This window comes from Sus scrofa, chromosome 14, assembly GCF_054392235.1.
Source record: "Sus scrofa isolate SSC_HxYL_T2T_F1_AM1 chromosome 14, Sscrofa_HxYL_maternal_Yorkshire_Landrace_v2.0, whole genome shotgun sequence".
NCBI lineage: Eukaryota > Metazoa > Chordata > Mammalia > Artiodactyla > Suidae > Sus > Sus scrofa.
In genome coordinates, this window is record NC_139396.1 from 133418148 (window position 1) to 133548855 (window position 130708).

At 40.7% G+C, this 130708-nt stretch overlaps 3 protein-coding genes and 1 pseudogene across 38 annotated transcripts; 2 read left to right on the top strand and 2 right to left on the bottom strand.

Annotated features, from left to right (window-relative positions):
* Positions 1 to 8506: 8506 nt before the first annotated feature.
* On the top strand, positions 8507 to 58620 carry ENTPD7 (ectonucleoside triphosphate diphosphohydrolase 7). 15 transcript variants are annotated; one of them, XR_014826737.1, is made up of 15 exons: positions 8507 to 8599; positions 8886 to 8988; positions 10550 to 10732; positions 26739 to 26944; positions 27189 to 27339; positions 32503 to 32606; positions 34741 to 34797; positions 38292 to 38425; positions 43481 to 43647; positions 46034 to 46358; positions 49070 to 49155; positions 50098 to 50259; positions 52126 to 52978; positions 55766 to 55871; positions 56498 to 58620. XR_014826737.1 is itself a non-coding variant. In XM_005671381.4 (13 exons), exons 2-13 carry the CDS (start codon positions 8981 to 8983, stop codon positions 52355 to 52357), a joined length of 1815 nt encoding a protein of 604 aa, XP_005671438.3. In that variant the 5' UTR covers positions 8507 to 8730; positions 8886 to 8980; the 3' UTR covers positions 52358 to 53474. The 15 variants fall into 15 exon arrangements, 3 of the variants coding, with proteins under 3 accessions (XP_005671438.3, XP_005671439.3, XP_003359370.3); XR_014826735.1 differs by lacking the exon at positions 55766 to 55871 and having other exon boundaries at positions 8507 to 8730; XR_014826736.1 differs by lacking the exon at positions 55766 to 55871.
* LOC102158194 (receptor-binding cancer antigen expressed on SiSo cells pseudogene) lies at positions 44963 to 45602 on the bottom strand (annotated as a pseudogene).
* On the bottom strand, positions 56262 to 75424 carry COX15 (cytochrome c oxidase assembly homolog COX15). Of its 3 annotated transcripts, XR_014826747.1 has the most exons (10): positions 75251 to 75424; positions 73865 to 74055; positions 72873 to 72995; positions 72401 to 72587; positions 69924 to 70091; positions 67108 to 67189; positions 65295 to 65449; positions 63639 to 63752; positions 61491 to 62012; positions 56262 to 58475 (listed from the first exon to the last, which is right to left on the bottom strand). XR_014826747.1 is itself a non-coding variant. In XM_001929331.6 (9 exons), the coding sequence occupies exons 1-9, from the start codon at positions 75338 to 75340 to the stop codon at positions 61881 to 61883; spliced, it is 1242 nt and encodes a 413-aa protein (XP_001929366.2). In that variant the 5' UTR covers positions 75341 to 75424; the 3' UTR covers positions 56262 to 61880. The 3 variants fall into 3 exon arrangements, 2 of the variants coding, with proteins under 2 accessions (XP_001929366.2, XP_020927980.2); XM_001929331.6 differs by having other exon boundaries at positions 56262 to 62012; XM_021072321.2 differs by lacking the exons at positions 56262 to 58475; positions 73865 to 74055 and having other exon boundaries at positions 61501 to 62012.
* Positions 75425 to 75527: 103 nt separating this feature from the next.
* On the top strand, positions 75528 to 108389 carry CUTC (cutC copper transporter). Of its 20 annotated transcripts, none has more exons than XM_084995075.1 (11): positions 75528 to 75699; positions 79616 to 79687; positions 81750 to 81809; positions 87148 to 87357; positions 88256 to 88291; positions 91538 to 91671; positions 96975 to 97002; positions 99923 to 100028; positions 101116 to 101532; positions 106848 to 107088; positions 107233 to 108389. In XM_084995075.1, the coding sequence occupies exons 1-9, from the start codon at positions 75639 to 75641 to the stop codon at positions 101228 to 101230; spliced, it is 822 nt and encodes a 273-aa protein (XP_084851201.1). In that variant the 5' UTR covers positions 75528 to 75638; the 3' UTR covers positions 101231 to 101532; positions 106848 to 107088; positions 107233 to 108389. The 20 variants fall into 20 exon arrangements, with proteins under 20 accessions (XP_084851201.1, XP_084851202.1, XP_084851203.1 ...); XM_084995076.1 differs by having other exon boundaries at positions 106944 to 107088; XM_084995077.1 differs by lacking the exons at positions 106848 to 107088; positions 107233 to 108389 and adding exons at positions 76747 to 76848; positions 102941 to 105399.
* The last annotated feature ends 22319 nt before the right edge of the window (positions 108390 to 130708 follow it).

Here is a 130708-nt window from a genome sequence, read left to right on the forward strand (position 1 = left end):
TTTCTTTTAGGGCTGCACCTGTGGCATATAGAAGTTCCTGGGCTAGGGGTTGAATCAGAGCTGCAGGTGCCGGCCTATGCCACAGCCGCAGCAATGCCAGATCCAAGCTATGTCTGCAACCTACACTGCATCTCAAAGCAATCCTGGATCCTTTAACTCACTGAGTGAAGCCAGGGATCAAACCCGCATCCTCATGGATACCAGTTGGGTTCTTAATCCACTAAGCCACAATGGGAACTCCTCGAGTTAATTTTCATATGTGACATGAGGGTTGTTTTTTTTTGTGTTAGATGTCAATTTTTTATTTAACAATATTTCTTTGAGATCTTCTCCTATCAGTACATAAAGAACTTCTTTAGAGCCAAATTCCTGCTCTAATGGAGCTTATAGTTGTGGGAAGATAGACAATAAAACATATTGTATGTAAAATGGTGATATAGAAAAGAAAATGATGAGTGTGGCCAGTGGGAAGGACACTTATTTCAAATAGGATGGTTAAGTGAATTTCGCTGAGAAGTTGATAATTTTAATAAAGACTGAAGGAGGATAAGTGTCTGGGTAGGGAGGACAGATGCATAAAAACTCAGGCAAAAGGACCACTAATTTAAAAAAAATAGAGAAGGCCTATCAATAAGGGGGAATAAAGTGAGTGAAGGGAATAACTGAAAAATGACATTCGAGAGATAAGAGGTATGTGTGTTGTAGGCTGTTATGAGGACTAGGGCTTTTCCTCTGAAATGAGAAGCTACCAGAGAGTCTGGAGGAGTGACATGATCTAACTTATATTTGAAAGAATCCCACTGATTGCAGTGTTCAAAATAGACTGTAGAGAGCAAGGGTAGAGACAGAAAGACCAGGTAGGAGGCGACTGCAATAAATCACTAAGAAATGGTAGTGGTTTCCACCAGGGTGGTAACAATGAGGTCAATGATAAATGGCTTTGCTTATTGGCTGGATGGGGAGTGGTGGGGGCAGTGTGGGTGATAAGAGAGCAAGAGAAGGATTAAGGATAACTTTAAGATTTGGAGCCTGAGCATCTAGAAGAATGGAGTGTTTGGGGTTGTTTTTGTTTGTTTGTTTGTTTTGTTTTGTTTTTGTCTTTTTGCCTTTCCTAGGGCCGCTTCTGCAGCATGTGGAGGTTCCCAGGCTAGGGGTCTAATTGGAGCTACAGCTGCCGGCCTACACACAGCCACAACAACTCGGGATCCGAGCTGAGTCTGCAACCTACACCACAGCTCATGGCAATGCCAGATCCTTAACCCACTGAGCAAGGCCAGGGATCCAACCTGCAACCTCACGGTTCCTAGTCGGATTTGTTTCCACTGTGCCACGACGGGAACTTCCTGGGTTTTTTTGTTTGTTTGTTTTTTTGTTTTAAATACCCCTTTACTAACCATAGTGCATCCTCAGACAGTTTAATCTTTGCCAGACTGGTAGTTGAAAAAATGGAATCTAATATAGTTTTCCCTCTGTATTGTAATTGTAGAAATTGTCAAACATGCAAAAAATTGGAAGAATAGTACCCATTTCATACTGATTTAAACAATAATTTATTAGCTCAAATAATTGGCTATCCAGAGATATCACTGATTTCAGGTTTTGTTTGACTCAGTAGTTTAACCATATCATCAAGAATTTAGGGCATGAGGGGAGAGGGAGAGAGAGAATGCCCCCTCATACACTCTCTAAGAAAAGCAAATAAACTTTTTATTTGCCAAAGCAAATATGTCTCTTTATCTGAAATTGGGCTATATGCTCACTCCTGAAAAAACAGCTGTGACCGAGGGATGGGATTTTGCCTAATACCTTAGGCCTGGCTTGTGTGTCCCTCTCCTAGAGCCAGGGTGGAGTCAGAATCTTCAAGTCCACATGGCCTATCCATGGGGAAAGTGCCCGTAGTCAAATCAGAATGGATACCAAGAGAAGGGAATCAATATCCTTCTCCCCGTGCTTCCATCCCAAGTACTATGGGCATTTTAAACTTTGCCGTACAGCACCCTGCCTCCCCAGCTGGAATCTCTGAAGAGTGGCCTTTCTCTGAATGGCCTGTGGCACTGATTTCCTGCATTTGTCAATTTTTCAGTCATGACTTAATTCACCTCCTATGGTTACTGTCATGTTTTGGCACTGCTATGCCATCATTTCTCAAGGTACTCCTACACGTGACTCTATTTTTTTTTTTTTAATTTTGTCTTTTTGCCTTTTTTCTAGGGCCGCTTCCGCAGCATATGGAGGTTCCCAGGCTAGGGGTCTAATCGGAGCTGTAGCCGCCAGTCTACGCCAGAGCCACAGCAACTCGGGGTCCGAGCCGCATCTGCAAATTACACCACAGCTCACGGCAACAGCCTGATCCTTAACCCACTGAGCAAGGCCAGGGACCGAACCCGCAACCTCATGGTTCCTAGTCGGATTCGTTAACCACTGTGCCACAACGGGAACTCCCACATGACTCTAGTTTTATCAGACTTTACTGAAGGTTTGGGGACATGGAGGGGATTATAACATAGCACAGAACTCAAAATTGAACCCTAGATGTCAGTGTTATTATCCGAATTGTCCCTGGCCACTTTGTCTTGGGGATTGGTGTCTGCAAATTGATACTCCGCCCTTCAAAGAGTGGTGCTTAACTGCCTTAACCTTGAATGTGGGCTGGGAGTTAGTGACTCACTTTTAACAAATAATATGTTCAACAGATAATATGTGACAGAAGTGAAAATATGTGACATCTGCAGCTAGGACACAAAAAGAATAAAGATTCTGGAGTTCCCGTTGTGGCGCAGTGGTTAATGAATCCGATTAGGAACGATGAGGTTGCGGGTTCGGTCCCTGCCCTTGCTCAGTGGGTTAACGATCCGGCTGTTGCCGTGAACTGTGGTGTAGGTTGCAGACGTGGCTCGGACCCCGAGTTGCTGTGGCTCTGGCGTAGACTGGCGGCTACAGCTCCGATTAGACCCCTAGCCTGGGAACCTACATATGCCATGGGAGCGGCCTAAAGAAATAGCAAAAAGACAAAAAAAAAAAAAAAAAAAAAAAAAAAGGGAATAAAGATTCTACCTGGCACTCACACACACGCTTTCTCTCAGATCACTCTGGGATAAGCCAGCTGCCATGTCATGAAGATACTCAAGCATCCCTGGGAAAGTCCTCGTGAGAAGGCACTGACGTTGCACCAATATAACAGCATCAACTTGCCAGCCATGCAAGTGTGCCATATAACTGTATGTAATTTAGAGCCAGTTAAGATTTAAGGTAGCTAGGAGTTCCCGTTGTGGCTCGGCAGTAATGAACCCGAACCATGGAATGCGGGTTTGATCCCTGGCCTTGCTCAGTGGGTTAAGGCTCTGGCATTGTCGTGAGCTGTGGTGTAGGTCGAAGACTTGGCTTGGATCCTGCATTGCTGTGGCTGTGGCGTGGTCCAACAGCGGCAGCTCCAGTTGGATCCCTGACCTGGGAACGTCCATATGCCATGTGTGCAGCCCTAAAAAGACAAAAAAAGAAAAAAGACTTCAGATGACTAGAACCCCAGCTGACATCTTAATTGCAACTTCATGAGAGACCCTGAGCCAAGCTGTTCCTAAATTTCTGACCCATGGAAACTGGGAAAGATAATAATTTGTTATGCAGCTACAGACAAACTATACAGGGAGTCTCTCATGGGCCATTCTCTCCAGTCCCATCTGCCAACCCACCTTGCATGAGTCCCTTATCTTTCTTTTATTTCATGTTCTTTTTTCTTTACCAGAGCTCCCCAAACTGAGTTTCTGGAGGGAATGCTCAAAATTCCTGTATTTTATTTGGAGAGTAATTGGGGGTTTTCTTGCTCTAAATCTCTCCTATCTAGACTAAGCCCAGGGAATCCCACTTTCCCTGACCAAACATACCCATTATGGTCCAAAACCTATATATTATGTCTTCCTACCAGGCCAACTGGTCCCAGGTCCACTCAAACAGCTGCCAGCTTGTATTTATTTATTTTATTTATTTTTCCTTTTTAGGGCCAAACCTGCAGCATATGAAGATTCCTGGGATAGGGGTCGAATCGGAGGTGTAGCTTGGGCCTACGCCCCAGCCATTGCAATGCTAGATGGGAGCTGCATCTGTGGCAATGTTGGATCCTTAACTCACTGAGTGAGGACGGGGATCAAACCTGCATCCTCATGGATACTAATTGGATTCTTAAACCTGCTAATCCACAGTGGGAACTCTCAAACAGCTGCCAGCTTTTTAAACAATTATTAAAAAATTATTAAAACAATTATTCTGGAGTTCCCATGGTGGCGCAGTGGTTAATGAATCTGACTAGGAACCATGAGGTTGTGGGTTTGATCCCTGGTCTTGCTCAGTGGGTTAAGGATCTGGCATTGCCGTGAGCTGTGGTGTAGGTCGCAGACATGGCTCGGATCCCGAGTTGCTGTGGCTCTGGCGTAGACTGGTAGCTACACCTCTGATTACAGCCCTAGCCTGGGAGCCTCCATATACCCTGGGTGAGGCCCTAGAAAAGACAGAAAAAAAAAATATTATTGGAGTTCCCTTGTGGCTCAGCAGGTTAAGGATCGAGTGTTGTCACTGCTGCATCTCAGGTTATTGCTGTAGCATGGATTTGATCCCTGGCCCCAGAACTTCCTCATGCTGCAAGCACAGCCAAAAAAAAAAAAAAAAATTATTCTTGCCCTAAGAGAAATATGCGTGAGTAAAGTACTACAAAAGCAGAGATGCACCTAAGTTGACTGGGGCAGCTCGTAAGAGAAAAGGTGACATTTGAGCTGAGTTTTGAAAGATAAATTGGAGTTCATTTGGTAGAGAAGTGAACAGAAGTCATTTATGTAGAGTAATAACAAGTACAGAGGCTTAGAGGAAAGAAAAGGCAAAATTCAGAGAACTATAAATATGTCAGAGTTGTGTATGAGAATTCTTGTTAAGGAGCTTGGATGATGTGGGGACTAGATCATATCAGGCGTTGTGAACCACATGAATCAGGTAGGAGACCACAGCTAACAGAATCCCCTGATTCAACTACTTAAAAATAAGAACAATAATGAATTTTTAGTATCTCAAATAAGTCCATAGTAGAGCTGCTCCTATATTGGTTAACTTCACAGCTTAATGATGTTTCCAACAACCCAGGTTTTTCTATTTCTATTTGTTATTCCCAAGCTTGTCTGTCCCCTGCCCCCATGGTTGCTTGATGGCTACAGCAGCTCCAGGTATACTTAGGATTACTTCTGGAGGTAGAAAAGGGGCCTTTTCTTCTCTCTCATCATGTCACCTTTTTATTGACATTCTCCTTGTAAGATGTAGAAAATCTTTCCCAGAAATGTTTTCCCTCCTCCTCCCATGCCTCCCAACAGCTGACTTCCCTTCAGTGTCATGGGCTAGAATTGCATCATATGAATGGGCTCAATATTTAGAAAGGGAATAGGCCACCATGATTGACTTAGACCAGTCACAGTGTACTCCCTAGGGTTGAGGTGGGAGCCTAGCACTCTTTAAGCACATGGCCAAGCATAGCTGTGTGGTTATTAGAATAAAATTGGGGTTCGGTTAACAAGGTGGAAGAGAGATTGTTGGCTTTGGAGGCAGGCAGTCAGGAGAATCTGCCACACCATGCCAAGCAAATTGGCTTACACATCCCACTGGGTTGGGAAACCACAGAAGGATTTTAAAACAAGAAATAGCACGATGATGAGGAGGATGATTGTCTTTTTAGGGCCACACCCACGGTCTATGGAAATTACCAGGCAAGGGGTCCAATCAGGTGCTGTAGCTGCCAGTCTATGTTACCGTCATAGCAATGCCAGATCCGAGCCTTGTCTGCAACATACCCCAGCTCACGGCAACATTGGATCTTTAACCCCCTGAGCAAGGCCAGGGATTGAACCCGAGTCCTCATGGATACTAGTTGGATTTGTTACCACTGAGACACAACAGGAACTCCAGAAATAGCATGATTATATTTCACTATGTCAGAATGGAGAAGTACTCAAGAGGGGCATAAGTCTAGCGGCAGGGCGACCAGTTAGAAAATTTTGTCACAAGATAGGATTTTAGGCATTTGAATTAAGAATACCTAGTGATTAATTGGGTGGAATGGGAAAAGGAAGTAGAAGGAAGAGATTCAAGCATGACTTGCAGATTTCTGCTTGGGTGAATCACAGGGTATTTCGTCAAAATTGAGGACATGAATGGAGGAGGTTTGAGTGGATAAAGTGAGAATGGAGAGACAGTGAGTTTGGTCTTGGACAGTGAGGTACTTACAGGACACATGAAGAAAGATCAGTAAACTTGGAAGAGAGAGTAAAGACCACACTGAACTCCATTAGAGGTTAGAGCAGGATGGTGTGTGGAATAAAGGAGAATTGATGAGAAACAAAGAAGTGCAGACAACTGACACCTACTGCGGGACAGTTTGATTTTGCTCAGGGCTGGGTAAATTCAAGGACTTCTTGAGAAAATTGCAAGTGTAATTGTAGACAAGCCTTTAAAAAGCAGTTAAAAATCTGTTTTGAAATAATGGATTTCTGTCATTTGTTTCAACATGTTGAATTACAGCAAATGAGATGGAGAAATGATCTCAACTCATTTTTTTGGCCTTTCGACTGGAAACCACAGAAACTCAGTCCTGTAAGCTGTTAATCAGATAAACCCTCCAGGTTTTTGTAAAGAATCATGCTTTACAAATGCCTGAGGGCATACGGACTTATTGAAGGAAGTACTGTCCAAACCAGATGGACAAAGAAAGTATAATGAGAAAGTGTTGGGATTAAAATACAGGTTTCTTTTCAGTTTTATAACAATCATTATGAATTGTAAATTAGATGTTTCAATGCACTTTCATGTTCTAAGTTAATATAGTTTATAACCTGTATGAATTAAGTAGTATTTAAACTATAAATAGCAATTTTATTTCCCCTCAAAACCACTCTTTTAGTAGAACACTGAAGTTTGAAATATACATAGATTAGACTTAGAATTGCACAGTTGGCAGGCGATTTCAAGAATTAAAAAAAAAAAAAAATTCTAGGAAGTTCCTGTTGTAGCTCAGCGGGCTATAAACCCAATTAGTATCCATGAGGATGCCACTTCAATCCCTGGCCTCACTCAGTGGATTAAGCATCCAGTGTCGCCCTGAGCTGTGGTGTAGGTCACAGATGTAGTTTGGATCCTGCATGGCTGTGACTGTGGTATAGGCCAGCAGTTGCAGCTCCCATTTGATCTCTAGCCTGTGAACTTCCATATGCTGCAGGTGTGGGCTTAAAAGCAAAAGGCAAAAAAAAAAAAAAAAGAAATTTAAAGGATATGTTGAATTTTTTCCATGTTTACCTTGTCCCAGGCACTGAACTGAGCTCTAGAATAATAAAAAAATACCTGATATTTATATATTTTTGTGGTTAATCCTAAGTTTATGCAACTATTCTACTTAATGTGGTTTCTGGGGGCCTGGATAAAATATAACGAAGTAGAGTAGGGACTGAGGGACAAAGAAGAAAATTGAGAATTGAAGGAGAAAAGCAAGTTAGGAAAACCAATCCTTAGGTTGAGTGGTAAGGGGTGGGGTCAAGTTGGCCTGGTAGAGGCAGTGAAGGATATTCAGGGCAGGTGGGGTGGAGGGATGGAGGAGGCAGAAGGAGCAAAGCCCAGGAGGGCAGAAACCATAGAGCTGCGTTTCTGGAACTAAATAAGGGAGGTGAGGAGCAGCAGAAGATGCTGGCTGCATGGGAAGGTCATGGACGGTCACGTGTGCCACGTTTGTGAGGACTTGGACTTTATCCTGCCCAAATGGCTCCTTCCTGGAGACGAGAGAGGCAGCGAGGCAGAAAAACGATTCAGCATGCATTACCTTTGTGTGTACTACAAGGTCCGGGAGGGCAGGAACACAGCCACTCATAATGTCTGGCTTACAGTAGACATTCAATGAATGTTGAATGAGAGGATTATAAGCGCTTCAGTGTAGTCGTCATTGTCCTCAATTTATGGGTTTTTGTTTTTTTGTTTTTTCCTCACGGGAAATCCGGAGCATCGGTTTGAAAGACTGTAGGGGTTTGAGGTGGGAAAACTACCATTCTGGCACGTATGGTTTGTGGACACAAAACAAATTGTGTAGGCATGGATGCACTTCTGTTGCGGACACCCCGAGACCCACCCACCCGAGCCACTCTGTCCTGGAAACGGCCGCGGAGAAAGCATCCAGCAAGATAACTCGCGCCGCAGAGAAGGCAGCGACCACTGGGCACTCTGGTCACATAAAACAGCTCACCTGTGAGCCTACCACCAGCCCCCTCTAGGCGGAGCCAGGCACGGCGCCCTTCTGGATTGGACGTGCTCGAAATCCGGGGGCGGGCATTAAGGCCGAGCGCTCTAGGGGATTGGTCACTCTGGCGGACGGACGTGCGACCGACGGAGCTGGTTCGCCCATGGCTCCGGCTGGGTGGAGGGCGGGCACCTCTCGGCGGGTCCCATGTCAGTCATTGGCTCACTGCGGTTTCCTTGGGGACGTGGCGCCGCAGGCGTCTAAGGCCTCCTTCCGGCTGAGTTAGAGGCCCGGGGAAAACCTCTGGACCCTGCAGTGCAGGGTTGAGGGAGACGGCGGGCCATTCGACCCGTGAGTGTGAGCGCGAGAAGACTGCGGGGCCGGGAGGGGAAGCGGGGACCTCCATCCCCGCCACCTGGGGTCTGTGGGTTCCTCGAGGATGCCGCTGACCCTCTAGAACGCCCTGCCCCCAGGAAACCCGGGTAGGGTCCCTTCGGCCCCAGGAACGAGAGCCGACGGATGTGGAGTGGGAGCCGGGAGAGTGCGTGGGCATCGTGGGTTTCTTGTGGTGGGGGGTGGGGTCTAGTGTCATGGGCACTGCTTGAGGTGAGCCTGAAACCCAGTCAACTCTTCACAGCCTTCAGACTTAGGAAATGCCTGGGACGAGGAGACCACCTTCTCAAGGCAAAAAGAAAAGGAGGTGACAGGCGTTGAGACCACTGAAGGGAGCCCATGGCTAGGTAAGGTTGCACACTTTATCCTCAGGTGGGAGCCATGTGGGGGGTGGCAGGCAAGTAGAGGGGTATTGGCAGATTGTTACAAGTGAGATTTGCTCTAGGGTTGTATCTGGACTTTGCAGTCTGGTGATGGATGCAGAGAAAATCTAAGTTGCATTCTTTTGAAGACAGATACTGCAGTAGTTTACAGCCCTAGCCCTAGGGTGACAGGGTGAGTGCTCGCTCCGCTCTGAAAAGTGCATGATTGTAAATTTCTTTCAAATTTCCGCTTGAGTGAGGCTAGGTGCCCCTTAGGGAGATTAAACAGACAAACAAAGTATTTCTAATGAACTTTGAAAACAGACTGAGGTCTTCTTGAATCAGTATGGAAAATGAGAGTTCCTGTGTGGTGCGGTGGAAACGTGTACGACTAGGAACCCATGAGGTTGTGGGTTTGATCCCTGGCCTCACTCAGCGGGTTAAGGATCGGTTGTTGCCATGAGCTATGGTGTAGGTCTCAGACGCCGCTCTGGCATTGTTGTGGCTGTGGTGTAGGCCAGCAGCTGTAGCTCCGATTTGAACTCTAGCCTGGGAACACCAGGTGCGACCCTAAAAAGCAAAAAAAAAAAAAAAAAAAAAAAAAGGGAAAGTGAACGTTACAGTTGACTGAAGCTTCTGTGAATCAACATGTATCAAATTATCAAATGAGCAGTTGTCAAATAGAGTTAAGTGAAGAAAGATACAGAACCGTCGTATGGTGTAAAACCAGAGGAATGGAGGTAACACACACGCAGTGTTTTACCATGTATGATATGTATTTATGCTGTGTATACATAAAATATCCCTGGGTAACAGTTGCCTCTGAGAGGGAAATTGTGGCGCTAGGGCACAAGACTCACTTTCTGCTATCAATCTTTTAAACTGTTAGTTTTTTTTTTTTTTTTTTTTACCATGTATGTATGTCACCTATTGAAATTTTTTTTAATCAATTAAATAAATTTCCTGACTATCCAGGTTTTTTGACAGACTTGGTGGGAATGTTGCAATTTGCTCTGATTCTTCATTCTTATGAGGTTGCACAGGGAGATGGAAGATATTTTCATCAACATAAAGTTAGTTCTTTGAAATGCACTTTTAAGTGAGACTGAAAAAACAGCAGAGAAACCTTTTAAAATTTATATAGTAGAAGCACCTTGAACCATATAGGTCCTTTTCTAAAATTTGAAACTAAACAAACATGAAGACTTAGGATGGCATAAATTTTTTGCCTTTATTAGGAAAGGCTTTATTTTTTAATTTATTATTTATTTATTTTGTCATGGCCACACCTGCGGCATGTGGAAGTTCCCATGCCAGAGATTGAATATGAGCCACAGCTGCGATTGGCTTGGCCCAAACCCCAGATCCTTTAACCCACTGGGCTGGAAATTGAACCTGTGTCTCTGCAGGGACCCGAGCCACTGCAGTCAGATTCTTAACCCACTGTGCCACAGTGGGAACTCCAGGAAGGGCTTTAATCTGGCTTAAGCCGTTTTTTAGTACTCAGTTGTAGAGATTTTTCTTACTAATGTTTGTCTCATTTCAGGATCAGTTTTTCCTACCTCTGCCCAGCCTCCTGGTACTTCACTGTGCCCACAGTGAGCCCATTTCCTCGTCAGCGGGTGGCATTCCTAGGACTCTTCTTCATATCCTGTCTCCTTTTACTTATGTTATTCATGGACTTTCGACATTGGGGTACTTCCCTACCACGAGATAGGCAATACGAAAGGTGAGTCAGCTTTCCGTCGCCTTTATCATCCTTGGCTGATAAAGTCATCCTGAAGTCGTAAATATTTTGATAAGCTGTTTAACACTCCTACCTTTGACTCTTGGGGAATACTGCACCTTTCTTAGTAAAACTGCATGCCACTTATAAAGACGATCTTAAGCCCCATTTTGGCAGTGTTAAGTTTTGACTGAGGAGTGCTGTTGCTGCATTTTAACCATGAAAGGCATCTTTCTATTTTCCCATTTTAGTGGGCTGACATGCTGAGTACCTCAATATTTAGGGTTGTTATGTATTCTTGATGAATTGACCCTTTTATCATTATTTTAAAGTTATTTATTTATTTATTTATTTATTTATTTATTTATTGGCTGTACCTGCAACATGCAGAAGTTCCTGGGCCAGGGGTCAAACCCCAGCCACTGTATTGACAGTGTGGAATTCTTAACCGCTAGGCCACCAGAAAACTCCCCTTTAATCATTATTAAATGACTTTATTTTTTATTACATTCTTTGCTCTGAAATCTACTAGTCTGATATGAATTAGCAGCTTTTTTCTTGTGATTAGTGTTAGCATGATCGATATTTTTCTATTCTTTTGGTTTTGGTGGATTTGTGTCTTTATATTTAAAGTGAGTTTCTTATAGGCAGAGTTTAGTTGAGTCTTTCTTTTTACCCAATCTGACAATGTCTGCCTTTTACTTGACCTGTTCAGGCTATTTACATTTATCAGTTATGTTTAGGTTCCAGTCTCTCTTGCTATTTGTTTTCTGTTTGTCACATCTGTTCTTTGTTTGTCTTTCCTCTTTTTTTCCTCCTTCTTTTGAACTGAGTACATTTTTTATGATTACATTTATCTTATCTGTTGGCTTTTTATATATCACTCTGTTTTTGTTTTTTCAGTGGTTGCTTTTGGGTTTAGAGTGTAAAGTATTCATCTTTACCTTACACAGTCTACCTTCAGGTAATATTATACCTCTTCACACACAGAGTGTGAGAATCCAACAATGATATACCTTCATTCCTCCCTTTCTTCTTGGCCTTGGTGCTTTTGTTGTTATAACTTTTACTTCTGTATGTTATTTTTGCTTTAAACATTGAATTTTTTTAAAAATATTTTTTAAAATAAGAGAAAAAGGCTATATATATTACCATTTCTGGGATGGCATAGTTTTCCTTTTGTCTAATGGACTCCCTTTAACGTTTCTAGTAGTGTGAGTCTGTGGTTGGTAAATTATTTCAACTTTTTTTTTTTGTCTTTTAGGGCCACACCTGCAGCATATGCAAGTTCCCAGGCTAAAGGTCGAATTGGAGCTGCAGCTGCTGGCCTACACCACAGTCATAGCAATGCCAGATCTGAGGCTCATCTATGACCTACACCACAGCTCCCAGCAGTGCTGGATCCTTAACCCATTGAACTAGGCCAGGGATTGAACCCACATCCTCATGGATACTAGTCAGGTTGTAACCCACTGAGCCACAAAGGGAGTGCCTTCTTTCAACTTTTATATTACTGGAAAAAGTCTTTATTTTACTTTCTATTTAAAAGAAATGTTCACTGAGTATAGAACTCTAGGTTGATTTTTTTTCTTTCTTCCCTTTCATTCCTTATAGACGAAACTTCACTGTCTTCTAGCTTGTCTTAGAAGTCTGCTATCATTTTTATCTTTGTTCTCTCTGTGTGTGATGTGTCTTCCTCTGGCTGCTTTTAAGATTTTCTCTTTAACACTGGTTTTAAGCAATTTGATTATGATGTGCCTAGGTATAGTTTTCTTCATGATTCTTATGTTTGTGATTTGTTGATTCTTGGATCTATGGATTTATACTTTTTAACCAAATTTGGAAAAAAATTAACCATTATTTTCTTCAAATATTTTCCTGTCCTCTCCTACTTTTCCTTTGGTGTCTCTAGTGACACATACTGAGCTATGTGACATTTTTTTCACAGTTCACTAATGCTCTATTAATTTTTTTCAGTCTTTTTCTTTTTTTTTTTCTAGAGATTTTATGTGGCTGTGCCTTCCAGTTCATTAGTGTTTTCTTCTGTAGAGTCTAACCTACTGTTAGTTCAATGAGAGCTGAATGCCTTTTTTTCCACAGAAAATGCATTTGAATCATTTGATCCAGTTCTAATGCCTTACCATTAGAACTATATCAACTAATAGTTTTAATGCATAAAAGACCTATATTCCTTTATAATAGTGATTCATTTTGCTATTTTTTAAAGATTGGTTTCTGACTATGCTACAAAATGAAATGATGATGTATTGTGTTCATCATCTTCAACATGATTTTCCCTTTACTGCTACCAGAAAGTATCAGGAGGTTTTGGGCTGCAAGTAACAGTCAAACTGACTTGAATAATAAGAAAGTCCAGGGGTAGAGAGATCACATGTTCAACATCAGCTGTCAGGATAGGAGCCTCTGTCTCAGTTGTCTACATCGTCAGCTCACTAAATGCTTGCATAATAGCAGCTAGTAGCAGCCAGGGCTACATGTATCCTCATTCATGTCCTGAAGGAGAGAAGCAGGTATCCCATGCTCTCTTATAAGAAAGAAGACCTTTCCTGGAAACCTCCAGCAACCCTATTCTTGAATCTTTTTTGGTCAGAATTGGGACACATGCCTTCTCCCTTTAATATTTCCAGGTTGTTCTGTCCCCAGAATTTCTCATTTCCTATTTGCTTTGGTCATTCATTCGTTGATTCATTTGACATTTACTGAGCAGTCATTATGTGCTGGGTGATAATAGGAACCAATTCATGAAGACTTTGGTACTTTTTTTTCAAGAAGTTTATATTTTAAAGCTTTCCTCCTCCAGCAGTACAGTTCCTTTGTATTTTTCTCTCTTCTTTTCCAAAGAGGAAACACTTGTTTGGATGACTTGTTTAGATGAGCGTTATCAACAATTGGTCTTAAGAAGTCTGTTAGTGTTGGCTCAATCCATAACTTGAGTTTTTAAAATGCTAATTGAGATTTTCTTGACATACTTGAGCACAGTTTCCCAGTGGAACATAGCGTGGTCTAATTATGGAATTCTACGTAGGATAATATGGCTAGAGGATAGACACTAGGCAGTGAGCGGTGAGCTTTATGGCTAGAGAGGTAGATCGGGCTGGACCTGTTAAGCCATTTTAGGGGGGTTAGGGCAGGGGGAAGGCTTTGAAAGGGCTTTGAAGAGTGATATGATCGGAACTGCTTTTTATTAAAGGAAGGTCACTTTGGTGGCATTGTGGAGAATGAATTGGAATACTCCAAGAGAAAGATGCTGGTGGCCTAAACTTGAGTGGCAGCAATGATGATGGAGAGAAGTAAGTGCATTTGAGGGATGCACTGGAGGTGGAGTGGTCTGATAGTTCTTACTACCACTAAACTCAAGTGGCCAGACCCAGTAAATACTTATGTTGAATTAATTGAAACAAGTTAACCACCGAGCTAAGGAACACACAGACTGTGCCTGTGTAGTGACCTTAACAAAGCCCTCACACTCTGTAATGTGCCGGCTGAGCGGCCAGCACTCATATAGCCTAGAGCTCCTTGTTCTTTAATGGAATAGGTTATGTGCATATGGCCACAAATAACTTTGTGTCATTAAAATTCACTCACTGCTTCCATGAGTCATTTAGGAAGCAAACATTTGTTGGGCATTTGCTGTGTGCATGACACCATGCTAGGCACCAGGGTACAAAGTTGAATAAAACGTGGCCCCTGAACTCACAGAGTTTGTAATCTAGGTAGGGAGGCAGACGTAAAGGAATAACTGTTTCCCTATGAGATAATAGTTTAACTATGTAGATTCAGGAACAAAGAAGCAGAAACTGTACAAGGTGGAGGATCAGGAACAAAGTGACTAATCAGAAACTGATCAGAGTAGGCTCCTACGTAACCACATTTGATGTCATTCATTCATGTACTAAAGGTTTATGTTCTGTACTGATAGGTAGGCTCTCACAAGGAGCTTGTTTGCATTTATTTTACGCACAGTTTCAATTAGCTTGGTTCTTTCTTGTCTCAGAACAGCAGATAAGAGCAAGTTCAAATGGTGGTTGTGGGAAGGGTGTGGTGGTCATTAGATGTGGGCACACTGATGACAGTAATTAATAACGTGCTGGCATCTTGACAGTGAGGCAGGAGGGAGGAAAATTATTAAAAGTGGACTCATTAGGAATTCCCTTGTGGTATAGCAGGTTAAGGATCCAACGTTGTCACTGCACCAGATTGGATTGCTGCTGTGGCACAGGCTCAGTCTCTGGCCTCAGGAACTTCATTATGCTCCAGGCACAACCGGAAAAAAGAAGGGGTGGGGGAGAGAAAAACACCTAGGACTGCCTTATCTCCATTTAAAATTTTTCCTCCAGTGATTCCTTTTTTTTGTGGCAGCTGTTACTGTTTAGGCACAAGTAAGCACTAGCTAATGGTAAAATGGTTAAGCACATAATTAGAATTGACGAAAACACCTGTCTCTCAAGTTCAACAGCTTATATAACTTCAGATACGTGCTTCTGGTTGTGATTTTTTATTATTTATTTATTTGCTTTTCAGGGCCACACCCATGGCATATGGAGGTTCCCAGGCTAGGGGTCTAATCAGAGCTACAGCTGCCGGCCTATGCCACAGCCACAGCAATGCAGGATCCGAGCCGTCTGCAACCTATGCCACAGCTTACGGCAACACTGGATTCTTAACTCACAGAGCGAGGCCAGGGATCGAAGCTACAACCTCATCGTTCCTAGTCTGATTCGGTTTCACTGTGCCATGATGGGAGCTCCTGGTTGTGATTTTTTATTGCATACGTTTAATTTAGTATTTTTTCCAACTTACATTGTTCCTAATTCACATGATGAAATTGTATCAGTATTTTGTATTGAAAAAACATTTTAATTTGAATTTTTTTTCAGCCATTGGCGAAAAAAAATTAGCGTATCACTTCTGAGGTGATATGATATGGCCCAGGATTTTAGAAGCCTTCATGAGGATGTTCTCTCAATTTCAAAACTGAAGAGTTGTTGTATTTCAAACACATGCCTACATTGTTTGTGGAAGGAGAAAGCAGGAAGTTTACATCAGAACTAGAATTTAGGAAAAGGTAAATTTAGAGATTGAGGGGTATCAGTAAGGATAGAATCCAGAACTTTTCTTTTCTTTTTTTTTTTGGCCATGCCTATGGCATGCAAAAGTTCCTGGGCCAAGGACTGAACCAATGCCACAGTAGTAACCAGAGCCACAGCGGTGATAACACTGGATCCTTAACCTGCAGAGCTGCCAGGAAACTCCCAGAACTGTTTTTTTGATTTATATTTCTAAAATAAATTTTATTTTTCTTTTTTTGGCCAAGGCATACAGCAGTTTGATATGGGATCTCAGTTCGCAGACCAGGAGTTGAACCGGGGTCAAAGCAGTGAAAGCACCAAATCCTAACTACTAGACCACCAGGGAACTCTCTAAATTAACTCTTTTTTAAAGAACAGTTTTAGGTTCACAGCTAAATTGTAGGCAAAAAGCACAGAGAGGTTTCCCATATGCCCCTTGCCAACCTACCCCCACAACCTGCACAGCAAAGCTTTTTTTTTTTTTTTTTTTTTTTTTTTTTGTCTTTTTGCCATTTCTTGGGCTGCTCCCATGGCATATAGGAGGTTCCCAGGCTAGGGGTTGAATCAGAGCTGTAACCACCAGCCTATGCCAGGGCCACAGCAACACGGGATCCGAGCCGCGTCTGTGACCTACACCACAGCTCACAGCAACGCTGGATCCTTAACCCACTGAGCAAGGCCAGGGATCAAACCTGCAACCTCATGGTTCCTAGTTGGATTCGTTAATCACTGCGCCACAACCAGAAGTCCCCAGCAAAGCTTTTTTTAAGAATAATGTTGTTAGGAGTTCCCGTCGTGGCGCAGTGATTAACGAATCCGACTAGGAACCATGAGGTTGTGGGTTCGATCCCTGGCCTTGCTCAGTGGGTTAAGGATCCGGCGTTGCCGTGAGCTGTGGTGTAGGTTGCAGATGTGGCTCGGATCCCGCGTTGCTATGGCTCTGGCGTAGGCCGGTAGTTATAGCTCCGATTCGACCCCTAGCCTGGGAACCTCCATATGCCGCCGGAGCGGCCCAAGAAATAGCAAAAAGACAAAAAAAAAAAAAAAAAAAAGAATAATGTTGTTAGACGTGTTTTAGACAACTATCTAGCATGTGCCATATAAAATGTGCTTCAGGAACATTGTCAGACTTAATTCATATTTTGCATCCATTTATTCATCTATTCACTTATTCAACAAATATTGTCTACACTGTGGTATCTAATAGGGTAGCCACTACCCACAGTGGCTATTTAAATGGAAATTCATTGAAATTAAATAAACTAAAAATTCATTTCCTTATCTGCCCTAGTCCCATTTCAGGTGTTCATTGGCTGCATAGGGCCAGTAGCTATCCTATTGAACAATGCAGATAGGGAATATTTCCATATGTCAGAAAGTTCTTCTGGAAAGTGCTAGCCCTGGATGCTGGGTAAAGTGTTAAAATTTATTAATTTTTAGCATGGGGTACTTTTAGCACATATGTGTAAGACAAACAGCAAATTGTTCTTACTTAAATGTTCTGCATATTCAGTACATTTCTTTTTCACCTTAATGTTTAATAATATTCACTTTTTGGTAGTCCTGCTACTGTCTTCGTTAGTGGGGAAATTTTTGTCTGAATGACTTACCGTTCTAAAGAATGTCTTTGGTAGCTGTTAAAAAGTGGTGCCTTCACGTTCCTTTGCCATCTGGAAATAACTGTGAATGCGAGCATCTGTGTGAGCAATCACCTTGATACTGGCCTGCCTTAGGAGTTTTAATTCTGCTTAAAGCAAGGCAAAAACAGGCATTGCTTATGTATGGTTAGAATAAAAATGATAAACTAGGATATTTAGGTGAAGTTAAGGGTTCTTATGTATAGTGGAACAATTCAGAGATTTTGCTGTTTAAATCGAAGGCATTTATTTGTATTTATTAATTTATTTATCTACTTGCCCTTACTGGTGTTTATAAGCAGAGCTTTAAATTATAAATGTTCCTGACTGCTCTGCTTAATCTTGTTAGGGGATAAGCAGTAACCATACAAGATGCTTTTCTGGGCATGTATAACTGTCATCAGTCATGCACAGCCACTCTGCCTATAATGTCATTATATTTGGTTTTGAGCCTTGAACGAAGTTGGAACATGATGACATTCAGCAAAGAGCTGGTAGCTCCATGTTGATGGGGGCCACTTTAATGGACTTTTGTGTATTACTGAGTTCTGCTTGGACTCTAGAAGTGATATAATTAGTGTTGATTTTGAAAGCTAGGTAATGGTTTGGTCAGTTATTGCTCTAATTCTGTTATGATTTGAGGATAATGGCAGTGAAAAGCCAATGTCCTCCACTTCTGCCTTGGGTGATGTATATGTGGGTGCCTTTCTTTTCACTGACTAAGCAGTGACCAGAAGGAAATTGTATCTCAAATAGAGAGGGTATGTGTGTGTGAGGTGAGGGTAAGTGCGTGTGATGGTGAATCACATCTCTCATGGGATGGTGGGTGGGAGGGATTCCAAAGCTTTGGGACTTTTCTCTTGGGCTTTGGGTCCTCTTTAGGGATTGACTCAATTCAATATCTGCAAAACAGGAGTGTCCAGCCGTGCAAGTAATTGACCATGATGGCTACGGCAAATAACAGGTGAAAACATCCAGGGAAGGACCAGTGATCCAACCTAGACAAAGGAAGGCCTTCGAGTGGTTGAAAATTGTTAGAAGCCTGCTGAGATGATGAGATGTCAAAATTCCACAAAGAAGTGACACGATCACTTCCCAAAAGGAAAATTTGTTCTTCAGATATTCATTTGTATGCAAGATGAGAAATAAGGAGACAGCAACTGACCTAAGATTCACATGGAAGTATAATATAAATGCCATTTGGTCCTTTCTCCTTGCATACCAGTGTCAGCTGGCTTTTTTGGCCAGTGTACCACACGGAGACTTCTTTTTTTTTTTTTTTTGTCCACACGGAGACTTCTAAGAGAAAGCAAAGTTGAGTTGTGTCCAGATTAGAGCTATAAAGTTGCTTATCTTGACAGAAACCAAAGAGGATGACAGAATGCTTTGGAAATCCATTGAAAGTTGCTAAGAAGGAGAGCAGTTCATTTTGAGTATAGCTATGCAAAGACACACAGGAGTTATTAACAAACTGATAGCTGCATATTGTGAGCTGTAGGACCAAACCAATCAGTATTGAATTGATACATAGAGAAATGTGAGGCACCTTGTGACAATATCGAGGTGTGCAGATAAGGTACTTACTCTTGAGGACCTGATAGTCTAAATGGAGAGGTGGAGCAAATGAATAGGAAAGAAGTCTTAGGGCTCATACTGAAATATAAACAAACTGCTTAAAGAGAATAATGACACTCCACGTTTTAGAACAGAAGGAGTCCTCCTCTTCAGATCATTGTGGATATTACAAAAGTCAGCACTGGTTTGTTTGTTTCGTTTTGTTTTTGCTTTTTAGGACCACACCTGTGGCATGTGGAAGCTCCCAGGCTAGGGGCTGAATCTGAGCTACAGCTGCCAGCCTGAGGCACAGCCACAGCAACGCCGGATCCAAGCCACATCTTCGACCTACACCACAGCTCACGGCAACACCAGATCCTTAACCCACTGAGTGAGGCCAGGGATCGAACCCACATCCTCATGAATCCTAGTCGGGTTTGCTAACCGCTGAGCCATGAAGGGAACTCCCAAGAGTCAGTCAGCATTGTTGCGTGGAGGCTTCTTAAGAACTGGGAAGCAATGTCAAAGAAGGGAAAGGGGAAGAAATAGAGAAGCAGATGGATGTTAGACAGAAGGTCACGTTAGAGTAATGGTTCTCAATGTGTTCACTGACCCTTTCAGGGGGTCTGTGAGGCTAAAACTATTTTCATAATAATACAAAAATGTTGCTTGCCCTTTTTAAAACTTGAGTTAAAAATATATAACACAAGTTATCACCTACCTTTACCATTTTTAAGTGTATAGTTCAGTAGTGTTAAGTAAATTCACATTGTTACACAACCAATCTCCAGAACTTTTTCATTCAGCAAATCGAAAATTTGTACCCATTAGACAACCCCTAATTTTTTCCCTCCCCCCAGCCCCTGACAATCACTATTCCATTTTCTTTTTCTATGAATTTGCTTACTTTACATACCTTATGTAAGTGGAATTATATAGTATGTGTCTTTTGTGACTGGCTTATCTCTTTTAGCATAATGTCTTCAAAGTTCATTCATGTTGTAAAGGCTGAATCATAGTCCATTGTATGTATATACCACATTTTGTTAATCCATTCATCTGAATTGGCCATTCAAGTCGTTTCTACCTCTAAGCCGTATTATTTGCTCTTTTCACTGAATTGGCATTTACAGTAATGCAAAACCAATGGTGGTGAAAACTGCTGGTTCCTTAGCACAAATCAAGATGGAGCATCACACTGTCCTAGCAGTTATGGTAGTCTTTATTGTCGCCCAATTCAATAGGAAGATATTCTTAGTTCCATTTAAGAATATCTTTTTAATATTCTGTGTGGCAAAATGGGAAATACGCATCAGGCATTTCTGTTGCATACTGAAGTTGTCTCAAGGAAAAGCACTTGGGCAGTGATTTGAACTGTGAGCTGAACCCAGTTGCTTTTATCATGGAATACTATTTTCACTTGAAAGAATAACTGTCAGAAAAACTACGGATTTCAGACCTGGGTATTTCTTTTTTTCTTGTCTTTTTAGGGCCACACCTGCCACATGTGGAAGTTCCCAGGCTAGGGGTCGAACTGGAGCTGTAGCTGCCAGCCTACACCACAGCCACAGCAACATGGGATCCTTAATCCACTGAGCAAGACCAATGATTAAACCCCACATCCTCATGGATCCTAGTAGGGTTTGTTACCACTGAGCCACGATGGGAGCTCCAAACCTGGGTATTTCATAGACATTTTCTTGAAAATGAATGAAGTATAAACCTGCCACTTTAAGGAAAATAGCTGTCAATACTTATTGCCAGAGATAAAATTTGAGCTTTTAGGTGAAAATTAAAAGTTCAGAAAATTTGTAACTGCCACTGTGAGTTTGATAGCATCCCAGTACTTAAAAGACATCTATCTATCTATTTATTTATTTATTTATTTTTATTGAAGTATAGTTGATTTAAAGTGTTGCATTAGTTTCTGATGTACAGCCGAGTGATTCAGATACATATGTGTATGTGCATTTTTATAGATATGTAGATATGTATCAGTGATCAGATATATATATATATTTTTTTCCATTACGGTTTATTACAGGATATTGAATATAGTTCCCTGTGCTATACAGCAGGACCTTGTTGTTTATTTTATATGTAGTAATTTGAATCTGCTAATCCTAGTCTCCTAATTTGTCCCTCCCTGACACACTTTCCCTTTGGTAACTGTAAGTTTGTTTTCTGTGTCTGTGAGTCTGCTTCTTTTTCGTAAATGAGTTTGCTTGTGTTATATTTTAGATTCCACACATAAGTGATGTCATATGGTATTTGTCTCTGACTTACTTCACCTAGTATGATAATCTCTATGTCTATCCATGTTATTGCAAATGGCATGATTTCATTCTTTTTTAATTGCTGAGTTGTATAAGATTTCTTGATTACTAAGATTAGTAATGATGTTAATAAATGGGTGGTTTTTGGTAGAATGAAATGTGTCAAAATTGAAGATTTGCATAGCCAAATGAACCAATATTTTCCAATTTATGATGTGACAACATCATGCATGGGTAAAAGTAATTCAAAGTGAAAGACGGACCAGAGACTTTTTTTTCTTTTTACAGCCACAACTGTGGCTAGGGGTTGAATCAGAGCTGCACCTGCAGGCCTACACCACAGCCATGGCCAGATCTGAGCTACATCTGCCACCTACACTGCAGCTGTTGCAATGCTGGATCCTTTACCCACTGAGTGAGGCCAGGCATTGAACCCATATCCTCATGGACACCAGGTCAAGTTCTTAACCTGCTGAGCCACAACAGAAACAGAGATTTAAATGTTAGACTATGAAAAGTTCCTACATAGGGTTTAGATACCACATTGCAACTAATCTTTAAGAAATGCCGCTTGTTGGTTTTTAGTGTAGTATCAAAGAGGAATATCTATAATGATCTAAAAATGCTATTAAAGTATTCTTCCCTTTTCCAACATGTTTAGTGAAGCTGGGTTTTCTTCATATACTTCAATCAAAACAACATATCCTAGCAGATTGAGTACAGAAGCAAATATAGGCGTTCCCATCATGGTGCAGCGCAAATAATCTGACTGGGAACCATGAGGTTGCAGGTTTGATCTCTGGCCTTGTCTTGGGTTAAGGATCCGTCGTTGCCGTGAACTGTGGTGTAGATTGAAGACACAGCTTGGATCTCGCGTTGCTGTGGCTGTGGTGTAGGCCGGTGGCAACAGCTCCAATTAGACCCCTAGCCTGGGAACCTCCATATGCCGCAGATGCGGTCCTGAAAAGACAAAAAGACAAAAATACAAGACAAAACAAACAGAAGCAAATATAAGAATCTAGCTGTTTTCTATTAATCCAGACACCATAAAGAGATTTGCTAAACTATAAAATACCAGTCTTGGAGTTCCCGTTGTGGCTTAGCAGTAATGAACCTGACTAGTGTCCATGAGAATGCGGATTCAATCCCTGCCTCTGCTCAGTGTTAAGGATCCAGTGTTGCCATGAGCTGTGGTGTAGGTCACAGATGCAACTTGGATCCCTCGTTGCTGTTGCTGTGGTGTAGGCCGGCAGCTACAGCTCCGATTCAACCCCTAGCCATGTGTTGTGGGTACGGCCCTAAAAAGAAAAAAATTTTTAAAATAGATAAATAAAACACCAGTCTTATAACTTTTTTTGTTTTAGAAGCGTAGAGATTTTTCATAAACTATGTTAATATCTAATCAGTTTGTCATTGTATCTAAATTAATACATATTAATTTTTTTCTGTTTTATTTTCTAAAATGGTAAATATTAGATGTAACACATGTACACAAAAGCTTTTTGGGGTATAGTAAATTTTAAGATTATAAAGGGGTTGTAAGCCCCAAAAGTTTGAGAACCAGTGTAGTGGGAAAAGTTTTTCATTAAGCAGGAGAGAATGGGATCCAGAATCTTTTCGAAGAGAAGTAGAAGGGGTGGTTCTCAGTGAAGGAAACCAGATAAAGATCTGTGATTGCTGATGAGAAATGAAAAGCCACTTTGGGCTGGAGATACATTAACTTGCCTATTTCTTTTTAATCTGTTTGCACTTAGGCATCTGCTTAGCTTTCATGTGATAGAAGTGAGCTGTTATATAAGTTGATTGGTGGATTATGAGCCCATGTTTGCGAGTAATTTGATTAGAATGGGAAGAAGGTTCGTGGTGAAATGGAATCTTTAGGGCTGTAAACTTTTCAGCATGTAACAGATTTTTACCACCTGCTTCATTTCCCACAGCTCACTCTCATATCAGATCCAGAAAAAGGCTCCACCTGACCCTATCCTAGGCAATAATTTACAGCATTCTTTTGAAGCTTAGATGTAAATCCTTTCTTTTTAAAGTAATACATTTTGCATTATAGAATAGGAAAGGTACTCAGCTCCACTTTTTGGTTTCAGAACTAGTTCTACATGTTCTTCTTTTCACCAGGTTTGCTTTTCTGTCCAAAAGGAGGACCTTTGTTTGTGGTCTGTGTAGCAATATGAAATCACCAGTAAACACAGGCTAGATGGTTCTGAGGGGTATGACACATGGCTGGCTGTTCTGACCAGAGGTGGATTTACTTTGAAGTTAACATTACCTACAATTCAAGGCCCCTCACTTGCAGGCCCCTCTTTTGTATTGGAAATGCTGACTCTTTTGTTTAAAAGACTGCTTTCCCTGTTATACTAGTTTCAGGCTTCACAAAACCTAGTTCTGAAGGGTTCTAATGTCAGGGCCTTGGGGATCTGGGAGTTCGCTCTAAAGCCAATGTTGGATGAGTAGGGCAGAGATCATATAAGGAGAAGGGAGTATTATAGCCATAATACTTGAGAAGATTGAGTCATTGCTTTCAGGGCATTTATTTCAATTGTTAGCTCAACCTATAGTAATACTTATTCAAATGTAAAAGAATTTAGAAGACCAAATTTTAGCTTGTCTATCATACATTGCATATTAGCACCAAGAAAAAGCTCTCCTTTTTGTGTGTGTAATAAGCTGAAAGCTATTTTCACTGGGCTCCTCTTCAAGAGAAGCCTTTGAAGAGGAGTCATCAGAGATGTTTGTGCTTTTCGGACCCTCAGACTCTGAGGGAACTTTAATATTTATTAAAGCCTCACCACTCAGAAGCATTTTACCAACTTTTAGCTTTCTTTTTTTCCTGGACATTTCAGCTCTTTTCTCCAGAGAGTCTTCTACTAACTGCTCTGGCAGTAGTTATAGGGTAACAATAAGAGCAGAGGTAGCAGCACAGCACTGTGCTAACTGCTCAACACACACTGCCTCTGAAAGTAGAGACTCCTAACCATCCTTATTTCAGAGATGAGGAAACAGCCTGAGAGAATTAAGTAATTTTCTGAAGGTCACATAGCATAGAAAGTGCCAGGGCTAGGACTCATACCTTGGGGTTTTGATGCTAACATCTTTGATGTTCCATCTTCTTGCTGTCAGCCAGGTATCTTGGAATGAGACTCTGAGAAAATCTCAACACAAACTACTAATGTCCTAGAGCCTAGAAGCTTTTTCAAAAAGTGTAATGTTTTATTTTTTAAAATTTGTGTGGGGTAAACTGGCATTGTTTTATTGTTATTCTTTATATTCCATACCTTATTTTCTAAATATTCTCTCTCTCTCTCTCTCTCTCTCTCTTTTTTTTTTTTTTTGGTCTTTTTAGGGGCACACCCGTGGTATATGGAGGTTGTCAGGTTAGGGGTCAAACTGGAGCTGCAGCTGCTGGCCTACGCCACAGCCACAGCAACGTGAGATCCCAGCTGTGTCTGTAATCTACACCACAGCTCACAGCAACGCCAGATCCTTAACCCATTAGAGGCCAGGGATCGAACCTGTGTCCTCACGGATGCCAGTCAGATTTGTTAACTGCCATGACAGGAACTCTGTAATTAAGAAAAAAATTTTACGGCTGTACCTGTGGCATGTGGAAGTTCCTAGGCCAGGGATTGAATCCAAGCTGCACCTGGGGCCTTCCCCATAGCTGCAGCAATGCTGGATCCTTTAACCCACTGTACTGGGTCAAGGGTCTAACCTGTGCTTCTGCAGCAACCCAAGCTGCTGCAGTTGATTCTTAACCCCTATGCCACAGCGGGAACTCCTAAACATTCTTTTTTTATAATTGCAAAATAAAGAATTGTTGTATTTATGGAATATATATATATATATATTTTTTTTTTTCTGTCTTTTTTCTTTTGCTAGGGTCGCTCCCGCAGCATATGGAGGTTCCCAGGCTAGGGGTCGAATGGGAGCTGTAGCCACCTGCCTACACCAGAGCCGCAGCAACTTGGGATCCGAGCCGCGTCTGCGACCTACACCACAGCTCACGGCAACACCAGATCCTTAACCCACTGAGCAAGGCCAGGGATCGAACCTGCAACCTCATGGTTCCTAGTCGGATTCGTTAACCACTGCGCCATGACGGGAACTCCTGGAATATATTTTTTTATTAATGCAATTCTAGCCATATAAAGTGTGAAATGAAAAGCCCATAAATACCACCACCCAGAAACACATTAAATGATAATCATTCCTCAGTATTCTTTGTTTATATACAGAAAGGATAGATAATAGCAAAGAAATTATTAGGATTGTTTTAGTTATCTAGTGTGCAGTAGCAAATGCCCCCTCAATTCATTTATTTACTTTTAAATTTAATTTTATTGGTGTATAGTTTTTGTTTGTTTGTTTGTTTTTGCTTTTTGGGGCTGCACCTGTGACATATGGAGGTTCCCAGGCTTGGGGTAGAAGCAGAGCTATAGCTGCCAGCCTACTCCCCTGCCACAACAATGCCAGATCCAAGCAGCGTCTGCTGCCTACACCACAGCTCACGGCAACACCAGATCCTTAACTCAATGAGCGAGGCCAGGGATCAAACCCACAACCTCATGGTTCCTAGTTGGATTCGTTTCTGCTGTGCCATGACAGGAACTCCCTTGTTGGCATGTAGTTGACTTACAATGTTGTATTAGTTTCAGGTGTACAGCAGCGTGTACATGTAAATATACCCATTCTTTTTTTTCCCATATAGGTTATTACAAACTATTGAGTAGATTTTCCTGTGTTCTACATAGGTTCTTGTAATCATCTATTTTATACAGTAGAGTGCATGTGTTATTCCCACCCTCCCATTTCTTCCCTCTCCCCAGCAGTTTCACCTATAGTAACCAAAAGATTGGCTTTGAAATCTATGAGTTTCTGTTATATAACTAAGTTCTTTTGTATCATTTTTATTAGATTCCACATATAAGTCATATCATGATATTTGTCTTTGTCTGACCACTCAGGATGATAAGCTCTAGGTCCATCCATGTTGCTGCAAGTGGCATTTCATTCTTTTTTATGGCTGAGTAATATTCCATTGCATATATGTACCACATCTTCTTTATCCATTCCTCTGTCAGTGGACATTTAGGTTGCTTCAATGTCTTGCAAACAGTCCCCCAATTTAGTGGCTCATTGTTTACTCAGGCCTATAAGCCCTTTAATGCTTGATAAAAGATTTGCTACCCTAACCAGTTTGAGTACTGTCTCCAAACTCGGAGGAGTCTTTTAGTTACCTAATTTCAGTGCAAACCAGCTGTTGCCTCATATACATCCATAAATATGGTCATCATTGTTTCATTCCTTTGTGGGGATGTGTCGTCCCATGTACCTGGCACATGTAGGTACTTAATGAAAACTTATGAACAAATGGATTAAGTGGTGATGCTGTTCATGGACGAGGCTGCTTAATACTAGTTTCTCTTTTTGCCTGATGTAGATATTTGGCTCGAGTAGGGGATCTTGAAGCTACTGACACTGAAGATCCAAATCTAAATTATGGACTTGTTGTGGACTGTGGCAGCAGTGGCTCCCGGATTTTTGTTTATTTCTGGCCAAGACATAATGGGAACCCCCATGACTTGTTGGACATCAAACAGATGAGAGACCGCAACAGCCAACCAGTGGTTAAAAAAATAAAGCCAGGTACTAACTGGAACTTATTTCATGGTCCATCTCTATTATCTGCTACAGAAATGAAAGAAGAGGGAAAAAGAAAGCTACCTTTTTCTTCTTGAGATTCTTGGTAATGGGAGGGATATCTCATTTATTGGAGCCCTGCTCCTATAAAGAAATAAATGTTTAGAACCTTAAACAGAACCTTATGAGATAGCAGTCTTTGGAGTTTAGGCGATCTGCTTTTTAAAGAAAGTATTTTATCTTACTTAAGGAATCTCTGCAATGGCAGACACCCCAGAACATTCCAGCGATTACCTTCGTCCTCTTCTGAGCTTCGCTGCTGCCCATGTGCCTGTGAGGAAGCACAAGGAGACCCCACTGTACATTCTCTGCACAGCAGGCATGAGGCTCCTCCCTGAGAGGTGAGATGCAGGAGAATGGGTGACACAGGAGTTGAAAGTCCAGTTCCACGCATGCTTCTCTGTGGTTCTCTGGTCTGAAGGTGGGATGTGGGTACATCACACAGAATCAATAGGTGGCACTAAAAGACTCCTTGCTCAAAAAAGAGCAGAGAAACTCCTACACCCTGTTATTTCACAATCTCTTGTTCACACCTTCATGTCATTTGCTTAATTGGGATCACTGTCTATTTTAAATGGCCGTAAAGATCCTTAGTTTTGATTGCGGCTTGGGAGCAGTGATGATGGTGATAAATTTGGATCATGAGGCATCTAGAGGGGGAGTATGATTTCTGAAGGGTAGTAGGAGGGTCACCTGAGGGACTGGGAACCTGGGGGCTAGTAGGCTGGCTCTGGTAGGAATGGGGCTTTCTTTGTAACTTGCCTGGCCCCCTGGTGATAGTTGGTGCTATTTGCAAAGCTCCTTCTCCATTGCTTTAGACTGATTTTTTCACCTCCCACCAGTCAAGTCTTTTTAACTTGACCTTGTCAGTTTCTTTTTTCTTTTTTTCTTTTCATTTTATTTATTTATTTATTTATTTATTTATTTATTTATTGCCTTTTCTAGGGCTGCTTCCCGTGGCATATGGAGGTTCCCAGGCTAGGGGTCTAATCGGAGCTGTTGCTGCCGGCCTACGCCACAGCCACAGCAACGCAGGATCCGAGCTGTGTCTGCAACCTATACCATTGGTCACGGCAACACCGTATCCTCAACCCTCTGAGCAAGACCAGGGATCAAACCCGCAATCTCATGGTTCCTAGTCGGATTCGTTAACCACTGTGCCACAGCGGGAGCTCTGATCTTGTCACTTTAGCCTGGCTTCTTGCCATCTCATCTTCCTTCACTGAAAGAGGAGGGGGAGGAAGAGGCAGCAGCTATGCTTAGGTCAGACCCCTCCTTGTTTGTGATTTCTTCCCTTTGACACCTCCTGGACCCCACCGGACTTATTATGGTCATGGAATGGGAATGCACTCCCTTAACTTTAGCATCCATCTTCCTGGAATGTTCACAATCTCATAGTTATTAGGTATTTTTTTATTAGCTTCAATATTTTTTCTTGGTAAATAGCAATTCCCTTTCCCACAAAGTTTCCTTTTATATACTTGGCCAACAGCAACAAAAATCTCTGTGGTATGTGTAGGACTTCATTTTGCTTGTGCCAAACATTCCAGCCAATATAATGTATGTCAACATTTCTTTCAGAAGATTTCTTTCCTTCTATTCAGACATGGAGTTACTGGTTTACTCCCTGGTTTTCTGTTGAGAAGCGGATTATTTTATGTAGCTGTTTGTCAACCTGAGAGGCCTTCTAGCTCCTTATTTTTCCACATATCTTGCTCTTTAAAAATTTTTTTTGGTTTGGAGTTCCCATTGTGGCACAGTGGAAATGAATCCGACTTCAGGTTGCAGGTTCAATCCCTGGCCTGGCTCAGTGGGTTAAGTATACGGCGTTGCCATGAGCTGTGGTATATAAAGGTCACAGATGCAGCTGGGATCCCGCGTTGCTGTGGCTCTGGCATAGGCCAGTGACTACAGCTCCGTTTAGACCCCTAGTGTGGGAACCTCCCTATGCTGTGGGTGTGATGATAAAAAGCAAAAAAATATACATAAATATTTTCTTTGTTTGTTTTTACTTACTTTTAAAACTAAAATGTTACTGCTAGAACCTTACATCATTAAAGGAAATATTAAAAGTAAAGCAAACAGGGAGTTCCCGGTTGGCCTAGCAGTTAAGGATCTGACATTGTCATGCTGTGGCTCAGGCCACTGCTGTGGTGCAAGTTCAGTCCCTGGCCTGGGAACTTCTGCATGCTGAGGGTGCACCTCCACCCACCTCCACCTCCCCAAAAACGTAAAGGAAAGAAAAAAGTTATAATTCTACCATCCTATCAAAACTGCTTCATTTTGTCACATTCCCTTCTCTCTGTACATCTATGTGTAATTTCTCCAAAATTGTAATCATACCACACATACAATTTCAAATTTTTGTTTTTGGCATAAGTAATACATCATTCAAAATTTTAGAAACCCTGAGAAGAGTGTATGGATGACACAGGTGGTGCCACATCACAGGGTTGTGAGTGGACTGAGGCCTCAAAGACAAGGAGCAGGGGGTGGAGGACCAGAGAAAAAGCTGACTCGGAGGTCAAAAAGGGCAAAGCCAACCAGCAGGCTCTCGTGTGTCTGGAGCAAAGGAGAGGATTGCCTCATCTCCTAGCACTGCCCAGCCTTGCCTCTGTATTCAAAGAAGTTTCTATTTAAACAAAACCAACTCTGCAGCTCCATCCCATTTGTCTAAGATGTTTGCTGTCAGTGTGGAAGCTCTGAATATTAGTATTTATTTCATCTTAATTTTTAAAGAACTTGGCCTTTTCTTTTAACTTATTTTCTGATCACCGCTTTTAATAAAGGCTAGATCTATCTTGGGCTTATGAAATCACTGGTACCTGTAAGGCAACTGTAATTGTTGAAATAAGTGTAACTATCACTGCAAGAACCTGTTCTGTATAATTAATGCTTTGTTCATTTATTAGCACTTATGAGCAATATTCAAAATGGGTTTGAATCACCTGGACTGAATTTTGAATTTATGAGTACTAGGTTTTATTTCTTTGCCAAAGGTGTGGACTACCAGAATTTGTTCCACTTCCTTTTTATTTTGTAGTGGAAATACCTTTAGAGAATTATACTGAGGTGTCTCCATTTTGAATCTGACTGCAGAGGCTCAGGTTGCCGTGCAGGTGCAGGTTTGATCCCAGCCCAGAACAGTGGGTTAAAGGATCTGACAATTCAGATTCGATCTCTGGCCTGGCCATTAAAAAAAAAAAAAAAAAAAAGGAATTGCAAGGTGATATTTAAGAAAAGAAACTTTACTATGAGAAATTTGAAATGTATGTAAAAGTAAAAAGAATAATATAATGAACCCCATCTACTTACCACCCAGCTTCAACAGTTGTCATTGTTTTGCCGTGAAGTTTTTTTACTAAACAATAATGAATTTTTTTTTCTGTCTTTTTAGGGCCACACCTATGGCATATGGAGGTTCCCAGGCTATGGGTCGAATCAGAGCTGTAGCTGCTGATCTATGCCACAGCAACGCTGGATCCTTAACCCACTGAGCAAGGCCAGGGATTGAACCTGTGTCCTCATGGATGCTAGTCAGATTCGTTTCTGCTGAACCATGGCAGGAACTCCAACAATAATGAATTTTAAAAAGACAAAAGTTCTGTCCTATCCTGTGCAATATATGAAGTGTTTTGTTTTTTAACATAAATCGAGATCATATTATATGTACTATTTTGTAACCTATTAAAACTCAAAATATGTTGGACATCTTTTCATGTCAGTACACACAGATATTAACTGACCTCATTTAACATTTGTATGGTTTACATGGTATGAATATACCATAAATTACCTAACTGGTGTCTACTGATATACATTTAGGTAATTTCCAGATTTTCATTGTTATAAATAATGCTGTAGTATTCTTATTGCTTTTTAGCTCAGCTGATTTCCTTGCAATAAATGTTGAAAAATGTAACAGCCAGGTCAAAGGTTAAGCACACGAAAATTTTCGATACATAGTCCTGGATTGCCCATTGTTAGGTTGTACCAGTAATTTACATTCCAAACAGCAGCGTGTGCTGGTGCCCCTTCTTCCATGTCATAACCAAAGTCAGCAGGCCCCCTTCCATGGGTAGTTTAGAAGCATATCCAATAAGGAGGGCAAAACAGCAACTCTCGTTCCCCATAACAAATTCTTATCATAAGAATTTAATATGTAGGAGTTCCCATCATGGCTCAGCAGTCAGTGAACCCAGCTGGTAGCCATGAGGACGTGGGTTTGATCCCTGGCCTTGCTCAGTGGGTTAAGGATCCTGCATTGCCATGAGCTGTGGTGTAGGCTGAAGACCACCAGATCCCGAGTTGCTGTGGCTGTGGTGTAGGCTGGCAGCTACAGTTCCAATTCGACCCCTAGCCTGGGAACCTCTATATGCTGCAGGTACGGTCCTAAAAAGAAAAAAAAAAATTGAGTATTTATAACAATAAGCTTTTTCAGAAGCTATATTTGACATTATATTGGAAAATTACTACTTTAAATGTAATTTTCATTTTCAGGCGCTAAGAGCATTCTTCATCAAGTCATGATGGCAACTAGTATAACCAGTAAAATATATTTGTAATCAGTAGTTTCGAGCTTTGTTTCTTTGTTTTTCTTTACCTGATAACAGCAATAACGTAAAACTTTAGAGGACAAAACAGCCCTGTGGATACTAAGCTTCAAATGTTATCCCCAAATTATGACCCAAAGGTTTTGATCTGTTCTGGGTTTTTCAAATGGTAAAATTTTTATGAAGAAAAAACAAATCAGCCCTTGAAATATAGAAATAAGGAGATTTAAAAGTTCATTGTTGGTTTATGTAAAGGATCATGTCAACACTTGTGGAATAATAATGCTTATGTGGTGATGTGAGACATTGTTTCTGAATTGCCTAAGATCTGCGCATGAGATTGTATCTTTGATTTAACAGCCTCATTTCATAGTAGTTAGGAACAACATAATTACATCTGTCTTATAGGTTATGAAACTGTGCTTTCAGTTTCCTGTATCTTATCCATATTTAGCCTCTGAGAGGCATAGAACCATAGACTCATCTTTTAATATTATTTGAATTGTAACATTATATAAAGGAGAAGTTCCTGCTGTGGTACAGTGGGTTAAGAATCTGACTGCTGTGGCTCGGGTCTCTGTGGAGGTGTGAGTTCGATCCCCAGCTGGTGCAGTGGGTTAAAGGATCTGGTGTAGGTCATAGCTGCAGCTGGGATGGATTCAGTCCCTGGCCTGGGAACTTCCCCATGCCACAGATGTAGCCATTAAAACAAACAAACAATAACATATAAAGGAAAAGGTACTTTTACCATGTTGCTTTGTATGAAGGAGGTTATGCTTTTGAGTAATTTTAAACTTTTGAAATCAAAGAGGGTACCAAACACAAACAGGGATCCAGTGGATTGGGTACGTGAACAGTGAACGCTAACAAGGCTAAGTAGAAGTCAAACTGCTCTGTTTGTGAGAAGAGAGTTTAACCAGTAACTTTTAGGTTTTTTGTTCTTTCTTACAGGAAGCAGTTGGCTATCTTGGCTGATCTAGTGAAAGATTTACCTCTGGAGTTTGACTTCCTCTTTTCTCAGTCTCAGGCAGAAGTGATCTCTGGAAAGCAGGAAGGTACTGGGCCTTGAGGTTTAAAAGCTTGTATTTTGGGTTTGTGGTGCTTGAGTGGAGTTGAATGCATGTTCTCCTATAGTCCAAATGCAGCCTGTGTAATGAATTGTTTCCAGTTCTTGAAAAAGAAAATCTTTTATGTCTTTTAGGTGCAGTTCACATAAAGGAAAAGATTCACCATTTTCTTTTTCTTTCCTTTTTTTTTTTGGCTTTTCTGGGGCTGCACCCACGGCATATGGAGGTTCCCAGGCTAGGGGTCTAATCAGAGCTACAGCTGCCTGCCACAGCCACAGCAACACAGGATCCAAGCTGCATCTGCAACCTACACCACAGCCCAGGGCAACACTGGACCTCTAACCCACTGAGTGAGGCCAGGGATTGAACCAGCCACCTCATGATTCCTAGTCAGATTAATTAACCGCTGAGCCATGATGGAAATTCCAGATTCACCATTTTCAATCTCAGTGTTGCATTTTTCCATCTGAAAATTTCCGTTTGGTTTTATTCTACTTTTTTGCTAAGACTTTTCTATCTTTCTAGTCATTGTAAGACTCTTCTTATTTCCTAGTTGGGTAGCTGCTTTAATATTTTTATTTGATAATAACAACACTTGAGTCATCTCAGGGTTGGCATCTTTTTTTCTCCTTATGGGTTGAGATTTGCTTAGTTCTTTGTATGCCAAGTCATTTTACTTTATTTTTTATTTATTTATTTTTTCTTTAGAGCTTCACCTGAGGCACAGAAGTTCCCAGGCTAGGGGTCAAATTGGAGGTACAGCTGCCAGCCTATGCCATAGCCACAGCACATGAGATCTGAGCCATGTCTGCAACCTACCCCACATTCATGGCAACGCTGGCTCCTTTAACCCATCGAACAAGGCCAGGGATCAAACCCACATCCCCCTGGATACTAGTCGGATTTGTTTCCACTGAGCTACAACGGAAACTCCCCAAGTCATTTTATATTGTATCCTGGATCTTTTGAATTTTACTTTTCTGAAAATCTTTGATATGTTGTTCAGAGTCAGATCTTGCATGTGAAATCATGTAACACTTCATCCTCTACCCACCACAATCTCCCTGATACTTTCTGGTTTCCTGAGGCTCACTTTCTTGGTCCTCTGGTCAGAAAGCCAGGCAGGTATTTAACTTGCCCACACTGCCATGAATTTCCCATGACTGTATCTATATCTAGAGCTAAGTGGTAGAGGACAGAGGGGAAAATTTTTCTTATTTAAGCAGTGGGCATCTGTCTCAACTCTTGAAGCTGTATCTGCTCTGGTCAGAGAGGAGCCACATCCCTCAGAGTTCTGGGCACCCACCCAGTCTCTACCTCGGCTGCTGCAGGATTGCCTGGGGTAGACGAAAGAAAAAACTTTTTTTAAAAAATTTTTTTTAGGAGTTCCCATTGTGGCTCAGCAGAAACAAATCTGACTAGCATCCATTAAGACACGGGTTTGATCCTGGCCTCACTCAGTGGGTTAAGGATCTGGAGTTGCCATGAGCTGTGGTGTAGGTCACAGACACGGCTCGGATCCTGTGTTGCTGTGGCTGTGGTGTAGGCTGGCAGCTGCAGCTCCGATTCGACCCTTAGCCTGGAAACTTCCATATGTGGCAGGTGCAGCCCTAAAAAGACAAAAAAAAAAAAAAAAAAAAAAAAAAAAAAAATTTAAAGCAAGGAATTTCTCCACAGTCTTTCTGAATCTTTGGAGCCCCGTTTTTCTAATCCTTGTGGTGCTTTAAATTCTGACTTTCCCAACGTGCCCACTGTCATTTACTCTCAGAGCTCTCAGAAAGCGACTCCAAACATTCTATCTAGAGTTTTTTATCTTGTATTCAGTGTCCTTATTAACTCCATCTTGGCCAGAACTAGAACTACAAGATTTACATCTTTTAACATTTGTTTTTAAGGTTTGTTTTTAACTTATTATTCCTATTTATTGTAGAAAATTTAGAAAATGCGAATAATTTTAAAAGGGAAAAACATCACAAGATTAAAGATCTTAAATTCATACACTGAGAGTATAGAGTAAACAATCACTTTTTTCCAAGAAAAGGAGGAAAAGAGCAGCTCTGGGAGAGAGGTACATGCTATAATAGTAGAAAATTAAGCAAGGGCTTTTATATTTCTTACTTAGGTGTTTATGCATGGATCGGAATCAACTTCGTTTTGGGAAGATTTGACCATGAGGATGGTGAGTAATATTGTCTTCTTATGGCAGTTCTAAGGCCCAAAAGATTTATGTTATAACCTGTCAGTAGTACATAAGTGCTGATTTTAACTTGTTTTTCTTTTTTTCTTTTTTCAAAACTTAAGATGCTTCATTTTCCAGTTCTATTTTGTTTTATTTCTTTTTAACTTTTTTTTTTTTTTGTCTTTTTGCTATTTCTTGGGCCACTCCCGCGGCATATGGAGTTTCCCAGGCTAGGGGTCGAATCGGAGCTGTAGCTGCCAGCCTATGCCAGAGCCACAGCAACTCGGGATCCGAGCCGTGTCTGCAACCTACACCACAGCTCACGGCAACGCCGGATTGTTAACCCACTGAGCAAGGCCAGGGATCGAACCCGCAACCTCATGGTTCCTAGTCGGATTCGTTAACCACTGCGCCATGACGGGAACTCCTCTTTTTAACTTTTTAATATGGAAAATTTCAAACATTCATAAAAGTAGATAATTAATAAAATGAACCTCCATGAGTCCATTACCAAGTTTCAACTCTTCTTAACAGTTTCCCGGTTTTTTTTTGTTCCCACACTCCTACACAACACAGGTTTTTTTCCTTATTGGATTTGAAAGAAAACTTCAGACACATCGCATCCTCATGTACTTCAGTAAATACCTCTAATGGATAAGGAGTTTCAAAACAAACAAATAAGAATATCCACAGTTCCATTTTTATTTTTATTTATGATTTGTATTTTTTTGGCCATACCCTTGGCATGTGGAAGTTCCTGGGCTAGGAAATCAAACTTGTGCCACAGCAGTAACCAGAACCATAGCAGTGACAATGCTAGATCCTTAACCAGCTGCCAGCGGGTAACTTCCTACAGTTCCATTTTTAAACTTAACAAAGTTAACTCCTAATATCATAATATCCATCTAATACTGGAGAGTTCCCCAGTTGTGTCAAGAAAATTTATTTATAGTTATCTTGTTCAAATCAGAATCTGAACATAGGTCACAAATTACATTTGATTGATAGGTCTTTTTTAATCTGTACCAGTTAACCTTCCCCCTCAATTCTTTTTTTTTTCCCCTTCAAATCATTCATTTAACAAAAAACAAACAAACGAAAAAACCAAAACAACCAAAACTGGGTCACTCGATAGAATGAATTTGCTGCATTCTGGATTTGGTTGACTGAATCTTTGTGGGATCTTTAACATGTTTCTCATCCCCCCCTTATGTACTATAAACTGGAGATTAGATAGATATAAAGATTGATTAGACTCAGATTCAGTTTTTTCGGTAAGAGTAAATCATAGTGGTGCTCAGTGTTTCCTGCTGTATCACATCAGGACTTTTATAATGTCTGATTGTCTTACTTTTAGTCATGTGAAAACTGATCATGTATTCAGGGTTTAGATATTGCCAGCCTGATATGCTCTGTTATAAAAATGCTCTATCCATGGAGTTCCCGTCGTGGCGCAGTGGTTAACGAATCCGACTAGGAACCATGAGGTTGCGGGTTCGGTCCCTGCCCTTGCTCAGTGGGTTAATGATCTGGCGTTGCCGTGAGCTGTGGTGTAGGTTGCAGACGCGGCTCGGATCCCGCGTTGCTGTGGCTCTGGTGTAGGCCAGTGGCTACAGCTCCGATTCAACCCCTAGCCTGGGAACCTCCATATGCCACGGGAGTGGCCCAAGAAATAGCAACAACAAAAGACAAAAAAAAAAAAAAAAAAAAAAAAAAAATGCTCTATCCAGAGTTCCTGCTGTAGCACAGAGGATTAAGGGTCTGACATTGTCTCTGCAGTGGCTTGGATTTGATCCTGGTCAGAACTTCCACATGCCATGGGTGCAACTGAAAAAAAAAAAAATCCATCTATTTTTCACCTAATGGTTATAGCAGCTAATTGCAATTGTTGCTTAGATTTGTTTTTTCATTAGAGGTTGCAAAGTGGCGGTTTTTCTGTCATTCATTCCACTTCAAGGGTTAACATTTTTGGAGTTCCCATTGTAGCTCAGTGGAAACGAATCTGACTTGCATTCTTGTGGATGCAGGTTCAATCCCTGGCCTTGCTCAGTGGATAAAGGATCTGGCATTGCAGTGAGCTGTGGTGTAGATCGCAGACATGGCTCAGATACCTTGTTGGCAGCTATAGCTCCGATTGGACCCCTAGCCTGAGAAACTCCGTATGCTGCAGGTGCGGCCCCCAAAAGACAAAAAACAAAAACAAAAAAACCACCACCACCACCACCACCACTAAACAACAGTTCTCATTTTTATATAATGAAATTTTCTTCATTAGCCATTTGTTTATCCTGAAATATAGTTCTTATGGGACATACAGAATGAAACCCTTGATTCCTTCCTTTTATTAATAAAGTTTTTTTTCTCTCTCTCTCTTTTTTTCTTTAGAAGGCTACACCTGCGGCATATGGAAGTTCCCAGGCTAGGGGTCAAATCGGAGCTGCAGATGCCAGCCTATGCCACAGCTTGCAGCAGCGCTGGATCCTTTACCCACTAAGTGAGGCCAGGGATCGAATCTGCATGCTCATGGGTACTAGTCGGCTTTGTAACCCACTGAGCCACAACAGGAATTCCCATTACTCAAATTTTTGAGTAATGAGTTAGTTGGTGTCCTAGCGATTTCCAAAAGTAATCAGTGAAGTTTTTTGGGTGTTTTTTCAGTATCATTATGGACTTGTGAATTTTAATGTATTTGAGGCATTGCAGTCCTTCACATCATTATTCCTTTTGGTGCTCAAGTTATACCATCACTGGCTGGTAGGAACACCTTTAGGTTGGCTCATGTACCCTTTGTTGTGATCCCAATAGTCTTTATTTCCCTGGCATTTTGGTACACCAAGGTATTCCATACTCATCTTGTATTTTTTGGCCATTTTTCTAAGGAGCCCTCATTTTTTTTTAGTGGAAAATGATGTTTAGAGACCATGGTCTACATGCCAAGGGTGCGTAATGCTCTTGGTTATCATTGCTTGTAGCCTTTTTTTGTGGACAGAGCTAGAAAATATGTATTTTTAGAAAGGGAAAGATAAATCATGATCTCATAGTGATAGTTTCAATTCGTATGTAAGATTATAAGGTTATTGTTTAATTTCTCTGATTTTATATTAAAATCAAATCCTTTTTCCCTTATGCTGAATATTTGTTCCTAAAGCTATTTACATAAACATTTATTTACTTTATTCCATAATGTATGTTTAGTAGTTTAAAAATAATAATGCCAATAATGTATTATCAGTAAGACTCCTGGAATGCAGTTTAAGATATTTGTTTCTTTTGTCATTAAGATATAGTCTACAAGGGAGATACAGTCAGAATACCATGTTTTAAGTCACTTAAAATAATTCTTCTCCGTATAATATACAGATGGTACAGGTAGCTTAATTTATTTCAGTTTGCTTTCAACTTTTGAAGGGATTTCTAGGTTGCCTTTCCCCCCCTTTTTAACTTAATTTTGGCTTTTAATTACTAGATCCCTTCTGTTCCCATATTTATTTCAGAGTCAGATGCTGAGGCTCCCCAGGAATTGGCAACAGGACGCAGAAGGACAGTAGGGATACTGGATATGGGAGGAGCCTCTCTCCAAATTGCTTATGAAGTTCCTACCTCAACTTCTGTCCTTCCTCCACAACAGGTATTTTACCTTTTGGAGAAATTCAGTTGCTAGAAATGCTGATATTTGAAAAGGAAAGGAACTGTGTTTGGACTTAGACCAAGTGGCCTGGATCCAGATATTGGTTCAGATCCTCAACAGCTTGTGTTATGTTGGGTAGGTTACCTCTCAGTTGAGCCTCAGTTTCCTATGTGTTGAATGAGAATAATAGTAGTATCTACTTCATAAAATCAAGAGGGTGAAATAATATCAGGGTGTAAAGCGCTTTAGCAAGCTGCTCAGCGTGTAGTAAACATTTAATACGTTTTAGCAATTATATTACCTATCTGGAAGAGTTGCCTGAGGATTAAACATGACAATGTAATTCCTGGAGTAAAGAATTTTTTACATACTTGTTCATTAAATTATCCCCTTCCCTTTACTGATGATTTCATTGTTGTGCTTCTTCTATTCCAACCTGACTAGAATGTAAAGAATGTATTGTGAGGGAGAAGTTCCATCATACAGAGGAAAAAGAAAGAAAACATTTTTTAGCACCTATTATGTGCAAGAAATAAGATGTTACACTGCCCTCCAAAGCTTATAATCTATCAGTTGAGATAGCCTGTAATAACAGGCAGACTGTAACAGTGTTGTTGTAGTTTCATCTCAACCAGGATTTCTCATCACTGGTGCTACTGACATTTGGGGCTGAGTAAGCCTTTGTTGTGGAGGGCTGTCCTGTGCATCATATGATGTCCAGCAGCATCCTTGGTCTCTATCGGATGCCATAATGACCCACTTCCCCCAGACTTCCGGTTTTGACAATCAGAAGTGTCTTCCAAGTTTCAGAGGTTGCCAAATGCCTGTAGGGGTGCAAAATCACTTCTGTTTGAGAAGCTTGGGTTTAAACAGAAAGCTGCGGCAATGTGGGAACTGGCAGGGTCAACTGGCAGGGTCAACTCCATTCACAAAGGCTTGAATAGGATTCTTTATGCTGCCTTCATGGAAAGTAAGGTATTTACCTGGGCCTTGGATAATCACAGGGTTTTGCATAGTGGAGGTTGAAGGAGAGCCATCTGCAGGGAGGTAGCAGTATGCACAAAGGCACAGAAAAAGCAGTAGAGAGCCCAAAATGTGCAGGGAATGATGAATGGCCTGGTGCCATGTGTGGTTTTCAAATGTGGTAATAGGAAGATTGGGAAGATGAAATGAAATTAGATCATGAGGAGTCTTGGGTGCTGTACTGGAGTGTTTGGCTTTTTTATCTGTAGATAGTGGGGAGCCAGCAAAGGTTTTTGAGTAACGCAGTCATATAAGCCTCGGTTTCATCATCTATGAAATAATTAAACTCTGAAGGTCTTCCTCAGCTCTAACTTTTGTGACTATGTCAGTTGTGTGACTGGGTGCCAGTCTGTTTTTAACAAAATAATTTTGGTGTTAGGAAAAAGAACTGTAGTTCAGGGAATCTTGGGTGAGAAGTGATAAGAAGCTCAACTAGACAGTGTGAGTAGAAATGAAAGGAGGGGACAGATTCTAAGGGATATTTTGAAGTAAAAAACCAGTGTAAGGTGGTGATGTGGGTAGGGAGAGGATGGCCAGAGGTGCTAAGGGTCCAGCCTAGATAACTGGAAGGGCGAGGAACCCAGTCACTGAGAGAGAGAGATCCCAGGGGAAGGGGCAGGGCTGTTGCTAAGCACACCAGTATGGTTTGGGGAGAGTGTCTTTCTGGTCTCTGTCTCTGAAGTCCTATAACCAACCAGTTCAGTTTTGGGTATGTGGAGTTTTTGAGGTATCTGAGGAAAGAATGTGTCTAAATATCCAGCAGAACTGTTGGAAATGTGGGTTTGGCAGTCAGCAGGGAAGTCCGTGGTGGGATTGGAGATTTGGGAACTGAGTTGTGAGACTTTGTAGTCTATATTCTAAAGTATATAACCCACCAGTAAAATGAAGGCATGATTCTGATACTAGGAAATAGTGACAGGTAGCATTAAGCCTGAAAGTCCTAAACAAATGGCTTTTTGTGTGCATTCTTAGAAAGCGACACTGGTATAGAAAGTATATTTGCAGGTAACAAATGAGAGGTACACATAGCAATAGAATGGATATTTGTGCTTAGTGAAAAAAGGAAAGAAACAATGAGACATAACACAATAGCACTTTAAAAATTTTGTATAATCCTAAATGCCTAATTATTTTGTACAGTTCACAAAGTTGTGCAATCACCACTCTCAAATTCCAGAACATTGGAGTTGCTGTCCTGGCTCAGTGATTAACGAATCTGACTAGCAGCCATGAGGATGCAGGTTTGATCCCTGGCCTCATTCAGTGGGTTAAGGATCCAGTGTTGCTGTGAGCTGTGCTGTAGGTTGCAGGCAGGGCTTGGATCTCACGTTGCTATGACTGTGGTGTAGGCCGGCAGCTACAGCTCCTATTTGACCCCTAGCTTGGGAACTCCCAAGTGCCTTGGGTGCGGCCCTCAAAAGAAAAAAAAAAATTCCAGAACATTTCTTCACCTCAAAAAGAAATCCCATACTCATTAGCAGTTACTCACCACTCCCCTTCCCCAGCTCTGACCACCATTAACCTACTTTCTGTCTCCTGTGGAGTTGCCTCTTCTGGTATTTCATAAACATGGGACCATAAAATATGTGGCCTTTTGTGTCAGGCTTCTTTCATTTAGCACAATGTTTTCAAGGTTCATCCACGTTGTAACAAGTATCAGTACTTTATTCTCTTCATGGCTGATCACATTCCACTGTATGACCATGGAGCATTTTGTTTATTCATTCATCAGCCGATGGACATTTAAATTGTTTCCAGTTTTTAGCTATTACGCATAATGCTGCTATGAAAATTCACGTACCCTTTTTTGTGTAGTCGTTAAGTTTTCAGTTCTCTTCAGTATATACCAAGGAGTGAAATTGCTGGGCACAATAGCATTTTCATAAGTTAAAAATTAATACATTTAAAACAATCCCATTTTGAAACAATACATACAAACAAGCGTTATACATTAAGTACATTAGAATGGTTGCCTGTGGCAGGGAGCTGGAATGGAAGTGGGTATGAGGATAAAAGGAAGTAAATAAATAATACAAAAGTGGGACTCTGCCGTGATAATATGCCATGAACTGGGGAATGTGATTAATTCAACCTCTGTACCTGAAGTTAAAAAAAAAAAAAATAGAGGTACAATAAGTTTGAAATTTTCAGAGTTCCTGTCATGGCACATCAGAAATGAATCGGACTAGGAACCATGACGTTGCTGGTTTGATCCCTGGCCTCGCTCAGTGGGTTAAGGATCCAGCATTGCTATGGCTCTGGTATAGGCTGGCAGCTGTAGCTCCGATTAGACCCCTAGCCTGGGGACCTCCATATGCTGCGACTGTGGCCCTAAAAAGACAAAAAAGACCAAAAAAAAAAAAATTGAAATTTTCTAATCCCCAGATCTGTATAGAGAGCATTAGAGTTTCTTGAATAGTTTTAGGAAAAGCCATAGAATAGATCTCATGATGCTCTCTCAAATTCCTTAAATTTATTTTTGGCAAAGGATTTTTTTTTCCCCATTATGAGAATAGTACAATCCCATTTTAGAAAGTTGGAAAATCAGAAAAGTACATGTGAAAAAATGATATCATCTGTAATGAGTCTACTGTCTATTTAACTACAGAAAGTGTTTTAGTGTCTAATTTGTTATTTAGTCTCTGATGTGCTCCTTTTTATATAGTCTTGTTATTTTATGTGTTTGTTTAAAACAATGCTATGAATTACTTCATTTAGTATGAGAATCTCTAGTTCCATCCATGTTGCTGCAAATGGCATTAGTTTATCTTTTTTATGGCTGGGTAGTATTCTGTTGTGTGTATGTACCACATCTTCTTAATCCATTCATCTGTCGATGGACATTTAGGTTGTTGTCATGTCTTGGCTATTGTGAATGCGCTGTGACGAACATAGGGGTGCATGTATCTTTTTCAATGACAGTTTTGTCCAGATATATGCCCTGGAGTGGGATTGCTGGGTCATATGGTAGTTCTATATTTAGTTTTCGGAGGTACCTCCATACTGTTTCCCATAGTGGTTGTACCAATTTACATTCCCACCAACAGTGAAGGAGGGTCCCCTTTTCTCCACACCGTCTCCAGCATTTGTTATTTGTAGACTTATTAATGATGGCCATTCTGACTGGTGTGAGGTGGTACCTCACGGTAGTTTTGATTTGCATTTCTCTAATAATTAGTGATGTTGAGCATTTTTTCATGTGCCTGTTGGCCATCCGTACGTCTTCTTTGGAGGATTGTCCACTTAGGTCTTCTGCCCATTTTTCAATTAGACAAACACCATATGCTATCACTTATTTGTGGAATATAAAATATGGCACAGGTGTTCCTATCTACAAAACAGCAACAAATCACAGCCAAGGAGAGCATATTGTGGTTCCTGGGGGAGTCAAGGAGGGAGTGGGATGGACAGGAAGTTTGGGGTTTTGTTTTGGTGTTTTTTTTTTTTTTTTTGTCTTTTCTAGGGCTGTACCCACAGCATATGGAGGTTCCCAGGCTAGGGGTCTAATTGGAGCTGTAACCGCCAGCCTGTGCCGGAGCCACGGCAACTTGGGATCCTTGACCCACTGAGCGAGGCCTGGGATAGAACCCACAACCTTATGGTTCCTAGTTGGATTTGTTAACCACTGAGCTGTGACGGAAATTCTGAGTTTGGGGTTTTAGATTGTAAATTCTCATATTTGGAATGGATGGGCAAGGAGTCCCTATGGTACAACACAGGGAATTGTGTTGTAATTGGGTCACTTTGCTGTACAACAGAAATTGAAGAAACATTGTACATCAACTATACTTTAATAAATTTTTAAAAGAAGGATATGATCTCGAAATATTGAAGGGCAACCAATCAGTGATTTCTGGGGTACATGTTGCTTTTATAGTAAAAAAAAATAATAATAAAGTATTGCTATGAGGATGAAAGAATGCTATAAGACCTATTAATGAGTAGTTGCTGCAAATGAAACCTGCTGTATTAGCAATGTCATACCTTTCAAGAAATAACTGAAATTAAAATTCCCTTTCCATTGTATTACAGGAAGAAGCTGCAAAGATCTTGCTGGCTGAATTCAACCTGGGCTGCGATGTGCAACATACTGAACACGTGTACAGGGTTTACGTCACGACTTTTCTGGGTTTTGGGGGCAACTTTGCCCGACAGCGCTATGAAGACCTTGTGCTGAATGAGACTTTAAACAAAAACAGGTGGGTTTGACGTGGGATCTGTGATTCTGAAATAGAAAGTTGTCAGGCTACAGATATTAGGAAGAAATGGATCCTAGTAGGACAGATACATCCTTGCTTCGTCCTTCCTGACCACCCCTGCCAATGGGATGGCATCTTTTAGAGACCCTCTGTTAGTAGTCCCACTTTGATCTGCGTGTGACTTCCTCCTAGTCTTTGTTATCAGGACTCAAAAAAGTACAGTGGTGGGGAGTTCCCTGGTGGTCTAGTGGTTAAGACTCAGCACTTTCACCACTGTGGCCTGGGCTCAACCCCTGGTCTAGGAACTGAGATCCCACATCAAGCCGCTGCTTGCTGCAGCCAAAAAAAAAAAAAAAAAAAGTACAGTGACTTGTTGTGGTGACCTCTTGCTCTGCCACAGCATCAGAAGATCAGTGAGATGAAGTCACTAATATAAATTATGCCGTATAATGTGCTAGAAGTTCCTTCTACATGAAATCACTCAGGACAGTTTTGCTGAACTACAGAGGAGCTGCATCTTATGTGGCACTTAAGGTTCTATGGTGTACATAAAAGATTAAAAGCATGTGTAGTCAAAATTAACCTTTAAAATATTCTCATTAAGTCCAGAATAGCCATTTTTTTCCTCCAGCATTGGACAGATCGCTGATTCTTCCTTTGTGTACCAGATGAGGTATTTAGACTATAATGTACAAATAGTTGTGGGATTTTTTTTTAGTATTTTTAAATTATTTTTATCATTATGCACATTAAAGGAAAGCATAATAGGGAGTTCTCTTGTAGCGCCATGGGTTAAGGATCCAGTGTTGTCACTGCAGCGGCTCAGCTCACTGCTCTGGCACAGGTTCGATCCCTGGCTTGGGAACTTCCATACGCCACAGGCATAGCCAAATGAAATAAAATTAAATAGTAAAGTAAAATTAAAAAAAATGTTTTTTAAAAAAGGAAAGCATAATAGAGAGCAGTCCTTTTCCACCATAAAATTATTTACGCCATTTATTTAGCTGGAAACAATGGTTTGGAGAGGTACTGGTGTATCCCATTTGTAACAATTTCTCTACAGCAATCAGTTGTCTTATATTGGGAGCACGCTGAAGAAAATATTGTATTGTAAGTCATTTTGTCTTTCTAAGTCTCAGCTTCTAAGAGTTCAAGGTACTTTGGGAGAATCCTGTTATCCTAGATGATTGAAGAATGCATTAAAATCAAGCAGTATGTTTGCGTTCTGAAAATACTCCTAAATCCATAGGAATGTTGCTTGGGTTGTGGAGTTCAGTTTGCTCCTGCTAACACTGTGGCATCTGAAGAACAGTTACTATGGAAGTTTCATACTAATTTAGTTCTGGTCCTTCTTTATTAAACACTGTGCTTCCTTTTCCATTTTCTTCCTTTGTTGGTTTGCTGCTCTTTTATCTCTGTCTGCTGTTTTCTCTTGCCTTAGAACAGGCTGCATTATCTTCTCATTCGGTGGTATTTTCTTACCATGTGTCTTAAGTTACTAGTTCAGAAGACTGATTATTCATCTTGTGTAGTTACTAACCTATAGAGAAACCTTGGCTTCCTGGGATGTTAAAACTTAATGTCTCTCTCTTTTTAATAACAATTTTCTGAGTTTTCCTTATAGACAGTAACACATCCTTAAAATAGGATTTTTTTTTCACCTGTTTGAAAGCATTTTGTTGCGTCACCACGTTCCCATGTACACTCGTGGGTGCCTCTTCATCCCAGGAAGTCCACTCTTCAACATTTGTCTTAGGAGCTGATGAATAATTAACTGTAGTTGGCAAAGTTATTTGGCCTACACTTAATTTCCATCTTGGCTAAATCTGCATGTTAATCTCCTTAGAAATGAGAATACTTGCTAAACAAGTATACACTTTAAATAACCAGAGCTGTGTGATGGCTGTGGTGGGACTCAAAACCTGCCCCTCCCCTCCTGTCTCAGAGCCCGGCATGTGTCCCTGCACCCCTGACATGATCCCGTCCTCAGGAGACTCCTCAGCCCTTCCGCTTCACCTCCCCCCAGTTTTTTTAAACATTAGAACTGCGCTCAGCCTGGTGAGAGCTCTTCACTTTTTTAAGAGGCAGGTGGAAATGAAGACCGGAGGGAGAACAGCAGAGTCATATCTCCAGTTTCCCTATACACTGGGAAATGTCCTTGTTGACTGAAGGGTTGAACAAAATCACTGCCATATTTCTCTCTCTCTCTCTCTCTCTGCTTCAAAATTGCATTTGCATAATTTAAATGTTCATGTGATGCAACTGCATGGTAATACTCCATCCTTGTTTTTAGGGTGACATGCAGGAGAATAAGATACCTGTGAAGCATCTTAAAGTAGGCTGAGTACACTAGTGATGTATTTTGTTGTTTTTGTCATTATGGCAGGTTGCTGGGGCAGAAGACAGGTCTGAGTCCTGACAATCCGTTTCTGGATCCCTGCCTGCCTGTGGGACTCACAGATGTAGTGGAAAGGAATAGCCAGGTCCTGCATGTCCGAGGAAGAGGGGACTGGGTGGCTTGCAGGGCCATGCTGAACCCCCTGCTGGCTCGATCCAACACCAGCCAGGCCTCGCTGAATGGCATCTACCAGTCACCCATTGACTTCAATAACAGTGAATTCTACGGTTTCTCTGAGTTCTTTTACTGTACAGAGGATGTGTTGCGCATCGGTGGCCGCTACCATGGACCAACATTTGCCAAGGCTGCTCAGGTAAATTCGTAATAATGGAGATGACTCATGCTGCCAGTGGCCATTTATTGGATGCCTAACTTTGTACCAGACGTTGTGCAAAGGGCTTTGCATGATCTCACTGGATTCTTGGCAGGAGCCCTGTGAGCTCTCATTTTACAGATGAGGAGGTGTACTTAGAGAAGTTAGGGAACTTGCTGGGCTATACTGCCTTCTAATTAATTAAGCTTAGGTTTCCATGGGTGTCCTATCACCCAAGTCTGAAATTGTTGGGTCTAATCATTTTTTCCTCCAACTTTCCAGTAGTCTTAATGTTTGTGGCGAAAAGTGTCATCTCCAGATATCCAGGTGTAATGTGCTTTCGGAGATGATGTCACACAAGTGGGCAAATCCACTTTCGTTTTCTTAGCTTGAGCTACTAAAAGGCCAGAATGGTATAGAGTCACTTGGATTTTTAGAAAAAAATGTTGGAAAAAGCAATGATATTGGAAGTATTATTTAAATTTAAAATGCAGAAGTAACCGGAGTTCCCGTTGTGGCGCAGTGGTTAACGAATCCGACTAGGAACCATGAGGTTGCGGGTTCAGTCCCTGCCCTTGCTCAGTGGGTTAGCAATCTGGCGTTGCCGTGAGCTGTGGTGTAGGTTGCAGACGCGGCTCGGATCCCGCGTTGCTGTGGCTCTGGCGTAGGCTGGTGGCTACAGCTCCAATTCGACCCCTAGCCTGGGAACCGCTTGAGCGGCCCAAGAAATAGCAAAAAGACCAAAAAATAAATAAATAAATAAATGAATAAATAAATAAATAAAATGCAGAAGTAACCATTCACTTTTAGGCCTTAAACATCATATAGGCTTAAAGCATTAGTTATTTGGACAGGTAAAAGTTTAGCTAGCTTTCTATAGCTCCTGCTTTAATTTGGATTCATCTCTCTCTCTCTCTGTCTTTTTTTTTTTTTTTTTGAATTTTTTAAATTAGAGTATAGTTGATTTACAATGTTGTGCCAATTTCTCTGTACAGACGAGTCACTTAGGAGTTCCTGTTGTGGCTCAGTGGTTCACAAATCTGACTAGGAACCATGAGGTTGGGGGTTTGATCCCTGGCCTTGCTCAGTGGGTTAAGGATCCGGTGTTTCTGTGAGCTGTGGTGTAGGTTGCAGACATGGCTTGGACCCCACATTGCTGTGGCTGTGGTGTAGACTGGCAGCTACAGCTCCAATTAGACCCCTAGCCTGGGGACCTTCGCATGTTGCAGGTACGACCCTAAAAAGACAAAAGACAAAAAAAAAAAAAAAAAAGAATTTATCAGAAGAATCTGTCCTCTCATATTTTTTATTCTTTCCTTTCTTCTTTCTTATAATTCTCTAGGGCTCTCTTGGTATAAGGCTGCCACAGAAACAGCACCTGCAGTACATGTATTATCCTGTTCCCTAAAGTCAGTCCCTAAGAAATATTGAGGGAAACCTGGTTTGTATTTGCCCTTTCCTCTCCAGCCTCCAGGAATATCCTTATATTCCCTTTACTTTCCAGGGTCCTCCAACTATCCATGGTCTGAATCTCTCTCATTTTATTGATTGATTGATTGATTGATTGATTGTCTTTTTGCTATTTCTTGGACCACTCCTGCGGCATATGGAGGTTCCCAGGCTAGGGGTCAAATTGGAGCTGTAGCCACCAGCCTAAGCCAGAGCCACAGCAATGGGGGATCCAAGCCACGTCTGCCACCTACACCACAGCTCACGGCAACGCCGGATCGTTAACCCACTGAGCAAGGCCAGGGAGCGAACCCTCAACCTCATGGTTCCTAGTCGGATTCGTTAACCACTGCGCCACTACAGGAACTCCTGAATCTCCCTCATTTAAAAACTTCTTGAAATTCTTTTCCCTTAAACACAAAAGGGCTCAATTTATTACTTGCCCAAACTGTTAGTGGCTTAACAGTTGTCTTTCCCAAGTAAAAGATGATTTTGTTCCCTTTTTCTTTTCTTTTTCTTTTTACTTTGACTCAACTGTTATCTTTCCAGTGACACCTTCCCTAGCCATCCTACACAAAATTGCTGGCCTCCCCGATATTACCTGTTTCCTTTGCTTGCTTTATTTTTCCCATGAGCATTTATGTCATCTAACACACTCTATATAAGCATGTGTGTATGTATGTATATATAGTCGGTTATTATCTGTCCCCCACCACTAGAAGGGAGGACAGAACTTTTTGTCTGTTTTATTTACTGCTGGATCCCCCTGGCACCTAGAATAGCTCCTGGTACATAGTGGACATTCAAGAAATGTCAGTTTACTAAACAAACCAGAAAGAATTATAACATTCCTTTGGTGAGCGTTATAACACAGAGAGAGATTTTTGGCCACTCTGTTCCCTCTGCTTGACTGCTCATGGCAGTCCTTTGTAGGCTAGAATGATGTCCTCTTTGGCTTTTGATGTCGCTTGTCCCTCTCTGAAGCCTGAGAGGCACAGGAGTCCTGTCAGGCTGGCTTTGTACTGGGTATGGAGGTAACAGGACTAAAAAGGACTATTCCCAGGCCACTCGAGTCACCCAGTGGCCCGACTTCAGGGATTTGTCTTGCCCAGGACCAGGCACCGTGTTCAGTGAGTGAGTATGCCATTTCTCATTTCTTCTGTCATTTAGAAAGGAAATGGAACAACTTGTGACTGTGGGAGGTCGGGGTTGTAGAGTTTGCCTCCCATTTCACGTTCATCATTTCTCTGTGGTTGTTCCAGGATTACTGTGGCATGGCTTGGTCAGTACTCACTCAGAGATTCAAGAATGGCCTCTTTTCATCACATGCAGATGAGCATCGACTCAAGTAAGTAACGTGTTTTTCTCCCTTAGATGTGGCCTCAAATTGTCTGAACAATGAATGAGAGTGAGCGAGCACAGTACAGATTGGATTTTATGTTGAAGGAGAGTTTGGTTATTTCATATTTTGATTTTCTAAGTGATAGAGGCCAAAACAGTGAGCTCTCTTAGCAAAACCAAGGGAAGCTGGTGGTTAGCAAAAAGTTTTCTCCAAGTGGTTTGAAATCAAAAGCAGTGGTCTTAGAGTTCCCTGGTAACCTAGTGGTTAAGGATCCGGCACTGTCACTACTGTGGTGCAGGTTCAATCCCTGGCCCAGAATTTCCACATGCCATGGGCAAGACCAAAAAAGAAAAAAAAAAAAGCAGTGGTCTTTTTATTTTGAAGTTTTTATTAAAATATCAAACATGCAGAAAACTAGAAAACCCACAGATAACTGTCACCCAGCTTCAACAAATATCAGTATTTTGCCAGTTTGGTTCATCAGTCCTCCTATTTTGTAAATGCTTAGTTAAAAAAATTTTAAACATAGAAAATATAGAACAATATAATGAACTCATGAGTACCTGTCATCCAGCTTCTCTGCTAATAGCTATCAACTCCTGGCCTATCTTATTTCATGTTTTCCCACCCCACAATTTGGTTATTTTGAAGCAAATCCCAAACATCATATAATTACATTTATAGATGCTTCAGCATGATCTCTGAAGATAAGGACTAATTTTTTTAAAAAGGAAAAAGAAAAACACAGTCACAGTATCATTTGTTGCATTGTGTAAGTGTTCTTCACGTTTGTGATAAACGTTAAGATAAAGTAGGCTCAGATTTGGCTCCACCTAGAGGTGAGGAAGGTGAAGTGGCAAGAGACAGGTCTTCACATCCAGTGGGAGTATGCAGAAAGCATTAGAATTTTTTTTTCTTTAAAAATTGTAATTATCCTTTATTACACAGATATCAGTGTTTTAAGTCCGCTTGGATGTACCAAGTTCTTCATGAAGGATTCCACTTTCCCTATGACTACCCAAACTTGCAGACAGCCCAACTGGTCTATGACCGGGAGGTTCAGTGGACGCTGGGAGCCATTCTGTATAAAACACGCTTCTTACCACTCAGGTAAAGTAGACCAACCACGCTGGCATCGTGAGCTCAAAGGATGTTCGTTGGTGTCTCAGGACAGGTTTTTAAAGTGACCTCTTCCTCAAACAAACAAACAAAACCAAAAACAAACCCCAGACTTCCCTTATTACTTGCACATGAACTGTTCTCACTAACCATGATGAAACTGAGAGAAGGTTGAGAATTATTAGTCTGGAGTCTATACTTATTTGCAATTTTAGGAATTCAGTTTTATTTATTTATCTACAACAAATCAGCCTTTAGAATTGAGCTCTTACCAACCACTTCCAAGATACTGTTAAGTTACTCTGGAAAACATCTGAGTAGAAAACTAGGGGTAGTTTGTCTTATAGAGCCCCTTTCCTAATGGGTAGAGTCACTCTAGAGATCATGCCATTGACTTGGAAGGCTTTTTGGTGAGTTAGAATTAGAACAAAGGACATGAGTTCCCACTGTGGTACAATGGCATCAGCGGTGTCTCTGGATCACTGGGGTTTGATCCTCAGCCCTGCACAGTGGGTTAAGGATCTGGCATTGCAACAGCTGCAGTGTAGGTCGCAATTGCCACTTGGATCTGTTTCCTGGCTGAGGAACTCCATATGCCTCGGGGTGGTTAAAAAGAAAAAAAAAAAAGAATAAAGGACATGAGATGCATTTAGGGGGGATATTTTCATCAAGTTATGGTAGCCTGATGTCTTGCTCTTATGTGCTCTAAGATATTTGGGGTAATTTTTAGGTATTCTCTCCTCTGCACTATTTTGGATAAACTAAGATGAATTCTTAATCTTTAGTACATTTCTCTAAACTCATTATTGTCAGGATTCCGGTTATGGCTCAGCGGGTTAAGAACCCAACGTAGCCTCTGTGAGGATGTGGGTTCGATCCCTGGCCTTGCTCAGTAGGTTAAGGATCCAGCGTTGCCACCAGCTGCAGCGTAGGTCGCAGTTGCAGCTCAGATCCAGTGTTGCTGTGCTGTAAGCCGGCAGCTGCAGCTTTGACTCTACCCCTGGCCCAGGAACTTCCATATGCTGCAGGTGTGGCCGTAAAAAGAGAAAAAATAATAAAACAATAAAATAAACTCATTACTGTCAGAAGGCAGGCAGATGAGAGAAGTGGGGAACTGGAGAGGATGTGCCCCCAAACAAAGGACGGATTACTGCTGTACAGAAGTGCTGTCCCAGCATCTGCCAACTTCTATGTGTCAAGAGGAGTCGGAAATCCGTATCTTATACACAGTCTTTCAGTTTGGAGATTCACATTTTTAAACAGCACTGCACGTCAAACAAAATGAAAATGGTTCTGATTACCTGGACCACTAGAGAAGGGTGTCATTCTAGACAGGCAGCCCACTGTACTCTGGTTTACATATCTCTATTTTGACTTCAGATTACAGTACAATTGATTAGCGGGCAGCTTTCAATAGATATATCCTAAATCCTCAGGAAGCACAGCAACGTCTTTTTTAAGATTGAGAGGTACTGATTTCTTGACTGGACGCAGGGGCCACCCTGTTCTCATTAGTACCATACTTCTGGACTGTGTAGGCCAGTCTGTGAAAACTAATGTTTCAGATGACCAGTCTTGTCTTACTGTCCATTTTTTAGCTTCTAATTTTGTCCCCAGATTCTGGGGGATGTAGGCCTGTGAGGCTTCCTCTGTGGACTCTGGAAAGGGAGGTACAGCAGGAACCGCACATACCAGCTCTGGGCCTGGGGCCATGCTCCAGCTTCGCTTGCTCTGGAGAGCTGGTGTTAGAGTATGTTTGCATAGATAGAATAGGATAAAACCACTCTCCCTTTGAAGTCAGCATACTTATTTCTCTCTGAAAGTTAACAATTCTTTCAACCTTCAACCTCTTCCTAGGGATCTACGACAGGAAGGCGTCCGGCAGGTCCATGGTACCTGGTTCCGTCTCTCTTTTGTCTACAACCACTATCTCTTCTTCGCCTGTATCCTGGTGGTGCTGCTGGCCATCATCCTGTACCTGCTGCGGCTACGCCGAATTCACCACCGACAAACTCGAGCCTCAGCCCCGCTGAACTTACTGTGGATCGAGGAGGTGGTGCCCATGATTGGGGCAGAGGTGGGGCCCTGAGGCCAGACAAGCTCTGGGGAAGCTCCAGTACCCCAGAGTTGCCATTGAATTCCGCCACTTTCTGGTATCAGCCTCAGGTGCCGTGTTGCCTGACTTTGTGGATATTCGGCTTTGGAATTTGAACTTTAATATCTAATTCCTTCTCAATATCCAGGTCCTCTTCTCTGAGAGAAGCTGTAATTTAGTCCATGAAGAACTAAATGAGAGATTGGTGCTAACCAAGGGGACCAAATTTAGTCCAAAGGAAGCATGCTTCTGCTCTTTTTTCTGAGAGGTCTGGGGTGCTCCTGGGGTCCAGACTTTTCTGTCCTTGCTAAAGCATGAAGATTGGCGTTGGGCACACTGGAAGCCTGGTTGAAACCAAACTTGGAGCATCTGATACAAAGTCGAAGACATTCTAGCACGTGCAGTAGCCCCTTCTTTCTCTGTAACAGAGATATCATTTATGTGGAGATCCACAGCCTTTAGTAGGGATCCAAGATCTTTGCAGATCAGTGGAACAGATATGAATTTCCAGGCAACCAAGTAATACAACCTCTCTGCTTACTCGACAAAGAAGCCATGATGAGTGTGGTCCAAGATCCCTGACATACTGTTGTTGTTAGTTTGTGATTTTAAAAGGTTAGAACCCTTTCTAAATGAATGGTCCATTGAAGATGTAACAATATGTTATCTGACGCCTGGTATAACCAGGACAGAAAAATTTTCCATGTCTATGTGCCTCACCGGCGCTTTGGGCATTAATTCTTTTTGAGCCATAAGTGTGCTTGTAGGGATGGAGAAACTGTGATGGGGACTGGGAGGCCTGAATTTGTCTGGTTTTAGGTCACTGTCCTCTAGCCCTGTTTTTATGAGTCCTTAGATGGGAAGATTCAAAAAGAGTTCCTTTATTTCACTGCTGAGATCAGTACGTATTTTGGGAAGGGATCTATCTCTGGGTTGTTTTTAAAGAAGGAAAGGACAATATCAGGAGAGTGGGCAAAGGCAATAAAATCCAAGCTCTTATTTATTAATGTTTTTTCCTGAGAAATAGAAGTTTCCTCAATTTTACTCTGGAATGTTTGAAAAGAAGCAAATCCCAAACTTTGGAATAAACAGATAAATCTGTTAATGATCACCTGGAAACTTTCAGCATATTTCTTAGATTTCTCAGTCACAAACAGCATTTCCATTAGTGGGGAGAGAGGAAAAGGCATGGTAATTACATTTTTATCTGCTACCCTTCAGGCTTTGCTTCTCCTCTGTATTTAGCCTTTAAATTGCACAAGGATTTCTTTTTCATCAACTGCCATCTTCCCTCATGGAACCTTCTTTATACTTTTATCTTTTCCTCTAGGTGGCCTTGAATGACCTTCCCAAGAATATGCTCCCAGAGAATTTTCTTTTTTTGTCAGCTTTGAGGTTTAGGGTTAAGTAGGGAAAAGTTCCTTGACTTTAAAGAGAAAGGAAAGTGGAATTCTTAAAAAATAAATTCTACACTGGGAGCAGAAAGGAATTAAATGCTTCCTAAAACAGAGAAAAATAAATCAAGATCTTCCTAGAAATAAATTGGGATGAAACTAAGTATACTGGCTTTCGTTGGTAGGTGAAAAGAGGATGAGTCTTGAATTGTTTTCAAATTAGATAAAAATGTATCTAGCAAAGTGTCTTAGTTTCCTTTGGAAGTATTTTTTACTTTTTATTAGGGCTTATGCCACAGCAATTTCCTTTAATTTTTAAGATTTCTAAATTCCCTTGATTTTGACTTCTTATCTTTGTAGTTAAACTGTGAGTGAGCTCCTGCCTTTGAATGCTGCACATAAAGTTCTATGTTTTTGCTGGCCCTTGCCTACTCAGGTAGCTCTCTTCCCCTCACCTTGGTTTCTAAACATTGTTTTTGGTTTTCTTGTGATATCTAGTCAGTGATCTAGTTAAAAGCTACCTAGTTGGCCAACAGTGACCACATTTGTGTGCTCAGAATGAAGTTGAAGCATGGAGGTGATGGTGACTAGTCCAGTCGGAAAGCATTTATTAATAAAGTTATTCTTCATTCTGCTTATGATAATAGTAACTACCTGTAGCAAAGCACTTAGAGTGTACCAGATATTCCATTAAGAATTGGATCTGGTGTTGCTGTGGCTGTGGTGTAGGCTGGCTGCTGCAGCTCCAATTCAACCCCCTAGCCTGGGAACTTCCATATGCTGCAGGTGTGGCCTTAAAAAAAAAAAAAAATGGTATAGTAAAGAATTTTATGTATGTTATTTAATCATCATGACCACCTTTCAGATTGATATTACTTTGTTCTTTTTATAGTTGAGAAACTCAGGATACCTGTTTATCTTTTTTCCATATAAATGTATTTCTTATTTATTTTAACTAGTCTTTGAATTTTAGTGTGTTATATCCTGTTTATTATTTTAATATCATAGGATCTAGGCTTGTTTTTATTCCCATGAGTAGATGGCTCAGAGTTCATGGTATAAAAACAAGGACACATTTGCATTGTACCACTCAGAAAAACTGAGTATCTGCTCCTTGGTACTGTGCTTCTTCCATTGCTCCCAATTAAAAACTTTCAATGAAATCTCAGTAGCTAGAAACAGAAACCATTAAAACCTTGCTGAGGAGCAATTATATATATTGCCTTCTTATAATGAAATACTCCTACTTAGAGAATCAGACAGTCCATCTTACATTTAACCCCCTTTTAGCCCTCTATTTTTAAAGATGTCTTTTTCATTTCCATTTCTGCATTTTGTGTGGTTCCCCTGTGAAAATAATGATGGTTTCATAAAATTTACATTCCACTGGTTCCTTTGAATCTTATCAAGCAGTTTTCTTTATAACAGCAGCAGTGACCCTGAACTGTTCTAGTGCTTTTATTACTGGGATATGTCACAAATGTCAAAATTGAGTCAGTGGCTTATAGGAGTGAGGCTTTATTATTCTTTGCACTGGCACCATCTATCACTTTTCTCTGAATTCTTGTCATGAGAACATAATGAAAATATGTATAATACCCAATTATATGGCATTACATTCACTTAAGTTGCCGCTAGCTCTAAGCCAAACTATACCATCTTTCTCTCTGTACCTTTAGCTCTTTGATTTTCCTTGTTCTAGGGAATTTTAATCAGTTTCCACCAACCTTGTATTTATTCTCCTAATGTTACTCAAAGTACTCTGCCTCTGCCCTCCTCAGCGTAAGAAATTTATTTAACTTCAAAGGCCTTAGGCAGTGATTATTAAAATGCTGTTGATTTGAGTCTGCCATGCACTTGCTAAGCTAGTCACTAGTTAGGCATTAACATTTGTTATCACCTCCATATTTACATATTTGAGATACAATAACTGGCTTGTTGGTATTACCTAAATAGATGCTCCCACCCCACCTCTATTCTTACAGTTTTGTGTTTTGCTTTTCGTCAGTGAAAGACAAGTGGGTGGTATGATTTAGGGCAAGGAACACTGGGCTTCCGAACAGTAGACTGGATTCTAGCCCTGGCTCTGTCATTAATTAACTCTGATACCCCAGGTAAGTCACGTGCTCTCTCTGGTTCATTCGTCATCTGTAAACAAGGTGGCTAGACAAGATGATCTGAGAACAGTTGGCTTAAGGAACTAAAGGCAGGAAAGGTAGAGAAGTGACAAGTAGTTTCAGGAAGAGGATTGTGGCCCTTGGGTTTAGAAGACCAGGCTACCCAGAAGAGCCTGTGATCATCTTTACTTTATCCATAGCCCCTGGCATTAAGGTTGATGGGAATGGAGTTTCCAGTAGCAATCAGTACTCATCAGTTTCAGAAAACAAGATGTTTAAAGCTGAGATTTTAGAGATTTCTGGTTAACCCCCTTGATTTTATGGATGATGAAACTGACACTCAGAACAATAGTAATACATGCAAATGAAATGCTCATTGACAGAATCTTCCTGCAAGGCTGTTTATTTCAACAGAATACATATAAAATACAGCTGACTGCCACTAACCATGCTCAATCTTTATCACTGCTTCTGATACTCATTTGATTGCTCACATTTAAGAATAAAATATGAAAGACATACTTTGTTAGAAATAGTATCAGGTTTTCACTGCATCTATTCTAGCTTCTGGATTTCTTTCAATTCTTTAAATTTTTTTTTTTTTTTTTTTTTTGGCTTTTTAGGACCATTACCTGCAGCATACAGAAGTTACCGGGCTAGAAGTTATATCGGAGCTGCAGGTGTCAGGCACAGTCACAGCCGCAGCAGCTTAGGATCCGAGCCGTATCTGTGACCACAGATCATGGAAACGATGGATCGTTAACCCACTGAGCGAGGCTAGGGATCAAACTTGCATCCTCATGAATATTAGCTGAGTTCGTTAATCGCTGAGCCGCAACGGGAACTCCTTAAATGTCTCTTTTTAAAATAATTTGCTCAATTTTATACAATTTTCTTAACCACAGCATCCACGCAATTCATGTTATGGTTACAATCTAAATTATTTAAGGTATAAATGTTTATTAGATCTACCTCATTAAGGAACTTGATTGTAATTACTGGGCAATTCTTAGACTCTCTTATAGAAACAGAGTGCTGTTTCTTTTTGTTGTTTTTAAACTTTTTAAAGCAATTCAGAACTAGTATCTGATTTCCCTTTTTGCTGTGGTGTGTGATGAAACTTGATTTGGAATTAAGGTAGAAGTAGTGGCGTATGTTTCAAATTCTCCCAAACTATTCTCTTAGATTATGCTAATTTCAGAGTCCTGCCATTAGGGCCAGATGCTCTGTCAAATTTCAGAAGATTTGTTGGTATTACAAAAAGTAGTTGTTAAAAAATGAGGACTTTTAAAAAAATATCCTAATAGATTTCCCTTGTATTATTACACGAGTGCTTCCTTCCCCCCCCCCCCAGTAGTTCATTATTTCTGTTTGTCAGTACGATTATTAGAGGGATAGAGGGACACATCCTCAGACCATTTTCTCTGCAAGTCTGGGCAATAAGATCCTTTTATTTGTAAAACCGAGTCATTACTCATACTATAAGGGCTTTCTACTTTTTATATTTAACTGCTGCTTTCCATTTTTATAAAAACCAAAGTTGAAAAAAAATTCTGAATCATAGGATATGTACAGCCATGCATGCGTGACTTCAGGCAAGTTGAGCATCTCCTTTTTAAGTACTGCAGCCACTCACATGCCCTCTGGCAGCTTACCAGTCCTCCATTCCGCACTTCTGTCTGAGGTGGCCCTGCTCCTTTCCTAAGCAGCCCCTCCTACTGAGCACCTGCCAGTTTAGCCTGTTAAAACCACTGGTGGTGAAGGTTCTGCCCCTTATTAGCTTCATAAAAGTCCTTCTCTGCAAGCAAGGATCCCAGACAAACATTATGATGTCTGGGATTTGGCATTATGTTGTGTTTAAAATTCTCATTGCACAGTTTTTCATTGAAGCCGCCCTTAAGTGTATGCCTTGTCTCCTCCATGATTTCTGCCTTGAGCAATGGATCCCACAGTGCTGAAAGGCATTTTTTTATTATGATCCACAACTATAACTCCCTTCTTGCTTTTAAAAAACCAAAGGCTGCCTTCATCGCATCATTTTTGGGGGTGGCTGAGATGGTAAGTTTTTCCAGCCCTTCACATTAAGTAATAATTTTGCTGAACAGGTCTTAAAATTCTTACTAATACTGTTAAAAAAAAAGGTTGAAGAAATGTGCCATGCTTATTAGAGAGGGGATGCATTCTCCCTTATACAGGGACATGGGTATATATGTCACATATGCCAGTCTGCAACCACCATTCATGCCAGGACCGGAAAGCCTGCTGCAGATGAACGGTTATCCTACTATCACAGTCATTTGTGTTGGTCTCGCAGCCAGCATCACTTTAGGCAGTAGCTAGTTATTACCCCTGACACGATGGACAGTGTCTGTCAGTGTAAGTTTAAGATAAAATATTCTGGGTTGATTAAGCAAGCTAGGTGTTTTAATTTCCTTTGATATTTTCAAAACAACTGACAGAATTGTTGAGACCTTTGAAATCTTAAGGGAAATTCATTTCATCTTCTAGGTATGATGGCTTCTTTTGAAAGCAGTGACTGGGGACATCAATCTGTAATCACTTTTTCCATTCATTCATGCAATATTTGGTATGTGTCTGGCGCTGGGAATAATGCAAACAAAAATAATTCATATAATCTCCATTCACCAGGAGCTCACATGAGCAAAACAGAGTTATATTGCTAAATGCAATCCGATCTGTTTTTCCAAACTTATTCATTTTTAATAAAAGAAAAACTAAGTATAAATAACATCTGAAACTTGAACTTATTCATTCGCTGCTACTTTTCTGGCGGGAACAATAGCAAGCATTAGCGTATGGTTCTTTGGGTTGGATCAGACTGCCCTCTGCAGACTTGGTTATTAACTAAAAACCACCTTAATTTGGGGATCAGGAGGTGATGGCATGGGAACCTGCCCCAGTGACTGCAGTTTCCTTTCTTTAGAGAATTCGATCTAGAAGAGGTGATATCCCATTAGCATGCTAACAAGATCAACACAGCAGATTAAATGAGATAGGGTGGGGTGAAATTTTGGAGGGAATGGGAATAAGCTGGTCAAAATTTTCCAAGATAACTAGCTATTAGGGCCTAAGCCAGTGGCTCCCAAGCTTGAGGGCATATCCAAGTCACCTTAAAAACATGCCTATTACTGCTTTCAGAAGTTGTGACTTAATTGGTCTTGGATGAGGCTGGGGCTAGGATTTTTAAGGATTCTAATGTGAAAGAAGTTGGGAACCACTTGTAGCAATAGCATAAGCTCCAGGGACCCAAATTTTTAAAAAATCAAAGACAAACTGTCTACTTCTGTTTTGCTAAGAGCCACTTGAGAATGATACACTGTAGGTCACACTGAAACCCAGAGAATATTGGAGTTGAAAGGGAACTGAGGTCCTTAGTCCAGAGACTGTAAATGGGCAAATCTTAGGTCATTTATGGCTAACAGATCTGTTTAGCCTGCGTAACACACTAAAAAACTTGAGAGCATTCACACAAAAATCTAGATGTTTGGCTTCTTCAAAAATCCAGATCAGGAGTTCCCTGGTAGCCTAGCAGTTAAGGACTCAACAATGTCACTACTGTGGCCTGGGTTCAATCCCTGGCTTGAGAACTTCTGCATCCCAAGCACAGCCAAAAATAAGAACAACAACAACAGAAAAAAACCGATCTGCCAACTCTGGACCTGCAAAGCAGCAACGGACCAGAGCTCAGCAATGGTTTGGCCCCTTAGCTGGGTGCTTGCTCTCCAGTTTGCCAGTCTGCACCCACCTGACCCTAGTGGGCACTGATTTGGTCCAAGTGACTTGCCTTCAACAAAACTAAAATCTAATTTTTTGTAACTTTCACCCACCGCTCCCAGCTTTAGCACAAAGGAAGCTCATTCCTTCTATATGAAAAGATTTCAACTTTTCAAGGGCCAGATTCTTGCTCTCTAAATGTTCTTCTCCAGCTGAATACCCCTAGTTCCTTTAAGTATTTGCTGGGTGATATGGGTTCTGGACTCCTCACTATTCTGGTCCCTTTCTCTGGACACATATTGGTCATACTGGGTATCTCCTTAAAAAATTTGGTAACCAGAGTGAAATGGAGCATTTGCATTGAGGTGTTCTGACTATGGCTATGACACTTATATTGATAACATCTGAAACACTACTCATTTTTATGTCTCACCTCACTGTTGATTCATGTTAAGCCTGTGCCAAACTAAATCCTTAAGTCTTTTTCTTTTTCCTTTTTAAATTTTTTGGCTGCACCTGTGCCACAGCAGTGACCCAAGCCATGACAGTTACAATGTTGGGTCCTTAACCCACTAAACCACCAGAGAGCTCCAAGTCTTTTTTATATGAAATAATATGAAGCCAGTTTTCTCTACTCCAAACTTACAACCTATTTAATTTAAATGATGATGTTATACTTATGACCTGTTTAATTTCATCTTCATGGAGTCACTCTGGAACTGTTTTGAGTTGTGACTCTCAACTATTATATTAGTAATGTTGGGCTGCTCCATCCTCAAATTTGATTTTTTTTTGGTGGGGGGCACGTCCCTGGTATGTGGAAGTTCCTGGTATGTGGAAGTGACCTGAGCTGCTGTAGTGACAATGCCAGATCCTTAACCTACTGCACCACAAGGGAACTCCCCGAATTTGATCTTTTTTTTTTTTTTAATGGCTGCACCTATATGGCATATGGAAGTTCCCAGGCCAGAGACTGAATCCGAGTCGCAGCTGCAAACTAAACTGCAGCTGTGGCAATGCTATAATCTTTAACCCACTGCACTGGGCAGGGGATCAAACCTGCAACTCTGCAGCAACCCAAGCCACTGCAGTCAGAGTCTTAACCCATTATGCCACAAAGGGAACTCCAAATCTGATCTTTCTGATGCCTGCATCTAAACTGCTGATTCAAAAAATTTAATTGAGGAGTTCCCGTTGTGGCTCAGTAGTAACGAACCCAACTAAGATCCATGAGGATGCAGGTTCAATCCCTGGCCCCACTCAGTGGGTTAAGGATCCGGTATTGCCTTGAGCTGAGGTGTAGGTTGCAGAAGCAACTCGAATCCCAAGTTTCTGTGGCTGTGGTGTAAACCTGCAGCTTCAGCTCTAATTTGACCCCTAGCCTGGGAAATTCCATATGCCATGGGTGCGGCCCTAAAATATAAACATATATATATATATATATATATATATATATATATATATATATGTATATATATGTATATATATATATACACATATATATGTATATATATATACACACACACATATATGTAGTTGAATAAGAGCCCTATGGGGAAAAAAGCCCTGTGAAATATCAATAGAAGCCAAAATCACACTAATTCGTTAATCAACAATTGGTTTAAATATCTGAATAGATGTCCACGGTATGACACCATCAAGGTCATACCTATCTATGAGGTTGGTGGAGATCCTTTCAGGAACTGATTTATACTATAATCCACTCATCTGACCTAGTGGTATAACAGCATTATCATAGGAGGAACTAGGTTAGTGCCTTCCCCATTTTCGGAAATCAAGACACTAGAAGATAGCTGCTGTTTCTTGCTGAAGCTATCTTGCTACTTCAGATTGTGCCAGTTCATCCCTTTGAATCTTTACCTGATGGAAGTGAAGTAAAAATCAAAGAATTTTTACTCAGGCAGAATCCAGGACTCAGGAGGTCAAGGAGTCAGATTTTGCAGGTACAATCAACAGCTTGTCAACATTAAGAAACCCGAGACAGAGCCTGTTAAGAAGCAAATGGCAGATACTTCTTTCTCCACATTAAATCTGATTTTTAACATCAAAAGTTCCTTTAGCATAACCACACTTAATGATTTTCTTGATCCAGTGAATGTCTCCACAACAGGCAAGGAGTTTAAATAACTTCACCAACTGGGAAACCACATGGTATGCCATGGTCATCCTCGCAGAAAGTCCCCAGTTCTTGCGCTCTCTGGTGAACTCGTAAAAACAGTTTCAGCCTTAGAAAGCTGATCCTCTTGAGAATTATTTTGGGACTCTTCGGAGTTCATTCATGAGCCAAAGGGCAACACTGAGCAGAGCTAGGGAGCCCGACTGGTGAGTGGCAGCCAGAGGAGTTGGAACATACATCAGCAGAGTGCTAATTCCCAAGCCCACCTGTTACAAGGGAAAGAAAACGGTAAGCGAAGTAGGAACCACGAATTCAGAGCTGAAATGACTGGCATGACAACCAGGTAACAAATCCTCCACATTCTCCCATCAGAACATTAAAAAATATATTTTTAAGTTTCACAAGTAAATGGACTTACAAACAAAGGAAATTCAAACAAAAGATAAACCTAAAATTCACTTTATCCTTCATCTAGCCCAGTTCTCCTCCCCAAAGGTAGCCACTGCTATCAGTTTCTACACACTAGTACTTCTGTATACATGCTTATAGAGAAACACACAGCTTTGTTTTTTTTTTGTTTTTTGTTTTTTTTTGTCTTTCCTAGGGCTGCTCCCGCGGCATATGGAGGTTCCCAGGCTAGGGGTTGAATCGGAGCTGTAGCTACCGGCCTACACCAGAGCCACAGCAACTTGGGATCTGAGCTGCATCTGCAACTTACACCACAGCTCACGGCAACGCTGGATCCTTAACCCACTGAGCAAGGGCAGGGATTGAACCCGCAACCTCATGGTTCCTAGTCAGATTCGTTAACCACTGCGCCACGACAGGAACTCGCAGCTTTGAGCTTTTAAAAAATATATTTTGAAGTTTCCTTGTGGCATAGCAGGTTAAGAATCTGGTGTTGTGACTGCAGCAACTCAGATGTGGGTTTGATCCCTGGCTCAGGAACCTCCGCGTGCCACCGATGACAGGTACAGCCTAACACATATACACACATATATGTAGTTTTGCCACTTGCTATTTTTCACTTAACAACGTTATGTCTTAAAATGTTTTAAACCACTGTACAGTATTACATAATATGGATATGCCATGGATATTTAACTATTTAGGTTATTTCCAATTTTTCACTATCACAGTAACTCCACAATGAATTTCTTTGGACATAGCTCTGTGCATTAGAATATCTCCAGGGCAGGCACTAAGAAGTCAGTTTGTTTGACCAAAGGATTATACATTTAACCCTTCAAAAGATATTGCCAAACAGCCTCTAGAAAAAGCTATACCAACTCATACTCTCACTAAGAATATACAAATGTATCCATTTTCCTATACTGATGCCAATACCTGATTATCTTTTTTTTCTCATTTTTTTCCCCAACAGGTACAAAATGGCACACATTGTTTTAATTTGCTCCTTTCTGATCATGAGTCAGGCTAAACAGCTTTTCATATTTATTGGACATTCATCATTCCTCCTGTGAGAATTGTATCTTAATATTCTTTGTTTTCTGGTTGTTAATCTTTTTATCTATTATAAATATTAAAAATACTTTCTCCTAGCCTGTCCCCCCACCCTTTTTTTTTTTGGTCTTTTTTGGGGCTGCACCCATGGCATATGGAGGGTCCCAGGCTAGGAGTCTAATCAGAGCTGTAGCCGCCGGCCTACACCACAGCCACAGCAATAGGGGATCCAAGCTGTGTCTGTGACCTATACCAGAGCTCACGGCAATGCCAGATCCTTAATCCACTGAGCAAGGCCAGGGATCGAACCCACAACCTCGAGGTTCCTAGTCTGATTCATTAACCACTGAGCCAGGACGGGAACTCCCTGTTACCTTTTTAAACTTTGTTTTGAGGACACTTTCATAACAAAAAGAAGTGGTTTATACCTGTGTGTATGCCAAAGCCAGTAGAGTTGCTGCTGCTATCTTGGTCCTTCGAGGAAGGGGGATTCTCCGGGAGAGGAAGTAGAGCGCTGTAATGGCAGTAACTGAAGTGATTCCCTGCAGGGAAGAGAGTCTCCTCAAGCTCCAGGAAGAAAGGTCCCACCCTCGTTTCTATTCACCTTACGCCTGCTCCAGATGCACTGAGTAGCCGCTAAGCACTTTCCTGTCCCAGGCACACAGAACACCTGATCCCTCTTCCTCAGCCCCTTCCATGCTCCCCTTCTACTTGCCGTCCCAAGGTCAACCAGGCATGACTCCACCTAAAGTTTCCACATATATCACTCTACGTCCCACTCACTCTCAGAAATCCTATCCACCTTCCTATGTGGGTGTCTCCCAGGTGTGGCTCTCAGTTTTTAAATCACTGTTTGCATCCTTATCCCTAATTTTATCTCTATTCTAATCCCGTATTTTTAAAACAGGCCTGACCCCAGCACATAAAGGTTACTATTTTTCTGGGCTGTGAGTAGAGGAGGTGGTGTGGCTGCCAGCTAATGCTGAGAAAGATCTAGTCTCATTTTCATTTCCATCTCTTCAGAAAGAGAGCCTGGAGCTGGAAAGAGAGTTTCCATCTCCTGTGCGTGATGTCAAGGGGAAAGTTTTCCTATCATTTTCTACACCGATTTCACTTCTTTTCCTTTTCAGAGCTGCCCACAATGACAATTTCAACCGGACTTATTTCAAAATGCTGCGTGGCAGTGGGGACTGAGCCCACACAGATAACTTGCCCAAGCCCTAGCATTCTCTCTGGATGTGAGCCCCCTGGGCTTCTCTCTCTGGTTTCACTACCACCATCTCACACTCATGGTACCTCAGTCTGATGACATCTCTGTCTCTAGTGCAACACTCGTTCCAATAGTCCGTTTCTGCCGGTGTATTTCAAGCATGTCACAGAGAAACTCTGGGGTCTCCTGTGATCTTTCTTTACCTTTATTCCTGCAGCCATTCTTCTATTCCTTACAACCTCTCTCGGATTCACTATTCTTCTCAAGTCCCACTCCCACCACGAAGCCCTGAACCCTGCCATTCTCACAGCCTTATTACAACAGCACTACTGCTTCTCCCTGGTCTCCTTGCTGGGATCCTCCCCTGCTCCAATTGAGCATGCTCAGGCCACCAAGCTGCTCTCAACATGACTCATGGTAGGCCCTTCATAAGCATTAGCTTTAATAAAACGAGGAGTACTTCTGATGCTTTTAGCTCCTTGGGGTCTTGGTTCAGCCATGACAGCTATGCGTTCAGCAACCACTGAACTTTCTTTGCACTCTCTTCTCTCCTCAGCCTCATTTCTGCTAAAATGACTCTCCTGTGCACATGCAGGACTGAGGGGTATTATCATTTGCCAGATGGTAAGAGGCATATTCAAACTTTAAGTTGGCAGTATCCTGAAAGTCAGAATTACACACACCCCTAGAGGGGGGTGTGGGTAATTAGGACAAAAACAGCACATCAGAGAACTGGTACTAAATTTCTTCTAAAAAGAAAAGTAAATCCAGGTTCCACTCTACCGTCTCACTCTTCCCACCAGTGCTTCAGATGCCCTAAAGCCTGTGAGGGGCTCCCTGTGCTTAGTAGCGAGTAACCACCAGCCCAACTTACCAAAATCCGGTGATCAAACTGCACCGTGGTGGGATTCTCAAAAACATTCTTCAGGAGAGGAGAGAAGGTAAAGAGATCCTCTGGGATCCAAGATTCTCCCATCTTGGGGAAGGAGTTATAAACAAGGCCAGCATCCAGCCCTGCCACAAAAGCCCCTTTTCCAGGGAAAGAGCATTTATTAAAATGAAAGAAAGAAGAGACCAAATACTCCAAATACTACTTCTGACATAGGAAAAATGTATTATCCCAGAGTTAGACAAAAGGAATATTCAGAGAATAGAAAGATCCATAGCAGAAGTTCTCAAACGGGGAATATACGTCACGATCGCCGCGGAAACTTAAAAAAAAAAACCCCAAAACCTGCATCCTCACCTGCTCCCACCCCAAGATTCTGGCATGCCTCCCCACTGGAGGAGTAGACTAGAAGCTCTAGAGAGAGGCATCTTAGTTTGGAGAAGTTCCCTTAGTGATTCTGATTCTGATGTCCTCCTCACCCCCCAGGTGAGAACTACTGATCTATTCTAGAACTAGTTAACTAGTTAACTTACTGCTTCGCTTCCTCAAATGTCATTGTGTCAAAAAGATCTCCCCAGTGATCCCATATGGACTGGCATTCCCTCACCCCACCTCTCTCCACTTAGCTTGATTTATTTTTCTTTGCAACACTAAACACAATCTGACATACTATGCTCTACTGTCTTCCCCAAGTGCTCAAAGAAACTTTATAAACTAAATCTTGCATAAACATACAAAGAAGGTATCCATGAATTTAGTGGATGACTGATCCATCATTTATGATCAAAGAAAATTCAGGTATCTTAAATCACATTCCTTACTTTTATAAAGGCCCATTTATAAAGTCAAAATTCATGTTCTTCCACCAAAAAAGGGCAGAGATTTGGGTGAATCACTGGTTTGATGGTTTTCTTTAGAGCTGTGCTGTCCAAGTGGCACACTGTCCTTCTACAATGATGGAAAGGTTCTCTATCGGCCATCCAGTACTACAGTTACTAGCCACGTGTGGCTACTGAGCACCTGAAGTGGGGCTAAGGTGACTGAGAAATTAAATCTTTAATCTCATTTACTTTTAATAAAGTTTAAATAGGTATATGAAGCTAGGGATTATTATATAGAGCAGCTCTAGCATGAGAGAAGAAAAATGAGAAAGATCTATGTTAGTCTCTTTGTCCCAATAAACTCCCCACCTTAAGCCATATTTGAGGGCAGGCTTTTGTCTGACCCATCTTGATATAGTGTAGTAACAATAATGTTTTTATAATACTAAGTGCTACATGTCAGGTGCTGTTCTAAGCATTTCACATGTATTACTCATACTACTATCTTCATTCCCCACTTTACAGATGAGGTCACTGAGGCCAAGAGAAGTGACATAACTTGTCCAAGGTTATAGACTTCTTAGGTGGTGAAGCCAGGATTTGTACCTAGACAGCCTGGAGCTACTAGATACTCAATATATGTACATATTTTTGGCTGTGCCCAAGACATGCAAAAGTTCCTGGGCCAGGGACTGAACCTGTGCCATAGCAGTGACCCAAACCACAACACTAACACCACCAAATCTTTAACTGTGAGGCCGCTGGGAAACTTCAGTGCTCGATATTTTTGTTCAACTGACTGGAAAGCAGAATTTTAGGAAGGGAGAAAGAAGTAGAAAACAAGAGAGTGAAGATGGTGGGTATGAGAGAGGCAGGTGTAAATCAGAAATATAAAGCTGCATGAGGAAAGCATTAGGCAAGAGATCCCACCAGAGAGTGGAGTGAAACTAGGCCACCTTCGCTGAGAAGAGTCCTACCTGAGAGAGCCGTAAGGAATACCAGGCCTGCTGTCCCATGAGCACATCGTCTCAACCACAGGAGTTGACGGGTTTCAGGCAACTAAACAAGAAAATCATGCAAATAAATTGACTGCAGGAACTATGAAAGGAAGCAAAGATCTCCAAGGCCAAAGCCAACTGATAGTCTGAGCTCCGATCTTCTCTGACCCTTGGTTAAGTACTCCCAGCAGATATTCTATTTTATTCTATCTAAATTCTATTAAGTGGATACATTTACCATCTGTCTTCCCTGTCTCGAGTAAGTTTTGTGAAGGTAGGAACTGCTATCAGACTTCCTTATTAAAGTAATCCTAGCCCAGTTCTGGGTATATAGGTATTCAATATATATCTGTTCAATAACTGAATAATTTGCATTGTTCAGGGGAAAATACTTCACCATGATTAAGATGATATGACTTCAGGTATAGAATTGGATTTTCATGTTGTGTGTGATATTTAGTGTTTAGCAAATATAATCAGAATCAAAACTGGTTATGCCTAGAATAGAGATTCTTGTACTTAGTGTTTTTGGTAAAGTCAAAATATGCTTTTATTTTCACTGTAGCCAACTTGTGATAATAAGCAGTGAATGAAAAAATACTTAAAAAGAACTTTATACAAAGCAAAGTCAGAGGGCTGCCCTCAAATGATACAGAATCTAGTATGTGAACAGTTAGGTATCATTGCTAAGATTTTGTAGGACAGTCTATCAGCACTATCAGAAATGTTCTATTATCTGTGCTGCCTATTGTGCTGCCTATGAGGCTAATGAGGACCTAACATGAGAGTAGAGCGACTGAAAATTAAGTAAAAAGTTAATTTTATTTAAAGTTTAAGTAGATAACAAGTTTGTTTAAATAAAATCAATTTGGGGAGTTCACAGTGGCTCAGCAGAAATGAATCCGACTAGTAACCATGAGGTTGCGGGTTTGATCCCTGGCCTCACTCAGTGGGTTAAAGATTCGGCGTTGCCATGAGCTGTGGTGTAGGTCGAAGACGCAGCTTGGATCTTGCATTGCTGTAGTTGTGGTGTGGGCCGGCAACTGTAGCTTCGATTCAACCCCTAGCCCTGGGAACTTCATATGCTGCAGGTGCAGCTCTAAAAAGCAAAATAAATAAATAAAATTAATTTTATTTAATTTTAATCAGAATTTCATGTGGCTAGGAGCTACCACGCTGGACAGCACAGTACTATATGGCTGTCACCTCAAATACTTTCTGTAATTAATGGAATATAAATAAACCAAAAGAGAAAAACAATAATTAAAAAGTTCCTGGTAACCCTTAAGAGTACTAGAGTGTTTAGGAGAGTGTGTGAATATGTGTCAGTGTTGGGGTGAATGTGTGGGTTCACACACATAGAGGTGGGAGGGAAAGCCAGATGACAGGAATTGGAAAGAATGGGTTATCAGGATGGACAGCTATAGATGTAGGCAATTTATTTTAGAAGTCTGACTTTGAAAGTAAGAACAGGAATTATTCAGATGTGGATTACCTCCTATACCAATGTTTCAACCCCATCTGGCTTCCCTCTGGGGATTACTGCCAACATCTCCTCTTCTTATTGGTTTCAGGTACCAATTGGATGATTTACTTAAAAGTTCTATTATCACTCCAGACTTCACTCATGAGCAGGTTATCCAGGCCAACCACGATTTTTTTTTTTTTTTTTTTAGGGCCACACCAGTGGTACATGGAGGTTCCCAGACTGGGGTCCAATCGGAGCTGTAGCTGCTGGCCTACATCAGAGCTACAGCAACTGGGGATCCGAGCTATGTCTTCCACCTACACCACAGCTCACGGCAATGCCGATTCTTAACCCACTGAGCGAGGCCAGGGCTCGAACCTGCATCCTCATGGGTACTAGTCAGGTTCGTCAACCGCTGAGCCACAACGGGAATTTCCCAACCATGATTTTAATACCTAAAATAATACTCATTTTAAAAACACCTGGTACTTTCCTTTAATCACCGTACAGAGAAAATACTTTTAGGCAAGATCACTACGGTTTATTGTATTGTTAGATTTGATGACTGGCATGGTCCCCATATAAAGAACAAACAACCACATGGCCCTTGTGCACCATTAAAGGTCCCCAAGTAGCTTTTCTACTGGCCTTCCTCACCTCACCACTGATCTTCCCTCTGGGAGTCAGAAGGAAAGCGGTCAGAGTATCTCACTGTTGGTACTCTTTCCTTCTGCTGAAATTCATGTTTTCATCTTTCTTGATGGGCAATGCTGACAAAATATTTGGCTCCTATACTAATTCTCCTTTGAATAAGCTGCTCCAGCACCCCCTCCCCCCAAGCAACCTCAGCTTTTACTTTGCTATCCTGAGCTATCCAGAGTCCCAAACTTCAGCGTTTTTTTCCCCACGTTTTTTACTAATTAAATTTTATTTTTTTATTAATGATTTTTTCTATTAAAGTTGGTTTAGAGTGTTCTGTCTATTTTCTACTGTACAGCAAAAAAACCCAGTCACATATATATATACCTATATTTATATGTACATTCTTTTTCTCACATTATCCTCCATCACATTCCATCACAAGTGACTAGATATAGTTCCCTGTGCTATACAGCAGGATCTCACTGCTTTTTGACTCCAAATGCAATAGTTTGCCAGTGTTTCTTTAAATTTTTGGTTATATCTAGTTTCTGGTAAAACTGACAGCTATTATTTACTAAGGGAATGTGTGCATTTTGACACATAACTTCCCATTAGTACCAGAATTTCCCTTCTCTGTCTCTGTCAGCATCTGTGCAGATATGGTAACAATACAGACTGACTTTACCTTGTGCTGAGGTAGCAGCAGTGACAGCGAGGTCCACAAGCTGGCGCAGTAAAGAACAAGGGCTGATCCCAGGTGGGCAGCGAGACGGTACTGGCTGACCCGAGGGATGTCATGGGAACCTGGTTTTTCTTCTAACCCACTTTTCACCATATACCATCCCAAGAGGCCCTACAACCGAAAAGAGAAAAGGCAAACAAAACAGGGTTGAAGTTGTCCATTCAACTCTACTCTCTGAGAAAGTGAGTACTCCTACTTGACCCCTCCCCTCCATACTCCCATACCCCAATATCCTGGACTCGTGACCAACCTCCACATACTGCATGCTTAATCACTGCTTAGAGTAGAAACCAAATATAGAAAACTACACAAAAACGTATTTGGGCAAACCCTTGTAAAGCACTTGATAGAATTTAACATTATGTAAACCAGTGAAACATGAAAATAAAGAGAGAACTGATTCCATAAAAACTAGGTTGAATGCTTTGGAAAAGCTCAACAAAGATAACTGCTAAAAAACAATTACTGTCACATTAGAGGGAATAGACCATTATAAAAGTTTTTTCATAAAAATCTCTGAGGCTTTTCAGGCAAATTGCTTTGCAAGTGTCTAAATTCCTACTCCTCTTTTTAAAAAATGGTAATGATGTTTAAGTTTAAAAGTTTAAGGATTGTTAGCCAAGACATGGAAACAACCCAAATGTCCATCCACAGATGACTGGATTCGGAAGATGTGGTATATATACACAATGGAATACTACTCAGCCATAAAAAAGAATGACATAATGCCATTTGCAGCAACATGGATGGAGCTAGAGAATCTCATACTGATTGAAATGAGCCAGAAAGACAAAGACAAATACCATATGGTATCACTTATAACTGGAATCTAATATCCAGCACAAGTGAACATCTCCTTAGAAAAGAAAATCATGGACTTGGAGAAGAGACTTGTGGCTGCCTGATGGGAGGGGGAGGGAGTGGGAGGGATCGGGAGCTTGGGCTTATCAGACACAACTTAGAATAGATTTACAAGGAGATCCTGCTGAATAGCATTGAGAACTATGTCTAGACACTCATGTTGCAACAGAAGAAAGGGTGGGGGAAAAATGTAATTGTAATGTATACATGTAAGGATAACCTGACCCCCTTGCTGTACAGTGGGAAAATAAAACAAACAAACAAACAAACAAACAAAAAGTTTAAGGATTGTATTACTATTCTATGATTCCCTGTTTTAACTGGCTTTTTCAATTAACCAAAGAACTGTCAGTTCTGGTCACAGCAGGTAAGACACAGCCCTTTCATCCCACCTCTCTCCAGCCAGTAGAATCATGTCAAAGAGGTGGGAGAAACCCACATCTTCTAAATATATACTCCTCAGGAAGTCTTTTTGGGCATTTCTCTCCCTCTTAATGATTACCCTGGGTGTTCTGATCAGCTTGATTTCATCTGCACAGAGCACTGGAAGACGAAGGTGTATGCAGTGTGATTTGCCAGCCCTCACTTTCCCCCATAACCATATACGCCACCTTTGACCTTCTGCCTCCTTGGAAGTCTGTTATAAATGTCTGCTTTTTTTTGTTTGTTTTTTTTTTTTAATTTCTAAAATGAAGTTCCACTTTGTTTCACCTACCCTCCCTCGTTCTATTACTTTTATTAATATCTGAGTATTATCTGTTTCTATCACCTCTACTTTGTCTCTTCTATCTCCTTCCTTAATTCCTTCTAAATGGTTCATATTCTTACCACTTCTGACTTAATCAGCTAGCTTCCTCCTGATCAAATTTTGATATTTCTTTGATGCTCTGATACTCTCCCTTAGGGCCCAAAGCCCTTGACCCAAATACTCACATATATCTTCTGTAAGCTTCCGTTTTTTGGCTCTCAGGCTCACTTAACCCCTTAACTGTGGGAGACATGCAAAGCTATTTTCCTTACGATGAGTTCAACTTATATAACTTTAATCACCATTTATACTTGAATATCTCTCAGCTAATCCATATTCTAGGATTCTTCATCCCACAAAATGTTTCTCTTTTGGAATTTCCCTATTTGCTTCTGTAGCCATTCTAGCATAGGGATCCCACTTTCCCAGGGAGCAGGCAAGTTAGAAAAAGAGAGACGAGAACCTAGGAGGAGAGCCATGATGGGAAAGAAACAAATTCTTCTGCACAAAAATATATTTACTGAGTGTTTACTGATTCCAGGCACTAAACTAAGTACTTACATGCATGATCTCATTTAATACTCACACAACCTAAGCAGCAGGACTTATTATTGCCCCCATTTACCTATAGAGGTTAGACAACCTGCTCTACTAAGAGACAGAGCTGGGCTTTGAAGCCAGGCCTGTGACTTTAAAATACATGCTCTTACCCACTTTGTGACAGTGTTCCAAAGATTACTTCCTTAACAACAATGCCGAATAGGACGCTCCTGAGAACATCTCTGGTTTCCCAAACTTGCGTAAATCTCACCTGGAAGCAGACTAAACCACAGAGGGCAAGAACACGTCCTTTCAGGCCACAGTTGAGCCAGCCCTTTCTCCAAAAGTAGGCAGCAGGCAGGATGTACGCGAGCCCTACAAGGCGACCCCACATCCGATGTGAGTACTCCATATACCAGATGAACTTGAATTCTGGCAACGTCATATCATGATTCAGGCTGAGTGAAAAGGAAAATCAAAAATGAGAAAGAGAAAGCCATCTGACTTTTATTTCCTGATGGAATGCAAGAACATTCTCAGTTTTGAAGCTTGATTGATCTGTCCTATTCCTTAACATCCATCTCAGAATCACTTTAGAATTAGGGGTTTAGATTAGGCGGATTGCTAAACATAACTGAGCCAAATATTAAAAAATAATAGAACCTAACCATTCTGAACTGTTTAAATAAGCAAAAGATTGAGTGGGCCTAGTGGGATGTTAACCCAATTTTCTCTATACTTACATTTTAAATTCTGGAAACTGCTGGTATTTTTGGAATTCTGCTTCCCATTCCTCCTGGCTTGTAGGTGGCTTCATCTCTTTAATTAAATGCCAGTCTACCATGGAGAGGCCAGACTCTGTCAACCTTAACACAGGAAAGAAATCTGAGTGTGTGTGTGTCAAATTTGAGTGTACGTGTGCATACCACACTGGATTACTGGTTTATAGCAGCATGTGTAACCAAACTGTTGATGAGAGAAAGTTTCTCTTTGTAGTTGAACTAATAAAATATGTATTACAGTTTTGCAACTCTAATGAAATAATGGATTTAGGCAATGATCATCAATGGCTGTTGACATCCCTAATAGACACCAGATATTTATGAATGTTCTAATCACTTATGAATTATTTTGTCCCCCACCCTCACCCTGAATTTGATCAAGCAGCAGGGGACTGACAGGAAATACAGGGGACAATGGAATATGTTAAACACCATATGTTTACAATCAGCAAAATCCAGACCGTGGGAAACTCCAAAGGACAAATGACTTGGGTTTCTTCAATAACAACAACAACAACAACAAAAAAAATGCAAAGGGGGAAGGAGAAATGGAGGGAGTAGAATCCAAATCTATAAAACCTCTTTATAGATTTAAAGAGACCTAAGAGGCATGCATAGGCACCAATGTGATATATGGAACTTATGTGCACTTAATTCAGACAAACTGTACAAAAACTTTTGAGACAAATTAAAACTGATGGTAGGGGTAAATCACGCAAATAATGCACAGCTAACAGTTAAGAACTGAATCACTCTTTATGAAGGGTTCCTACTAGTAAAACCCCAAACTGTTCTATTGCTGGGCAAGCCATCAGACATGATCCCTCTGTAGGCCTTCGTTTCTGCGTATGTAAAATGTGGGACTAGACGATTTCTAAGTTCCCTCCCCCTCCCCCATCCTGCATTTCTACTGATGACACAAATAGCTGACGCACTATGAACAAATTACTCACCTAGTTACTCCACCAAGAATAACTGCTCCAGCCACTGTTCCACTGCAGACCAGGAGCCATCGGCCCACCACCCGCTCAGCAGCCTTTGAAGGAAGGGACACTGTACCCCTTCCAGACTGCAAACCTACTTCAGTGATGGTGCTATATTGCCCTGGCCTCAAGGAGTGCCTGATCCCACAGCTGCAACCACACTAAAGATCAAGACAGACAAATTAAAACTGGAGAAAGAAGGAAAGACCTCACTCCACTACTACTCACACTCAATCTCACTTTGGTGTGGAGTACCCCCAATGGCCACATCTCCATTGCTACAGCCCTGGAAAATCATCTCTTATCTGGACTTCTGCATCCACCCTCCAACTGGTTTCCCTCTTCCAATCCATCCTGGCACTACATGAACCTTTTGGTCTCTGCATACTTCCCCCGGACTTAACTCTACACCTAAATATGGACTATTTTCTCTCTCCTATGGGCCTTTAAACGATTTTTTCTCTGACTGGGGCACAACTTGTCTCCTGATTGACAATAACTACTGCAGGTCTCAGCTTAAATGTCACTTCCTTTAGGAAGTGTTTGAAGACTCCTACATGTCTCCAATGGGTCACTCCCACAGCACACTGCACCTCTCCATCACACACTGTAATGTACCACTCAGTACACAGAGATTTGTCTTTATCTCCCACCAGCTTTGAACTGTAGCACAGTGTGGTCAGTCTGGCTCTTTTCCTCCTGAAATCTTTGTTCAAACACAGTTCCGGTACATAACAAGATCTTAATAAAGATTTGACAAATGAATGAACTGTGATTTCCTCTAGGGTAGGAGACTTTTGGTATTTTATTTTTCTGCTTCCAGTTTTTAACACATAATAATCACTCAATAATTTTTAGTTTGGCGAATACACACCCTCTTCTGACCCTATCCCTAAGAGTCCAAAGACCCATGTTTGGGTTTCCTGCTTCTAATTAACTTAGACAATTTAAATTAAGTCTCAAACTCTTTCCCTGTAGAATGGGGTTATAGTCGCTAATCTGACTTTTTGAGCAAAATTTAAAAATACGGGTAAAAATTACTAAGCTTTTACTATGTGCTAAGCCTCGATATATATTATTTACTCCTCACAGCAACCCTTATGAAGTAGCTGTTCTCCTCATCTTGAAGATGACTAAACTGAGGCACGGAAAGGTTTCCCAACTTGACTAACATCACACAGCTAGTAAATGGTAGGTCCGGATCCGGACGCAGGGGCCCTGAACACAACGATGCATGTTGTTAACTCCAAGTAGCTATGGAAATGTGATCTGTGAGAATTTGCTCTCTCTCTCCAAGCCGAACCCTTTCACCCCATGCCCGCTTCCGCGACTCAAGAGTCCGCTGCGGTGCGGTACCTGCGTCCTAGGCGCCGCCCTAGGAACCAGGAGTCGGAGACACGGGTTCCCCATCAAGACCTTCAAGGGCGGAAGGAGTAATCGCTGCATACTAGCAACAGTGCACAACCTCCGCCTTCACCCCCTGACTCTCAGTAGTCTCCTTTCTCCGCCACCGACTGGAGAAGCACTTCCGGGTCACGCAGATGCGCCCTTCCTTTTCAGAGGCCCTGGCAAGCAGAGACTGCGCCTGCGCTAGCGACAGGGCTCTCGCGGGGGCTGCTGGGGCGTGGGCGTCGGTGACGCGCAGGGGTGCGCGCAGCCGTAAGGACGCGCTTCTCCAGTCGCGCGCCGGGACCCAGACTTTCGAGTGGGAACGGTAGACGCGCGAGGGAGGAACCCGTGGAGCATGAAGAGGCAGGGGGCCTCCTCGGAGCGGAAACGGGCGCGGATACCCTCCGGGAAGGCCGGTGCGAAAGGGGGCGGGGAAAGGGCTGTCCCTGAGTTCGCTTTTGGGTGTGGGCCGGGCTGGCTGGGGGTCTGGCCCGTGGATTAATTGCGACTTCTCTGGCAATAGTTTCTCGTGCTCTTGGAAATGTGTGGAAACCGGGGCGCTGGCGGGGAGAGCGGCCTGGCTCTGGAACTAGATGTGTGGGTTCGAATCCCGGAGCTACCGCGTCTCGTCATGCGACCGTGTTCAATTTTGTTAACTTCTCTCCGCCTCGCGTTTCCCATTCACACGAGGATACCGTTGCCTCCGTTACCCCGTTGCTGTGATGGTTCGATATCGAGCGCCGAGCTCAGTGCCTTACCTGTGGGGACCGCTTAATAACCTGTAGCTGCTGCAGCGGAGGCGGGGATTGTCTCTAAAGCGACACCGCTACCAAGTGGTAGAGCTTGGCTGCCGCAAGTCCCAAGTTCTTCCTGCCGCGCCAGCGTGGGATGGCTTGGCAGGTGCTAGGAAATTTGCCAGGTCCCTGCCTGCCTCCTACATGAACTCTTGGTTCCTCCAAACCAGTTGTTGTCAAACTTTTGGGTCTCAGGACTCCTTTACCCTCCTAGAAAATTGAGACCTTGTATTTATTATCGGTAATGGCCATGTTAGAACTTTTTAAATCATTTTTTATGGCCACAACCACAGCATATGGAATTTCCCGGGCCGGTGTAGACTGGGAACTGCAGATGTGAACTACTTGGGAGCTGAGGCAACCACTGCCCCAGGGCAGGTATTGAACCCACGCCTCCACAGCCACCCCAGCCCCCTGTGTTTAGATTCTTAACCATGGCAGAAACTACAGAAATTTTTAAATTTAATTTTTAATTGAAATATAGTAGATTTACAACGTTGTGGGCCATATTAGAAATTAAAACAGGAATTTTTTTAAATGTTAACTGAAAAAACATAATAAATCCATTACATATTAGCACAAATAAATTTTTTTTTATGAAAAAAATCACAGCTTTCCTAAACAAAGACTATTGAGTGAGAAAAGTGCCAATGTTTTGTGTTTTTGCAGATCTCTTTAATATCTGGCTTAATGGAATTCTCATACCTGCTCCTGCATTCAGGTTACCTCCAGAAACTCCACTCCACTTGTGAGAGAATGAAAGTGAAAAAGGCAAATAAAATCTTAGCATTATTATGTAAATAATTTCCACTGCACACTCTGAAAGTGTCTTGGTGGCCCCTAGTCCGTAGCTAACTGGTCTACCACACTTTGTGAACTGCTGCTCCAAACAAATGTCCTCTTCTTTGATCCCTACAAAGAGCTTCCTTTTGTAGGACAGCTACGTTAACTCTGCCTTTTTTCATAGTCTTTGGTGTGCATCCCCACCCTCTTGAAGCCAAAGTCTTCAGTGTGGGGCAAATGGTGCCTCTGCAGCTTTGTCCAGTGAGACTGATCTGATAGCTGGTGTGGGTGGCTATCAGGAAACCCATGGAACTAGTGCAGTGCTGTTGGTTAAGAACAGAGTATCACTCAACTGCACATTTTGAAACTGATAGTCTTTTAAATAAATTAAGCAGTTTCAGTTTCATGTTAGCAGGTAATAGATTTTTGTTTTTTGAATTAAAAATTGATTTAAAAAACATAAAAGCCCAACATTGGATAGAAAAAAGTCAAGCACTATAGAAAAGTAAAAGTAATTTCAGGAGTTCCTATTGTGGCTCAGTGTGTTAAGAACCCGACATAGTATGTTCCTGAAGATGCGGGTTCGATCCCTGGCCTCTCTTAAGTAGGTTAAGGGTCCGGTGTAACTACAAGCTGCAGGCAAGTTTGCAGATGAAGCTTGGATCCTGCATTGCCGTGGCAGCGGTGTAGACTGGCAGCTGCAGCTCCTATTTGATCCCTAGCCCTGGAACTTCCATATGCCACAGATGCAGCCTTAAAAAGAAAAAAAAAGTAATTTCAAATCCTACCACCTGATAGTCAACATTGTTAGTTGTAGAGAACATTCTTTTAGGTATTATTGTGTGAAGTATGATTTCAGTATTCCTAATTTTTTTTTAAGTATATGCTTAGCTTATAGAAAAAAATCAGAACTCTGTTTTCATCGCACTCTTGAGTGTAAATACATGAAGTTATATTTATGAATTTATAATTATTCAACCTTTAGTAAATCTTTTTTTTTTTTTTTTTTTTTTTTTTGGTTTTTAGGGCTGCACCTGCAGCATATGGAAGTTCCCAGGCTAAGGGTTGAATCAGAGCTACAGCTGCTGGCCTACACAGCTACAGCAATGCCAGATCCCTGACCCACTGAGTGCGGCCAGGGGTTGAACCCACATCCTCATGGATACTAGTTGGATTCATTACCGCTGAGCCACAATGGGCACTTCCAACCTTTGGTAAATCTTTATGGGACCATTGTGTGCTATGGTAGACAGTGTGCTTACTGGGAGTAATAATAAAGATTTCTCACATAAAGGCCTTACTTAGGAACTTTAGGTCAAGTAAGAATGATCAGACATCCATCTACATAAATAATAATAAGAGAAAATAAGACACAGTTAGTGTTTTAAAGAGGAACATAAAGTTTATTTTAGAGTTATATGAGCTCAGAAAAGGGAGATACAATTTCCTGCTTTGGGAGAGAGGAAATACGGGAATGTGATTTGACATGAACCTTGGAAGATTTTAGCATTTGAAGATAGAGCTGGAAGGACTGTGGATTGAGGAGATGGCATAAACAGGAACAGGGATGGAGACTGGGGGAACTGGGGGCATATAGAGGAAGAAATGTATAGTTAAATAATGATAACCAATACTTTTTCTACACTTAGTGGGTACAATCCACTTTACATGAACTATCTCATTTTATTCTCACTACTGTGAGATAGGTAGGTTTTATAGAAAACTTAGGCTAGGAGTTCCCATCGTAGCTCAGTGGTTAATGAATCTGACTAGTACCCATGAGGAGGTGGGTTCGATCCCTGGCCTTTCTCAGTGGGTGAAGGATCCGGCGTTGTCGTGAGTTGTGGTGTAGGTCGCAGATGTGGCTCAGATCCCAAGTTGCTGTGGCTTTGGTGTAGGCTGGCAACTACAGCTCCGATTGGACCCCCTAGCCTGGGAACCTCCATATGCCGCAGGTGTGGCCCTAAAAAGCAAAAAAGAAAAAAGAAAACTTAGGCTAAGTAACTTCTCTAGGATTGCACAAATAAGTCATCTAGAATCAAACAAATAAGTTGTGGGGTGAGGATTTGAAATCCACCCCTGCTCTTAAAGATATATGTGCCTTATAAATAAACATATTCAGGCATTGAGAAGTATTGAAAGAATCTTGACCTGGAATGTGATGATGAGGTCTGTGTTTTAGGAAGATTACCTTGGCATTCAGTGTATGTATTCTTTAGTATAATTTCATATACATATGTCTGTGTTTTTTACTTCACAGTCCTGAAAAATCAATTTAATGTTTTGTGGTTTTTTTGCTTTTTTTTAAGGGCCAAACCCATGGCATATGGAGGTTCCCAGGCTATGGGTTGAATTGGAGCTGTAGCCACCTGTCTACATCACAGCCATAGCAACTCAGGATCCGAGCTGCACCTGCAACCTATACCACAGCTCACAGCATTGCCGGATCCGAGCTGCGTCTGCATCCTACACCACAGCTCACGGCAATGCTGGATTCTTCACCCACTGAGCAAGGCCAGGGATTGAACCCTCAACCTCATGGTTCCTAGTCAGATTCATTTCTGCTGCGCCACAATGGAACTCCAACTTAACAATTAATATGGTATTTTATTGCATATATAAGCCCTAGTGTGCTTATCTACTTCCCTATCATTGAACATTTGGATTTTGGCAGCAAAATATAAAATATTTGTGGTGGCTTGGTTTGGGTGGATAGTTACCATCATGAAATTGCATTATTCTCTTTGTATTTTAGGGGCAGCAAATGGATTTCTCATGGAAGTGTGTGTTGATTCAGTGGAGTCAGCTGTAAATGCAGAAAGAGGAGGTAAGAGAAATTAGAGAATGAATACAGTTGGCAGTCTTTTTTAAGAGTTTGGAAATGAATCCTTGTGAACTGACCTTGGGAGCCTCTGTGATCTCTTAGGATCTCAGTAATCCTTTTGACAACAAACAACCAACTAGAAAACATAGTGGAAAACTATGCTCTTCTAGTTTACTCCTTCAGTAGGTTACATTTTAACTCAAGTGTCCATAATAGTGCTCACTAACCAACTTTTTTTTTTTTTTTTTTTTTTTTGTCTTTTTTAGTGCGGAACCTGTGGCATATGGAGGTTCCCAGGCTAGGGGTCGAATCAGAGCTGGAGCCGCCAGTCTACGCCAGAGCCACAGCAACTCGGGATCCAAGCCATGTCTGCGACCTATACCACAGCTCACAGCAATGTAGGATCTGAGCTTCGTCTGCAACCTACATCACAGCTCATGGCAATGCTGGATCCTTAACCCACTGAATGAGGCCAGGGATCGAGCCCGCAACCTCATGGCTCCTAGTCAGATTCGGTTCCGCTGAGCCACAACAGGATCTCCTTTGTCGTCGTTGTTGTTGTTTCGTTTGCCTTTTTTTTTTAATGGCCACATCTGAGGCATGCAGAAGTTCCCAGGCCAGGGATTTAATCCAAGCTCAGTTAGGGCAACACTGAATCCTTTAACCCACCTCACCAATCTGGAGATCCATCCCAAGCCACTGCAGTAGGGTTCTTAACCCACTGTGCCATGCAGGAATTCCAAATGCTTGCTTCTTTTTCCTTGTTTACTGATTTTGGGGATAATGGGTTTGTTCTCTATATCCTCCAGTGTATTATTGTTTTATTATTATGAACCATTCAGATATATTTGATGTGTTTTAATCCAATGTAGTTATTCTTGTTGATGCTCAAAACATCTTATTGATGCTCATTAGCTAGTAGAAGCCTCTTCAAGCTGCCTCTTGAGGCCTTTTGATGTGACCACCCTATAGTCAGTCTGATGGTTCTTTTTTTTTTTTTTTTTTTTGGTCTTTTTGCTATTTCTTGGGCCGCTTCCGCGGCATATGGAGGTTCCCAGGCTAGGGGTTGAATCGGAGCTGTAGCCACCGGCCTACGCCAGAGCCACAGCAACGTGGGATCCGAGCTGCGTCTGCAACCTATACCACAGCACAGCTCACAGCAATGCCGGATTGTTAACCCACTGAGCAAGGGCAGGGACCAAACCCGCAACCTCATGGTTCCTAGTCGGATTCGTTAACCACTGTGCCACGATGGGAACTCCTGATAGTTCTTTTGCTTTCAGCATTTTCTCAATCTTAAAATTATCTTTATTTAAGCTACTTAAAAATAACGGGCTTCTTTTAAAGCTAAGAATAATAAAGACGTTCTTGGAAAAGATTGCTGTATTTTTTTTTTTTAAATCAATCCTCTATTGAGTCAGCATTCCACAGTGGTGAGTCCAGAAACTTCTTTATTCTAAATCTCTAACTTGTGCATAGAGAGGCAACCTTATAATACAAAATTTCAAGAGATCTAGCTTAACTTGAATTAATTTTTATATTTATTTATTTATTTATTTTTGCTTTTTAGGGCCACACTTGTGACATATGGAGGTTCCCAGGCTAGGGGTCCAATTGGAGCTAAGGCTGCCAGCCTACACCACAGCCACAGGAACGTGGGACCTGAGCCTTCAATCTATACCACAGCTCACTTCAACGCCAGATCCTTAACCCACTGAGCAAGGCCAGGTTTCTGAAGCCGAAACCTCTTAGTTCCTAGTTGGATTCATTTCTGCTGCCCCACGATGGGAACTCCTTGAATTAATTTTTAAATTTGGCTACCAGTAGCACAATATAGGTTGCAGAATATAGTTGTGTTTAAAAATAGAGTTTTACTCTGGTTTTATAATTTGATTTCTCTCAGTTTCTAAGGCTCTTTGTTCTATATTAAGGAAAAAATGTTCAGGTTGCTGTTTAATAAAGACTTTATTTTGAACAATAACTTTTGAGCCATGCTTTTCAAAATTGTTCTTAATTTTTTTAATTTAAAAAATTTATTCTGCTGAGCAATACTTTTTTATTACAGGTGCCGGTCGCATTGAATTATGTTCTGGCTTATTGGAAGGAGGAACCACACCCAGCATGGGTAAATATCCATTTTTTGTTTTTGTTTATTTGTTTGTTTGTTTTTATCACATCTGTAGTTGTATAATGATCGTCACAATCCAATTTTACAGGATTTCCATCCCACAACCCAAGCACATCCCCCCAACCCCCTAAATTGTCTCCTCCAGAGACCATGAGTTTTGCAATGTCTGTGAGTCAGCATCTGTTCTGTAAAGTTCAGTCTGTCCTTTTTTCAGATTCTACATATTAGTGAAAGCATTTGATGTTGGTGTCTCATTGTATGGATGACTTCACGTAGCATGATAATTTCTAGGTCCGTCCATGTTGCTAAAAATGCTGGTATTTCGTTCATTTTAATGGCTGAGTAATATTCCATTGTGTATATGTACCCCATCTTCTTTTTTTTTTTTTTGTCTTTTTGCCATTTCTTGGGCCGCTCCTGTGGCATATGGAGGTTCCCGGGCTAGGGGTCGAATCGGAGCTGTAGCTGCCAGCCTACACCAGAGCCACAGCAACACAGGATCCGAGCCGCGTCCGCGACCTACACCACAGCTCATGGCAACGCCAGAACCTTGACCCACTGAGCAAGGGCAGGGATCGAACCCGCAACCTCATGGTTCCTAGTCGGATTCGTTAACCATTGCGCCACGACGGGAACTCCAATTTTTTTTTTTTTTTTTTTTTTTTAACCCCATCTTATTGATCCATTCCTCTGTTGATGGACATTTAGGTTGTTTCCATGTCTTGGCTATTGAAAAGAGTACTGCAGTGAACGTTGGAGTACATGTGTCTCTTTTTTGCGAGTCATGGTTTTCTCTGGGTAGATGCCCAGGAGTGGGGTTGCTGGATCAAATGGTAGTTCTGTTTTTAGTTTTCTGAGGAATCTCCATACTGTTGTCCACAGTGGTTGCAGCAATTTACAATCCCACCAACAGTGTAATAGGGTTCCTTTTTCTCCACATCCTCGCCAGCTCTTATTGTTTGTAGACTTTTTGATGATGGCCATTCTGGCTGGGATAAGGTAGTACCTCATAGTGGTTTTGATTTGCATTTCTCTAATAATGAGTGACGTTGAACATCTTTTCATGTGTTTCTTGGCCATCTGCATGTCTTCTTTGGAGAACTGTCTGTTTAGATCTTCTGCCCATTTTCTTTCTTTTTTTTTTTTTTTTTTTTGTCTATTTTGTCTTTTTGTTGTTGTTGTTGTTGTTATTGTTGCTATTTCTTGGGCCGCTCCCACGGCATATGGAGGTTCCCAGGCTAGGGGTCCAATCGGAGCTATAGCCACCGGCCTACGCCAGAGCCACAGCAACGTGGGATCCGAGCTGCGTCTGCAACCTACACCACAGCTCACGGCAACGCCGGATCGTTAACCCACTGAGCAAGGGCAGGGATTGAACCCGCAACCTCATGGTTCCTAGTCGGATTCGTTAACCACTGCGCCACGACGGGAACTCCTGCCCATTTTCTGATAGGGTTGTTTGTTTTTTTGGTATGGAGCTGCAGAAGGTGTTTATAAATTTTGGAGATGAATCCCTTGTCAGTTGATTCATTTGCAAAGATTTTCTCCCATTCTGTGGGTTGTCTTTTTGTTTTGTTTAGGATTTCCTTTGCTGTGCAGGAACTTTTAAGTTTGATTAGGTCCCATTTGTTTATTTTTGTTTTTATTGTCATTACTCTTAAGAGGTGGATCTGAGGAGATGTTGCTGTCGTTTATGTCAGAGACTGTTTGGAGTATCCATTTTTTGGATTTACCAAAGGAGTTTTTAGAGTTTGGAGACATAATTTGTTTCATTGGGATCCTTTACTAAAGTTACTAACATGTTAACTATGCCATGGATTTGATATTAGTTAGAAATTTTATGGTTGCAAATAAACTTGACTATCTGAGATGTGATCAAATAGATCTTTTTTTCTTATATATCAAAAAATTGAGAATAAGTTACTGTTAGTGTTGGTTCATAAGCTCTGCAGTAATGTCAAGGACATTAGTCTTTGTGTAGTCATTATACATTTTGCTTTTACCTATGTTAAAAATTTGATACTGGAGTTCCCATCGTGGCGCAGTGGTTAACGAATCCGACTAGGAACCATGAGGTTGCGGGTTCGGTCCCTGCCCTTGCTCAGTGGGTTAACAATCTGGCGTTGCCGTGAGCTGTGGTGTAGGTTGCAGACGCGGCTCGGATCCCACGTTGCTATGGCTCTGGCGTAGGCTGGTGGCTACAGCTCCGATTGGACCCCTAGCCTGGGAACCTCCATATGCCGTGGGAGCGGCCCAAGAAATAGCAACAACAACAACGACAAAAGACAAAAAAAAAAGACAAAAAAAAGACAAAAAGACAAAAAAAAAATTTGATACTGCTTTGTTGTTATTTTTCTTAAAGAGTCAATTATCTTGTAAAGAAATTTAAATAATAAGACAATTATATTTACCCACATGTAGTTACCATTTCTGGTGCTCTTCCTTTATATAGATTTATATTTTTGCCTGGTTTCCTTTTTCTTCTGCCTGAAGTCATTTTTTTAACATTTTTTTGTAGTGCAAGTGTGCTGGTGATGAATTCTTTCAGCTTTTGTATATCTTTCCCCATTTTTTTGGAAGATATTTTTACTGGGTATAGAATTCTAGGTTGGCAGTTTTATTCTTTCAGGACTTTAAAGATGCTTCTCCATTGTTATCTTCTTGATTATATTGTTTCTCACAGGAATCCTACTGTCGTCTAAACCTTTGTTCTTTTCTGTGTAATTTGTCTCTATTCTCTTGTTGTTTTTAAGAATTTGTTCCTTTATTTTTGGTTTTGAACAATTTGATTATGAAATACCTGAATGTAGTTTTCTTCATGTTTCTTGGACATGTTTGTGTGTACTTTCCATCACATTTGGAAAATGTTCAGCATTCACTGTCCTCCACTGGCTCAGAGACTTCTGTTAACTTATATTAGGCTGCTTGAAGTTATTCCTCAACTTACTGATGAACTACCCTTTTTTTTTTTTTCTTTTTTTTCTTTTTTGGTTGTACCCACAGTGTATGGAGGATCCAGCTGCAGCAATGCTGGATCCTTCACTCACTGTGCCACAACCAGAACTCCATACTACTTTTTAAAAAAATCTTTTTCTCTGTTTCACTTTCAGTAGCCCCTATTTCTTTATTTTCAAGTTTACTAATCTTTTCTCTGCAATGTCTAATTTCTGCTAATCCTGCCCAGTGTATTTTTTCATCCCACACATTGTAGTTTTCATCCCTAGATATGAGTTTGTTGTTATATTGCTCATGTTGCTTTTTAACTTTTTTGAACAAATAAAGTTATACTAGCTATTTTAATGACTTGGCTTTTAAATCTAACATCTGTGTCAGTTCTAGGTTGGTTTTGTTTGATTTATTGTCTCATGATGCATCTTATTTTCTTGGCTGTTAATTTTCATTCTGTGCAAAACTTTATGAATTTTACTTTATTGGGTAGTACTGAGGCAAGATGCTCTGTGTACTCTACCCAGTGCCCCATGACATCTTGAAATTTTCCTGTCTGGCAGGTAGGAACATGCCTTATTCTTGGCCTGGTATAAATGATAGTCACTCTTACTTCTAATTTTTTTCAGTGAATCTTTCCATGGCCTTGTGTAGTTGGCTTGCATGCAAATGCCAGTCAGTTCTCAGATGCATATTATTGGGGGCTGGGGCCGAGGAGCAGGAGGAATCTCTGCAGATCTCTAGGGTTCTCCTCTCTGCCCTGCTATTCTCTCCTGTGAGCTGAGCCATTTGGTCTCCTTGGACTCTCAGCTTTGTCTCCTCAACTCAGAGAATTCTCAGGGTTCCCCCTCCCTATTCTGTGGCCTAGAAAACTCTCAAGATAGTAATCTGGGGCATTCAGAGAGCCCACCTCATTTGTTTCCTGTCTTTCAGGCATCATTATCCTTTCTTGCAGCCCATTGTTTCATATATTTTGTCTGTTTTTTTGGTTTTATAGGTGGAAGGATTAATCCAGTTTCTGTTACTCTGTCTTGGTCAAAAGCAGAAGTTCCTATATGAATTCTTGACTTCTATATTTTACTCTAAGGTGGATGATAGCATTATTTACTATAAGAGGTTTATATGTGCAATATCTACAGTGGCCTTTTGGACTCTTCTCACTAAAATAAAGAAGGGCATTCCTTGGCCTTTCTATGAAATACCTAGAACATATCTGTAATTTGAGTGCAATCTGTTTTTTGCAGCAGTAGTCATGCATAATTCATTGCTTGGTGTTGGGCATATTGCTGTTCCATGCAGAATCGGGGTTCTTGTAGCAAGGAAAAAGTAGTAAATTCATGTAGGGTAAATACTAATGGTGCCAGCCACAGATCTTATACCATTGAGGGTTTCTGAACTAGCCACAAGTTGTGTCAAATTGGGGTACTTTTATTTATATATCTACTCATAAAATCATGAGTAAGTACAGCTTTTTTCTTTTACCATATCTCTTACCACAAAAGGCTTTGCTAAATATGTTTGTCGGAAGTCCTATTGCCACTCAGTGGCAACGAACCCGACTAGTATCCATGAGGATGTGGGTTGGACACTTGGCCTCATTCAGTGGCTAAGGCTCTGGTGTTGCCATGAGCTGTGGTGTAGGTCATAGATGTGGCTTGGGTCCTGTGTGGCTGTGGCTGCAGCATGGGCTGGCAGCTGCAGCTCTGATTTGACTCCTGGCCTGGGAACTTGCATATGCTGTGGATGCAGTCTTAAAAAGCAAACAAAAACAAAAACAAAAACTTTGTCCATTAAGAAGTCATAAACTTTAGAACTATGTAAACATCTCTATGGTAGGTAATCATCAGGAAGAAGGAGAAACTAGATCTCAGGGAATACACTGGCAGAACATAAAGCCCGATAGTTATTACCTTTTCAGATGTCACATTCCAGTAAAAGAATTTTTGTTGAGTTAGCTGACAAGTACTTTTAAAATGCAGTAACTTCCTTCTATTTCTAAATTGTTCTTTTTTTTTCTTTTTGTTTGTATCTGACGCATGTGGAAGTTCCCTGCCTGGGGATCAAACAGCCCATGCCACAGCTTCAACCTAAGCCACGGCAGTGACAGTACTAGATCCTTAATTCACTGAGCTACCAGGGAATTCTTAAATTGTGCTTTTTTTAATGCTTGATTTTCTTATTACTTAACTTCTAGTATATGTATACTTTTCTTCTCAGTGTCTCCTTTCCCTTTAGATCTACTTTCTATAGTTTACTCCATCAATTCTTCATTTCTTGTAGAAATGATACACCAAAGCAAATGTAAAAGACCAGTAAAATAATGTTATTGAATTCCTTGAGCATTTAGCTCATATTTGAATTTTTATTAGTCTGCTCCCTATTATTGCAGGTGTCCTTCAAGTAGTGAAACAGTATGTTCAGATCCCAGTTTTTGTGATGATTCGGCCCCGTGGAGGTGATTTTTTATATTCAGATCGTGAAGTTGAGGTGATGAAGGCTGACATTCGTCTTGCTAAGCTTTATGGTGCTGATGGTTTGGTATTTGGGGCATTGACTGAAGATGGACACATTGACAAAGAACTGTGCATGTCCCTTGTGGGTAAGAATTTGTGTCTGATACCAAAAAACTTCTAATGATGATTGCATTGAATGCTCCCAGTACGGAAAAACACAAAACTGACTTTTTATTCATACCTGCAGGCACTTATACTAACCTATTTTATTTTAGTTTAATTTTTTCTTTTTAAGACTACACCTGCAGCACATGGAAGTTCCCAGGCTAGGGGTCAAATCGGCACTGCAGCTTCTGGCCTGCATCACAGCCATGCCAAATCCAAGCTGTAGCTTACAGAAACGCCAGATCCTTAGCTGACTGAGTGAGGCTGGGGATCAAACCCACATCCTCATGGATACTAGTTGGGTTCTTAACCTGCTGAGCCACAATGGGAATTTCTATACTAACCTATTTTAAACAGTAATTATTTAGGTGTTTGGAGTAGAGAGCATGTGTGCCATAGCCTTCCTGTCTCTCCTCAGTTGCTATAGATCGGGTTCTGCTACTGTTCCTATAGGGGTTAAGGGAAGTTTACCTTGATTCCTTTAATCATAGCACCAAAAACTTCAATAGCTGTTTAGTTGGTAAGGATGGGGAGATGTAGAGAGGACAGAAGCAAACTACCTATATTACTAGGCCAAAGTATTTCTTGAAGATTCTCAGGTGTAAGTAATAGATGTAATGCTGACCTTATAGTTATCAGATCATACAGTTTTTATTTGGTGCCTCTAAGGAGTAGATGACTATTTCTTTTTAATATGAAAAGCAGAGATTAATAACTTTTGAATTTGTAAAGCTACCGTTTTTTAATTATTTTACTTCATTGCCTTCACTTAGGGGAAGAAAGTTTAAAAAAAGTCCTAATTCTAACATGGTGAGTTCTATAAATAGTAATCAGTGATGATCTCTTCGTTCATGTTGTTATATGATTTTCTTTTTACAGCCATTTGCCGTCCTCTGCCAGTCACTTTCCACCGAGGTGAGTGAAGTTTTAGAAGTTCATTGAAATTCTGTTAAATGGTGCCAGTTTTCTCATTTCACCAAATGCTGCAACCTTTTTGTGGACACAATTCTCTAGTGTTAAAGTATTACCAGTTTTTTGTTTTGTTTTATTTTTGGCCACACTTCTGGCATGTGAAAGTTCCTGTGTTTTTGGCCACACTTCTGGTACGTGAAAGTTCCTTTGCCAGGGGTCAAACTCACATCACAGTTGTGACCTGTGGCACAGCTGCCACAGCCCTGATCCTTAATCTGCTTTGCCACAAGGGAACCTCCACCAGTTGTTTTTTTTAATAGTAATCATGGAACTAACAGTTATAAATTTAGAGATACACAATTTCTGGAAAATACAAAGCCTTAGTTATGAAAAGTTGTTAAAAGTAGAAGGTGGTGATATTGGGATATAACAGAGGGAGAGAATAAGCATTGCCTACAGGTGCATGTCCTTGTTACTGCATTCGTAGGAAGAATCCTGAGATTGATTTTTATTAGATTGCCTCAGGTCATGTGCAGTCCCAAAAAGAATAAATCACCATGGCCAGTGAAATGAAATGTGCTGCTTGGTTTAAGCCAGACAAGACCATTCCAGAACTAGGAGTGAGGTCAGCTTTCCCAGATGAATATAAAATTCATGGAGGAGTTCTCATCGTGGCTTAGCGGGTTACATACCTGATTAGTATCCACAAGGATGCGGGTTCAATACCTGGCCTCGCTCAATGAGTTAAGGATCTGGTGTTGCTGCAGATGCAGCTCAGATCTGGCATTGCCATGGCTCTGGCGTAAGCTGGAAGCTGCAGCTGCAATTCGACCCCTAACCTGGGTTCTTTCATATGCCACAGGTGCGGCCCTAAAAAAAAAATAGAAAGCAAAAACCAATAAAACAAAAAACAACAAAACAAAGATTCATGGGCAGAGACGAGATGGATATCTGGTGGAGAATAGGATACTATTAGGAAGGAGGAAAAAAGAAATAGATGCTGGACAGTCAGTGAACAAATGTTCCCTATATTTGTATAAAATTATTTTACATTGTTGATAGCTTATCTGCATCAGAATATCTGCAAAGTATCTGATAATTTTACATAAAAACACTTTCTGGGATGTCCTCTCATGGCTCAGCAGTTAATGAACCCAGCTAGTATCCATAAGGACCCAGGTTTGATCCCTGGCCTCAGGCAGTGGGTTAAGGATCTGACGTTGCCATGAGCTGGGGTGTAGATCACAGATGTGGCTCGGATCCCGAGTTGCTGTAGCTGTGGCATAGGCGGGCAGCTCCAGCTCTGATTGTACCCCTGGCCTGGAAACCTCCGTGTACCATAGGTGCAGCCCTAAAAATGCACACAAAAAAAGCAACTTTGTATTTCTAAATCAGACAGTTGTAGTTTCCACATACTTCTACCTAGCGTTGGTAAAGTAGAGGAAAAAGTGTGAATTTTGCCTTCAGAGACACTGTTATTACACATGTAAAGAAGTATAATTTTTTTGACTTGATAAGCATAAGAAATTATTGAATGTTTTTCTGTCCTTTTGAGTAAACATCCAAAGATTAGAATGAGAGTGGACACCGGCATTTGCATCCATTTATAGAAATTAGATATAAAGCATTCGTTATCCTTATTTCTCTTTTAAATTAATGATACCACCAGAAACCGTTTTCTTGACTTACTGTTTAGCAATGCTTCTCATATACTAGCAATACTAAAAGATGTTAGATCACTTAAAAATTAGAACTTTGAGGTCAGCCAAAAAAAAGTTTTAGGAGTTCCTGTTGTGGCGAAGCAGAAACAAATCCAGCTAGGAACCATGAGGTTTCGGGTTCGATCCCTGACCTCACTCAGTGGGTTAAGGATCCAACATTGCTGTGACCTGTGGAGTAGGTTGCAGACTCAGCTTGGATCCTGTGTTGCTGTAGCCGTGGTGTAGGCCAGCTGGTACAGCTCGGATTTGACCCTTAGCCTGGGAACTTCCACATGCCGCAGGAGCAGCCCTAAAACAAACAAACAAAAAAAAAAGTTTTCATATATGAAAAAACTTAAATTAGTGTACATTTATCTGAAAAAATATAGTTTAAAATTTGATACTATAAATAATTCAAAATAAACCCATCTTATAGAATGTATTTTTCTTTTTCTGTTTTTTTTATATTTTCCATCATGGTCTATCCTAGGAGATAGGATACAGTTCTCAGTGCTTATTTTTCTGATCTAAAACCAAGAAAATAATTTCGATTTTCTGCTCTTTTCCCTTAATAAATTTAACAAAAATATTTTCATGATTTTAAATTGTTATATTGTATTTAATGAAGTACTATGAAGTGTATCCCTGGTGAGAAGGTACTGCCACAGAAAAAGGAAAATCCTCTGAGGTATATTTAGCTTTTTACAGACAATGAAGGGTAAGAGGAGGGTCTACCGCTAACCCATCATAGATTAGCACTTGCGTAGCATATGGCAGTGCTAAGAGTTTTGTTTGAGGTTCCTAGTGCCACTTTCCTCAGTGAGGGGGAGAAAAATCTCTTAAAAAGTGGGATGGAGTTGATACTTCACATAGTCTGTCATAAACAACTCTCTTATATGAGTCTTGAGTACATGAGGGTAAAGTGATTAGTATAAAATATTAGTTAACAATGAGAATGTGAACCAAGGCCTTTTCTAGAAATGGTGAGTGTAATGTTTTCATTCTGTTGAAGCAGTTTGTCTGAAGCCTTAGAGCAGACTTTCCCAAATTTGAATCACTTGCCTAACACATTTACAGTTTTACCATATCTGAGTGTTACCTGTGCAAATATATTTAATAATTTTCTTAAAATCTTGAGTACATTTATTTTGAGGAGAAACTTTATAACTAATGAAAAATGGAAACTTTTCACTTTGAATCTGCATTTAAATAAATGTATCTATCCAAATGAGTACCATCTAAAATCATCGTGCACGCTGGTGGTATGCACACTGTGGTGTGCTGGTAAACCGGTTCTCAGGAAAAAAAAAAAAAAATGGCCTGATTTGTAGCATTTGTTGATTTCTGTAGTTTAAATACTCCACCTTGACTGAGTTCAAGCTGCCAATGGAGTAACAGCCATGCTTACAAATTTCCTGAATGTTTAACCGTTGACTCTTGCAAGTCAGGATGAACGAGGTCCAGCATACACTGTGTGTATACTACATTTTGGAAAAGCACTGTATTAGAAATATCTCTTCAGAATTCAAGTCACTTTTATTTGTTCCAGCCTTTGACATGGTTCATGATCCAATGGCAGCTCTAGAGACCCTCCTAACTTTGGGATTTGAACGAGTATTGACCAGTGGATGTGACAGTTCGGCACTAGAAGGGCTACCCCTAATAAAGCGACTTATAGAACAGGTACTCACAATTTCTTGCCTTTCTTCCTAAGACTCTGTTGTGGCTATTCCTGATTTTCTGTGGCTCAGCTAGGTTGCAAAACTTCAAATTACTGACTTTGTAGTAACATATTACTGCCATATAATGTCGGCAGTAACATTTATATAACTTTTTATTTCTTTCATATGGGCATTTCTTTTGGCCACACCCATAGCATAAAAGTTCCCTGGTGAGGGATCAAACCCGCACCACAGCAATGACCTGAGCTGCTGCAGTGACAATGCTGAATCCTTAACCTGCTGTACCACAAAGGAATTCCAGGAGCATTTTTAGTAACTGAGGCTCTTAAGGCCAAATTATAGATAATTCCTAAAAAGCTGATCTAATTCAGATAACCACAGCAAATTTTACCCTTTTATTGTCATTAGCATTGCATAAATTAAGCTATATCTTACTGTCAGCCTATGTATACTCTCATATAAAATTTGAGAAAATTATCTTTTTGGGTGAATTCTAAAGCTAAAACTGTATTCTTCTCTCATCTCTCCCCATCTGTCAAGGTAGGAGAAAACATATTTTTCTCTTTCATGATTTTCCCCTTGTGTATATGAGTTAGCATCATTTGTTGAACAGTCAGAAGATAGCTTTGTAATTGTAGTATGTCTGTGTTTTTCTGACACCAGTCCAGAGGTATTCTAAGTGAGTATGGACTTTGAGATGAGAATGTTCTGAATTTGATATAGATTTGACACTTGCTATATAAGGTTGACTAGATCACTAGCCTTTAAGCCTCTGTTTCCTCATGTGTGAAATTGAGATTAGTTTAATCCTTTATGGGGTTTCTCAGTGTTGATAGAGATTGGTATAAGAGATGGGGCTCTTGGGAAGAGCCTTTGCAGAGTGCTTGATTTACAATAGATTTTAGTACATGTTAGTGTCTGTAGTTATTATTACTGTTATTACTAATAATATTATTTAGTCTTTTTGTGTAGGCATCTGCTTATGTTTACTTTATATAGCCATGAAAATAATTTTCAAAAATTTCACATGAGGATCTGATGAACTTTTCTAGGCTGGAGCTTACCGGTTTTATCAATATTGGTGTATAATAGGTGCAGAGCATTTGCACTATGGTGGTGACCAAGGAGCGTGTGTGGTATGTGTGTGTGTGTGTGGTCAGTGCCTTTACAAACTAGTGCACAATAGGCACTTTTATAGAGGAGGCAATTTTTTTTTCTTTTCAAGGCCACTCTTACAGCATATGTAAATTCCCAGGCTAGAGGTTGAATCAGAGCTACAGCTGCTGGCCTATGCCACAGCCACAGCAACGCCAGATACGACCTGGGACCTCCACCACAGTTTTCGGCAACACTAATCTTTAACCCACTGAGCAAGGCCAGGGATTGAACTGCATCCTCAAGATACCATGTCGAGTTCTTAATTCCCTGAGCCACAACAGAAACTTCAGAGCAGGTAGTTTTAATAGAGTGTTATAAAAGTACTGTGGGAGCGCACTGGAGAAAAATTTACCCCAGATTTGAGAGATCAGGATTGGCAGTAGTTAGCTTCCCAGAAGAAAAGATCTCCATGCTTCAATGTCTTACTGATTTGAAGGGCGATTAGGAGTCATCACTGTAAAAGGGAGTGCGGAGAGGGAGAATGGAGGGATGTTCTGTGTAAATGAAGTAGTATATGCAAAGGCCTAGGAGCAAAAGTGAGCAAAACTTACTCAGGCATTGAAGAATGACTATAATGTTGCATTGTGAAGAGAATAATACTGTCCAGAGCCTTGAAAACTATTTAAGACTTTGTATTTTATCCTTGGTGCACAGGGGAATCTGAAGGGTTTTAAAACAGAAGAATTGATGAATCATGTTTCCATTTTTAAATGGTTACTCAGTATGGAGTAGAGAGTAATTGTCATAGTCATGTGTTACATTTTAGAATATCTGGGAGAGAGAGGGAGAGAGAGAGATTTGTAGTTTAATTGGTTGGCAGGAAGAGATGGGTTAAGTATTCTTATACACTTTATTATTATTATTGTTACTTTGCTTTTTCGGGCCACACCTGTGTCATATGGAGGTTCCCAGGCTACGGGTCTAATCGGAGCTACAGCTGCTGTCCTATGCCAGAGCCACAGCAACTCGGGATCCGAGCCACGTCTGCCACCTACACCACAGCTCATGGCAACGAAAGATCCTTAAAGATCCTTAACCCACCAAGGAAGGGCAAGGATCAAATCCACAACCTCATGGTTCCTAGTCGGATTTGCTTCCACTGCACCACAACGGGAATTCCTAACTTTACTTTTTTTAAGTAAAAATAATATGTATTTAAGGTGTACAACACGGTGTTTTGGTATATGTATACAGAATGAATTGATTACAGTCAAGCTCATATAAATCTGCTCATATAGTTAACTTGTGTGTGTATGTGCAATGTGTGTAATGAAAGCACCTGAAAATCTACTCTTTGCAAATTGTTAGTATTGAGTGTAGTATTGACTATAGTCATCATGCTATACATTAGATCTCTAGACTTATTCATCCTATGTAACAACTTTGTACCCTTTAACCACTGTCTCCCCATTTCCTTCACCTCCTTACCCCTGGTAACCACCACTCTATTTTCTACTTCTTTGTATTTTACATTTTTCGATTCTACATACAAATGAAATCACACTCAGAGTTCCTGTCATGGCTTGGTGGAAACGAATCTGACTAGTATCCATGAGGTTGCGGGTTTGGTCCCTGGCCTCGCTCAGTGGGTTAAGGATCTGGCATTGCTGTGAGCTGTGATGTAGGTTGCAGATGCGGCTCAGATCTGGCATTGCTGTGGTGTAGGCTAGCAGCTATAGCTCCCATTCGACCCCTAGCCTGGGAACTGCCATATGCCACAGGTGCTGCCCTAAAAAGACAAAAAATAAATGAGATCATACTAACTATATTTTTTTGAAGCAATTACATAGCCGTATACTAGTTAAAGCTTAGGATTGGGGATTAGAAATGTCTATGTTTAAATCCTGGTTTTGTCACTTATTAATAATAACCCTGGACAATTTGCCTAAACTTCAGTTTCCTCACCTCTACAAAGCTAGCATAATAGCGCCTACATCCTAGAATAGTTGTGGATTACTTCAGCACAAGGTCTGACACTTAGTAAGTGCTCTATGTTGGTAAATCACTTTGATAGCCTTCGGTAAGCATATAGTTCTAAATAATTTTTTATGGAAGGCAAAAAAAAGTGATAGAATTCATCTCTTTTAACATTTGTCCATGTTTCGCAAAGCTTTCAGTTGGAAGAAACAGTTAAATAAGACTTTTTGTTCCTAAAATCATTTCAGCTTTCTAGATAGTAAATATTTAGTTTTGTGGGTATTTTGCTTTAGTTCTTTTGAGGATACTAAACAGTCTTGTTTCACTTATTTCTCTTAACAGTTATTAAATTTTATGAAATAGACCCCTTACCCTTTTACTCTCTGTTTCATTTCATTGCTTTATTTTTTTTCTTTGTATGTACTTATTGCTTCCTGAAATTTTATAAATATACCTGTCTGTTGTCTGTTTTCCTTGAACATGTAATCTCCATGAGAGAAGGAACTTTCTCTTGCTCATCATGTCAGGGAGGGAAAACTTTTTCTTTACCCTCTTAGGTTCAGTATTTGAGGTCCTGTGAATTAAACTAACTAAAGACAGATTAGAAGAAAAGGATTGTGATCATCCGTGTGTGTGTGGGTGTGTGTGTGGGTGTGTGTGTGTGTGTGTGTGTGTGTTTGGGAGTTCACTAAGAGATGTGACTCAGAGATGCTTAGAATTGGGGTCTTATGTGCCATCTTAATGGGTAAAGAGGAGTGGGGGGAAGAGGGCATTTAGAGACAACAGTGGAAGGAGAAGGGGCATTTATGAGAAAACAAATGACTTGGGAAAAATTATTGGATCCTTAGAAGAATAGGTGGGAGATAGGATTTTATGATGTCTCTTTGGGTGTGGTGCTGTTGAGTTGATCCCAGGGAAGAGATTTATGACTGTTAATTTGTTTTCACTTCTTTTGGGAGGCTCTGATTTTAGTCAGGGAAGGAATTTCAGGAACCCAAGTGCCTTTAGCTCAAAATTGTGTGCCACAGTGATATATTTTGGTCCCCTTCAATCACATTATCCCCATACCTGCAACAGTGTCTGGTACATGGTAGGCACTTAATAAATATTTGTTGGATGGATGGAGGAATAATTAAAGTGACTTCTGATAAACACTTTCATGATACATCAATTTGATCAGGGTTTTATTCTGTAAATTAACGAACTTGACGGTTGGTTTTTTGTTTTTGTTTTTTTTGTTTTGTTTTGTTTTGTTTTTTTGCTTTTTAGGGCTGCACTCTTGGCACATGGAGGTTCCCAGGCTAGGGGTCGAATCAGAGCTACAGCTGCCGGCCTATACCACAGCCACAGCAACACCAGATCTGAGCCGAGTCTGCAACCTGCACCACAGTTCATGGCAACGCCAGATCCTTAACCCACTGAGCAAGGCCAGGGATTGAACCTGCAACCTCATGGTTCCTAGTTGGATTCGTTTTGGCTGTGCCACGATGGGAATTCCTGACATGTTATTTTTAATCTTATCATTGTTACCTGCTTACTACTAGTGGTTCCACTGAGTATACATTTGTAAAGGGGTGGTTTCCTTTTGACTTTCAGTGATACTGAGTGTACCACCAAAATTCATTTAGTAAATGGGATAAAAATTAGTATAAAAGTAGGGAAATCTCAATACCTATCCTTCTGGAATTATCAGAAATTAAATCAATTCATATAGTTCAGTTCTTTTACTTGATATCCAGTAAAAGGACCTGTGATTTTAATTTGTATAATAAGCTAGATAATTTAATTGAAGATACATAATTTGAATAGATTTTTTTCAGTAATTTACAAGTATGCTATACATAATAGCATAATCTTTTTAAATTCAGCTACTTCCATTCCATTGCATACCAAGAACTTGGAATTAGTATTAGGGATATTTTTCAGTAATGGCTTTTCTTAAGGTGGTGTGATTAGTCAGTATTTATATTTTATTCTCCTTTTCTTTGTGTTTATAACAGTGTAAGTCTTAAAAGCAATATAATAAAACATTTCTGGATAGAAAGAATTATTATGCTAACCATTTTATTTACCCAGGATCACAAAGAAAGAAAAGATCTGTTGAAAATTAGATACTAGTAGTTATTTAATGATTTTAATACAATTTTATTTCTGTTTTCACTGCCTTATTATTCCATTTAAGAGAAGGACATTAAAATTTACTTGTTTATTTTTTTTTTCTTTTTTCAGGCAAAAGGCAGGATTGTGGTAATGCCAGGTATTTATTTATCTATCCATTTACCAGTGTAACACTGAACTGTAGTGAGGAAGAGCAAAGGAGGCAGGACAGTATGGGGGAAAGTATTATTACATGGTGCTTGGAAAGAATATATAATTTGATTAAAATGTTGAATTTTGTTGATTAAGGTTGGGAGATTCGTGCTGCAATTTAAAACTGTATCTGAGGAACCTTCTAGTAGGAATTAGCTCAAAGAAGAGCAGTTTTCTCCTTGTTTGCTTCCCCATAGTATAAAATTTTGTGACGGTTGTAGATACTCATTTCTGGTGAGGCACACAAAGTTTGGTGCTGCTGCACTGGGATAGGGTCAAATGTCCTAGTTGTTGACAAGGTGTAAGCAAACATTTAGCTAATATCCCTGAATAATATAATATTCAGTTTCTGAAAATCTCTGATCACCAAATTCTTCCTTGTAGCCAGACTGTTGGATTACATGTTCCTAATGACAACTGTAAGATCAATTAAGTACATAATGGCGTATTAGATATCAACAATTTTTAAAGAATTAGATAATGTGCCCTAGATCCAGAGTGAGATGAATATAAAGACAATCTTAATTTTTTCTTGTTAAATCCCTCAAACATATAAAAAAAGTGGAAAATGGCATAATGAATACTCATGTATTCGAATCCTTAACATTTTGTCACATTTGTCTCCTCTTTTTTTATCCTGTGGTATTTTAAAATTAAAGGCTTTGTGACAATTTATCTTTGTACATCTCTAAAAAATTAAGGGCATTTTACTATAACCACAATAATATTATCACATCTATTAAAATAAACGCTAATTCCCTAATACCTCTTTAATACTCAGCCAATGCTCTCCTTTCTCTAATTGTACTCAGAATGTTTTTTATAGGAGTTCCCGTTGTGGCACAGTGGAAACAAATCTGACTAGGAACCATGAGGTTGCGGGTTCGATCCCTGGCCTTGCTCAGTGGGTTAAAGATCTGGCATTGCCATGAGCTGTGGTGTATGTCGCAGACTGCTCGGATCCTGAGTTGCTGCGGCTGTGGTGTAGGTGTAGCTCTGATTCGACCCCTAGCCTGGGAACTTCCATATGCAGCGGGAGCAGCCCTAAAAAGCAAAAAAAAAAAAAGAAAGAATTTTTTTAATAACTGATAATGTTCAAAGTAGGATCCATTCAAGGAACAAATTTTGCACTTGGTTGAAGCTGTTGAGCTGGTTGTTCTTTCAAGTCCCAGCTATAAAGGTGTATTAGTCTGTGTTTGGAAAATGTATTAGTTATGTTCTGATAACATGTGTTTCAGTGGCCAGGCGTTTTCTTATTTTTAGAGGGAAATAATGTATGTCTTTTAATTCTTCAAACAAGTTTGTGAAGTAGACAGTATTACCCTCTTTGGTGAAAAAAATGAGGCTTAGCATATTTAAGTAATTTATCTAAGATAACTATCAAGGGCTACAGTGATAAAGCTGGGATTCCAATCTAAATCTTATTTCTCAGTCTGTGTTCTTTCTGCATCTTAGGGCTCAGTGATATTACTGTACCACTAAGAAAAAAGAAAATTACTAAGTCAAAGGGTGTTTAAGTCAAGTTACTTCAACAACTTGAATAGCTTAAAATATGAAGTACTTATTTAACAGTCATTTAAAAAATATTGAATATGGAGTTCCTGTTGTGGCTCAGCAGCAACAAACCCGACTAGTATACATGAGGATGTGGGTTCGATCCCTGGCCTCGCTAGTGGGTTAAGTATCCAATGTTGTGGTGAGCTGTGGTGTAGGTCGCAGACAAGGCTAGGAGCCAGCATTGCCGTGGCTGTGGCGTAAGCCAGCAGCTGCAGCTCTGATTCAACCCCTAGCTTGTGAGCTTCAGTATGCTGTACATGTGGCCCTAAAGAGCAAAATAGGAGTTCCTGTCATGGCTCAGTGGTTAACGAATCTGACTAGGAACCATGAGGTTGCGGGTTCGATCCCTGGCCTCACTCATTGGGTTACGGATCTGGTGTTGCCCTGAGCTGTGGTGTAGGTCGCAGACGCAGCTCACATCCCGTGTTGCTGTGGCTCTGGCGTAGGCTGACAGCTACAGCTCTGATTCGACCCCTAGCCTGGGAACCTCCATATGCCATGGGAGTGGCCCAAGAAATAGCAAAAAGACAAAAAATAAAATAAAATAAAAAAATAAAAAGCAAAATAAAATAAAATAAAAACATTGAATATATCCTGCATATTAGGAGAGAAGGATATAAAGACGAATAAATGATTTGTATTTATAATCTGATAATATTTCAGAATATTCTTTATATACAGACATTTAAGAGCTTGTTCATCAAAACAAATGAATCATAAACTACTGGATTGTGCATTTTTAATAAAGTAGAATCAGTTTTCTGTAAAAATGAAACAAAAAATTGATATTAAATAAATTATATAACACCGTGCATTAATCCCATTTCTAATGAAGTCTGTGTGTTCATCAAATCCTGGGCCAGAGAAAGAACCTTAGTGGTTCTCTCATTGAGATAGATTTCTGAGGTTTTGCTTTTGTGACTTCTTCCTTAAGTCTATCTTAGCTTGAGTTTCAATTTGATTTTCCTTTGAGGGGAAGCAGGGTTAGAGCACTCAATGATTTTTCCTTGCTCTAGGGTAATCTTTTTAGATTTAAATCGGTGATGTACAGCATTGTTATATAAACCAGTAGACATGTAAGGTTCTGTCATATGTAGGTTCTTTGACCTTATCTTTTGATCTCCACAGTCTGTAGTCTTGTCTTTCATCATTTTTTTCTAAATTCATTCTTGCTTAGAAAAAGAGAATAATTCTTGAATCAATGAGAAATTTCAGTATGGAGATTCCAGGTAGAGGTGGTAATCATATTATTCATTCAGTTTTATATGAAAATCTGTTCTACTTAATGTATTACTTATTCTTTCCAACAGGGGGTGGCATAACAGACAGAAATCTACAAAGGATCCTCGAGGGTTCAGGTGCTACTGAATTCCACTGTTCTGCTCGGTCGGCTAGAGATTCAGGAATGAAGTTTCGGTAAAAATGAACTCTTTGATTCATACCAAAAGGAATGAGATTAATCTTTACTTCCCCAAATAGGAAAACCATAGTGATGGCATGCTTAATGAATGGAATGTTGTGATTAGTATGTAAGTATCACAGTCATTTTTGAAGTTTTTAAACTGCGGAGTGGTTCTTATCCTGCCTTAAATAAGCTAGCTCTTCTGAACATAGGCTAACTTTTATAACCTTAAGGCATTGCTGAACTTAGACCAGTTAATAAACTCTTAATTTAGAAGCTAAAGCTTAAAAATGAGTCAGATTTGTATGTGTGCCCATTCACCTGTGGTTTCCTTTAGCAAAGGTAAAAACTATTCACCTGTGGTTTCCTTTAGCAAAGGTAAAAAAAGGATGGAAGAACCATAATCATTTTTGTTTTCCTACCTTTAATACTTAATTCTCTCCTCACCCTTACTCTATTTTCAGTAATTTTGAAATTATATCACTATTAAGGAATTTAAACTATTAGATGTTTTTTATTATACTTGAGAGGACTCCTATAATTTGGCAGGTAATTGTTGATTATTTCTCTTTATATGTTGAAGAAAATGAAATGTAAAAGAAGCAAGAGCCAGAGTTCCCGTCGTGGCTTAGTGGTTAACGAACCCAACTAGTATCCACAAGGACGTGGGTTCGATCCCTGGCCTCGCTTAGTGGGTTAAGGATCCATCCAGCATTGCCGTGAGCTGTGGTGTAGGTCCAGATGCAGCTTGGATCCCCAGTTGTTCTGGCTATGGTATAGGCCAGCAGCTGTCGCTCCAGTTGGACCCCTAGCCTAGGAAACTCCATATGCCTCGGGTGTGGCCCTAAAAAGACAAAAAAAAAAAATAGCAAGAGCCTTAGAATTTATAATTTCAGATATAAAATCAAGTATACTGCCTGGTAGATTTGGTAACTAGATGTTTCCAGTAATTAATAAAAATAATTATGAAATATGGTAGTCCAGCATCCTTGACCTAACCTTGTTCTTGAGCCATGAAGTAGCCTATAAAATGAAGTGCCCATAGGAAGGCTCATTTGACAACTTATATAATTATCTGTTCCTCTCTTATTTCTATTGCAGAAATTCCTCGGTTGCTATGGGAGCCTCTCTTTCTAGCTCAGAATATTCTCTAAAGGTAGCAGATGTGACCAAAGTAAGGACTTTGAATGCTATTGCAAAGAATATTCTGGTTTAGCCAGACCTCTGAGAGACATGGACATCACAGGACGAAGGTAGAAGAGTAGTCTACAATTCTCTGTGACCCAGCTTTAACCTTCTCTGGACAGGACAGTCACAGTCTTTAAGTTTCATACTACCATGGAGAATGTTTCCAAGAAGGAAAAGAACTTGAAACAGAGCACAGTCACTTCCTTTGCTTAATTTTGCCAGTCATCTTTGTCATCGTGATTAAAATCTGGTCTACACTTCTTGCACAGACAGAGGCATAGTCTGTTTTCAGTGGAATTAATTAATGAACTGGAAAAATTCAACTGCAAGGTATGAATTCAGATGTGACTTCATGGTCAACTCAATAGCAGTATTTTGCCTTTTTATTTAAAATAAAAATTGCCATTCTATTATGGTAGAGTCTCTTATTCATACCTAAATACAATCTATAGTCAAGCATTAAAAGGAAGATTTTTTTTTTCTTTTAACTTCTCTTTCCATTAAGTACACCTTGGATGTGTTGCCTTGGGCAAGATGCTGAAGATATAAATGGTACAGCATAAAAAGTCCCAGACATGGGAAGTAGGATGTTCCTAGACTTTAAAAGGCAGAAGTTGGATTCCCGTCGTGGCGCAGTGGTTAACGAATCCGACTAGGAACCATGAGGTTGCGGGTTCCATCCCTGGCATTGCTCAGTGAGTTAAGGATCTGGCATTGCCATGAGCTGTGGTGTAGGTCGCAGACACGACTCGGATCTCGAGTTGTTGTGGCTGTGTTGTAGGCCGGCAGCTACAACTCCGATTGGACCCCTAGCCTGGGAACCTCCATATGCCGCAGGAGCGGCCCTAGTAAAGGCAAAAAAAAAAAAAAAAAAAAAAAGACACACAAAAAAGGCAGAAGTGATCTCTCCCATTCACCAGGTCACTTCTACCTCTGTCCCCAGATAGAGAAAAGGCTTAACCATAAGTTTCATCTGACAATTTACAAAGTCCAATAGTGAGATTTGGGGAAAGTTGGGGAGGTTATCAAAATAACTCTTTCAGCTGAGGCCACAGATAGGGAGAATGGATTCTAGTGACGCAAGATAATTTCCCTCTGTACAGCAGAAATTGACAGAACATTGTGAATCAACTCTACTTTTAAAAATTTTTTTAAAAAAATGCTTTTCCTATGAGCAGGCCTCAAATGGTGAAGTTCATCACTAGTTTTTTGTTTGTTTGTTTGTTTTTATTTTTATCGACTTTTTGGGGCCACACCCGTGGCATATGGAGGTTCCCAGCTAGGGGTCTAATTGGAGCTGTAGCCACTGGCCTACACCACAGCCACAGCAACACAGGATCTGAATCTCGTCTGCCACCTACACCACAACTCATGGCAATGCCAGATCCTTAACCCACTGAGCTAGGCCAGGAACTGAACCCATGTCCTCATGGATGCTAGTTGGGTTCATTAACTGCTGAGCCACAATGGGAATTCCCGTCAGTGTTCATATTTATAATCTCATTTTATGGGAGCAGCATGCTGGGAATAGAACTATTATTTCTATATTAGGAGAAAAACTGATCATAATGTCAAGAGCTTACCCATGGTCAGGAAGCTAGTTAATGGAGCTTCTGAATAGCATGCACAGATTTAGGTGCTAATAAGTGATATAACAAATGCATTGCTTTTTTTTTTTTTTTATTAGTGTGTCCCATCCCTCACCTTTAAATCTTAACTTCTTTCCTCACTTTTTCAGGTATGAGTTCAACATAGAATATTTGCCAAGGAATTTTTGAGAAATAAGAGGCAAACTATTTAAAAAGCAACAATAATCTCACTGGTTTCTGTTATAGTAGTTTCTGTTAATAGTTTTAAATATTGGCTTTGAAATATAGATAAAGATATGTATCACATACACAGGTACACACAATCATGTTCAGTATTTTGGCTTAACCCTCCCCCATGCTTGTACTTCACTGTGTATCTTCCAGAGGTAAGAGTAGACCATATTATTGTGTCTATTTTATTTAAACAGATTAGCTAGGGATCCCAGAGGTGCTGTGAATTGCTCAAAGTTTAATAGCAAATTAATGTTGGAGTTCTGTGCACAGCAGGTTAAGGATCTGGTGTTGCCACTGCAGTAGGCTCACTGCTGTGGTGCAGGTTGGATCCCTTGCCCAGGAACTACCATATTCCATGGGTGTGGCCAAAAAAAAATTAAATAAATAAAACAGACTTTTCTAAAACAAAAATTAATGTCGTTTACAAGACTTGAATATTAGGCTACTAACCTCTTCTGCTTTAAGATGCTTCTGGTATGCGGATGTAGTACATAGAGCAATATTCCTGGGCAAATCAGACACACCTGGAATCATATGCTGGCTTCCAGTTTAAGTTAACTTAGTTTTTTGAACCTTAATTCTTTTATTTGTAAACAGGAATAATAACTATGGTTTCTGGTTTAAGATATATTAAAACACCAAGTTCTGGGAGTTCTCTGATGGCCTAGCGGGTTGAGGCTCCTGCATTCTCACCGCTGGCTCTGGTTGCTGCTGTGCGGCATAGGTTCAATCCCTGGCCCAGGAATTCCCACATACTGCCTGTGTGGCAAAAAAGAAAAAACAAAACAAAACAAAAACAACCCAAAAAAACCACCAAGTTCATAGTAAGTACTCATTAAATATTAGTTCTTTTCTTCCAGGTTAGCTTTCTAGTATCAGTCTTTGATAGTTTAAAATATCCTTGCCAGGAGGCTAGGATTGAGTACTGAAGCCAATATTTTGTGCTTTCCACTATGTGAATATAAAAGAAGCATAAAGGTAACCCCTTACCTTCATTTTGTTTTTCTACATGTAGTCTGGTTTTAAAATATTTACTCCTTATTTCATGTGTGTATGTCTTCTCAACAGTAAGTATTTTGAGACTAGGGAACCATGTCCTTCATATTTTTATGTATTTCTCATTACAGCAATCAAACTATATACTCAGAATATAAGTTTACTTTGCTAGTGGAAAAAGAACATTGAATTGAGAGTCAGGACTTACTGACTTTGGTAACTATGCTGGTTATCTTCAATTTGCCCTCATTGAGATCCACTCTTTATTCTGTACTAAGTCCAGCAAGATAAAAGAGATTATATACTATGACCAAATAGGATTTATACCAGGAATACAAGGCTGGTTTAACATCCCAAAATCAGTCTATGTAATACAAAGAATTGATAGAACAAAGTACAAAAATTGCATGTTCATCTCAACACAAAAAGCATTTGACAAAATTTAACATCCTTTCATAATAAAGATTCTTAGCAAGCTTGGAATAGAAAGAGCTTCCTCAACCTGATAAAGAGCATTTGCCAAAAAATAGAACACATAGCTGACATCATACTTAATACTTCCTCCCTAGGGTCAGGAACAAGACAAGGTTGATTGGGGGCTGAATATCCAGATGGTGCCAAAATACCACCATATGGATTATTTGCTAGTCATAAAAGTAGAAACAATGTTAGAATGGAGCTGTCTGGTTGTTACCATCTTAACCCAGTAATCGTATTTAGCATTACTAGCATGGAAGAATATACTGCTGAAAGACAGAATTTGAGGGGGCGACAGCTCAGCCACTTGTGTACAATCAGTTAGGAAATTGCTTGGAGGTTGCCCAGGTGCCTAGAGGAAGAGCTAAGAGTTAGACCACCTGACAAGTGGCTGTAACAAAGTGTTATGGTGGTTAGCTATTGATCGAACAAGAGTGAACTACAGACAGCATCAGCTCAATTCAATGACTAACCATCCCAGTTTGCTTGCAGTTTTTCCAATTTTACCATTGAAATTCCCATATCCTAGGAAATTCCTCAGTGCCAGGTAAACCAGGAAAGTTTGTTCATCCTGCCAGCTCAGTAAAATTACCTTTGTGTCTTTTCCCTGGGTCCTCAGCTCCCTGCTCCAGTCCTAGAATTCCTTGGGGAGAAATTTAATGACAAGGAAAAATAATAAAAGCAGTGACACCTCTCTGTCCAAGCAGTATCTGGTCCCTGACCCAAGAAAGGGAAGGTGCTTTAAATTGGATATGAGTTTCTTTTGTGAGTGGTAAAAATGTTTTAAAATTTACTGTGGTGATGGTTGCACAACTCTGAATACGCTAGAAGCCACTGGATTGTACGCCTAAGTGGGTGAATTGTATGTAATTTATATCCTTAATAAAGCTGTTTTTAAAAAGTGAGTGTGACTTTCCTGTACAGCAGAAATTGACAGAACATTGTAAATAAACCATAATTTTTTTGAAAAGTGAGTGTGAGGAGTTCCCGTCATGGCTCAGTGGTTAATGAATCTGTCTAGTATCCGTGAGGATGCAGGTTCTATCCCTGACATCACTCAGTGGGTTAAGGATCAAGTGTTGCTGTGAGTTGTGGTGTAGGTTCCAATTAGACCCCTAGCCTGGAAACTTCCATATGCCACTGGTATGGCCCTAAAAAGATGAAAAAATAAGATAAAAATTCAAAGTGAGGGAGTTCCTGTTGTGGCACAGAGGAAACAAATGCGACTAGGAAACCATGAGGTTACAGGTTCGATCCTTGGCCTCGCTCAGTGGGTTAAGGATCTGGCATTGCCATGAGCTGTGGTGTAGGTCACAGATGTGGCTCGGATCTGGCCATTGCTGTGGCTGTGGCTGTGGCATAGGCCAGCAGCTGTAGCTCCAATTCGACTCCTAACCTGGGAACTTCCATATGCCATGGGTGCAGCCCTAAAAAGCAATAAATAAATAAATAAATAAATAAATAAAAAGTCAATATGAGAGAGTTTTAGATTAGATTGGACCTTTTTTTCTCCCTTTTTTGGAGGGTGGAGGGAGTGGGGCACACCCGAGGCATAGGGAAGTTCCCAGGCCAGGGATCAAACCACGGTAGTAACTAGAGCCACAGCAGTGACAACGCCAGATCCTTAACCTTTTGAGCCAGGGAACTCCTAGCTTGGACCTTTTAAACCTGAAAGACCGAAAAGCTATAGCATGAGATGTGATCAAGGGCAGTGAAGAAGTTTGGTACAGCATGGTTGAAGACAATGGTGGAAGCAAAATGTCATTTCTTACTTGTTTCTATTTAGTCAACATCTCTCAAATAAGATGACTCCATTGGTTTGAATGGGTTTCTGTTGCAACTAAAAGTTGTGACTTAAGACACCTGAAGAATATTCATTCCATCTTTTCCTCTTTAGATGCTAAATTATATCCTTGGATAAAATCATACAAAAAACCATGTTTGGTTTGCACTGAATTAAATAAAAAATCAAATCACATTGGCATTATGCCACTGATCTATACTGGAGATGTAATAGAAACAGTTGTATACAATACCTATATTGGTGTGTTATTGAGGTCGTAGAGGAGACTTTTTTCCTTAAGTGTTAGTCTGGGCGTTGTAGGGCTTCTGAACCATTGATTTGTTTATAGCTTCTGTATATGGAATTATGTTTTAAAAACATATGTCTTAAAAAATGTCTTAAAGACATTTTGTTTGCCTAACTCTTCCTTTCTGAAGGTGCCACTGAAAAATTTGGCTTTCCTGATGGGACTGTCAAATCATATTCCTCCTCTTGCTTATGGGAGAGGGCACATTGACCCAGGCTAACCAGTTATAATGCCTCATTCCTTTGTCCGTGTTGTTCAGTACAGACACAGGAACATAACACAAACAGAGCCAAACAGAATCCAAGCAAGGATTTTTTCTGGAGCTCTAAGAAAAGAGATGCTCTCTTTTCACTAGAGTAACTGGCCGTAGACCTGTATGAGCATATCGCTTTCGAGACCATCTTTGTCAGCAAATGAAGAGGCTACTTGAGAATGAAACCAACACAGAAATAAGTTTCCTGAGAATCTTGTTTGAGTCTCTGGACCCATCTACGCCTAAAGTGAGTTGCATTCACAGACTGCTCTATTAAATGAGCCAATAAATTTCCTTTTTGTATTTATGTGTGTTTGATTTGGATCTTTCACACTTGGAACCAAAAGAGGTCTGACTGCTACTAATTCACTTTTCCTGTTTCAATTGACAGAGTCTGAGAGTCAAATCTGCAACCCACAAGTGGACAGGATCATATTGAATGAATGTTAAGAAATGAGCTTATCGGTGCAGCGGAAACAAATCCGACTAGGAACCATGAGGTTGCGTGTTCGATCCCTGGCCTCGCTCAGTGGGTTAAGGATCCGTGAGCTGTGGTATAGGTTACAGACGCGGCTTGGATCTGGCATTGCTGTGGCTCTGGTGTAGGCTGGTAGCTATAGCTGCGATTAGATCCCTAGCCTGGGAACCTCCATGTGCCTCTGGTGTGGCCCTAAAAAGAGCAAAAAAAAAAAAAAAAAAAAAAAAAAAGGCAGAAATGAGCTTATCCCTTGGTTTATCTTTTTCTATCCTTTTTTCTCTTTATTCATTTCATCATATATGTTATATATTTCATGTATTTTTGTAAATCACTTAAAATCCTTTTTATAATAAGGTACTAAACAGTAGATGTTGTTTCCCATATTATTGTGAATCTGGATTGGAAAAAACTAAGAGTTTATTCCTAGTGGACATCATTGGTTTCCTACTAAAACTTTCTCCTTTCATCTCCCAATTCTGATTTGGTTGTAGAAATCACTCTCCATGTAGTCCATGTGATTTAGGAAAGGCTGACCTCACCCACATCTTTAGGGATGGGCCTGAGTAATCTAAGGTTAATGTTATTCTTGTACAGAGTTGATTCAGAAATTTGTGCCATGGATATGCTAGGGGAAGTTTGCTGGTGGCTTCTGTTTCTAGGAGACCTGCTAAAAATGAATCTTTCTTTTGCTATATGTTATGATGTGTGAATATGAGTCATGAAGCCTGCAGCTATCTCACTACCTGTTTGAGAATACAACTGATGCCAAAAGAGAGCAACGCCAAAAGAATGAGAGGGAAATCGAGCACAACTGTTGGAATAAATCAGTCCTGAGAACTGCATTATCTCTGGGCTTTCAGTTATCTGAACCAATAAATATTCTCATTCAAGCCACTTTAAGTTGGGTGTACCCTTTATAAGGGTCCCTTAATATAATCGGAGATTGAGATTTTGTCAGTTATTCTTTGGACTTAACCAAAAGCGAAGACAACAAAAACAAAAACAAGCAAATGGAACTGCACCAAACTTAAGTCTCAGTACAGGAAGAAAAAAAAAAATGCATCAACAAATTGAAAAGATAACCTAGGCAGTGGGAGAAAACACTGGCAAATCATATATCTGATAAAGGTTAAAATCTAAAATATATAAAGAGCATATATAACGCAGTAGAAAAAATTAGATTTAAAAATAGGGAGAGTTCCCATTATGGCTCAGTGGAAATAAATCTGACTAGTATCCAAGAGAACACAGGTTCGATCCCTGGCCTCTCTCATTGGGTTAAGGATCCACTGTGAGTTATAGTATAGGTTGCAGACATGGCTCAGATTTGGCATTGCTGTGGCTGTGGTGTAGGCCAGCAGCTACAGCTCTGATTCAACCCCTTTCCTGAGAACCTCTGTATGCCACAGGTGTGGCCCTAAAATGACAAAAAATAAATAGATAAATGGGCAGAAGTTTTATTTTTGTATATGGTGTTAGAGAGTGTTCTAATTTTATTCTTTTACATGTAGCTGTCCAGTTTTCCCAGTACCACTTAATGAAGACACTGTCATTTCTCCAGTATATATGCTTGTTTCTTTTGTCATAGATTAATTGACCATAGGTGTGTGGTTTATTTCTAGGCTTTCTATCCTGTTCCATTGATTATATATTTCTGTTTTTGTACAAGTACCATACAGGTTTGATTAGTGTAGCTTTGTAATATAGTCTAAAGCCAGAGAGCCCGATTCTTCCAGCTCCATTTTCCTTTCTCAAGATTGCTTTGTTGGTGCTCCCATTGTGGCTTAGCAGTAACAAACCCAACTAGTATTCATGAGGACATGGGTTTGATCCCTGGCCTTGCTCAGTGGGTTAAGGATTCGGCGTTGCTGTGAGCTTCGACATAGGTCCCAGACATGGCTCAGATCTGGTGTTGCTGTGGCTGTAGCATAGGCCAGTGGCTGCAGCTCCAGTCTGACCCCTAGCCTGGGAACTTCCATATGCTGTGGATGTGACCCAAAAAGACAAAAAAAAAAAAAAAAAAAAAAAAAAAAAGATTGCTTTGGCTATTAAGGGTCTTCTATATTTCCATACAAATTTTAAAAATTTGTCTTCTTTCTCTAGTTGCTTTAGGTAAAAGGTTAAGAAATTGTTTATTTAAGATTTTTCTTGTTTTCTAAGGTAAGCTTTTATCGATATAAATTTCCCTCTTAAAATTGTGTTTGCTGCATGCATCCCATAGATTTTGGATCATCATGTTTTCATTTTCATTTGTCTCTAGGTTTTTTTTTTTTGGCCATGCTTGAGGCAGAAGTTCCCAGGCCTGGGATCAAACCCATGCCACAGTGGCAGCAATGCTCATCCCTAACCTGGTGAGCAACCAGGGAACTCCTCTAGGTAATTTTTTTTAAAATTTTCTCTTTCTTCAGTGAACATTAGTATTTTTAGGAGCATATTGTTTAACCTCCACATGTTTATGTTTTATGCAGTTTTTTTCTTGCCTAGTTGACTTCTAATCTCATAGCGTTGTTGTTGGAAAAGGTGCTTGCTATGATTTCAAGTTTATTAAATTTACTGAGGCTTGCTTTGTGCTCAGAATTGCTCTCTCCTGGAGAATGTTCCATGTGCACCTGAAAAGAATGTGTACTCCACTGCTTTTGGATGGTATGGTCTATAAATGTCAATTAATTCCTTCTGCTCTATTGTGTCATTTAAGGCTTGTGTTTCATCATTGATTTTCTGTCTGGATGATCTGTCCATTGATGTAAGTGGGGTGTTGAAGTCTCACTATTAATATGTTAGTGTCCATTACTCCTTTTATGTCTGTTAACATATGCCTCATATATTGAGGCTCTCCTAGGTTGGGTGCATATCTACTTATAATTTTTTTGTTTGTTTGTTTGTTTTGTCTTTCTGCTATTTCTTGGGCCGCTCCCGCGGCATATGGAAGTTCCCAGGCTATGGGTCCAATCGGAGCTGTAGCCACCACCCTATGCCAGAGCCACAGCAACGCAGGATCCGAGCCTTGTCTGCAACCTACACCACAGCTCACAGCAATGCCGGATCGTTAACCCACTGAGCAAGGGCAGGGACAGAACCCGCAACCTCATGGTTCCTAGTTGGATTCGTTAACCACTGCGCCACGACGGGAACTCCCTATTTATAATTGTTATATCTTCATTTATTGATCGTTGATCATCATGTAGTGTCTTTCTTTGTGTCTTGTAACAGTCTTTATTTTAAAGTCATTTTGTCTGATATGAGTATTGCTACTCCAGCTTTGTTTTGATTTCCATTTGCATGGAATACCTTTTTCCATACCCTCACTTTCAGTCTGTATGTATCTGTGGATCTGAAGTGGGTCTCAGTAGACAGCATATTTATGGGCCAGTCAGCTAGTCTATATCTTTGGCATTTAATCTATTTATATTTTAATGTAATAATCAATATGTATATTCTTACTGCATTTTGCTAATTGTTTTAGATTTGTTTGTTTGTTTGCCATGCCTGCAGCATGTGGAGGTTCCTGGACCAGGAATTAAACCCATACCACAGCAGTGCCCCAGGCCTTAACCTGCGTGTGCCACAAGGAAACTCCTGGATTTTGTTTTTTGTTTTTGTCTTTTTGCCTTTACTAGGGCCGCTCCTATGGCATATGGAGGTTCCCAGTCGGAGCTGTAGCTGCCAGCCTATACCACAGCCACAGCAACAAGGGATCCGAGCCGTGTCTGCGAACTACACCACAGCTCATGGCAACACCGGATCCTTAACTCACTGAGCAAAGCCAGGGATCGAACCCCCAACCTCATGGTTCCTAGTCGGATTCATTAACCACTGAGCCACAAGGGGAACTCCCTGGATTTGTTTTTATAGTCTTTTTTCTTCCTTTCCTGTTTTGCTCTCTTATGATCTGATGACTTTCTTTAGTGTTGTGTTTGGATACTTTTTTCTTTTTCGTATGTTTATCTGTTATAAACTTTTGGTTTGCGGTTACCATGAGGTTTTGATAGAGCAGTCTATATATATATATATATATATATATATATATATATATATATATACACACACGATTGTTTTGAGTTGCTGATCTCTTAATTTCAAATGCATTGCAAATATCCAGTATTTGTAGTCTCCTCACAATTACAGGTTTAGATATCATATTCATGTGTGGATGATTTCTTACATTTATTATATGGTCACCTTTACCGGTGAGCTTTCCCATTTTGTAATTTTCTTGTTTCTCACTGCGACCTTTTCCACCTAGAGAAGTTCCTTTAGCATTTGTTTTATAGCTGGTTTTGTGGTGCTGAATGTTTTTAGCTTTTGCTTGTTTGTAAAGCTTTTGATTCCTCCATCAAATCTGAATGAGAGCCTTGCTAGGTAGAGTTTTTATCTGAAGGAGACTAAATCACTGTCTCAAAAAGATATCCACACCCCCATGCTCACTGCAGCATTATTTACGATAGCCAATACTTGGAAACAACTTAAGTGCCCGTCAATGGATGATTGGATTAAAAAATTGTAAGACACATACACACACACATATAAACACAATGAAATATTATTTAGCCATAAAACAGATAGAAGGAGGAGATCCTGCTGTGACACAGCAGATTAAGGATCCATTGTTGCCGCAGCTGCGGTGGCCCTGGAATTCCATATGCCATGAGTTAGATGGGAAAACCAAAAAAATTGAGTAAAATAAGATGGAAGGAAATTCTGCCATTTGCAACATAGTTGGAATGGATGGACCTTGAGGGCGTTATACTAAGTGAAATAAGTCAGAAAGACAAATACTATATGATCTCACTTATATTTGGAATCTGAAAACAAAGCAGAGTTGGTGGCCATCTTGCTCTCATAAAAGCAGAGCCACCTGTGGATGACACTAGTAACTAGAGCCCGGAGGTTGGGAGAACAGACTCCTGCTGACATTGAGTACCAGGTAGAGCCCCGCCTAAAGCTGTCTGCCTCTGTGCTTCTCAGTTACGAGCCTGTGTCCATGGCCACACAGAAGTCAACCCCGTGACCTGGGAAGCAGAAAAACATCCTCCAGCAGGAGGAGTATGTGGTTTTCAAGGGCGTGATCTATGTGAGAGAGCTAATGTCTCCTAGATTTATTGCAAAGAGTAAACGAGATAACATATGACTAGATAACATGTATGAAAGTATTTGACTCAACAGGAAAATTCTAGAACCTTCCTTAAGATTTGGGATTAAGTGGTTTATGGAATGAAAACAAGTCTCCTTAGCTTATGCAGATGAATACAAATGTCATCAGTCTTATCTATGGTAGAAAATAATCAAGCCCATCACAAAGGGGTCCAGAAGATGGAATGAGAGTCTCGAAATAAGTCTGTAAAGAGAAGAATCTGATGGCACTTACTCACTAGGGGAATTTCATAATGCAGTTGTGGCAAGCCAAGCAGCAGACCTGGATTTAAATACAAGCTGCATAGATTTTGACAGGATGCTTAATATCTCAGTCATAATTTGTCATCTACAAAAAAGGTGGTTATGCATACTTAACCTTATTGGGTTGTCATAAGAATTATGATTATGCTGTTAAATCATTCAGTTAAATTTCTAGCACATAGAATAGGGTGAAATATAATTTTCCTTTTCTTTCCCTCCATCAACCTTTTCTCCAGGACAATGCAAACCTGCTTTTCAGCCAAACTATAAAATAGGATATAATCAATTTGGGTATCATTAATGCCCTATCTCCCTCATCTTGGCCCATTTGCCATATTGAAAGAAAAGGTTAATTATTATTTCTTTGTGAGTATACACATTGTTTTGTTACTTTTAGCCAAGGTCTTGTCCTTAACTCTGAAGAAAACTGAAAGAAAAAAAATTATTTATCCAAAGCCATTAATAGAGGAATCCCCATCATGGCTCTGTGGAAATGATTCTGACTAGTATCCCTGAGGACACGGGTTCGATCCCTGGCCTTGCTCAGTGGGTTAAGGCTCTGGTGTTGCCGTGAGCTGTGGTGTAGGTTGCTGATGTTGCTCAGATCTGGCATTGCTGTGGCTGTGGCATAGCTACTATTCGACCCCTAGCCTGGGAACCTCCATATGCTGCAGGTGCGGCCCTAAAAAGACCAAAGAAAAAAAGCCATTAGTAGAAAAATCAACAGAAAAGTTATTTGTCCAGGTAACTTTCTGAGGGTATATCAGTTTAGAAATACTATTTAGTTGTTAGTAATAAAAAGCTGAAAAACAAACAAAATCCCAAAAATGAATTCATAGAGAACTGATTGGTGGTTGCTAGAGGTGGGGGATAGGGAAAATGGGTAAAGTTAATTAAAAACAAAAAATGGAGAATGAGCTTCCTTTCTAGCAATTGCTATGAACCTTTCTTTAGTATGGTTAAGAACTTTCAAAATCTCTATACAGTATGACAGTTGCAAAGGAAATCCTGTCTTTAGAAAAACAATCTTATTGGTAACTTACTGGCTTGAGTGAACATAAAGTCCTATAAACCTCCTTACAGCTTACTTAAGCCAGTAAGAGTTCAACAAACTTCAGATATCTATCTTAGCGTATGTACTTTACAGTTTGAAATTGCTCAGAAGTCAATTACAGTTTATATGTTTGAAGATAGGACACCTATAAATACGTCACCCTATTTGGAGATCTTTCATCCCATTCACAAGGGTCCATTCACAAGATGCCAAAGCGATTACCCTTCCCTTTATAGGTCGAAGAGGAAACATGTCCAAAGTAATGACTATGAGGAGTTCCTACTGTGGCACAACAGGGTCAGTGGCGTCTTGGGAATGCTGGGATGCAGATTCCATTGGCAGCCTGGCACAGTGGGTTAAGGACCTGGCATTGCCATAGCTGCATCTTAAGTCACAACTGTGGCTCAGAGCTGATCCCTGGCCCAGGAGTTCCATATACTGTGAGGTGGACAAAAAAAATAATAATAATAATAAAATAATAATAATAATAATAATGACTATGAGAAGAGCACATTTTATTTACATAGCTCATAACCATATGCTTAGCACTGTACTTGTTCTGTGGATGCAACCTCCACAGTAAAAGAATTTAAAATTTAATTTATATGATTGAAATTATAGGTTTTTTCCTTAAATAAAATATGCAGCTTTTTCAAACTGCTTTTGCAAATACCACTTGGTAATCCCTCTCAACTATGTCCCCAAATAACAAGTAAAAAAGTTAAGTGCTAGGAAAAGCACTCCCCAAATTTCTACATATACGCGTGAACAAACACACAGGAAAATGCACGTTTTAAAGTCTTGGCAATAAGCTTAAAACTGTCCAGCAAATTTTCACAAACTCAGCCATTTTTATGTGCTCAATTTGCAAAGCTGTCTATAATAATAATGAGTCCAACCATAAATTATATTTGGTATTATGAATTTAAACAACTTCCTAGTAAAAAGGCCAGTATATGTTAAGATAGTGCTATCTCTTACTGTGGTAAGGATAAACTCAGCTTTGTCTTAGGTTGTTTTTGGTGCTTTTATAGCAGAAATGGTATTCTACAGAATTTAGCATGTGTATTTTAGCTTATTTTCTTCACTCCTCCAATTCTTCTGAAAGCAGCTACGGTTAATAATTTCTTTTGTATCCCTCCAGAAATTTTTATAATTTACTTGTATTTAATTACTGGAAAAATTATGCAGTTTTCATGTGATAATTATATTTATATCCCCCCACATTATTTTTGTCAGATGTATTTATTGTTTGGTTGCTTTCGTATTAGTACCGTTGTGCCTCAGGATCTATGCTGGATTGGTTCCAAGACCCTTCAAGATACTAAAATTCACAGATGCTCAAGTACCATGTATAAACTGGTTTAGTATTTTCCTATAACCTATGCACACACTCCTGTACACTTTAAATCATCTCTAGATTACCTATAATACCTAATAACAATGTAAATACAAACAGCTATAGGAGTTCCTGTCATGGCTTAGAGAAAACTAATCTGACTTGTATCCGTGAAGACACAGGTTCGATCCCTGGCCCCCTCAATGGGCTAAGGCTCCAGTGTTGCCATCAGCTGTGGTGTAGATCTCAGAGGTGGCTCAGATCTGGCATTGCTGTGGCTGTGGCAAAGGCCAGTGTCTACAGCTAATTTGACCCCTGGCCTGGGAACCTCCATAGGCCGAAGGTGCGGCCCTAAAAAAAAGACAAAAAAAAAAAAGATGTAAGTGCTATGTAAATAGCAGCCAGTGAATGGCAAATTCAAGTTTTGCTTTTTGGAATGTTCTGGAATTTGTTTCATTTTTTTGCTTTTTAGGGCCGCTATGCAGCATATGGAAGTTCCCATGCTAGGGGTCAAATCAGAGCTGCCTACACCACAGCCACAGCAACGTAGGATTCGAGCTCCATCTGCAAACTAAACTACAGCTCATGGCAACACTGGATACTTAACCCACTGAGCAAGGCCAGGGATTGAACCTTCATCCTCATGGATACTAGTTGGGTTCTTTACCACTGAGTCACAACAGGAACTTCTGGAAATTTTTTCTCAAATATTTTTGTCCGTGATTGGTTGAATCTGTGAATATGGAACCCAAAGATACAGAAGGGTGTTTCTTTTATAAAATTCTCTTGAGGAATTCCCTGGTGGCTTAGTGGGTTACGGATTTGGCGTTGTCACTGCTGTGGCTCAGGGTGCTGCTGTGGCACTGGTTCAATCCCTGGCCGGGGAACTTCCGCATGCCGTGGGTGTGACCAAAAAAAAAAAAATTCTCTTGAAAAATTTTTTAAAAAGTGTATAGACATTTTTCTGTTTTGTGATATCACCTTCCCCTTCTCCCACCAGGGCTCAGAAGAATATTTTTGTCTCCAGTGCATATCTTTTTATGCTGGCTCATTTTCTTCTGCTTTTTTATGACTTATCAAAAACATAGGAGTTCTCGCTGTGGCACAACGGAATTGTCTCTGCAGCGTCAGGACACAGGTTCCATCTCTGGCCTGGCACGATGCATTAAGGGATCCAGCATTGCTGCAGTAAGTCGCATCTGGGGCTGGGATCTGATCCCTGGCCTGGGAACTCCACATGCCATGGAATGGCCAAAATATATATATACATACTGGATGATGTGAAGTAAAGAACTAAATTATTTACTTCTTTTCTATATTGATACACTTCTGTCTAAAAAACATTAAACTGCTCATCCAATTCTCTCTAGTCTGTAGAAAGTTGAAAGCTTATCCTTTGACTCTATCAAGAGTATTATTCTGTACCTTGAATAACTTTTACTATTTTTTTAAATTTTCCTCCACCCCCAAGGCCAATTTGTTAATGTATTTATTTTGCTTTATAGGGCCGCATGAAGGGGATATGGAGGTTCCCCGGCTAGAGATTGAATCAGAGCTACAGCTGCCAGCCTACACCACAGCCACAGCAACACAGGATATAAGCTGCATCTGCAACCTACACCACAGCTCAGGGCAACACCAGATCCTTAACCCACTGAGTGAAGCCAGGGATCGAACTCACATCCTCATGGATACTAGTCGGGTTCATTACTGCCAAGCCACATCGGGAACTCGCTGCATATTCTTTTTAAAAACTGCATAAACCTTGGAGTTACCTGGTGGCCTGGTGGTTAAGGATCTAGCATTGTTACTGCTATGGCTTGGGGCAAGAGTTCAGTCACTGGCCTGGGAACTTCTGGGCAAGGCAAAAACAAAAAACAAACAAAAAAAATTACATAAATCTTTCAGTACTTGACTCTTTTTTGATAGGGTTTAAGTCTAGGTCAATGAGTTCCTTAATTATTTAAATCTCTTCTTTACAATTTGTTTATTCTTCCAGAAGAATTTCACTATATTTCTGGTTTTAATCAGTAAAAGAATAGGTTTACAGTAAGTGAAAATATTTTAAAAATTAATGTTAATTACTTTTACACCCTTTTCGTCTCTGGTTATTCTAAATTGTTTTTGTTTAAGAAGCACAAAAATGTACAGATTGTCTTGGTGAGAGAGTTTGGAAGTAATTATTACTTTATATTATAGTTTTTAGTTTAAGCTATAGGAACATGAATGTTAGACTGAATATTAAAAATACAAAGGGGAAATCATTCTTTTTTACTGTTATCACAGTAACTGTTTTAAGATATCACTGGATATCTGTTTTAAGATATTGTACAAGAGGAGTTCCCATCATGGCGCAGTGGTTAATGAATCCGACTAGGACCCAAGAGGTTGCGGGTTCAATCCCTGGCCTTGTTCAGTGGGTTAAGGATCTGGTGTTGCAGTGAACTGTGGTGTAGGTTGCGGATGCGGCTTGGATCCCGTGTTGCCGTGGCTGTGGTGTAGGCCGGCAGCTAAAGCTCTGATTTGACCCCTAGCCTGGGAACCTCCATATGCCGCAGGAAGCGGCCCTAGAAAAGACAAAAAAAAAAAAAAAAAAAAAAAGATATTGCACAAGAAAGACCTTAAGTTCGTCTGTAATAATTAACTGAAAGTATGCAACTCTTTGGTTATCTTGAACATTGAACTTGTGTATATTCTTCAGAGTTACCTAAATGCAACTGCTTATTAATCAACATTTGCTTACGAAGTAGAAATGATACAGCATATTTTTTCCCTCTGAGACATTATGACCAAACATTCCATCCTACTGAATTATCTCTGTGCGATCAATTATTTACAGGAAACACCCACTGAGCCATTCAGAGGAGATTTTTAGAAACCATTAAGAGATCTGGGGGGAATTATTTTACATTAGATCATGAGAGCTAAAGCCAGAATCCAGCCAGGTTTCCAGACTCTTTTACATGTTTCAGTCCTTCTTAGTGCAGTTTTAAATATCAATTATAACATTTAAAAAGAGAGAATTCACAGAACACCTATCTGATGGAATAGGAGCATTCCTGAAAACGTGCATGTATTTGACATATTCTTTAGGATCTTGAGGGCAGTAGGAGAGCTTGTGATTTTAAGAAATCCTATAGTGTATCATTTGGTAAAGGGAAGCATCACACTATTTTTGTCTTTTGTGTAAAATTATATATACATTAAATCATAAAATCTTGGATATCTTCTAATCAAACTTTCTCCCCAGAGCATAATTTCTCTAGTCTTTTCTACCTTATAAAGGGGTGGGAGACATTTGTTGATGCTTTTGTTGTACAGATACGGAACATTGTTCTTTGTAAGTTGTGAGTTATAGGATAATTTTCTTGACCTCTCTGAACCTCAGTTTCCTAATTGGTAAAATTGGAATGAAAGTACCTACCTTATAGGATTATTGTGAGGATGAATTTAGGTAAAAGTTTTAGAGTGCCTAATGTAGAAATATATTCGTTATTTAAGAAACCTGGAGTTCCCATCGTGGTGCAGTGGAAACAAATCTAGCAACCATGAGGTTGTGAGTTTGATCCCTGGCCTCGCTCAGCGGGTCAAGGATCTGGCATTGCCGTGAACTGTGATGTAGGTCACAGATGCGGCTCGGATCTGGTGTTGCTGTGGCTGTGGCGTAGGCTGGCAGCTTAGCTCTGATTAGACCCCTAGCCTAGGAACCTCCATATGCAGCAAGTGTGGCCCTAAAAAAAAAAAAAAAAGAAACCCATGTGAAGTTAACATATAAGATGCCCATTAAGTATGAGTTCTCCTAATTCCTATAGATTATTGATAAAAATGTTGAAGGTGTTGGAGCCACTGCTGACCCTTTTGAAATGTCAATAGAGATCTTCAGGTTACATCATTTATATCATTCTGTTAATTTATTTGAATATGTAGTGGTTCAAGCAACTAAAAGTCCATGTAAATACGCTTTCATCCAGTCTGTAGAAATCACAATATATCTTGTTAGGTGATTTACTCGGATCAAGATAGTCTATACCCACTGCCAAAATAATAATAATCACATCAAAAAAGGATATTAAATTAGGTTCCCTGGTTTGTTCTTTTTTTTTTTTTTTTAGTCTTTTTAGGGCCACACCTGCAGCATATGGAGGTTCCTAGGCTAGGGGTTGAATAGGAGCTGAAGTCTCTAAAGCCCATGTTCTCCCATGCCCATGGAATAAACAATACTAATAGTTCATTTGTTTTCTTTTTCTTTTTTTTTTAGGGCCACACTTGCGGCATAAGGAAGTTCCCAGGCTAGAGGTCAAACAGGAGGTGCAGCTGCCAGCCTACACCCAAACCACAGCAACAGGGGATCCCAGCCACATCTGCAACCTACACCACAGCTCACAGCAACACCAGATGTTTAACCCACTGAGCAAGGCCAGGAATCAAACCTGCATCCTCATTGATATCCGTTGAGTTCTTAACCTGTTGAGCGATGATGGAAATTCCATTATTAATAGTTCATTTGAATTGACACTTATGTTTGAATATATACATATATAATTTAATATCAAATGGAGTCACATAATCTGTTCTGCCACTTCCTTTTATTTATTTTTTTCTTTTCCTTTTTTTTTTAGCGCCACACCATCTGTATGTCTCTTTTGGTGAGTTGTCTGTTAAAGTCTTTGTCCCATTTTTAACTGGTAGTTCACTTTCTTACTTGAGTTTCAAGAGCCCTTTGTATATATTTAGGTAACAGTTCTTTATCAAATATCTTTTGGAAATATTTTTTCCAATAAGTGATTTGCCTTTTCATTCTTTCTCTATCTCTTTTTTTGTATTTTTTAAAGTATAGTTAATTTGCAATGTTGTGCCAATTTCTGCTGTACAGCAAAGTGACCCAGACATACATATATATATATCATAGAGTGTGTGTGTGTGTGTGTGTGTGTGTGTGTATTCTTCCTCTCATGTCAACCCCCATCATGTTCTATCCCAAGAGATTGAACACAGAACTCTATGCTATACCGTAGGAACTCATTGCCTCTAAATGTAAAAGTTTGCATGTACTAACCCCAAATTCCCAGTCTTATCATACTCCCTCCCCTTTCCCCTTGGCAACCAGAAGTCTGTTGTCCATGTCTGTGAGTCTGTTTTCTGTTCTGTAGATAGGTTCATTGGTGCCATATTTTAGATTCCACATATAAGTGATATCATATGGTATTTGTCTTTCTCTTTCTGACATAATTCACTTAGTATGAGAATCTTTAGTTTCATCCATGTTGCTGCAAAGGGCATTATTTCCTGTTTTTTTTTTATGGCTGAGTGTATTCCCTTGTGTATATGTACCACATCTTCTTAATCCATTCATCTGTTGATGGGCATTTAAGTTGTTTCCATGTCTTGGCTATTGTAAATAATGATACTGTGAACATACAGGTACATATGTCTTTTTGAATTGTAGTTTTATCTGGATATATGCCCAAAAGTGGAATTGCTGGATCATATGATAGTTTTTTTGTGTTTGTTTTGGTTTTTTGTTTGTTTGTTTTCATTTGTTTGTTTTTGGCTTTTTAGGACTGAACCCACGGCATATGGAAGTTCCCAGACTAGGGGTTGGATCAGAGCTGTAGCTGCCGGCCTACACCACAGCCACAGCAACTCGAGATCTGAGCCGTGTCTGTGACCTACACCATAGGTCATGGCAACGCAGGATCCCCGACCCACTGATCGCGGCCAGGGATCAAACCTGCATCCTCATGGATACTAGGCAGATTCATTTCTGCTGCACCACAATGGGAATTCCATGGTAGTTCTATATTTAGTTTTCTGAGGAACCTCCATACTATTTTCCATAGTGGTTATACCAATTTACAATCCTGCCAAAACTGTGGGAAGTTTCCCTTTTCTCCACACCCTCTCCAGCATTTGTTATTTGTAGACTTATTAATGATGGCCATTCTGACTGGTGTGAGGTGGTACCTCATTGTAGTTTTGATTTGCATTTCTCTAATAATTAGCAGTGATGAGCATTTTTTCATGTGCCTGCTGGCCATCCTTATGTTTTCTTTGAAGAAATGTCTATTTAGGTCTTCTGTCTATTTTTCAATTGGATTGTTTTGTTGTTGTTGTTGAGTTGTATGAGTTGTTTGTATATTTTAGAGATTAAACAACATGTCATTTAGCATGTTAATGCATTACAATGAGCATATAATTAGGCTCAAGTTCTGCCAGAAGTTGAATCATCTGCCATCTTGGACCTGCTTCTAACCATTTTTTGTCATCTTTAAGGGTTGTCATTCTTTTTAAAAGTTGGGCCCTGCCCCCTTCCTTCCTGTTTCAGTAGAAGGATATTAAGGGAGCCTGATTGAAAAACACTGGGAGAAAGTGCCCCCCAACTGAAAGATACTGGGGGAGTCCAGTTGAAAGACACCGGGATTTGCTCAGTTGACAAGAAACTTAGTGGTCTGAGCTGAGCAGTTAGGGAGGAGGCTGACCTGACATCTTTCCTCATATTGGCTACCTCAACAAGAATTTGTTGGAGTTCCCGTTGTGGCGCAGTGGTTAATGAATCCGACTAGGAACCATGAGGTTGCGGGTTCGGTCCCTGCCCTTGCTCAGTGGGTTAGCGATCCGGCGTTGCCGTGAGCTGTGGTGTAGGTTGCAGACGCGGCTCGGATCCCGCGTTGCTGTGGCTCTGGTGTAGGCCGGTGGCTACAGCTCCGATCCAACTCCTAGCCTGGGAACCTCCATATGCCGCGGGAGCGGCCCAAGAAATAGCAACAACAACAAAAGACAAAAGACAAAAAAAAAAAAAAAAAAAAAAAAAAAAAAAAAAAAACAAGAATTTGTTGGGATAAGAAGTGAAAATATTACATGAGAGTTTTCAGTTCCACAGAAGGGACTCTCCTCCTGGACAGCAACGGCTTTCTCAGGCAACTAAGAAACTTGCAGGAGCAATGGAAGCAAACCCTTGTACTATGCAGCTGTCCCATAGGGAAACCCACTCACTTCCATAAACAACTTGCTCTGCCGAAGACACGAATGAGAACTGGCCACTCCGCGATCTGAACACCCATGGTAGTCTTGCAATGCCAGAGGGAGAACCTGAGACCCATAAAAGAAGCTGAAATGATTCTAGGGTAAAAACCTAGAGGAATTATACTCACAAGCAGCACATTGGCCCACTACAGTTTCACTAGAAAATTTTATCCCCAACAAATTCAACTTTAGAATGGGAAATAGATTCTCTCAAACAGAGAAATGAGGGGTGTCAGAAAGCCAACTTCCAACTAACAACCCCGCCGTATTCTGTACAAGATGTATAAGCTCATATTTGCAACCTAACTTAATTGGAAACTAAAGGAAACCTGGCCTTGAAAATGACTAAGTGGGCTCTTTTTTTTCTCCCTTTTTTGGCCCCATCCGTAGCATACAGAAGTTCCTGGACCAGGGATCAAATCAGAGCTGCATCTGTGGCCTAAGCCACACCACAGTGGAAACTCCTAAGAGGGCTCTTTTATTGCATATGTAGTTAAGCTAGAAAGTTGGCTTGATACAAATATCTTTTCAGGGGTGTTCCCGTCGTGGCACAGTGGTTAACGAATCCGACTAGGAACCATGAGGTTGCGGGTTCGGTCCCTGTGCTTGCTCAGTGGGTTGACGATCCGGCGTTGCCGTGAGCTGTGGTGTAGGTTGCAGATGCGGCTCGGATCCTGCATTGCTGTGGCTCTGGCGTAGGCCGGTGGCTACAGCTCTGATTGGACCCCTAGCCTGGGAACCTCCATATGCCTCGGGAGCGGCCCAAAGAAATAGCAAAAAGACAAATATCTTTTCAGGATTCTGACCTTAGAGAAACAAAAGTCCTTCTAAAGGGAACTCCATTTCTCTTCCTGTTTCTGAGATGTAAAGTTATACCTGATCTTATTAGGGCTGTGTGTGTGTGTGTGGTGTTTTGAAAACTTGGTCTCTACTATCCAAAAGGTATATACACGGTGGACATTTGGCAGCCAATCAAATAGACTGGGATTTTTTTTTAATAGCTGGCATTTTATTTATTTATTTATTTTTTGGACTTTTTGCCTTTTCTAGGGCCGCTTCCCACAGCATATGGAGGTTCTCAGGCTAGGGGTCGAATCGGAGCTGTAGCCGCTGGCCTAGGCCAGAGCCACAGCAGCAAAGGATCTGAGCCCTGTCTGCAACCTACACCACAGCTCACGGCAATGCTGGATCCTTACCCCACTGAGCAAGGCCAGGGATCGAACTTGCAACCTCATGGTTCCTAGTCAGGTTCGTTAACCATTGCACCATGATGGGAACTCCTAAAATTTATTTAAATTTTAAATTATTATTTTTTGATATGTTATTTTATTTTTTAATTTTTATTATTACTCAATGAATTCATCACACCCATATAAATTACTTTTAAATATTTTAAATTATTTTTTCGGTTTGCCTAAGGCATACAGACCAGGGCAAAGGACAGAACCTTTGGCAGTGACAATGCCAAATCCTCAACCCACTGGGCCACCAGGGAATTCCTAGACTGGGATTTTTTTTTCTTTCTTTTTTTGGGTTATACCTGTGGCAATGGAAGTTCCCAGGCTAGGGGTCAAATCACAGTGGCAGCTGCTGGCCTATGCCACAGCCACAGCAACCTGGAATCTGAGCTGTATCTGTGGTTTGGATCCTGCAAATCCTCATCCTCATGGATACTAGTCAGATTCACTTCCCGAACTCACTGGTTTTTTTTTATTTTGGTTTTTTTTTTTTTGTCTTTTTGCCATTTCTTGGGCCGCTCCCGCAGCATATGGAGGTTCCCAGGCTAGGGGTCTAATCAGAGCTGTAGCCACCGGCCCACGCCAGAGCCACAGCAACTCGGGATCCGAGCCGCGTCTGCAACCTACACCACAGCTCACGGCAACGCCGGATCGTTAACCCACGGAGCAAGGGCAGGGACCGAACCCACAACCTCATGGTTCCTAGTCAGATTCGTCAACCACTGCGCCACGACGAGAACTCCTCACTGTTTTTTTTTTTTTTTTTCAAATTAAAATCCCACACCTGCTCACTCTCAGGGGCTTTTTGCTATTTTTTTATTTTTTTATTTTTATTTTCTGTCTTTTGTCTTTTCAGGGCTGTACCCATGGCATATGGAGGTTCCCAGTCTAGGGGTCTAGTCGGAGCTACAGCTGCCAGCCTACACCAGAGCCACAGCAATGTCAGATCCAAGCCGCATCTGCAACCCACACCACAGCTCATGGTAATGCGGGATCCTTAACCCATGGAGCGAGGCCAGGGATCGAACCTGCAACCTCATGGTTCCCAGTCGGATTCGTTTCTGCTGCACCATGATGGGAACTCCCCTTTTTGCCATCTTAACATTCATTACATCAGCCTGTAAAACTGAAACAGGAAGGGAGGGGGCAAGGCATAACCTTTAAAAGAAAGACAAAGCCCTTGAGGATAAGACAAAAACTGGTTAGAATCAACTAGGTCCAAGATAGCACCACCCCACATTTCGGGCCACTCTCTTGATTTTTGAGGCAGACCATGTTTTATCTGTTTAATGTGTATCTTCCAGGCCTCTCACCTTCCGAGAGGGCCCACACTTTCTCTCTCTCAATAAATCTACTTCTTACCTATTACTTTGCCTCTCACCGAAATCTTCTGCGCTGAGATTTAAAGAACCTGAACTTAAGTAAAACTTAAGTCCCGAGACCAGGTGTGTGATTTAAATTAAAAAATAGTAGGGAGTTCCCGTTGTGGCGCAGTGGTTAACGAATCCGACTAGGAACCATGAGGTTGCAGGTACGGTCCCCGGCCTTGCTCAGTGGGTTAACGATCCGGCGTTGCTGTGAGCTGTGGTGTAGGTTGCAGACGCGGCTCGGATCCTGCGTTGCTGTGGCTCTGGTGTAGGCCGGTGGCTACGGCTCCGATTAGACCCTAGCCTGGGAATCTCCATATGCCGCGGGAGCGGCCTAAGAAATGGCAAAAAGACAAAAAAAAATATATGTAGTAGGTTCGAGTCTGAATCTGAGTCTTGGCTGGGTTAGAGTCCCAGTATGTGGGTTCAAGACCCAATCTGAGTTGTGTGTTTTCGAAATGAAGGCCTTTACTTTCTTAAGTGGATCTTTGTTTGGGGGCATCCTTCACACTCTCTTGTGGGGAAGCCTCTTGCGTCTTATCCGTTTGAGTCGCTGTTAAGATATATCTCATTAATGGCCAGTTGATGGATCCTTTAAACTGGAAAAACCCTAAGTGGGTAAATTGTTAGAGCCCTCTCATTATAAACAGCTGTTGTATTGGTACCTATAAGAAACCAACGTATTGGCATTTAGAGCAGAGAAAGGTTTACTGCAGGCCATGCAATGAGACTGGTGTCTCCTGCTCCCCCAAAACCTAAACCCCGTGAATGGTTTTTGTAAAGCATTGTTAAAAGCCAGGTGGGTGAGGGGTGGTCACAGGGTAAGTGATCAGGTCACACACAATTCTCTGATGGGTTGACACACAATTCTCTGATGGGTTGATGGTGAGGTAACAGGGCAGTGTCACAGGGGTCAACATTGTCAGTTCTTAGGCTCCCAGAGGCCCGGGAGCTTTGTGCATGGTCATGAAGTAGTTAACATCTTCCTCGGAGCGGGGGCTGTTTGATGTTTGTAAAACAATTCAGGAAATATGCCTTAGATAGTGTTATCTAGGTACTGGGAAGGCCCCTTAGGGTTCGGCTGGATGACACTAGTAAGAATTCCTTTAGTCTTTTTTTGTTTGTTTTTGGTTTTTTTTAAGGCCATCCTTGGGAGCTGTAGCTGCCAGCCTACGCCACAGCCACAGCAATGCCAGATCCTTAAGCCACTGAGCGAGGCCACGGATAGAACCCTCAACCTCATGGTTCCTAGTCAGATTCGTTTCTGCTGAGCCACAATGGGAACTCCAAGAATTCCTTTAGTTTAAAGCAAACTAAATAAAAAAAGTTTGGGAAGCTTTGTGTTCTTTTCCTTTCAACAGATCTTACAGATACTAATAAAAAATTAGAAGAATGTTAATTAGGTTGATTCAATTAGGTGAAGGTAAAGTCTGTAGACTTTTTCCCAACAAGCTGGAAATTTTAAAGGGACTCATCACAAATGGATAAAGACATCTTTAGGGGATTATTTTAAGATGGGATAAACATATATATATATATATATATATATATATATTTTTTTTTTTTTTTTTTTTTGGTCTTTTTGCCATTTCTTGGGCCACTCCCGCGGCATATGGAGGTTCCCAGGCTAAGGTTGGATCAGAGCTGTAGCCACTGGCCTAGGCCAGAGCCACAGCAACTTGGGATCTGAGCCGAATCTGCGACCTACACCACAGCTCACGGCAACGCCGGATCATTAACCCACTGAGCAAGGGCAGGGATTGAACCCGCAACCTCATGGTTCCTAGTCGGATTCGTTAACCACTACGCCACGACGGGAACTCCCAAGATGGGATAAATAAAATGGACATTCATAAAAGGTTTTGATACAACACTAACTAAGGTTGAATGGGCCACAGGGACTTGCTAATGGTCCCCACCATTAAAGGACCACAAGTCTGCTCTATTAAAATATATACGTATTTAGGCGTTTCCATCATGGCACAGCAGAAACGAATCCGACTAAGAACCACAAGGTTGTAGGTTTGATCCCTGGTGTCACTCAGTGGGTTGAGGATCCGGTGTAGGTTGAAGATGCTGCTCAGATCTGGCGTTGCTGTGGTTGTGGCATAGGCCGGCGGCTACAGCTCTGATTAGACCCCTAGCCTGGGAACCTCCATGTGCCTCTGGTGCGCCCCTAAAAGGCAAAAAAAAAAAAAAAAAAAAAAAAAAACAACAACAAAAAACCAAAATGCAGAACCTGGAAATTCAGAGTTAATTTTATTTGGGGCAAAATTAGGACTTAAGCCAGGGAGGCAGCATCTTAGTCCTGAGAAACCACTTCTGAGGAGGCAAGGGGGGAGCTAGGATACACAGGAGTTTTTGCAACAGTGGGCAGGGAGCAGGCACGAAAGAGGTCTGGACTCACTGAAATCATTCCTTTGATAAGCACCTCAGCTATTGCGACAGGTATCCAGAGTTTTCACAGCCCTTGGGGCTCATGGCTCTCACTCTTGGAGTGGCTGGATTTGCAGATGACTGTGAAATACCGCCCCAGAGAGGCAGGGGGAAATAGTATCAGTGTATATGGTGAAGATGAGGGGGAAATGCAGAGCCATGCGCACATCTTACAAGAGTGTGTTACTGGTCACTACGAGTCACAAGGAGCACACATCACCATGAAGGATTTTAGAGCTTTTCTAAGGTATGAGGAGATGCAAGGACTGGACACATAAAATCTAAAAATATCTGACTGGAGTTCCTGTCGTGGCGCAGTGGTTAACGAATCCGACTAGGAACCATGAGGTCACGGGTTCGGTCCCTGCCCTTGCTCAGTGGGTTAACGATCCGGCATTGCCGTGAGCTGTGGTGTAGGTCGCAGACGCGGCTCGGATCCCGCGTTGCTGTGGCTCTGGCGTAGGCCAGTGGCTACGGCTCCGATTAGACCCCTAGCCTGGGAACCTCCATATGCCGAGGGAGCGGCCCAAAGAAATAGCAAAAAAAAATAAATAAATAAATAAAAATATCTGACTATCTGAAGACCTGTTCTTCCAGTTTGCCCGAAGAGCAGAATGCTTCACTCAGAAGGTGGTGCTGGTCTGCAGCTGCAGAGCCTCATGATTTAATCCACGTCGAGGCTGATGGCGAGTACTGGCAAGAGCCAAACTCCAGTTCAGTTACATCTCTTTTGCTTAACTATATTGGGAGATAGACCTGTTTCACTGGAGAATGCTTCCCTTGCTTGGGCATATGGATCTGCCCCTCAGGATTAATTAACATACAAAAAACCTGATAGGGTAACCTGAGTCCATACAACATGAAGTAACTGAGAGGTAAGATTCAAGGGTTGGTAAAAATAACAGGAGTGATTTTGCTCTGGGTTTAACTTCTGCACTTAGAAAAAGGGCCTTGTTGGAATTCTTGATGTGGACAGTCGGTTAAGAATCTGACCGTAGTGGCTCAGGTCATGGCGCAGGTGCAGCTTTGATTCCCAGCCCAGCACAGTGGGTTAAAGGATCTGGATTTGCCACAGGTTCCTGGCCCAGGGAACATTCATGTGCTACAGGTGCATCCATTAAAAACAAACAAACAAACAAAAGACCTTATGCAAGCTTTTGAAGGCATGGTAAGTTAAACCCTAGAGTTCTATGTATAGAACTCTCAAATTCCAGGTTAGAGATCTTCTCGCTGATACAGAAAAGCAAATTAAAGAAATTGTGCTTGGCAGATCAATCTTTTAATATCGTTTAGGTGACAGACCAGTTCTTTAGGGAATAAAAAGCAATTGTCTTTGACTTGCACATCTTTACAAATCAGAAATGTAAACATAGTCCACAATGACCTGAGACTGAGCCTAATTAGCTCAATCAGGTAGAACTTGACACCAAAGGAAATGAAAGGGGATAAGTGTCTTTTAAAATTTAAACCACAATGCAGCGGAAACCAATCCGACTAGAACCATAAGGTGAGGGTTCGATCCCTGGCCTCGCTCAGTGGGTTAAGGATCCGGCATGGCCGTGAGCTATGCTAGGTCTAGATGCGGCTTGGATCCCTCGTTGCATTACTGTGGCTGTGGTGTAGGCCGGCAGTAACAGCTCCGATTTGACCTCTAGCCTGGGAACCTCCATATGCCACGAGTGCAGCCCTAAAAGTACAAAAAAGAAAGAAAAAAGAAAAAAAAAAGAAAGAAGGAAAATTCAAACCACTAGATAGACTCCCTCAGCCAAAATCTAATTCATAGCCTCCGTAAGTGTTTATCAAGAACAAATACAAATCTTAAAAGTCTTTTCTGGGAATTCCCTTGTGGTCTAGTGGTTAGGACCCAGTCCTTTCACCTCTGTGGCCCTGGTTCAATCCCTGGTCTGGGAACTGATATCCTGCATCAAACCACTGCATGCCCTGGCCAAAAAAAGTCTTTTCCACAAATAATAAAGCCTTAGTCATCTGAGCAATCAAATTTAATGTATTCCAACTGTTATAAATAGCTAATTTATATTGTAATACTTAATTCATAATTAAGTGTTAAAGTAAAACTATGAGACCTCTAGTTTTGTTTATATGTCTGTGCGTACTTTGTATGAAGTATCTCTGCATTTGGAAAATATTATCAAAACTAGACTTATAAAAGAGCTCTAATTTACTCAAGCGCTCAATCAATACAGACATGTCTTACTATATTACACCGAGATTTACTAAAAGCCTATACATTCGTATTATTTCTGTTATAGCGTTTGGCAACAACAACAAAATTAACTCGCTATGGTAATAATTTTTTACAAGTTATAAAATAAAGGTAAATGAGATAAGAGTTTTCAGATTAACTTTTGAGGAATAATTATGTCTTCGGTATTGTAAGCAGATAGGCTAGGGAGTCCCCAAAGAAAGAGAACCAGGAATGGTTCTCTTTCTTCCTTTCTTTCTTTCTTTTTTTTTTTTTTTTTGTCTTTTCTAGGGCTGCATCTGCGGCATATGGAGGTTCCCAGTCTAGGGGTCTAATCGGAGCTGTAGCCGCCAGCCTATACCACAGCCACAGCAACGCCAGATCTGAGCCACGTCTGCAACCTACACCACAACTCAGGGCAACGCCAGATCCTTAACCCACTGAGCAAGGCCAGGGATTGAATCCGAAACCTCATGCTTCCTAGTTGGATGCATTAACCACTGAGCCACAACGGGAACTCCTAGACACATATCTTGTACCACAATGAGGAAAGAACTTCTTATATGTTTCTAGATTGTGGGATATTCCAGTCAGGAAATGCTGGTACGACCGTTTATAACTACTTGTTGCTTACTTGGTTTTGCTAGAGATTATGGTTTTTAAGGGTTAAAATTGTAATATTCAATTAAAACCCTAAAGATGATAAGGGAAACATTTCAGTATGCAAGAAAAGTAGGATGTGTTTTCAGCAAAAGAAAGCTTGAAGAAATACATTCTGTTAAGGAGAAAGAATGACTTTTTTCAAGAGTTGGTGGGTTTTGCATGGAAAAATGAGACAAACTAACATGGATACAGAGAGTTCTAGAAGGTTTGTAAAAGGCATCTTCTATAAATTCTTTTAATTGCCTGAATTTTAATAACATAGTTTCTTCTCTCTCTCTCTCAAGCTTTTTTTTTGGCCACGCCACAGTTTGTGGAAGTTCCAGGCCAGGGGTTGGACCTGAGCCACAGGTGCAACCTGTGCCTCAGCTGCAGCAATGCCAGGTCCTTAACCCACTGTATCACATGGGAACTCCCTCTTGAGCCTTATTTAAAGAGTCCTGAAGGAACACGGATTATAATTCCGTGTTAATTTAGGTGTGCTAGTCAAAGAAAGCTGATCCCTGTATGCTAAGGATTTTGTTCCTTTCTGTTTTAAGATCCCTTAGATATATTGTCCTTTATTAGCCAAAAATTCCTATAGAAGTCTTCTGTATATTTTTATCATCTGTGGTATCAGAATTCCATTTTGCAGATACTGACAATGAAAAAAACTAGAGGTTTTAGAAGAAGGCT

Excerpts from the sequence above, each read along its gene's own strand:
- CUTC (XM_084995075.1), top strand. The coding sequence starts at position 75,639 with ATGAAGAGGCAGGGGGCCTCCTCGGAGCGGAAACGGGCGCGGATACCC. Across the intron at positions 79,688-81,749 it reads TGTAAATGCAGAAAGAGGAG|GTGCCGGTCGCATTGAATTA; the intron begins GTAAGAGAAATT and ends TTTTTATTACAG. Across the intron at positions 87,358-88,255 it reads ACTGTGCATGTCCCTTGTGG|CCATTTGCCGTCCTCTGCCA; the intron begins GTAAGAATTTGT and ends TTCTTTTTACAG.
- COX15 (XM_001929331.6), bottom strand. The coding sequence starts at position 75,340 with ATGCAGCGATTACTCCTTCCGCCCTTGAAGGTCTTGATGGGGAACCCG. Across the intron at positions 70,092-72,400 it reads GTGGTTTAGTCTGCTTCCAG|GGCCTCTTGGGATGGTATAT; the intron begins GTGAGATTTACG and ends TTTCGGTTGTAG. Across the intron at positions 67,190-69,923 it reads TGCTGCTACCTCAGCACAAG|TTGCCTGAAACCCGTCAACT; the intron begins GTAAAGTCAGTC and ends TTTCTTGTTTAG.
- ENTPD7 (XM_005671381.4), top strand. Across the intron at positions 27,340-32,502 it reads ATGAGGCTCCTCCCTGAGAG|GAAGCAGTTGGCTATCTTGG; the intron begins GTGAGATGCAGG and ends TCTTTCTTACAG. Across the intron at positions 32,607-34,740 it reads GATCTCTGGAAAGCAGGAAG|GTGTTTATGCATGGATCGGA; the intron begins GTACTGGGCCTT and ends TTTCTTACTTAG.